This window comes from Lepus europaeus, chromosome 17 (genome assembly GCF_033115175.1).
Source record: "Lepus europaeus isolate LE1 chromosome 17, mLepTim1.pri, whole genome shotgun sequence".
NCBI classification, from domain to species: Eukaryota; Metazoa; Chordata; class Mammalia; order Lagomorpha; family Leporidae; genus Lepus; species Lepus europaeus.
Genome location: NC_084843.1, coordinates 19,961,657 through 20,105,835, shown reverse-complemented (window position 1 = coordinate 20,105,835; position 144,179 = coordinate 19,961,657). Strand labels below are relative to the sequence as shown.

The 144,179-nt window shown below is 46.0% G+C and overlaps 1 protein-coding gene across 3 annotated transcripts; it reads right to left on the bottom strand.

The window, feature by feature from the left end:
- Positions 1–31,946: 31,946 nt before the first annotated feature.
- On the bottom strand, positions 31,947–97,903 carry XPNPEP1 (X-prolyl aminopeptidase 1). Of its 3 annotated transcripts, none has more exons than XM_062213981.1 (21): positions 97,794–97,903; positions 80,530–80,618; positions 73,995–74,119; positions 62,492–62,555; positions 61,276–61,380; positions 57,492–57,584; positions 56,748–56,891; positions 54,610–54,705; positions 51,329–51,410; positions 49,487–49,697; positions 47,620–47,709; positions 47,001–47,051; positions 45,727–45,785; positions 45,497–45,574; positions 43,303–43,374; positions 41,311–41,371; positions 39,900–39,969; positions 38,164–38,337; positions 37,007–37,083; positions 35,856–35,954; positions 31,947–32,473 (listed from the first exon to the last, which is right to left on the bottom strand). In XM_062213981.1, exons 1-21 carry the CDS (start codon positions 97,823–97,825, stop codon positions 32,345–32,347), a joined length of 2,001 nt encoding a protein of 666 aa, XP_062069965.1. In that variant the 5' UTR covers positions 97,826–97,903; the 3' UTR covers positions 31,947–32,344. The 3 variants fall into 3 exon arrangements, with proteins under 3 accessions (XP_062069965.1, XP_062069966.1, XP_062069967.1); XM_062213982.1 differs by lacking the exon at positions 97,794–97,903 and adding an exon at positions 76,302–76,400 and having other exon boundaries at positions 80,530–80,617; XM_062213983.1 differs by lacking the exon at positions 80,530–80,618 and having other exon boundaries at positions 97,794–97,899.
- Positions 97,904–144,179: the final 46,276 nt, after the last annotated feature.

Genomic DNA, 144,179 nt, shown 5'->3' with positions numbered 1-144,179 from the left:
ATGGTCCTTGTCCTTGGCAGCCTGGGTCCTTCTCCTCCTGTGTGATCCCAGCTCTTTGGTCACATAGTCCACTGGAGCTGAACAAGGCTGAGGCCTAAGATTCTCTTGAAATCAGGGCATGCCAAGTGAACCTTGGGAATGGTCATAATATGCCCAGGTTTGTGTCAGGATCCATGAAATTTGTGAGGCTAAGCAAAGTGGAGTTTCCTTCTCTAAGAACAAATTTAAAAGTGCAACCACCAAGGCAGGTGTTAGACCTAGGAGATAAGTCATCATTTGGGACCCCAGCTTCCCAGATCAGAGTCCTAGGTTCAAGTCCCAGCTCTGTTTTCCATTCCAGCTTCCTGCTAATGAACATCCTGGGAGGCAACAGATGATGGCTCAAGTACTTGGGTCCCAAGGGAGAGCTGGATTGAGTTTCCAGCTCCTGGCTACAGTCTGGCTCAGCACCAGTGAATGGAAGCATGCATGTTCATTCTCTCTCTCCTCTCCTCTCCTCTTCTCTCCTTTCAAACAAAATAAATAAATAATTTTTTAATAGAAGAAAAGTACAAGCCTTACTAGAGGCTGCAACCTCTAGGAATTGGCACTCTCAGAGCCCTTCTGCAGAGTGGAGTTTGGGGTTTGGGTAATATCAGGAGCACTCTTCTCCTGTGACTGAATTCACACTGGAAATATCAACATTGGGCTGAGAAGAGAAGCTTAGAGCTCAAGCCTAATCCTCCCAAAGTGAAACTTTTGGAAGGCACCAAGGTCAAGTCAAATATCTCCTCCAGCTGGTCACTCTGAGCCAAGCATCTTCTGGAAAAATTCAGTGCCTTCCTTCGTTCTTGGCTTGGAGGAACCATCATTTTTCTAACTTTCTCAGGGTAATTTAGAGATTTTTATAATGTTTCTTTCATGCTGATTAGACATCTGAGCCCTGGTGTGATCTGTTCAGCACCAGATAACCAACCCATGGCATACAGCATGCAATCCGAAACTTACAAATCATGTGGAAATGCATGGAATTTGACCCATAACCAAGAGAGAAATTAGCCAATAGAAAGAGACACAGAAATTAAAGGAATGATAGAATTAGCACAAAGGACTTTTAAAAATCCATTAGAGAGACTGATGCTGTGGCATAGCGGGTAAAGCCTCCTCCTGCAGTGCCAGGATCCCTTATGGACATCAGTTCTAGTCCCAGCTGCTCCTCTTCCAATCCAGCTCTCTGCTTGGCCTAGGAAAGCAGTTGAAGATGGCCAAAGTGCTTGGGCCCCCGCACTTATGTGGGAGACCCAGAAGAAGCTCCTGGCTCCTGGCTTTAGATCAGCTCCAGATGTTGCAGCCATTTGAGGAGTGAACCAGCAGATTGAAGACCTCTCTCTCTCTCTCTGCCTTTGCCTCTCTGTAACTGTAACTCTGCCTTTCAAATAAATAAATAAATCTTTTTTTTAACTTTTATTTAATGAATATAAATTTCCAGTGTACAGCTTATGGATTACAATGGCTTCCCCCTCCCATAACTTCCCTCCCACCCGCACCCTCCCCTCTCCCGCTCCCTCTCCCCTTCCATTCACATCAAGATTCATTTTCAATTCTCTTTATATACAGAAGATCAATTTAGTATAAAGATTTCAACAGTTTGCACCCACATAGAAACACAAAGTGAAACATACTGTTTGAGTACTAGTTATAGCATTAAATCACAATGTACAGCACATTAAGGACAGAGATCCCACATGAGGAGCAAGTGCACAGTGGCTCTTGTTGTTGACCCAACAAATTGACACTCTAGGTTATGGCGTCAGTAACCATCCTAGGCTGTCGTCATGAGTTGCCAAGGCTATGGAAGCCTTCCAAGTTTGCCGACTCTGATCATATTTAGACAAGGTCATAAAAGACAGAGTGAGGATAGTAACCAATGATCCTAAGAGTGGCATTTACCAGGTTTGAACAATTATACAGCATTAAGTGGGGAAGAGGACCATCAGTACACACAGGTTGGGAGTAGAGCCATTGGTGGTAGAGTAGAGGTTATAATTACAAAGGAATGAGGCCCAAGTGCACTAGACAGGGCCTAGAACAAAGGACAGAGTCATTATTAGAGGAGCTAAGAAAGGTGCTGTCTAAGCTACAATTAAGTTTTCTGATTGAGAGGCAAATAGAACCTGATAGAAGGGGCTTGATAATAATCTGGTGGGCTTTAGGCCTTGTAAATTCAGAGGCCCAGACCTATCTATCTCTTCACATGGGGTATATCCTAAGGGAGGTGTGAACCTCCTAGGGGAAGGCACTCTGTTGACTTTCATTATTTGGCTGGCCTGGGAGGAGAGCTGGCCAGGTCAAGGCAGGGGGCATCTCTAACAAGAAATTTACAGTTCTGCCTGCAATGTTGCTGACCCTACTTGACCATACCCTCAGCTGCAGTGGTCACTTTGGAAGTTGGGCTGAGTGAAGGGCTTTTCAGCTTAGAGCCAATAAGATCTGTGGCTCTGACCTGGGCATCCTTCGACTCCAGGGCAGGTCCATTTCCAGTGATCCAACTCTTGGCAGAGCAGCCAGGGCTCTTCACAAGCTGACTTCTGCTGAAGCCCAGGCTTACCACATTGAAAGCCACTGCAGTGGACTGGCCTGTTGGGTCTCTTTGAGGCAGATCACTGTACAGATCAGCCATTAATAGGCCTGCCACCCATTGCTTCTGATGCCGAGCTTTCTTTTCCTCCTGGTTTGTGTTAAAGCAGACCAGAGGATGCAAGTCAAGGGAGTGCCCGTGTCCCATCTCTAATCTTCAGTGGCCTGAACTACAAGTCTATAGTCACAGGCATGTTCTGTAGTAGTTTTTCTAAGGTAGACAATGCCCATGAGGAAAATTATATTCTCACTTTAAAACTTTCTTTCCCTTTGGTCTGAAAGGGAGGTTTTTTCTACTTACTGTGTACTTTGCTGATGGCTAAGTGAATCTAGCTATGAGATTATTATTTAAGTTCTTATTTTGGCTATGCTATTAGAGAAAAATGTTAGCCATCTCTTTTATAAGGTCTAAAGATTAAATTGTGCATCCTACAGATTCCTTCATAATAGAATTAGTTTCCTACCTTGAAGAGAATAGAGAAATGAAAGAACAAGTTGGGCTTAGAATAGAGAAATGAGGGAGCAAGTCCTAGATCGCTTGCTGACAATAGCAATATTACATGAATACTTAGCAAACCGTTTCAACCATTAGATAACAACTTAAGAAAGCATTTACCAGAAGGTCCAATGCCTTCTATAAATTTTAAGAATCATGTATTTGAAAACACCTCTTAAATATCTAACATGGTGTAGTTTGTTTAGCCGGTAAACTTAAGCACAACCATCTAAAATGTTTTTAGTTTCTTTCTACCAACAAGTTTAAAACATATGATACACAGATTCAGGTCACTCAAATTAAAATGTATCTTTGATTGATTTTAGCAGCTTAAATTTATGGACAATCTTATCTATAAGCCATTTAAAATAAAACTCTTAATAAAATTTCCCCATGTGGACATACAATATGTACACACATATAACATAGCATAATAGACCAATATAGCATCTTTTTAAAAATCCATTAGAGGGTAGAAAAATAACACACACACACACACACACACAATGACCTCCTCAATAAATCCTAAAGAATGCAGAAAAGGAAGTAAAACAGAACAAAGAAAAGATATCCCAAATAGAAAACACAAAACAAAATGGTAGACTCAAACCCAACTAAAGGAAACAGACTAAAATGCCAATTAAAGGAGTTGCAGTCAAACAAGATAAAAATAAAATTGAAAATAACCATATGTGAAATGAAAAGCATCCATATGAACAACTCATCAGATCAGGAAAGTTAAGTAACAGAAGACAGACTGGGAAGTTTGGCTAAAGCCAAATTACTTGGGTCAAAATATCAAATCCTATACTTACTACAGGCACTTGTGCTTTCTGTGTACAAATAAATAGTCCAAATTTATTTCTGGAAATGGGATGACCTTTTGGAAGAACAGCCATAAAGCTGATTTACTTTCCAGAATGTTTTACTTCACAGGAAAAGCAATCTTTCTCCCTTCTCCTCATTGTTATCATCCTCAAGAAGAACCTAGTGACTGGGGCCAGCACTGTGGCATAGTGGGTAAAGCTACCTCCTGCAGCGTCAGCATCCCATATGGGCACTGGTTCAAGTCCTGGCTGCTCCACTTCTGATCCAGCTCCCTGCTAATGAGCCTAGGAAAGCAATGGAGGATGACCCAAGTCGTTGGGCTCCTGCTTCCACATGGGAGACCCAGAAAAAGCTCTTGGCTCCTGGTTTGGGATCAGCGCAACTCTGTCCCTTGCAGCCATTTGGGGAGTGAACCAACGGATGGAAGGCCTCTCTTTCTCTATCTCTGCCTCTGCCTCTCAGTAACTCTGACTTTCAAATGAATAAATAAAGCTTAAAAAAAAAAAAAAAGAACCTGGTGACCATGTCATGTGATTCAGCCATGCAGAACCACAATGTGTAAATAAGCCATGACAAGAGTCTAGGGAGATTACTGACGCCATAAACAAGAGTGTCAATTTGTTAAGTCAACAACAGGAATCACTGTGCACTTACTCCTCATGAAGGATCTCTGTCCTTAATGTGTTGTTCAATGTGAAGTAATGCTATAACTAGTACTCAAACAGTATTTTACACTTTACGTTTCTGTGTGGGTGCAAACTGTTGAAATCTTTACTTAATATATACTAAATTTATATTCTGTATATAAATATAATTGAAAATGAATCTTGATGCGAATGGAATGGCAGAGGGAGCGAGAGATGGGAGGGGTGTGGGTGGGAGGGAAGTTATGGGGAGGAAAAAGCCATTGTAATCCATAAGCTGTACTTTGGAAATTTATATTTATTAAATAAAAGTTTAAAAAAATAAGCCACGTGACAAACAAAATGTTAACCTTTAAGCTACATACAATGAATCATTCTTAGACTGAAAAGGAGCTTGCAAACGGAAGAAAGCAGTAAATATAATTGTCGCTTGTCATTAAGTCAATGAAGAAAGTAAAGACAACATTGCTCAAAACTGTGGTTCTTGGACATTATCTCCTCATTTGTATCACTGTCATTACTAATGGTCTATCTCATTTTTCAGTGGCCACTGAGTATGAAGGTTCCTGCAGTTAAAGGCATTGCGAGATATAGAAAAGATATTGCTTTTGCCTGGGTTTCACGAAGCTGATATCAATCTTTTATTTCATAAACTTCAGGCTGGTTATTGCTTTAAACGCAGGCTTCGCTGCATTAAATGTGGCACTGACAGGAATACAAATAAGAGAATTCCCGGTGATACTGACCAGCGGGGCTGAGGAAGGACCAACTTCCCCCCACACCCCGAAGATGGCGTGTGGGAAAAGTCATCACGCGGTCAGACTTGGCAATAAACTGCGCCCGGCTGACTCCTTCACCGACTCAGAGCTGCAGCTGTTGCTGTTGCTTGTTCCCGGACAGAGGGACAAGGACAAATGATTTGACTGAGACCCAGGACAAGATCTGGCTGTGGTGAGACAGGGAAGGCCCAGACCTCAAGAGTTAGATTTGGATTTGTCCCCAAATTCAGGCCCTAAATTGCCACCCCTGCTGAGCCTTGGTTACGTATCTGTGAGATGACAGCATTTTTGCAACAGTTAATCTCTAAGCATCATTTCTGGTTTCAAAGTTTAAGAACGAAGTGCGACCTTATAAGGAGCAACCATTAATATCTGGAAAATGTTCATACTTTCCAAAACACTAACTGTCTTGATGCTAATCATAATTTTGCAAAGAATAAAAGGAGGGGGTTGCTGGTTACAGCTGAGTAACCTGAGGTTCAACTAAACTGAAAAGCATAGCAAATAATCACTAACCAAATAATGGATTTAGTCCTTTTTACAGATATTTTTAAATTTTTATTTTATTTGAAAGAGAGCGAGAGAGGGGAAGGGAAAGAGAGAGGGAGAGATCTTCCATCTGCTTGTTCACTCCCCAAATGGCCGCAACAGCCAGGGCTAGGCCAGGCTGAAGCCAGCAATTCTTCCTGGTCTCCCACATGGGTTCAGGAGCCCAAGGACTTAGTCCATCTTCTGCTGCTTTCCCAGGCCATCAGCAGGGAGCTGGATCAGAAGCAAAGCAGCCAGGATAGAAACTGCAGCCCATATGGGACGCCGGCGTTGCAGGCAGTAGCTCACCCACTACAGCACTACAGTACAATGCCAGCCCTAATTCAGGTCCTATGCCACGAGTCTTTGGGCTTCTAATCACATGCCCTTTATAAAACCTTTCCCGCCATGCCTTGTTTGTTTATCTTTTAATTCCTCTTTTCTATAAACTTTTTAATATTTTTTATTTATCTGAAAGGCAAGAGGACAGGAATAGTCAGAGATTTACCATTTACTGATTCACTCCACAACACCCACATCAGTGGGGCTGGATCAGACCTAAACCAGAAGCACAGGACTCGATCCAGCTCTCCTACTTGGGTAGCAGGGGCCCAGATACCTGAGCCATCATCTTCTGCCTTCCATGGTGAACCCTGGCAGGAATCTGAAATAAGATGAGGAGCCAGGACTTTAACCCAGGCACTCCGATGCAGACATTCCAGGCACTGCCTTAACCACTAGTACTGAATGCCCACCCACCCCCCACATACACACTGCCTTACAACAAAGAGGATATGGAACTTATGTAAATGAAACACTCAAGCCAAAGAGGAAATGGTGATTTGATTCCCTCACAGCGGGTTTGGATTCAGCACCAAGCTGTAAAAGTAGAACCAGCTTGTCTGTGGGACCGGATGCAGAATGAGGTCCCAAACAATGGAAGGCAGGGACTGAAACACATCACTGCACATGAACACCATCATGTCAGGGATAAGAACAAGTCTTCCCCTTGATTGACACCTGGATCGTTCTCCAAGGACTACAGAATAAAGGACAAAATCCACACCTCCGAAGTCCCCAGCCACCTGGCCTTCCCTGTCTTTCCAGTTCAAGCCTCACAAGACCCCCCTCTACCACGTCCCCCAGGCAGACTCAAGGACAGTGGCTCCCTGGCACTGCCCCACACGCAACCTACTGCCTCAATCCCAGATATATCCTCTGCCTTCCCGTCCACACATCTCCACAATTCCCAGAGGCAATCTCTCCCTCCTCCAGCTGGAGGTGCTCCTCTGGCCAATGCCTTCTTTCTCATCAGCATCCTCTCCTCCCTTATTAGCAGAATTGCTGAACCTGCCTTACCTCCCCTCTCCCTTTTTCATTCTTTATTCACATTTGGAGTAATATCATCAAATACCAAAATACATGTGTGAATAAGTCAAGGACTTCTATGCAGATCTTCAGGGAATTTTCTTTTTAAAAATGGGAGCACTAAACACCAAGACGCAATATCCTGTAGCTCAGCTCTGATACAACCGGAAGAACTCTGGCTGTGGAGATGGAATTTTCTTAATGATATATAGAATTTTCTTTGTGATATATTTTAAAGCTCCCCCCCCCCAGATGAAAACATGTTACACTAAAGGGACATCTTTCATTCCATTGCTTTAAAACCTTATTCAGTTGACTGCTAAAACACAATCCTAATCATGGTACATATTTAATGCCATGAAATATTTACAATCCCCATGCCTAAGAGAGATGATGTATAGTATATTCAGTCTACAGTTCAGAAAATTCTGTTTATAAAGACCTAAAATGATGCTCTCAAGTTATCCATGTCAGAACAAACAAACTTTTCTTTAAAAAAAAAAAAAAAAAAAAACAGGATCCTGTCTCCAGAATTTGATTTTCATTCTGAAGGATGGTGTTCTCTAGTTATGTCTCAGATGACATAAATAAATCTAGGTTGTAACTCTTTCCTACAGCCCATCAAAGTGCATTCTGCCTTGTGGCTGAATCATTTCTGAACAGGTGAGATTGTGCCTGCAGCTCCTAACATTTTAGATATAGTCCCATAAAAGACTACATCTCAGTACATATTTGCTAAGTGAAATAAAAATTCTCAGTTGAGTTTCCCAGAGGTCTGAACAATTCCCCACTGCAGTTTGCACATCTCATAGGAAGTGCTGGCTGCACCCTGGAGTTTGTAACCCTGGGAAACCAGAACACTCCATAGTAGACATGAGTTAAAGCAAGACCTGCCAAGAACCTTTCTTCGTCAGACTGAAACTACTTTCCCGACTTCTATGTCCAGCTCATTTGCCTCTTTAAATCATGTTGCCCCTGCAACTTCCTTTTCTCGGCAGTTCTGCCTCATTTCACACAAAACAAATCACTAAAATCAGTTCATGAGCACTCAATAAATATTTGTTGAATGAATAGAAAATTATCGATGAAACTTCGCTACCACCTGCCAGGTACTACAGATGAAACTGTGGGAAGAAGAAATATGGGCTCTTGTGCCACGAAGCTAACGGTTGAGAGAGTAAGACAGACCTTCAGGCAAATCACCATGAAGTCAACACTGACCCATCAGTGTCCTAAGGGCTAAGAAGGAGCCTTGCGTGTGGTACTAAGAGAGCTTCCGGTTTGGGGCTGGAGCTGGTTAGGGAGGTCAGGGGGGTGTGCCCTGAGAAACAGAAGCTGTGGCTAAGATTTGAAAGGTGAGTGGGAGGTCACAGGTGGAGACAGGAGATGAGCGCACCAGGCAGAGCAAGTGGCATATGCAGAGGCCTGTGGGAAGGAATCTGCAGGTTACCAGGGGCTGCAAGGAGGGCATGGTGCTCGAACAAAGAGAGTTAAGGAGAAGAAGTGGGAATTAAGTCTGGGGAGGAAGGGCGACATCAAGTCACGCAGGTCTTTTGTATCTCAGCAGGTCTAGTCTAAGAGCCACAAAGGTGTTGGAGAAAAGTTTTTTTAAAGATTTATTTTTTATTTATTTGAAAGGCAGAGCTACAGAGAGACAGAGGGAAGACAGAGATCTTCCAACCACTGCTTCACTAATTGCCACAACAGCGAGGGCTGGGCCAGGCTGAAGACAGGAGCCAGGAGCTCCTTCTGGGTCTTCCAAGTAAATACAGGAGCCCAAGCACTTGGGTCATTCTCCGCTGCTTTCCCAGGCCATTAGCAGGGAGCTAGATCAGAAGTGGAGCAGGGGCCGGCGCTGTGGCACAGCGGTTTAATGCCCTGGCTTGAGGCGCCGGCATCCCATGTGGGCGCCAGTTCGGAGCTGGCTGCTCCACTTCCAATCCAGTTCTCTGGTATGGCCTGGGAAAGCAGTAGAAAATGGCTCAAGTCCTTGGGCCATTGAAACTGTGTGGGAGACCAAGAAGAAGCTCCTGGCTCCTGGCTTCAGGTTGGCTCAGCTCCAGCTGCTGCGGCCAACTGGGGAGTGAACCAGTGGATGGAGAACCTCTCTCTCTCTCTCTCTCTCTCTCTCTCTCTCTCTCCCTCTCTCCCTCCCTCCCTCCCTCCCTCCCTCCCTCTCCTCTCTCTGTGTAACTCTGACTTTCAAATAAATAAATAAATCTTAAAAAAAAAAAAAGAAGTGGAGCAGCTAGGACTCAAATTAGTGCCCAAATGGAATGCTGGTGTCACAGGCAGCAGCTTTACCTGCTACGCCAGAACATCAGCCAGGGAATTTTTTTTTTTAAGTCAGGGAAACAGAGACAGAGAAAGATCTCCCACCTACTGGCTCACTTCTTAACTGCCCAGAACAGCCAGGCCTGAACCAGGCTGAAACCAGGTGCCTGGAACTCAATCCAAGCCTCCTACATGGGTGGCAAGGATTCAGCTACTCACCTCAAGCACATTAGCAGGAAGCTGAAACTACAAGTCGAGCCACACCAGGCGCTCTGCTAGAGGATGCAGGCATCCTAAACAGTGCCTTAACTGCTGGACCAAACAGCTCTTGTTAGAGGAGTTAATGCAGAGAGTTGGCATAACTGGATTTGAATTTCAAAACCAGTGGGAAATTACTAATACAAAAAGAGCATGGCAACAGCAGAAAGGTCCTGTGAAACTGACACTGAATAGGCAGGGAGCCGGTCGGTGAACACAGGAGCTGAGAGACTTCAGCAGTCTTCTTGCTGGAGCCACGCACCACTAAAGCCCCATTCAACATGGCTGCAGGCTCAGCACACCCACTTCCCATGATGCACTTGAGCCTCACTTTCTCCCTCATGCAGACGGGGTGATGTCCACGAGTATGCTGAATTCCATGTGGAAACACCATAAACCCATAAACCTTCACAGAGATCACATGCACTAAAGGCCCGCCCACACCCCACCCTTTTTGTAAATTCAATTAGAGCACCACCTTTTACCCCATAAAGGAGACAATCTAATTTGGGTGGGCACAGCAGCGACAGTAGCAGCTATGCCAGCAAACACCCTCTCTCCTCATAAAGAGGCTACCTGCACTCCTGGGTGAGCGTGTTCTACCTCCTTAATCTCCTTAAATAAACCCTGCTCCCATTCTTGCACTTTATTTATGTCTCTGCTTGGAATGTGTCTCTCACCCAGAGACAAGAATTTAGAATAAATCCATCTGAGGACCCCTTACTCCACAACAAGGGGAGGGAACTATGACCTGGCAGGTTAAAAATAGCATGGGGGGCAGAACAGGTATTGTGCACAGCACAGCAGGTTAAGTTCCCTCCTAGGACAGCAGCATCCCATATCAGAGCACTTGTTTGAGTTCTGGCTGTTCCTCTCCTGATCTAGCTTCCTGCTATTTTGCCTGGGAAGGCAGCAGAAAATGGCCCAAGGGCTTGGGCACCTGACACCCACGTGGGAGACCCAGATGGAGCTCCAGCCTCCTGGCTTTGAACCTGGCCCAGTCCCAGGCATTGCGGTCATTTGGAGAATGAACCAGTGGATGAAGATCTCTTTCCCTCTGTGTCATTTTGCTCTACATATAAATAAAATCTTTAAAAAACAAAAAGACAACATCAATGACTATGCTTCCGCTACTGAGCTCTGTGCTTTGCCTCTCCCTGTTCGTCTGACAGCTCTGATTCTAGAGGAACATTTGATCTGAAATCATCCCCGGTGCATCCCTGGCAACCCCATCTCCTGTGTGGGCCTTAGGGCATTTAGAGATGCTGACTTTCTCATGAATACCATAGAGAAAAGGTCGTTGGTGTGTGACCCCTGCACCGCCTGGTGGTCATTAACTCAACGCAGTTTCACAGAGAAACTGCAGCTCAGGGGCAGTGATGGGCAGCTTAGAACTGGTGGGCAGTTCTGTAGCCACTGGAAGGTACAGTGCCACTGCATAGCCCAGGTCGAGGCCTTGCTGCTGAGCCAGGAGGACCATTACTGAATGACGACCTCAGTCCCCTGCCGCCTCACTCCTACAGGAATTACAGCTATGATGTGAGGTCAGAGGTCTACCAGATTTGGTCTGCACACTAATCAATGGCCCTGTTTGCTCTCTCTCCAAAGTCTTTTAATGACAACTGACTGGTTCTTCACTATACCCCTGAGCTTCTAGCCACAGAACTGAACAAGTTGTTTCAGAGACAATGTTACCCACTTGTGCACTTGATCATCTTCATGGATAACAAGGCTAACATGGAGAATACTGTTTATTTATGAGGGCTCCTAAGCACCAGACCTTCTTTCTAAGGATGTGGGCTAGAGGCACCAAGATGGCAGAATAGAGAGGAATTTTACTGCTCTAGTCTAGGGCAAGATACTTTAAAAAATGTGGAGAAAGTGCAATCTCAGGGAAGAGCTAGGGAAAAAACAGCAGAGGAAATCAAGTTAGAATTAAATAATTCTATATCAATGACTTATTTGTTTAAGCAGTTCTTGCTTTGTTTTGTTTACAGAAACACACTGTTAAGGTATTAGGCTACTATATGTTTATATCCACAGTACCCAGAACTATGCCTCGTTGGGAGTAGATGTTCCACAAATACTTGTGGAAACTGATTGTGGGTATTTCTCACCACCATAACCAAAATAGAATACATTACTAACAATGTGTTACTGCTTCCATACCTATTTGTTAGAAAGGATAACTGTAGGAGATAAAGTGCAATGTAGACCTTTAATAAAGTTGACTGCTTGGGCTTCTTCAAGCCATACACATAGGATGCCCCAACCCCCCAGTTCTCCCAGTTCTATTTTGAGTTCTTCAACAGCAGAGAGGAGATCTTCCCAGTGTTCCTCAGGCCCCAGGCTCAGAAGTGGGCACTCATAAGGGGGCAACAAAGTGCCTCTGACCAATATCATGGGCCCAGTCTCAACAGCCTATGGGAGATAGTAGCACCTGGTTGTCCCCACCAAGCCCAGAGGTAGAAATGGACTCCACTGGGTACCAAGCTAACCTATGCCAGAACATTCTCACCCACCCAGGAAGAAGGTACATTCAGGTCTTCAAAAAGCCAAACAGGGCAGAAAAAAAGAATAAGCAAAAGCCACTTGGTTCTGTCACTTGCAAATTTACTTTCTTTTAACCATATCCTCACCAAGAAGTCTTCAAACCAGTAAACATGGGTGCTCCCTATAGGCCCTCGCGGAGTTCAAAGTCCACCTCTGAACAGCTCCTGGGGAGCCTATCTTCCCTGCAACTTTCTCTTGTTGATGGCAAAAGTTTTTGTCTTTCTTTCACTGTTCTGTAGTTCCGGTGTCTGGGACAGAACCCGCTACAGAGTGGCACTCCATAAACTTCATTTGAATGAATGAGACTCAACTCCTTCAGAGTCACATGCATAAGTCTGACCCCCTCCCGCACACCATCCTTTCAGACACTGATGTGCAATCACTGGACAATGTTAGCTATATGCCTGAGCTTCTTGCTAAGAATTCTCTCAAGAAAAGTTTCCAAGCTGCTTCTCCATCCTGGTCTGTCTTCTCTAACTACAAAATAAAGGTGCTCCACAGGTTGCCTCCCACTGACTTTATCCCTCAGCCAAGTTATAAGCCCTATAAGCAGGAGTCAGCCTCATAATCGCTTCTGCAATCCTCACACCACCCGGTACTACACATCTTGTCACAGCATGCAGCAAATGCTCAATAAATGCAGATGAATAGAGCTGTTACCTTCTCTTTAGGATTGTAGGCTGCCAGCAAGGGGTAACTAGATTTCCACGCTAACATCTTTTCTATTTTCTTCCTTTCTGTTCTTTTTCTCAAAAGGATGCATCCTCAGGGAACTCCTCTCTCCCCATATCTAATTAGTTTATTATTAATTAGGGAAACTGATAACAAAACACACTGTAACTACAGAGAATACTTTCTTAAAACCAAGGTTATTCACACACATCCCACCTACACACACATACACACACACATTCAACCTGTACGGTTGGAATTTAGATCCAGAGGAGAAAATTAGAATAATCAATGGGACAAAAATAGAGAATGTGGGGGCAAAAGCTTTGTCTCCTCATTCACAATGAGTAAAATCCTTAACACATGTTCATCTGATGTCCGTATGAAAGTCACAATTATAAACATTTAAAAACTTACCCTTTAGCACTTTCTACAAGGATGGAAAGAATTAATTAAATAGAGTGGTACCAAGTGTTTTTAATTAACCCCAAATGCATCTTGCTTTGGGATATAAGTTGTGATTTAATTGAGTGCTGTGTGTTTGGTCCTTACAGAGTCTGGAACAGAACGGTTCATGGAGAACTATGTTATGGATGAAGAACTTGAGCGTCTCTCTCATTGAATCCTAAGTTTAGGAGGACACCCAGACTCACTTCTTCCCTCGGCTCCAGAAATCTTGTTCAGATGAGAACAACGAAGCTCCCACGCCTTCCCCAAGGTCACTCAGCAAGAAGGAGATACAAGATTTAAATGGAGAAGCCTATGAGGATGATGAACATCATCCCAGGGGGGTGTTCAGTGTCCAGCTTCTTAATGGGGCCAGTGAGGAAGTCGCTGCTGGCATTTTGTATGCAGTAGTGGATGAATGGGTGAAGGACTGTAACTATAATATGCTCACTACTTGCTATTGTTTTTGTTGTAATATTCAACCACAGTCGGCTTAGTGTTTTAAAAGCTAAATGAAGAACAAATGCAAATATAAAAAGCTCTGAAAAAAAAAAGGAATTGTGCCTCAGATCAACAATAGACTTGCCTGCCCCCTGCCCTGGGTCCTCATCTGCTGCCAGCCGACCATTGTTCCCTCCTGCCTTCACGGCTCTGTGTAAAAGCCCCTTCTCTTCCCGGCCTGCCCCAGTATACACAAGGTTGAGTTCTCCCCACTCTGCAGACTCCGGTCTCCTGCCAGTTCTCTGGGGTCCTGAAACAAGTCATCACCGGAATGACATGAGGGGAAAGAAGAACTCTGTTTAGCTGGATCGTGTGGGTGCAGGAAGAGTATAGCAGGTGCATGGAGTTGTTATGAAGGTGGGGTCTGGAAGGGAGAAGCTTCAGTGGCAGGGCTGGGGATTGGATCTCCAGCCACGAGAGGTTTTAGAGAAGGGAAGTGGCGTGATCCAAACTGAACTTCAAAAAAACCCAGCTGTTATTAATATAGAAAACGGACTTAAATGGAAGACTTGCAGCAAAAATACTTTTATTAGTTAGTATTTGACCATAAAAACTAAATACCTGAAAGAAACACTTCGGAAGGGAGGTGTGTTTTGACTCACAGTTTTAGAAGTTCACAGTTCACGACCAGGAGGGCCCCATTCATTTAGCCATTTGGTGAGGCTGGAAGATGACAGTGGTGAATGAGCACACGGCTGGCCAGGAAGCCAAGAGACAGGAGCACATTCCCCTATGTCTCTGTGGTGTCTCCTTATAAAGCCACGATTCATTCACCCCCGAAAGCCCCAACTTCAGACACCATAATTGGTTGACGCATCCACCCGCCTAGCACCACCAACCCATGGCTCTGGGGTTGAAATGTTTGTATGCCTTGGGGAACCAATTCAGGATCAAACTGTAGCAACACTGGTATGAAATTGTTTCAGTAGATCTGAAATAAGCAACCACGATCTGAGTTTAGGATATGTTAGGCATCATTTGTTTGCAAAAGAATTCACCAAGAGTTCCTTTTAAAAGGTAGTGTTCGGGCCAGCGTCGCGGCTCACTAGGCCAATCCTCCGCCTGCGGCACCGGCACCCCAGGTTCTAGTCCCAGTTGGGGCACCAGATTCTGTCCCTGTTGCTCCTCTTCCAGTCCAGCTCTCTGCTGTGGCCCGGGAGGGCAGTGGAGGATGGCCCAGGTCCTTGGGCCCTGCACCCGCATGGGAGACCAGGAGGAGGCACCTGGCTCCTGGCTTCGGATTGGCGCAGCACACCAGCTGCAACACACCAGCCATAGCGGCCACTTGGGGGTGGGGGGTGAACCAATGGAAAAAGGAAGACCTTTCTCTCTCTGTCTCTCCCTCACTGTCTAACTCTGCCTGTCAAAAAATAAATAAATAAAAAATTTAAAAAAGGTAGTGTTCTTGTCCATCTTACATAAGATTCCTCTAAACACAACTTATTAAAAACTCTATTTATTACCAAACATGATAAACATACACCAGCATCTCTCTGTAGTCAGTTGTTTTGCCATTATTCCTAAAGGGCACAGTTTTATTTTCTTTTGGCTTTGACTGCCCAGCACCCAACACCCACCCCTGCACTTCTGTTAGTACCTCCACCTTCTGTTTGGGAGAATTCCCCAACTTGTAAAGTCTTGGCAGAAGATAAGCTCCAGTTCCTGCCACAATGTAGTGGAAGTCACAGAGGCCATCCTGTTTCACTGGCAGCCCTGTGGCATGCCAGTAACCCACACTTGACCAATAAGACGTTCATTGAGCCTTGGCCACGGGATCCTACGTCCAAGGGAAGATTTGAAGGGTGGATTCAGCACAGCGACTGCAGCCTTTTAGTGCCAACTGATGCCCAACATGGACGCCACCAATGACTTATTACAAATCCCTCCTGTCCACCCTTTCTTCCCAAATACAAGCAGAGTTGGTCTCTTGCCAGTGAGAACCCCTGGTACAGTTTCTATCACACATAAAATGTGACCATATGTCTTCCCAATAAACTGTATCTATTACATGCAAGTTTTTCAATGAACAAGGCCACATTTTCTATTATCTCTTCCCATTCCACCACTGAACTAGCTGCTCAATTAAAGATTTGAGTGGTGAATCCTGACCAGTATGGATGAAATGACCTGACAAACCAACATATTAAAACTCTGCAGGAAGTTTACTGAGAAGAGGCCAAACAGGAGCATCTTAAAATCTAGAGTGGATTTGGTTTTAAATAATATAATAGGTTAACATTCTAAAATACGTCTGCCTCATGAGATACTATATCTTAGATATTTAAAGTCACAGTGAACATTACATTTTAATTAATGAACCTTGCTTCAGAAGGCAATGAGGAGTATTTCTACCAATTAGTGTCAGGTCTACCTCTACATTTGTCTTCTCATTCCACACTTGCACAACAACGCGAAGGGAGGGGGGATTCGCGACCTCTCGTTCACTGCACACACTTGAGTTTTTTCTCGCACTGGTAACTCACTTTTTGTAATCTTCCTGCCAAGGACAGCTAAAATATCCACAGCCGCATCTGTAAATGTCTTTGCTTGGCCTAGGATCATGGCAAATTCAATTTTCTTCCTAACAAGCACTGACAGAGCAGCCTACCTGAGATCTGCCCCGGATGGTGGCCATCTTGCCTCTCAGACTCGCACTGTGGCCAGTCAGAAGAGCAGGTGAAATCCCTGACTTCATCACTTGCTTATTAGCTGTGCCACCTGCACAAGCCATTTAATCTCCCTCAGCTTTAGCTTCTTCACACTTGAAACTGGGCTATAAATAGAGCCCATGGTGTAGTGTTTGGAGGAGGATTAAATGAAACAATGTGTGTAGTACTTAAAAGCAGACCCAGCAGTTATGAAGTCCTGGGTAAAATAAATATTTGCCATCACTCTGCCTTCAACAGGTGCACTTTGTGAAAATCTTTCATCTGTCTTCACAGTCACCCCACAGGACCGTATATTCCTAGTAGGGTTTTGCTTTGTTTTGCTTTTGTTTTGTTTTTGACAAGTGACTGCCCTTCCTCACCGGATACTCCGTGAACCAGGTGTCTGGGATGGTGGTGGGACTCCCTAACTTATACACACTGCCTTGTGGTGGAATGAGAAGGCCATGCCACTGGCAACGGAAACTGCCTGGTAACAAGCTGTGATTGGATGGCCTTGGAAACTGCCTGGCAACAGGCTGTGATTAGGGCATAGACCCCCCCTTGACCAGATTGGCTGCCTTGGCTATTTAAGCTGCTGTACCAACTGATATAAATGAGTCTGCAGGCTGCTCGCCTCTGGCCTGCTTTTGCCGGACTCCCAGGGTCTGTATGGTGACTCGGTGCCTCTTGCCCCCACCGCGCTCCTCCTCTCAGAACAAATCCACCTCAACACTGCCTCACCTGGCTGACAGTCCAGTGCTGCAGAGGGATCATGATTCCCCAGGGGAGAGAAGGGTAGGAAGTGGACTGACCAAAAGAAGACTCAGAATCAGCTCGGAATTCAGCTCGACAGAGGACAGGCATGGTCCTGTGTCCAGGTGGGACTGGTCCTGAAGTCAGGGACTTAGGGAGCTCATCTGTGGACTAGAGAGGTGGGAACAGGGGAGCTGAAGCCAGGACTCTGCCTGTGATCATGAGCAAAGGAAATCCACTGGATTGCCCAAAGTCTTGACCAAGATTCTTTCTTGGCCAAGTTTGTCAGGCTTCTGAACCTTCTCCTAGGCTCATCGGTGTACTTCCTCGTAAAATCTACTTTAAGCAAGGAACCCTGCTAATTAAGCCTAGCAAGGACTCCACCTTGATATCTGATCATCCTCTTCATCTGGTTGTGGAGTGATCCTCCACCATCACCGAGTTGATGTCTGACCCTGGCCTGCCTCCAGCAAGAATCCTGTTGGGTCATTTTAGCCAAAATCTCCAATCCCTGATGACTCCTCTTGGCATTTTCCACCCACTGAGCCCCACCCTGTTCCTTGGCATAAATCTCCATTTGCCCATGCTATATCCCAAGTTGAGCCTAATCTCTCTTCTCCGTTGGAAGACTCCACTGCAGAAGTCACTACATCTTTCAGGACGTCCCCAGATACAATCTTCCTTAGCAAGTTTTTCAGGTATCATTGAAGAATTTTGTAACAGCTTTAACAAAGGTTTTGTATCTTATTGGTGCTGAAAACCAAACACTGAACTCCAGACTACCTGAGGCTACAGACTACAAAGCACAACATGCAGAGAGAACAGAAAAAAATTCTAGGCTCAAAGTGAACATAAATGTCTCAAAGGCTTTGTTTTAATGGAAAACAGCACAACAGAAGGAAGCCCTTAGCCGTCTCCTACCTGTTGCAAAGAATGGAGCCCACACTGGGTGTGCCGTCTACGACTAAACGGGACAGAGTCGGGGGAAAGGCACAAAGGCCTGCAGAGGAAAAAGCCCAGAAGGAAGGGGAGCAGAGGGCAGATTGGCACTGCAGACAGGGAGGCTGGCGAGTCCGGCTGTGGTGACTTTCTAGCATGGTGAGCAGTCTTTTTTGTTTTTTGGTTTTTTTTTTTAAGATTTGTTTATTTATTTGAAAGGCAGAGTTACAGAGAGGCAGAGGGAGAGAGAGAAAGAGTCGTCCATCCACTGGTTTATTCCCAGATGGTTGCAACAGCCAGAGCTGCACTGATCTGAAGCCCGGAGCTTCTTCCAGTTCTCCCACGCGGGTACAGGGGCCCAAGGACTTGGGCCATCTTCTACTGCTTTCCCAGGCCATAGCAGAGAGCTGGATCAGAAGTGGAGCAGCTGGGACTCGAACCAACGCTCACATGGGACGCTGGCACTGCAGGCAACAGATTTACCCAATACGCCAGGGCACCAGCCCCGTGGGCTGTCTTACACAAAGGACAGAGGCAGGCTGTTGACCCAACAAAATGGCCTTGGGAAGTCTGAGCCCAACACAAGATGTGCCAATGGGACAAAACACTGAGACCTGACCAGGGGACAACCTACAAGGCTCTGCTCCACCTCCATCATAAACTCCCCTATCCTGGGGCCCCTTTTGGACATGCCCTGTCTCCACTGAATCCCACACTCTCTTAGGGGCCCCAGAAGCTGCTTCTTTCTGTTCTAATCACGCCCAGCTGAGGGTCCCATCAGAGCTGACACATCCATCCAGCTGTTAGAGAACTCTCCCTACACTCCTGCCTACAGTTAGGGGACAACGCCTCGGAGAGAACAGAGTGGCAGGCACATGCAGCCTCCACACCTGTGTGTGAGAGCTCACCGGGGTCCTCCCCACGGCTCAGCATCTATAATTCCACTCCCTTCTGCTGCTGCCTGGTCGCCCTCACTCTAAGAACCACACTGCCATCTGCTGGCAGAACAGACAGGGGCCTCGGGGGCTGCCGTGTCTGCCTGCGTGTGCTGGAAATCCTGGCTGCCTGGCGCCTGTAAAGATGCCCTCCTAACCTGGGGCATGCGGCACTGCCAGCCGTGGGGACCCTGGGCGCTGCCCCTGATCTCCCTGGACTCTTCGTCCCTTCCTTCAAAACCCCTTCTCTGGTTCAGAAACGTGTGTCCTCTGCCACCACCCTACCTGGGCATGTTGTCCACTCCACAGGAGAGAGCTTGGTGCTCTGGGGAGGGCCAGACACCTTCCACTGGGGACTCAGCCCTGCTCCCAGGGGGCTACAAGCCACAGTTCCGCACCACAATGCCCCAGGCACACCTGGCCACATTTTCTGCTGTGCAATGTGCTATAAGTTTGTTTCCTGCTTTTTTTTTTTTTTTTTTTTTTTTTCTTGACAGGCAGAGAGGACAGTGAGAGAGAGACAGAGAGAAAGGTCTTCCTTTTGCCGTTGGAGCTGCGGCCGGCGCACCGCGCTGATCCGATGGCAGGAGCCAGGTGCTTCTCCTGGTCTCCCATGGGGTGCAGGGCCCAAGCACTTGGGCCATCCTCCACTGCACTCCCTGGCCACAGCAGAGAGCTGGCCTGGAAGAGGGGCAACCAGGACAGAATCTGGTGCCCCGACCGGGACTAGAACCCGGTGTGCCAGCACCGCAAGGAGGAGGATTAGCCTGTTGAGCCACGGCGCCGGCCCTGTTTCCTGCTTTAACAACTCAGAAATGAGGGCGCATCTTAGAGCCACGGTATGTCTGAGGGGGAGCTCTCCGTGATACTTTCTAGAGAGGTCAGGGAAGTGCCAGCATGGACACGTCTTGCTGTCAATTGATGGAATGGCACAGGGACGTGAATTACGCGTATCTCAATACAGCTGCAGTTCATTTTGTAAAAGGTGCCACGGGTTGAGTTGAGGACACGGCGTACATGCAGAGCTGACATTTGAAGACAACCTCTGTGGGAGCTTTCTCAGCCCTCAGACCCACGCTGCAGGCAGATGTCACCACTAACCCCATGCTGCAGAAAGGAAACCATGGGCCCAGAGAGACCATGTTCTTGCCCAAGGATTCTCAGCTAGTACACAGTGCCATTGCTCCGGAACCTATGTTCCTATTACAGTACTCTGCTTATACATGTTACTTCTATAGTGGAAAAATAACAAAATTCTTTGTAAGAAAAATACATCAGGGCTGGAGCTGTGACGTACAGGGTAAAGCTGCCACTGGGACACCAGCATCCCATATGGGTTCTGGTTCGAGTCCCGGCTGCTCCACTTCCGATCCAGCTCCCTGCTAATGCCCCTGGGAAAGAAGCAGAGGATAGCCCAAGTCCTTGGCCCCTGCCCCTATGTGGGAGACCCGGAAGCAGCTCCTGGCACCTGGCTTTGGCCAGGCGTAGCCCTCACCACTGTGGCCATTTGAAGAGTGAAGCAGCAGATAAAAGATCTCTCTCTCTCTCTTCCTATCTCTATCTATCTCTCAACTCTGTCTTTCAAGTAAATAAAATCTTTCAAAAAAACTCTTTGGGATTAAAAAAAAAAAAGGTTGATAGGAAGCAACCATGATATCTTTCCATATTATTCAGTGATAAAAAGAAATAAGTCATCGAGTCACAAAAAGAAATGGAGGAATCTTAACTACCTATTTATAAGTGAGATAAATCTCTCTGAACAACCTCCATACTTTTTTTTTTTTTTTTTTTTTTTGACAGGCAGAGTTAGACAGTGAGAGAGAGAGAGATAAAGGTCTTCCTTCCGTTGGTTCGCCCCCCAAATGGCCTCTACGGCCTGTGCACTGCACCGATCCAAAGCCAGGAGCCAGGTGCTTCCTCCTGGTCTCCCATGCAGGTGCAAGGCCCAAGCACTTGGGCCATCCTCCACTGCCTTCCCGGGCCACAGCAGAGAACTGGACTGGAAGAGCAGCAACCAGGACAGAATCTGGCGCCCCGACCAGAACTAGAACTCAGGGTGCTGGCGCCACAGGCAGAGGATTAGCCAAGTGAGCCACAGCGCTGGCCACAACCTCCATACTTTATGGCTCTAATTATATGACATGTGGGAAAGGCAAAAGTAGAGACAATGAAAAGATCAGTGGTTTCCAGGAAGCTGCAGAAAGCAGAGAGATTTGAATCGGTGAGACCCAGAGGATATTTGCTCGGGTGGGGAACCTGTTCTATACGATGCTATCATGTGGGCACAGGACACTGCATTTATCAAAACCCACTGAAACGTACAGCACAGAGACTGGGCCTTCATGTAAGCACATCCTTAAAATATCATTGAGGAGGTCAAAAGACTCCCAGTGTGGAACGGTGTTTGACAAGCTGATCTCACTGTATTAAAATGCATGGAACAACCTCACGGGAAGGGAGTAGGGGAAAGGGTGCTAATCTAAGAGACCCTGGAGAAAACCGAGTGGGCTCTGTAGACTCACAGCAAAAGGAACTGCACCTGAGCACTGGAGTCTTGATAAGTTCCCTATATTGGTACAGGTTAACAATCCCAATAGTGCCGTACAAATACGGCAGAATGCATGCTGGCTGCTGGGTCCATGTTTCTCACTGAGGAAGTGAGCGGTTACAGGTAAGCCAGGGGCGGTGACCATGGATTAAAATAGGAGGCAGTGTGAATTCACGTTTAGCTGATATACACACAGAGGGTAACATAGGGAAGCATTTCTAGATGCACGTGTGTACACACAGGAGCATACATGAGGGACAGAGGAGCTGACAGAAAGAGCTTCCAATGGCTAAAGCCGGAACATTTTGAACCACAAAATAAATAAGGTAGTATAAGCTAATTATAACCCAAAGTATAAGATAACTACTTATAAGTTATATGTATATGAAGGAATAAATAAATGTGGACCATGAGATAAATCTCCAGGGAGGAAGAATTCCCAGTAGCTTTTGTAGATTCCCCGCACTGAAGGTTAAGCACAACTTTCCACTCCAGCGACTGACTTTCCAAGAGGGCAGTATGGAAGTGGGGGTGAAAGAGAGAACGGTAACAACACTACCTCAGCCAGCTGCGCCTGGCCAACTCTGGCAGTGAGAAGTCACGCTGAAAGTGTGCCCACGGTACGACATGATGAAAACGGCCTTTCCTCTCTGGTCCTCCCGCAAACCCGGAACCACTGTTTAAAATCCTCAATATAGGCATAGTCTACAAATGTTTGACCAGCATTCCTTAAAACTGTCAAGATCATCAAAAACAAACTTGAAACGCTGCCACAACTTTATGAAAAGAAAGGTTTGTTTAGCTCGGTTTTGAAGTTTCGTGGGCATGATGCCTGCGACAGTTCAGTTCAGGTCTCATGGAGCTGGTAATGGTGGGAACACACGTGGGAGCCGCAGGTGATCACCTCTCAAACAGGCACAGAGCGAGAGGGCGGGCAGGGTCGAGCTTGCTCCTTTTCCATCAACCCTCTCTAGAATTCCAAAGGGGTCGCAGTAGAACTGCATTCCCCTGAGGACCTCCCTCTATGTCTCCCCTCTCAAAGGTTCCACCATCCCCCAGTAGTGACACCAGAGGATTCAGATTCCAATTACCAGGGACCCTGCAGGGAGGCACCCCAGATTCAAACCACAGCAACAACCCAGTGTAATGTGGTATCCTGGGACCTTGGCACGGAAAAAGAACATGAGGGTAAAAACTAAGGAAATCTGAATATTTAGTTGCTAATGATGCATCCACATTGGTTTATTCATTATGCAAATGCCCCCTAGGAACATAAAACGTTAACCACAGAGAAAGCCTGCTGCAGCGTGCAAAGGAGCTCTCCTCACGGTTTCCATGGCAAATCTCAAACTGTTCTAAACAATAAAGCTTGTGTTTAAAAATCGTGATCTAGGAAAATTGGGAGATACTTTGGAAGGGAGAACTAGGGGACAATAAGCAGAGAACTCAAAACTGAACATGTATCTCTCCTTATTTTAAAGTGTCCGCGCCTGCCGCGTGAACAGCTGGTGTCCCCGTAGTGCTCATGCCGAGTCCCGCGCTGTGCTGAGTGACTTTTGCATTACTTCACTTCACTCTCCAAATATGCCATCAGTGGACATCGTCAACACCCCCACCTTGTAACTGATGAAACCAGAGGTCAGGCAAGATCAAGGTACCCGGTTATTAAATGGTGGGACTGGGGGCCGGCGCTGTGGCACAGCGGGTTAAAGCCCTGGCCTGAAGTGCCAGCATTCCACATGAGCACCGGTTCTAGACCCGGCTGCTCCTCTTCTAGTGCAGCTCTCTGCTATGGCCTGGGAAAGCAGTACAAGATGGCCCAAGTGCTTGGGCCCCTGCACCCGCATGGGAGACCAGGAAGAAGCTCCTGACTTCAGATCGGCGCAGCTCTGGCCATTGACGCAGCTCTGGCCATTTGGGAAGTGAACCAGTGGAAGGAAGACCCACTCTGTCTCTCCCTCTCACTGTCTACAACTCTCTCTCTCAAATAAATAAGTAACATCTTTTTAAAAAATAAAATAAAATAAATAGTAGGACTGGATCCTATTCTTCTCCTACTATCCTGTGTGCTTTGAATATGCTTGCCACGTCATCATCCATTATACCAATATTTCCTGGTATCCATGTAAGAGCCCAGTCCTAAGCAATAGCTGGTAATGTTGGACCCCAAAGAACTACAAGTCTAGTTGAAGAGACATGAGGAAAACTAAATAGTTTCAAAGGACTCTCAAATACGGTCTGTGAAGGAAGGAAATGCAAATGAAAACTTAGAGTGGGAACTTCCTGCTGGAACAACTGGGGACACTTTGTGCCAGGATACGCGGGCCTTGAACCAGATTCTGACGAAAGGAAGGAGTGGAGCAGGAAGGGCAGCAGAGGGCTCTCCAGCCAGCGGCCTTCGTGCTCTCCGTGACCACACAGCAGGGAGGCAGCTCTCTGGGACTGTGAGGGCCGGGACACCAGGAGTGGCTGTGATGCTGGTCTGGGCCGACAATTGAGACCTCAGATAGTCCCTTCCACCTCCAGCAAGAAGGATGCACACAATCCACTCGAACAATCTGAACACAGAGCATTCTACGTTGAGAGAGATCCTCAACCAAGCAGACTGTCTTTGCAACTTCTCCTTTCAAAGAGAACATGAATATAATTTTTTATGAATAATTTTTTAAACTCCTCTCTCTCTTTCTCTCTCTCTCGCCATTTCTCTCACACAGGGTTTCAACTCCTCTTTAAAATCATGTTTCTCTCTCTTCGGTCCCAAGGCAAGGTGGCAGGAGGTGATGCCCATCACTCTCACGTCATCCTAGCCTGATCCCCCCAGCTGTAACTCACCTGCCTTGCCCACCAGGCCACTGTCAATACTGATCTATTTTGTTTTCACTTTATTTTGTTTGTAAACTTATCACAGATTCAAAAAACCACATAAAAACAAACGCGGGGCTCAGTGAACACCCTCATAACCACAACCTCACCTCTTTCCATTTTCTTCTAATCTGAAGAGTTGCTGGGGAAAATTCTGAGAGCAACATAATATTTTTTCCACTATAAATTACTGAGTCTTGTTTGAACAGCAGAGGATTGTTTTTTTTCCTTAAAGCACAATACTTTTACTACAATACTCATAGGTCCTCCTGGCCAATCTGGATTTATTTATTCTGTTATCTGCTGTGTCCCTTTAAAGAATCGTTACAAGTGCTTTTATCGCAGGAATGTTTTCTTTAATTGTGGTCTTTAATATTTATTCTATTCTCTCGCTTCCTTTGTCTTTTTTGGGGAAATCTATTATACAAATGGAAAATGTTTTTGCCCATCCTCTGTATTTGTCACTTTCTCTAGATAATTTTTGTTCATGTTGTCTTGTTAGCTTCTCTTATTCATATTCTATTTACAGTAAGATATTATATGTAATGTTTATTTGCTCCTTGGGTTCCTCATACTTTAGGATTTCATCTTTTAAATAACTGGGTTTTTTTCTTATCTTTTCCTGAGTTCTTTCCGTTTCTCAGATTTGTTTCTTAGTTGTATGTTGCTCTTGCAAACATCATTGGTAAGCGTGTCAATGTGCTTTTGAAACCATGTCGTTTGCATCTGTCCGTGGCCCTGTCTCTGTGACTGCGCATGGCTTTCCTTTGCAAATCTGCACAGCGTCCTACCGCAATCTTCGTCTCTGTTGCTCATGTTTATGTAAAATTAATTTTTTTCTGAACTTCTGGAAGGAAGACTTGACCACAAACAGTTGTTCCGACTTAGGGCTCTGAAACTCCATTTCCTGTGGCTGAGGTGAAGGGTTCAAACCCAGAGCTCTTCCTCTCTGAGCGCGCCTCGCTCTGCTCTGCCTCCAAACGAGCCTTCCCCTTGCTTCACCCCTCCTGCACCTGCCCTGATCCGTGTGCTCCCTGTCTCTTCCCAGCAGCTTCTCCTCGTGCCGGGCTTTGTCCGGGGGATTCCTAAGATGCTGACTGCTCCACACACTCCTCACGCTCACACACTACAGCGTACAAACTGCCCCCAGCTCCACTGCTGTGCTCAAGTCATTGTTTTTGAGTCCCTGATGATCACTTGGGGTTCTCCTGTTGGCAGGTGCATCGGACACCCCGTCTCTCCCTTTGTCCTCCTACATAGATGCTGGTCACACACTGGTTCTTCTCCCCCAGCTCATTTAAGACTTTGGGAAGATGCTTGTCACCTGTATCTGGTGTAGATCTCATTCACAAGTTTGAGTTTCGCTCTCTGTTTCTCTGTGTTTAATGGGGTGATTTGGAAAGATTCCAAAACTGTGGCAACAACTTGCCCTGATCCTGTGAATTTCTCAATCTCGGTTTGCCGGCTACTTCCAGGAACTGGAAACCACAATATGGGCTTTAAAATTTCTGAGCATGGGGTCGGCACCGTGGCTCACTTGGTTAATCCTCCTCCTGCAGCACCGGCATCCCATATGGGCGCCAGGTTCTAGTCCCAGTTGCTCCTCTTCCAGGCCAGCTCTCTGCTGTGGCCCGGGAGTGCAGTGGAGGATGGCCCAAGTGCTTAGGCCCTGCACCCCATGGGAGACCAGGATAAGCACCTGGCTCCTGGCTTCAGATCAGAGCGGTGCGCCGGCCGCAGTGGCCATTGGGGGGTGAACCAATGGAAAAGGAAGACCTCTCTCTCTCTCTCTCTCACTCTATCTCACTGCCTATAACTCTACCTGTCAAATAATTAAAATAATAATAATAATTACCAAGCACCCCCGCCCTCCGTGCCCTCTCACGGCCCTCCCAGCACCCCCACTCACCTCCCGCTAGAAGCCAACCGTGCTCAAGCACTGCCAGGTGCTGCCTGCTGGTCGTGTTGAGTCTCCACATCACTGCCCGAAGGCCGGCAGCGCCACACCTCGCTCAAGGCTTGCTAGGACAAACTTCGTTCCCGTCACAGTTGCCCACTGCTAACCCAGAATGAGCCTGAGGAGAAACGATCAGTGGTCACCAACAGGCGGCCAGAGCCCAGGTGGGACACTCAGGGTGGAGAGGCACGGAGAGCTGGGAGGATGGAGCGGGCCCCTCCTGCCTCCAGCAGAGGGCCAACAACCTTCCCAGAAGTCAGCCCCTGGCCGGGGTTCAAGACAAGGGCCCTGCATCTGCGTCTCTCCTCGAATCCTCACAACCATGGACATAAAATTTCACCAAAGAATAAAGTGAGCAAGACACACAAACATCAGGTTGCCTGGAGTGATTCCATACATGTAGCATGATGCCTGTTTCCCACCCCCGGGGTTTCGTTCTCATTCATTTTCAAGGGAGGAAGAAGGAGTCTTGATCTGCCCTTTACCTGCGCGTCTTCCCTCGGAGCCCAGGCACATCTGGTTTCACTCCGGTCCTCAGTCTGTGTGGGACCCTCTTGCCTAGGTTACATCTCTTGGACTTCACGCTGAGGTGATGCACGTTGGGACAGGAAGCCCCACACTCCCAGCACAGCTGACTTCACTTCTCGGGCTTGAGCCAATTAAGTCAAACGTGGCTCTGAGGCTGCCTCGGGAAGTGACAGTCTGCACAGCCTGGTGAACAAACAGCGGAGCTGCTGTCACACTGGAGTTACGAGCTGCCCGAGCCCAGGTCAGCCGCGATCCACGGCTCCCGCCGCCTTCCACAAGGCAGCTTTCCGGACATCAGAGGAGACGACAGCCTGAGGCCTGAGGCGAGGACCCCTGGTTCCTGAGGGATGGCAGCTGAGAAGTGTGATTAGTATGTTCGAAGACTTGGGGAAAGTGTTCCCTTTGAAGATCAATCTAGGGGCCGGTGGGGTGGCGTGGCAGGTAAAGCCGCCACCTGCCATGCCGGCATCCGGCTGCTTCACTATCGATTCAGCTCCCTGCTGATGGCCAGGGAAAAGAAGCAGAAGATAGCCCAACTGTTTGGGCCCCTGCCACCCACGTGGGAGACCTGGCAAAAGCTCCTGGCTCTTGCCTTCAACCTGGTCCAGCCCTGGCACTTACACACATCTGGGGAGTGAACTAACAAATGCGCTCTCTCTCTCTCTCTCTCTGCCCCCTACTCCCTCTGTAACTCTGATTTTCAAATAAGTAAATAAATCTCTAAAAAATAAAAGATAAATCTGATGAAGTATGGAGAAAAGGCACTTTAGAATTGATCTTTAGTGGATCAAAACATATCCTGTCATTGGGAGGCACCTCATTAGGAGTGTAACCTGAGAGTAACCTGTAGGAAGTGGGAAATAGGCATTTTGGACTGACAAGAGGAGGAGGGAAATACAAACAGAAGTGCTGGCTATTTTGTCTTCATGTAATCTGTCAACCTAGGGTCACCCCACTAGGAAAATTTTCTTTGCTGCCACCCTGGTTCTGAATGGCAAATGAAATATATTATTTTCTGTTTCTTTGATTGGAAAAAGTGCTAGACATTAGGGACTATGCTTTGATGAGTGGCCAAAGCATACACATTTGTCTGTCAAAGTCATTCAAATGTAGATTTCCTGAGATAGAAGATGGCCAAATAGGAAGCACCAGGAACTCGTCCCCTGCCTGGACAGTAAATATAATGGCAGGGTCTGGCTGATGTAACTGTTTGGGAACTCCGGAGTCTACGGAAGGCTTGTATCTTGCAGGTGAAACCTTACAGTAAACTGAGGTTAATTTTGGTCCATTTCAGGTCTGAGCACAACAGCAGCTACCCTTGGGCAGGCAACTGTGCCCGTGTTTCTGGAGCAACCTGCACACAGCTTGAAGGACGCAAAGTAGGCAAAAAGGTCCTTGCCCTCCAAATACTGAGAACGTGTGTTCTGATTACTGCTTGCCGCTTCTGATCACAGGTGGGCAGCTACTCCTGACTGCACCTCCCCCACGACCACAACCCCCTCCTTTCCTGCCAGCTGGAGGGACTTCCGGGGAATTGAAAGGGTCAGGGTATATTTGCTTCCCCTCATTTTTTTCTTCTTCCTTTTTTGGGAGCTACACATTAAAGACCAGAACATTCAGAAACAATTGCAAATATAAGGAAAAATTAGAAAGTGACTGTATGTGCCCAGAAAAGGGTTCAAGTGCAGAAAAGACCTGAGGAGACCTTAGATTTACACCTCAGACTTCTCCTTGACCACCCACAACTATGTGTGTACACACACACACACACACATGTGCATACACTAAGTAACAACAAAAAGCAAACCACAGAGAAGAGAGAGAATCTGATTTCCAGAGCCAACCATATTATGAGATTCAAGTATCTACTTTTCAACAGAAAGTCACAAAGCATACAAAGCAACAGGAAAGTATAATCCATTCAAAGGAAAAAAATTTGAGAATAGAAACTGTCTTAGAAAAAGACTTGACAGCCGGCGCCGCGGCTCAACAGGCTAATCCTCCGCCTTGCAGCGCCGGCACACCGGGTTCTAGTCCCGGTCGGGGCACCGATCCTGTCCCGGTTGCCCCTCTTCTAGGCCAGCTCTCTGCTGTGGCCAGGGAGTGCAGTGGAGGATGGCCCAAGTCATTGGGCCCTGCACCCCATGGGAGACCAGGAGAAGCACCTGGCTCCTGGCTTTGGATCAGCATGATGCGCCGGCCGCAGCAGCCATTGGAGGGTGAACCAACGGCAAAAAGGAAGACCTTTCTCTCTGTCTCTCTCTCTCACTGTCCACTCTGCCTGTCAAAAAAAAAAAAAAAAAGAAAAAGACTTGACAGCAGATCGGCTACACAACAATATTAAAATGGTCTTAGATAAGCTCAGAGAACTAAAGGAAAATGTAGATGAAGCCAATAAAATATTTTGAACAAAATGTAAGTATCAATAAAGTGAGAGAAACACTAATAAGAAGCCCAAAAAATTACTGAGCTGAAAAATTCACTAGAAGGATTTAAAGGCAGATTTGATCAGCCAAGAATCAGTGAACTTGAAGGCAGGGCACTGACAATGACCACGTCTGAGGAACAGAAAGAAGAGTGGAGAAAAGTGAACACAGCTTAAGGAACTTGTGGGACACCAACAAGCAGAACAGGAGAAGAGAGAGAAAAAGAGGCTGGGAGAATTTTTAAAAAATAACATTTCTGGAAAATTCCTAAATGTGATGGAAGACATGAATAGAAACATATAAGAAACTCAACTAACTCAAAGAGACACCAAGACACGTTATAATCAAACTTTCAAAAACCAAAAACAAGGAAACTTGAAAGCAACAAAAATAAGTGATTTATCAATCAAATTAAAGGAACCTTCAGTAGGATAAAATATGCGCCTGCGGCACTGGCACCCCAGGTTCCAGTCCCGGTTGGGGCGCCGGTTCTGTCCCGGTTGCTCCTCTTCCAGTCCAGCTCTCTGCTGGACCTTTGTCTCTGTCTCTCTCTAACTCTGCCTGTCAAAAAAAAAAAAAAAAAAGATAAAATATGAAGAACATCAGCAACTTTGGAGGCCAGAAGGCAGCAAGCCAATACATTCAAAATGCTAAAAGAAAAAACAAAGCAAAATAAATAGTCAACAAAGAATCTAATAGCTGGCAGAACCGCCCTTCAAAAGTGGAGGAGAAACTAACATATTCCTGGATACAAGGTGAGAGAGCCAGACCTACCTTGCAAGAAATGCTTAAGTGGGCCCTGCAAAGTGAATTGAGCAAACACTAGACGGAAAGCTGCAGTCACATTTAGAATTAAAGATCTCAATCAAAGTAAATACATGGCAACTACAAAAGCCAGTGTTACTGTAACGATGGTTTGGGACTTCACATATTCTTTTCTCCATGATTTAAGAGACAAAGATATCTTCAAAAAATTATCGGCTAGGATTGTTGTGAAAAAAGAAATTCAATGAGACTAGTTTAAATAAGAACATAGCTATACAAGGGAATAGTTTAGTCATTAAAAATAATTATATCTACAAATCAATATGGAAAAATAGCTTGAAGAGATTCTCAAGTAGAAAAAGCAAATTGTGTATGCAGAGTGATCCAACATTTTGCACTAAATATGGAAATGTATGCATATATATTCTTTTATACATAGTATGTTTTCATTCAATGTTTGAATGAATACGGAATACAAAGAAAGACATTCACAAGTTACTCTGTCATAGGTACTAGTGGTTACACTTAGAGTGTATCTTGGGCTGCGTTTCCAAAGAAGCAGGCCCTGTAAGTGGCTTATTGGCGTACCAGGAAACACTGATGGAAGAGGGGAGAAGTGAGACAGGCAGGAGAAGGAAGAGAATACAGGGTTTGGGACTGAGCAGTTACCACAGTGGGCAGCTGAGGCTCCGTCCCACTGCAGAGATCCAGGACACACCCCAGGAGTGAGCCAGTCTGTCCGCCCACCTCCCACTGTGATGGTGCGTCATGGCCACCATGAGTCTCGGATCCTGGTGCCTGCTCCACAAGTGCCAGTCAGGAGAAGGCATTTGGCCTGGCACTTAAGATGCCACTTGCAGCACCTGTATCCCACTCAAACACGTCCGAGTTTGAGTCTTGATTCTGCCCCCGATTCCAGTTCCTGCTAATACCCACCCTGGGAGGCAGCCGGCAATGATCTGTCACCCACGTGGGAGACCTGGAATGAGTTCCCGGCCTCCACCTTCATCCTGGCCCAGCCCTGCCTGGCTACTGTGAGCATCTGAGGGAACAAATCAGCAGATGGACACTCACTCACTCTGTCTCTATCCCTTTGCCTCTCAAATAAATTAAATTATTTTGTAAAAGGTAAGTTTATTCTCAAGAGAGAGGTACACAAAACAGGAGTCGCAGGCCCTTGTTGCGAGTGCTGGGACAGCAAGAGCGTGGTGAAATGTGTGCTAAAGACTCACTTGTGACGTCACTCAGTATCTTTATTTTCTGAACTGAGGAAGGAGTCTTCAAAAAGTTCATGGAAAGTGTACCTTATTAAAACATTGCACATGGATTGCAAAATATTTCTATATGAAAATACAAGTAAACTTATCATTCCCTTCTTCCATGAACTCTTTTTGAAGTACCTTTATACATTAATGACATTATAAAAATGGGGGGGGAGGGTAATAAAAATACCAAAACACTAGGTTTTCTAGATAAAGGGGGAAACCCTTACAGTTAAGGCAGAGTGTGTGCCAGGAGGCCAGGAACCTCTGCTCAGGCAAAGACAGCTGCCACAGAGGCCGGCAGAGAGCAGGCCGCCTGGCGTGCCAGGGATGTGAACTTAAGCAAAGAGACAGCGGGACACCGTTTTGACATTTTTATTCACTGATCATAAATACAGGCTCATGAACGGGAGGGTGACCACGAGCGAGGGCTAGCACCTGGACGTGACCGACGCGGAGCACTCATTGTCTCACCAGCACTGTCCGGAAACCGGGGGGGGTGTCTCCCCCTTGTCGAGTGTTCGGCTCCATGGGGACCCTCCTTCTGGTGCCGCAATTTTATTCTTGGCTCATTCTCAACAATTAAAAAATCATAAAAGATTGAGTGTTTGCAAGAAAATATCAAAGAGGATAAGAAGATTTTCAGTTCTTCTTAGCATCTAAAAGTAAAAAGGGGCGAGGGGGCGGGGTGAGGAGATGGGAGTGGTGTCAGGGGTCCTTTCCCCAGGGCATTTCACGAAGCGGAACCAGGCCAGCATTAATGCTGTTTGGAGATGGGCTGCGTCTCTCTGATGAGCCACTCGAGAGCTTCCTGGCGGCCCTGCTTCTGCAGTTCCTTCCCGATCACGTCCCTGCAGGTCAGGTGGTAATTGTTGAGCCAGTCGCACTGTACAGGAAAAACAGACAGACATGGCATTCACCACATCTCTATCAGAAGGCTGCACAGGCCGCCAGCAAGGGGCCCACGTGCTGAGAGCGCAAGCTCAAGAGGAAAGATACACGAACTCCTTTCTCCCTGCTCAAGGACAAGTGATCTCCTTGTGTCTGTTTCCCTAGAAACAGATGGACTACACGGCTTAGGGTGAAAATGTTCCCAGAATAATCCAGCACACGCGGACTGGCAATGACCGTGAAGGAACCACGGATACCTGGCGGCAAGCCGTGGCTGTGGCTTCCCTGAGTGCAGAGCCACTTGGCATCAAACATTCCTCTTTATAGGACCCTGGGCATGACAGGAGAGACGGCGCAACCAGCTCTCACCAGCTCCCACCGTGGTGGCTTCACTCCCTCACACCTGAGCCATCCCAGGGTGGGCGGGGGAGGGATGACTAATCTCAGATGAAGAGCGGATGGACTGGTGTTTCTCTGGATTAGGCAAGGACTGCCATTAAGGACACACAGGGCTTCCTATCCTGTATCCGCTGACAAAGCAGAACCAACTAGGGGCTGCCGAGTCCGTGTGTGCCTTGTGAGTGTGGCTGTCTAGATGAATCTGAAATCCCTGGTGATCAAGGCCTGGAAGTGAGCTTGACCTTCAGCTCCTCCACACAATGTGCCACACGAGGGATGAAAAGGAGAGTAAAAAGGAAAGAGGTGTGGACACGACTGGTGCCTGGGTGAAGGCTGATCCCCCAGACCTGACATCAAAACCTCTGTGGCTGGAAGAAGGGTGAAATCCCCCTTTGGTGGGTTGGCACAGGGATGAAGGCTGGAGTGAGGCAAGTTTTACCAGGAGGACAAGACGCCCCGGGGTGGGCAAGACAGACACCTAGCTGCAGCAAGGCTAATGAGGTTGCTACTGCCACTGACTGCCACTGGTGTGCTAGTTATAAACGAGCCACAGGCCATTCAGGGAGGCAGGAGTGCTCCAAAGGCTCTGGCTTCAGGGGATACAGGCTGCATCAAGCACCAGAGTCCAGTTAAGGGGTCAGGATGGGCACCCCGACCCAGAAAGGAGTGAGGGAAGACAGGTGGGATGGTGTTGTCAAGAGGCTTCAACTCAGCCTATTGGGATACTGATCTAATCCCCACAGACAAAAAGCCTAACAGCCCCACTCAGAGTTTGGGAAAAGAGAGAAGGGAGGATTGAAAACAAGCCAGTTGCTCTGTACCAGGAGCAAGGTCAGGCAGGGATACAGGCAGACCGCCCTCCAAACAGCTCAACAGTGACAGCAGCGGTGCCAGCAGCCTGGTGCCACAGATACTCCCAAAACCCTTTTGGTTTAGGGGTATGGGTGCAGCCTCAGAGGGCCCTGAGCAACATCCCAAGGCCTCGGCAGTCCGCAGGTGCCTGTGTGCACAGCTGACCGAGGTCCTCTGCTGCCATCTGGTGACAGTGATGGGGATGCAGACCCAATCCAAAGCTCCCTGAAGTGACTGCTAAAAATCACCTGTCGAGGAGACAGTACGGGGCAATGAAAAGGCATTTTAAAAGCCCAATGGACAGAGCTTTGTTGTGGATATTACTGTGCCTGCAGACAAAATGAAGCCCCAGAGGTAAGCAATAAACAGGAAAGGGAACTTCTACTAAAACAGATAATAAATGATACTGTTCTCTGCTCACAGTGTTAAACACTGTTATCCACTATTATTCGTGGAAATGAGCTGATGGCCCCAGGGTACAAAGACATTATCTGCCCTATAAGGAGCAGTTGGCCAAAATAATTGGGCAGTGATCTGGGTATGCGAGGCACAGGTCAGACAGATGTGATCAATGTCATGGGGTAGATGGGGTAGACTGCGGGTCCCAGGTTAACAGAACTCTCCTACTAAGAAAGAGGATCTCATTCATCCCTCCTTGTGCACAACTTCTTGGGATAAACTGAAATGTCACGGGGAGAAATGTCTCTTAGTCTTACACTTTATGTGGACAGAAAGAAACGTATGATCCTACCTGGCAGGAAGTCACACAGCCTTGGGCTTCCAAGAGCGCAAAGTGACTTGCCACCAGACCCGTGAAGCTGTGCCCAAGGGCGGTTACAAAAGGCTTTGGTTCCTATGGGGCACTTAAGTGCACTTAGGTGTTCTTGTTCCCTTTCACCTAAGGCATCGCTTACGGGGAAAGAACTCCTGCCACTGAAGAGACACAGTGACACTGTGCTACTGATACGCTGAGTGTCCTCTTGTAAACCCATCTATTAACTAACAAACCAGGATCCGCAGGGCCAATTTCGGTCCTCTGAGTGGGAATGTGGCTGAGGCAAGGACACTTATGGTCAAGGAGAGGTGCCCAGCATGGAGGAGAGCTAAGCAGGAAGTGGACGACCTTCCCATCACCCACCTGCAAGCTGGAAGAAGCGGAAGAGAGGCTTCCAGCTGGGAAAACCCATTCCGCAGCTCAGGAAAACACCTCCTTAGCACAGGGCCCCTTCCATTTACAGCCAAGAACGAGGTCCGAATGGGCCCCACTAAGGATACAGCTCTGCCTCCAAACACCCTTGAAGTCTCCTGGGATGAGATCAGTGGCTGTCTCACTAGCACAATCTTCCTTCCCAGAGCAACCTGCCATGTCTGTCCTCCTCTGGCTCCCACCAGCCACTTGCTTTGTGCTGAGACTTCTGATCCCCGCCTTGCTCTGGAATTTGGATCCCTCTGGCTCCCAGCTCCCTCCTTCGGGAACTACTTTGTCCAGTGCTAACTGCTCCTGCCCACTTCTGATCCTTATTCCTGCTCTGACCTCAGTCACCTGCCTGATCCCTCAAGCCATACCCCAGGTCCCTGTCACCTCTCCCAGCCTCATGGGCCTGGGGATCTACCCTAGGACTTGAAAGGGTTTCAAGACCTGCAATGCTGAGCTTGTTAAGTGAGCAGTGTTGTGGCCTGGACTTTGCAAAGGGTTTCATAGCCCCAGAGTGACCATAGCACTAACAGGGAGGGGCTAGTACCTGCTTTCCTTGTCTATGTGAAAACTGGGCACATAAGAGATTTTGCCTCATTTCCTTAATGTTTCATGCAACACTAGACAACAATCTGGCATGTGCAGTGGCCAAGGGGCCTCACCACCCATCTGGCTTTTTGTAGGGAAGAGGCAGGTTGCTAAACAGGCCTCAGTGCACCTAAGGTAGAACAGCGCAGCTATTTCCTCCCGGGGAGCCATGGCACGGCGTGCTGGTCCTCCCCACAAAACCCGATGGCTACATGACAGCCGCGGGAAGCAGACCCTTTACCAACAAACACAGCAAAAGCTACAGTTCCGGGAGACAGAGGACTCAGACTCAGTCGGCCAAAAACCCTAAATAAAAAAATAAGAAAATCCCCTCCCCCATTACCTCTTTGTCTGTAAGAGAATCCACATCTATCATTTTCGTCTGAATTGGAACCAAAGTTAGAGGTTCAAAGGTCAGGCTTCCCCGGTTATTGAAATTATACTGTGGGAGAAAGAAGAAAACAGGCAATTTTACTCATCTTGACCACAATGAACCACACCATGAAGTCATTCCACCAGACATGGCCACCTCTCACAGCCAGAAGTTAAGTAGGAGCCAGGAAGTGGTAAACTGGTCACCATTTTTAATGGGCACAATGGAGCAGGTTCACAGTTGATGCCATTTTCCAAGAACTGCTACACTGGGCAAACGACAGCCTGTGGCTCAGCAAGAGCCACACACAGGCTGCTGTGGGGCTCCCGGCAGCATCCACAGGGCTTCTGCTATGAGGGGAAGGAAGTGGGGCAGGGCACAGGAGTGCCAGGCTCAGGGCCATCTCTAGATTGGGTTCAAAGACTCTGCTGGGGTATAAGACCCCAACATCATTGTGTTACCAGCCATGCAGCCTACCTTACCCTAGCAAGGCCCACAGGGTGTGTATGCTGGGTCTCTGTTCACTGCAAGCCCTTTGGGACTTAGGTAAGAGGGCAGCTCCAACAACAGTGACTTCCACAATGAAGCAGAGAGCAGACACTGCAAGTCCCCTCCCTGCAGGCGTAGGAAGCTGCTTCCCGCCCTGTTCATCTCCATAGTCACCAGTGAAGAAGGAGAAAACAGGCCTCGTAGGTAAAGCCTGGCACCTAAAACCCTGAAGCCTCTTGGTAACACTGACATGGGAGAGGGTGAAACTCCTTCTTTGTGCTGTCTCTGAAGACTGACTCATGGAATATCCCAGGGTTCTTCAATTTTACTTGATAAAAATCACCTGGGACTGTGACACAATTACAGTTTCCACACCCCTGCACTGCAGACTCTGATTCAGGATCTGAGGAGGACCTAGAAATCGCCCTTTGAACAAGCACCCTCTACAAATGGGACTTCCCGACAACAGGCCACCTGTCACAAACTCAGACTCCCAGATCATGCCAGGCAGGCACCATGAAAGCCACTTCAGTCTCCTAGTTCATCGCTCTTAGCACCATGAAAACAAGTCTTAACTTTCAGCAATAAAGAATGGGAAACTTTTGTAAATAAATAAATGCATAATCAATTACCTTGGTCTTCACAGGAACTACCAAGACAACATTCTCAATGCGAATTCCAAAAGCCCCATCTTCATAATAACCTGGCTCTAAAACGAAACAAACCTCACTGTGAAACAGGGCCCACTGTAAAAACGTGCACAGAGGGGAGAAGCTTTCACTCCGGGAGGACCACCCTGCTCCAAAGCAGAAGAAACAGGGGAAGGCCCCTTCCGCCAGGTGTGCAAGCCAGAGATGCTGGCTTCCCCAGCATGGCTACGGTGTCGCAGTCACTTGAGGTTCCCAAGGACAGGCTCTGCAGTTCCTGGAAACTGACTACAAGGTGGGGAGTGCAACAGAGAGCCCACTAAATAACTCATGGTGTATATGCATAAGACACAGTGATGCAGACACTAACAGACGCTTATAAAATTTTGCAATGACATGGGAAAGGGCAATATATTAAGAAAGCAGGCTGGCGCCGTGGCTCACTAAGCTAATCCTCCGCCTGCGGCACCGGCACCCCAGGTTCTAGTCCCGGTCGGGGCGCCGGATTCTGCCCTGGTCACTCCTCTTCCTGTCCAGCTCTCTGCTCTGGCCCAGGAGTGCAGTGGAGGATGGCCCATGTCCTTGGGCCCTGCACCTGCATGGGAGACCAGGAGAAGCACCTGGCTCCTGGCTTTGGATCAGCACGGTGCACCAGCCGCAGCGTGCCGGCCGCAGTGGCCATTGGGGGGTGAACCAAAGGAAAAGGAAGACTTTTCTCTCTGTCTCTCTCTCTCACTGTCCACTCTGCCTGTCAAAAAGAAAAAAAAAAAAGAAAAAAAAGAAAAATAAAGCAGAATGCGGACAGTATGTTCAGCGTGACCTCACTAATTAAAAAAAGACAATCTCTACCCATCTATAAAAGACCACCTGAGAGCTAATGCAGTAAAATATCAAGTCTTGTTTCTCCTGCTGCTTGGGTTGCAAATGATTTTCATCTACTCTTTATACTGTTTCGTTATTTCACTTTCTCTAAAATGAACATGCATGCATTACTTTGATAATCAGGAAAGTTTGTTAATTCAATGTGACAGCAAGGGGGAAAATACTGCCAACTTACTCTAAAATTTTAGAACAAGAAACGGCAAAGACCCTCCACAAAAGCTCAAGGACGCACACGTGTGCTGCAGGTGGGGGCTACCTACCGTCAGTGACGATCATGCCAGCCTCCAACGGTTCGTCGGAGAACGTTTTATAACTGATGCCACAAGGCCCCTCGTGGACATTCAGAAAAGACCCAACACCATGTCCCGTTCCATGCAGGTAATCCAGACCGGAATCCCATAAGGCTGAACGGGCAAAGGAGTCTAGAAGGTGGCCTGAAAGACAGATGAAGAGCCACTCGATGACGTCACACACTACCTTTAAGGTCAGATTATGTCAGCTCCAGAAGCTGAACCAGAATCCTCTGGGCAGAAGTTCCTGGAGGGTTCAGACTGCAGCCCAGCACAAGGAAGAACTTTCTAACAATCAGAGCTCCTGAGCAGAGGACCACGTACGCAGGGTATGGACAAGGGATGGACACCCACAGTACAGGAAGGCTGCATTCAATGGCATGGAAGTCCCCTTCCTGGCTCTGGGTCCCTAAGGTTTCAGAATTAGTAAGGTGAGGCTGGCGCCATGGCTCAACAGGCTAATCCTCCACCTAGCGGCACCAGCACACCGGGTTCTAGTCCCGGTCGGGGCGCCGGATTCTGTCCCAGTTGCCCCTCTTCCAGGCCAGCTCTCTGCTACAGCGTGGGAGTGCAGTGGAGGATGGCCCAAGTCCTTGGGCCCTGCACCCACATGGGAGACCAGGAGAAGCACCTGACTCCTGCCATCGGATCAGCAAAGGCCTGGCCTGTGGTCTTGGCATCCCATATGGGCGCCAGTCCGAGTCCTGGCTGCTCAACTTCTGATCCAGCTCCCTGCTCCAGCCTGGGAAAGCAGCAGAAGGAAAGTCATTTTTCCTGATTTATCTCTGCAATTCAAATGACCAACACTCTTAGCTCATGGTAAGGACTCAGTATTTGTTCTTTGAATCGAATTAGAGACAGGAGTTTAAGAAACAGAGGAAGAAGATAATTTCTTATAAAATGTGTTCATTTGGGGGTGACTAGCAGGTGGACAATACTTTCTGTCTCTACTTCTCTGTCTCTATAACTCTGACTTCCAAGCAAATAACCAAAGCGGTGCACCGGCCGCAGCGCGCCGGCCACAGCAGCCATTGGAGGGTGAACCAACAGCAAAGGTAGACCTTTCTCTCTGTCTCTCTCTCTCACTGTCCACTCTATCAAAAAATTTTTAAAAAATCAAAAAAAAAAAAAAAAGAATTAGTAAGGTGAGGTTCTACCCAGATGGCTACAGGTGGGCAGGCATGACAGATGAGGCTCCAGGAAATGGGTGCATGCCCGATCTAATCAGATTGAAGGCCCAAGTCTTGCCAGGTCCCACCCCAATGCCCCATCTACCAGTCCTCAAGCCAAGTGCTATACAGTAAGAGTCAGGCTCACATTAAAATAAAACCCCAACAAGGATCCCTAAAGGAGGCACTGGCCTAGCACTAGGCCAATTCCCCCACTCAGGCCCTGGGGCCTTCATGCCTAGTTTGCCCTCTCCTGGGAGCTTCCCACAGTGTCATCCAGCATCATATCAGCCAGGAGAGAAGTCTAGAGCTGACACCAGGCCCAGTCCTAAGCCAGGCTGCCTAGGAAGCCTCTGAGCTCGGCCATGGGGTCCAGGAGCCTCACTCCATGCAGCACCCCCAACCTGTCCCAACAGGGCCTGAGATGGGCTGGAGCTGACGCGGTGACAGCAGGACGTGTTCTTCTGCTCCAGCCAAGACACCTCTGATTCCCAAACAAGAAAAAGATGTCGCCGTGTGGCAGAAAGAACCACCTACCTTTGGTTCCAGTCGGGAAAACGGCTGCGCTCACAGCTATGTGGCCTTTAAGGACATATGTGAAGCATTCCTGCCAAAGAAAACCGGAGCAGATGAATGGCAGCAAAGACAATTTCATTTGGCGGTTTTCTGGGAGTTCAGAAAACTTTGCCCATTAAAGTTTTTAACAACATTACAGAGAAAATCAGGAAAAAAATTAAATTTAAAAAATTTTAAAAGCCTGGCCATAGACCAATGAACCCTAAAACTACTGAGTAAAAAAGAACTGTCAAAGAGATGACCCCACAGGACTTGATCGTGTGGTGAACATTCGGACATATTCTAAGTCACGTGTACCCTAGAGAGACTGGGAAAAATCATTAAAACCAACTCATGATCCTGGCCAACATTTGCTGAGTGAGGCCTCTGTGCCAGACACTCCACTAAGCAGACACTGAACCCCGCACTTCACAGCGGATGAACTATCGTTAGCTCCACCCTACAGAGGAAACGAGCAGCACGCCCGGGGGACACAGATCCCAAGTGGCAGCATCTGGCCTCAACATCTGGACTCCCTGCCACCATGCTGCCCTCAGGGTTATCCCTACTGCTTACAGGACTGATGGCTGGCCCTGAGGTGCAGAGCCAGGACTTGAGCTCACACCCTGTCAGTTTGTCTGGGGCTCTTTCCACAGCACAAGAAGTCACATCAAAGGGATCCTGAGCTTGAGGTCCAAACTCAGAAAGGTACTGGTGACCAGAAAAGGAAGGACAAGGGACCAAGACTGAAATCTGCCCACCACATCACATAAAACCCTCTTCCTAGGATCATCTTCCTGAAAGGTTCCCCTGGACAGAGATTCAACCACCATCTGAGTGCTTACGATCTGGGAACTCCCTGGGTTCAGGAATTCACACGAGCAGCCAGGGAGGTGAGTGCACAGCAAGGAAGATCAGAAGCTGCCTCCGGCCTCCGGGTACACATCTCAACCTCACAGCTCTGTCTGCCCTTTCCATCCTGTTCAAACCACAAACTGACAGCGTCCGCTGCTTCAGAAAGTCCCTACAGAATGGAGCCTGTAAGTATGCACGCTGAACTTGAAAAAGAAGGGGGTGGCTTTCAGAATCAAGTTCAGACACTGCTGAACCACACCACCCCCGGCCCCAAAGAGATTTCGTGACTCAACCAAGGCCAGAGCTATTTAAACTGGATTCTGAGGTTCCTTGACCTTAACAGAATGCTCTTAAAAATATCTCCAAATGTCTTACCCTACAATAATTAATTAAATAAACCTCATAAAGCAGATAAGCCTGACTCCACAGTAATGAGCAATTTATGATCCCACATCTAATTTTTATTTATTTAATCCCTTTTCATAAAAGTAATTCTCTTAAAAAAGCAGAGAGAATCAAGTTTTTGGCTCTACCTTACCTTCTCATAGGCTGTAGGAGTTCCAAAATGCATGGTCCGGGTCACATCTGTGGTTCCATCCCTTTCCAAAAAAAAGGACAAATTAGTTTTTAGTCAAAGTAAGTTTTTCCTCAAATATGAGACGAGTAAGGATGTGAAGAAATGAAAACCCTAATACACTGCTGGAGGTATGTAAAATGGTGCAAACATTTTGTAAAGTGATTTGCATCAAAGATTAACTATACAGTGAACATGTTACTCAACAATATTACTCCCATGAATACATGCTAAAGAACTGGTAACACACCCACACAAAAACTTAGACGTGGGTTTTCATAACAGTATTGTTTGTATCCCTCAAAATGTGGAAACCACCCAAATGTCCATCAGCTAAGGAACGAATAAACAAAATGGGGTACAAAATGGGGTACATACCGTGAAGTATTAACTCAGTAACTAAAAGAATGGATACTGATACATGCTGCAACCTGGGTTAACCCTGAAGACACTATGCTAAGTGACCAAAGCCAGACACAAAAAACAAGATCTTATTTGTGTCAAGTGTCCAAAGTAAATAAATACGTATAAACAGGACTAGTTGGTGGTGGCCAGGGACTGGGGGACAGGGAAGGGGAATGATGGCTACCAGTAGGGACTTTCCTCTGAGGATGATAAAAATGTTCTAGAACTAAGGGTAATGGTTGCATAATGCTGTGAAAATGCAAATAAAAAACATTATAACCCATCAAGTAGGTAAATTTTATCTCAATAAAAATTATTATATTGGGGGGCCGGTGCTGTGGTATAGTGGGTTAAAGCCCTGGCCTGAAGCGCCGGCATCCCACATGGGCACCAGTTCTAGTCCCAGCTGCTCCTCTTGCGATCCAGCTTTCTGCTGTGGCCTGAGAAAACACTAGAAGATGGCTCAAGTCCTTGGGCCCCAGCACCCACGTGGGAGACCCAGAAAAAGCTCCTGGCTCCAGGCTTCAGATCGGCGCAGCTCTGGCCGTTGCAGCCATCTGGGGAGTGAACCAGCGCATGGAAGACCTCTCTCTCTGTCTCTACCTCTCTCTGTAACTCTTTCAAATAAATAAAATAAATCTTAAAAAAAAAAGAAAGAATTATTTTTAAAAAATTATTATATTGGGGCTGGCGTTGTGGCACAGAGGATACAGCCATCGCCTGCAATGCCAACATCCCATTTGGGCACTGTTTCACGTCCCAGCTGCTCCACTTATGATCCAGCTCCCTGCTAACATGCCTGGGAAAAGCAGCAGAAGATGGCCCAAAGCTTGGGCCCCGTACCCATGTGGGAGACCCGAATCACGTTCCCAGCTCCTGGCTTCAGCCTGGCTCAGCCCTGGCCTTTGTGGCCATTTGGGGAATGAATCAGCAGATAGAAGATCTCTATCTCTGCTTCTCTGTAGCTCTTTCAAATAAATAAATAAATCCCTTTTTAAAACAGGCCTTGCTAGTGCTCTCTCAGAATAGATGATAGTCTCACTTCTTCTCATAGGTTCTAAATCCAGACACAACCAAACCTTAGGTTCTCCTCTAAGAAACCATTCTAGAGGGGATGACTGAGAAAGTAAGAAGGCACAAAGGAGGAAATTCAGAGGAATGCAGGGGGAGTCCACATTTCTCATTCATTCATTCAGAATTAATCTTTACTTCATTAGGCCTTGGGGCAGCTACAAACACAGGGAGCTGGCAGGCAGCTGATGGGCTGGAGTGGAAAACTTGCCAATATTTCTAAAAATTTGCCTTATGTCATTATTATACGGGACTTTAACAACTTCCAGTCAAAGACTAAATAGTTCTATCAAACAGTCTTTTGTGGGGACAGAGTCAATAACTAGGCCAGTCAACTAGGGTAAAAATATAGATCACACACAGGACAATTCCAACTGTGGTCAACAGTGCAGAAAGAGGTTCCCAGCTGAGAACTCTCCATCAGAGTACACTTGTCCACCTACTCAAATGCCTTGAGTCTGTGGAGTCAAGTTCACTTACTTGTATTGAGCGCCCGAATCAATGAGGTATACTTCATCCAGGGACAAGGTCCTATTCGTCTCAGGGACTGGCCTAACAAAGTTAATTAAAAATTTATTCCACAAATGGAAACATCTGAAGAATCTGGGAGGAGGGCATATAAGAGTTTCTTGTACTATTCTTATAACTTTGTCTAAAATTATATCAAAATTAAAAGTTACCCAATAAAGTACTTATTCCAACTAACATTCAACTTCTACTCCAGAACCCACTGAATTTCTCTCCCTAACCAGAGAAGAAAATTCAAGAGAAGGAAGACTAACACATTCCTCAATATCTACCTTTGTGTCTAGAACAAAATGGTAATCAAGAGATAATTTTAAAATCCACAGAAATAAGAACTGATGCAGGCAACAGGACCTAAGCTAGAGACATGGGAACTGGGCGTGGGAGCAGCCTGCAGTCTCCACAGCCTTACTGGTCTCTGGGAGTCCCAGGTGCCTCCTTCACTCCTGACCCCATCATGTGCCTCCCCTCTTATTTCCAAGGCCACCAGACAGGCAGAGAGTAAATGTCCGGATTCCAGAGACAAACTAAAGGGATTTCACTAAGAAAAGGAGTGAATCGCGATGCACTAATGCTGAAGTACTTTTTAAAAAATGAACAGGAGGTATTTTTTTAAAGCAACCCACTTTCCCCACACCATTTTCTAGATACTATCACTGCACTGGGAACTATCCAAACAGTTGAGAGCATTCCAAGTCCCTGCTCTGTCCTTCATTTCCGGTACCACCCCCACTTCAGAAGTAAAGCACCAGTTGGCACACAAGCTGAGCAATTAACACTCAACCAGACACTGGCCCAGCCTCCAGTGTCCTCCTCTAAGCAGGCTTCCAAGAGCCCTAATGAAGAAATGACAAGAGAAAAGCAAATCTCTCCTCCTTTGGTTTGAAACTGTCAAATATTTTTATTATATGCAAAATACTAGGATAGTCTCTAGACAGGGAATCCATCATTTACGTTCACTGTGAGACAAAAAACAAAATTCCTTTGATATTTTTATGTCGGGACAGAGATATTAATGGGAGAGAACTGTACTGTCACAACTGTGACTGTCTCCCACACACAGTTTCAAGAGCTGCCCTGAGACTATTAAAGAGGAGGGAAATTTGTGTGCAAGAACATCACAGAGAGACAAAGTGTTCCCTTCAGGATCGTGCAGATCACAGATGAGGAAACACAGGGCACAGAATGCCCAACGCAAAGCAAAACTCTTTGAGCTAGGTGAAGTTGAAGCTGAAGTCCAATGGCCAAGCCTAAGTATACTGCCTATCCTCTCCACGGGCAGATCTGCCAGTCCTAACCTATCAGCGTCCCCCCTCGTCCCAGACTCCAGGGAGTCTCTGGTCTGCGGATCCACAGCCCAATGCAGACCAGGTAGTAAAACATCTCACCGTCCAGACCAGGCCGGGGGGCACTGATTACCTCTACCCAAAACAGGTTGCCCCACAACCCACTGGCAAGCTTCTTGGGTATGGAGGAGATGGAGCTCACAAGACACATGGAGAGAAAGAATTCAGTCCCTCAAGGGCAATGAATAGTTTCTGTAGCCTCCAAAGAGAAGAAGGAAATCCTTTTAGGCCAGCGCCACGGCTCAATAGGCTAATCCTCTGCCTGCGGTGCCGGCACCCCGGAGTTCTAGTCCCAGTCGGGGCACCGGATTCTGTCCCGGTTGCCCCTCTTCCAGGCCAGCTCTCTGCTATGGCGCAGGAGTGCAATGGAGGATGGCCCAAGTCCTTGGGCCCTGCACCCGCATGGGAGCCCAGGAGAAGCACCTGGCTCCTGGCTTCGGATCAGCGCGGTGCGCCGGCCGCAGCGGCAATTGGAGGGTGAACCAACGGCAAAAAGGAAGACCTTTCTCTCTGTCTCTCTGTCTCTCTCTCTCTCACTGTCCACTCTGCCTGTCAAAAAAAAAAAAACCCTTTTGGCCACATTGTGGGGAATGTCAATGCCATACTGAGCCTACAAGCAGGCTCCTGCAAGGCAGAAGTTGGGGACCTGGAGGGAATGAGGGAAAGTAAGACCTCCAAGGTCTGCTGTCCCTCACTGTGGGAGGTGGGCGTGGGGGCCTCTGGTAAAATAATGCATCTCCCCTGCTCAGGCTCCTGTGCAGAAGCAGCAGCGAGGCAGCCATGTGCTCCTCCGCATGCCTTACGCGTAGTGAATGATGGCGCCGTTGGGTCCCGTACTGGAAATCGTAGGGAAGCTCAGATCCACAAAGTCGGCCTGCTGCCTGCAATAGAGAGACACAGACAGCGGAGCGGCTGAGAGGTTTTTACTGTGCAGAGAATCAGTGTCCTTCCAGGTTCATTTCACTTGCCAGGGCAATCGGCACCAGGCTCACCAGGCTCACCAGGCTCACGGGTCCTCCAAATGGCCCCTTACCTGCGGAATTCCTCGGCTTTGTCAGCAGCTGAGATCTCCGTCACACCACCTTTGGGAACCTACGAGAACACTGCTTATAAATCATCTGGCGAGGGAACTTCACACGTGCCTCCCACGCGTCAGAGGAGGTATGTTAAAAGCTTCCTTTTCCTCACATCCTGTATCCCAGCTGTGCGGTCTACAGGACACAGCTCGTCTTCAAGGGAGGAACTTTCAAAGGCTCTCACCCAAGTTATCTCAAGTAATTTTAATTTATTTATTTCATCTATTTAATTTTTAATTTATTTAATCTATTTAATTTTTCACTCAACTCTTCTGCCTCAGCTCTCATATCCTCTAACCTCACAAATCTTAATGAACCTTAATTTAAAAACTGCAAAGCTTCCCCTCCTGGGAAATCAGTCTAAGAAAATTATCCTGCAGAAATAAAAAAGAAAAGCCAGAGTTATTACTGCAGGGCTATTGATGACATTAAGAAAATTGTTTTTGGAAATTTAAATACTTGAAAATAGAAGAATGGGTAAATAAGTGAGTCCAGCTCCCAGACCCAGCCCGTGCACATCTGGACCTGTGGTGAGGCCTTGGAGCACATGGGAGACACTCCCCACTGCAGCTCTCAGGGAATAAAATAAACAAAATGCAAAACTGTGGCTGTACCCTGAGAGACATGAAGAAATAATTTACATTCTGAAAAATGATTTACATAAATGAGAACAATAGCCAGAAGGAAGTATGTGGTAGAAAAAAGTTACACTGATAGGAGTAAGGACATTTTGTTTACCCAATTAAACAGTTGTTTATATAACGTAATATTAAAAGGAAACATGATATTGTTTAATAGCACAAAGAAACCACCCTCTTGTCAATTACAGGTAGTGGAAGGGTAAGAAAACTAATGGCCAAGAGTCAATTTAATGTAAAAAGTTTTTATGTAAAAGCTTTATGGCTGAAAGTTCAAAGCAATCAAAAATCTTTTCCTCCTAACACAATCAGATTGCCTACCACAATTTTATAAGAGCCATTTTTCCTTATAATAAAATTCCACTTAGCTATAATTTCCCAACCCAAAAATGGATCCACTCTGATGTTGAATTTCTTTCTTCATCCTTATCACTATACTTTCCACAATTAAGGAATTTTTTTAAACACATGCACCAAATTTCCAGAAAGAACTACTAAGAGAGAGCATGAAAATTAGATCAAGACCTCAGAGCACAGAGGATGCCACAGTTGGAATCACTGTGGATTCCTGAATGAACACTATAATTACCAACCTCTTTCTCCAGCCAGTTGAAGAGTTCACAGAGGGCAACAGCATCTTTAATCTGTGCAAACAATGCAGACATGTTCGGCAGTTATTACTGAAGATCAGATGGCCACGTTCAGAGCCTAGTCCTAACGGGACCCCACAAAGGCTGCAGCTATGGAGCCCCTCTGTCAGCAAGCAGGATTTTACATGTGGGCATTCCCGGGGAGCCAGTCTGCAACAATTCCCACTATCAGGGAAAGGGCTCTTCTGCTCTTCAGCAGCTCCGGCACAACCCCAAAGGGCCCCACCTAGAGCACGGTAGCTCCCCACAGGGACAGGAAAGTCAGGTCAAGCTTTCTAGAACCACCTTTTGCCTTGAAACACAACCTGGACCTTTAAGGAGGCTCCGCTGTCATCAATCCTCACGATCATCTACACAAGCATCACCAGACTCCTTTACACTGTGTGGCACACTTGGGGAAGATCTAATCCACTGAGTACCTTTTCCACTCTCTTACCAACTCTGGAAGGCCAGGTGACTCAGAAACCCCAACCTTGTGCAGGCCCAGGCCACACAGCAGGTGAGACAGCTGGGCCCTCTACCTACTTCACACCCCGTCTCCCGCAAAGCGTGCTCTACTCACGTGAGCACGCCTCATGCCTTCGGACTCGGCTGAGTTCTTCACAGCTTTGGCAATGCAGATCGGGGTGTAAGGCATACAGCAGCGATGATCCTGGAGGCAAAGGCAGAGGAATGGGGTGGGAACTCAAGCCTGCCCCACCCACCCTGGACTAAGGCAAGCACCTCTTGGCCCAGCCAAATACGCTTGAGACAAATTATACAAAGAATTCCCACTCAGGCCCCTCCCAGCTGACCCCTGTGGCCTGAAATCATGCCCTTTTGATTGATGACCCTGAACATGATGAAAGGGGCTTGCATGCATGGCGAAAGAGTAAGTTCCTCAAACAAGGTCTCTCTTTCTCTCCTCCATTCCCACCCCTGAGCTCTCTGAGGCTGCCAGCCATCAGCAAGACATCGCTTTCCAAGCCCCTGTGGTTGTGGTCAGAGTTCACTAACTGCTCAAAGCTTGACTGAAATAACCCCGCTCTAACTGCACAAAGGGGGCTTTTACCCTGGTCTGGGGCGCACATGGCCTGTGATGGAGGCCTCCCGGCCCCAGGGGTCACATCGCAACTACTGCTAAGGGTCTGATCTTAAAGAGGTGGGGAAGACCCTTCCCAATTTGAGAGCAAACTCAAGTTTAGCCTAGAGTGATGAGAGAAAGGGGCCCTCTGCACACCTGGCACTTGCCCAGCACTTCTAAAAGGGCTTTAACACTCTCTTCACTCTTCTTATTCTCCTCTCTTTCTCTCTCTCACTCTCTCTCTCTCACACACACACACACACCCCTCTCATGAAACAGAGAAGGCACAAGTGATCCTCACTTGAGTGGCTTGCTGGAAGTCATTCACACCGTGGCAATGCCAGGGGTGCAATATCCAGCCTGGTCTGGAGAGCCAGGCCTGGACTCTTCCCAGAAGGGCCCACTGCAAGGTGGAGAAGGCAGGAACCGCTAAATTTCTCAAAGGCCACTTGGCAGCCAGAAGCCCAGAGGACAGCCCCCCCCCCCCCAAAAAAAAAAAAAAGTTTCCATCAAAAGAGGCAGGGAGGCCAGCGCTGCGGCTCACTAGGCTAATCTTCCGCCTGCGGCGCCGGCGCACCGGGTTCTAGTCCCGATCGGGGCGCCAGTTCTGTCCCGGTTGCTCCTCTTCCAGGCCAGCTCTATGCTGTGGCCCGGGAGTGCAGTGGAGGATGGCCCAAGTCCTTGGGCCCTGCACCTGCATGGGAGACCAGGAGGACGCACCTGGCTCCTGGCTTCAGATCGGTGCAGCGCACTGGCCGTAGCGGCCATTTGGGGGGGCTGAACCAACGGAAAAGGAAGACCTTTCTGTCTCTCTCTCACTCACTGTCTAACTCTGCCTGTCAGAAAAAAAAAAAAGAGGCAGGGGTTCAGTCCTGCCCAGAGGACGCTAATTAAAAGGATGCAACAGGTGTCAGCTGCTTAACATCACCCAGCAGGGGCTCAGTAAAGGGCAAAGCTGTCACTGTCCTTTGATCTCTGACAAATCCCTGATTTCCCAGCCTCTCTCGGCCTCAAGTCTCTGGACTTGAGAATGTGGTGGGGTGGGGGGATGGGGTAAACAGAACTGGTGCCCAGTTTTCAGGCATTCTCATCTCACCTGCACAGCTTCTAGCTGGTTCGATTCTTCTCTACCACACACTGAAAGCTGTTACACACACTTAAATAAACCTGAGTGTGAATGGTGCCGCCTAAGACCAGGCCTCATGGCACCCTCAGGAAAACACAGAACTCCTACCCGGCTCCAGCGCTCAGGGCTCAGCCTGGGAGAGGAGCTGCCGGAACGGCCTGTGCTTTGAGGCAGAGTGAGAGCACTCCAGAGCTGGGAAGGGGCCCTCAGGTTTTCTGGGGCCAGCGTGGGGCCACCAACCTTGGGGATGGCCTCGCTCACGGCATAGCTGGCCTTGTCGCTGATCCACACCTTCTCCCTCGGCGACAGCTCGGCACACAGGGTCTTGAGCTCACTCAGGATGGACTTGTAGGGAAGCACCTGGATTCTGTACTCGGCCTCCAGGCCCAGGTCGAGAAGCAGGTGCTCCTTGACACTGGGGGCGTCTATGCGGTCCCCATCGATGAAGAGCCTGCAGAGGGGCCACGGGGGGGTGGGGGTGGGGGTGACAGAGGCAGCGAGCACCTGAGTGAGAGACACACTGACACATCAGCCTCTGTCTTCTGCCTACCCAGACCAAGCAGCTGTCCCTTCCTCACACCCCTTTCTCAAATCCTGCTCTCCGAACTGGATTCCCCGTCTGGGACTGCTGCCACTCTCTACCCTGCTCCCCATGCTGGAATCCCAAATCCTGCTTTCTGAACTGGGTTCCCCGCCCTGGGAGTGCTGCCATTGTCTACCCCATTCCCCATGCTGGAATCCCAAATCCTGCTTTCTGAACTGGGTTCCCCGTCCTGGGAGTGCTGCCATTGTCTACCCCATTCCCCACACCAGAATCCCAAATCCTTCTCTCCAAACCGAGTTCCCCGTCCTGAGAGTACCACCACTGTCTACCCCGTTCCCCATGCCAGGATCCCAGGCATCTTCCACTCCATGCTCCTCCTGCCTTCCATTAGGAACTCGGGGCTGAGACCCCACATCTCTACCACATCTGTCCAGCCATCTGCAGCCTCACCCAGTCACCACGCGGGCTCAGGTCACCACCACCTCTCACCTGCGTTCGCGTCACCACTCCCGAGACTCGCCTCATGCATCCTAGTTTTCACAATCATGGCATTCTTTAGCATTTACCAGCCTAGTGTGTGGTTCTCTCTGGAAAATTCACTCTAGCTCCCTGGCATCCTGAGGTCAAGCTCCCAAGCTCCTGGGCCCGGGGCCTTTCTTTACTCACTTTCTGGCCTCACACTCTGTGCTCCAACCACACGGAACCACTCCAGGTCCTCCCCACCCACTGGCTCTCTTCCCCTCAGAGCCCGATGATGCTGTTCCCTCTGCTGCGACCCCACTCCTCCCTCGTCCTCAGCCCGCCATGACCCAGCCAACTCACTTATCCTCAGTCTTTATTTCAGTGTTACTTGCTCCAAGAGGCCCCTCTGAACACCAGGGCCAAGCCATCCCCATCATGTGGCACCTACACCCATCCCATTGACAGGTAGGGTCCCATGTATGTGCCCTGGGGAAAAGAGACGTTCATCTGCCAGCTCTAACCTGGGTCCTGTCTGTGCCTTCAACCCAGCACCTAATACAGGCCCCCAGCTCATGGCAGGCACTCAGAGACATGCTGTCTGAAGGAAGAAAGCCATCTGAACCGAATGGCAACGGCAGGGACACCACAAGCTATGTTGGGGAAAGATAAACCGGCAATTCTATAAATCACCATTCGGGGGTTTCCCACATAATTTCTCACCTTCAAAATGACGAGGCTTCCATGTTTGCACTTTGGACCCAGAATTATGTAACTGAGCCATCTACCCTTTACTCTACTTGCTAGCCTGGAGTCAAATGCAGGAACTCCACGAACTAAGCTTCGTCCTCACAGCCTCGCCTATTTGTTAATCCCATAGGACTCTCACAGGTTGCCAAGCATTTGGGGGGTTAAAAGAGAGGCCAGATACACATAGATTCCTACTGGAAAGGACAATAAGGGAAAGGAAAAGGGGCAGGACAAAGGAAGCGCGTCAGCGAAATGTCAGGCAGTGGCTGGGGGCAGGGACCAGCGGGGGGCTGCAGGGAAGGAAGTTCCAGGTGTGGGCCAACACTCACATGATCGTCTCTAGTCCTACGATTGCATAGGAGAAAAACACTGGGTTGTGTTCCACATCTGATCCGCGGAGATTGAACAGCCCTAAAAGGGGAAATCAGAGATCTTGTCACCTGGCGGCCTTGGGCTTTAAGAGGTCGTTTGCAGCGGGAGGAAACAGCGCTGGCTCCCAGTTCAGCTGCTCTGAGCGGATTCCGGCAGCCCGACCCTGGTTTCACTGAGCTGCACTTGCTCGTTTCCGCCACCGGGTGGCACCAGAACTGCTCCTTAGGCGGCCACAGCGGCCGTCCAGAGAGGGGACTAGAAGAGTCGGTGGGAAAACCTGGCAATGACAAACGCCCCCCCACGCCCCGCCCCCAGGGCTGAAGAGCCCACCTCGTGGTGTCCCGCCCTGCTTGCCGCAGACAAACCTCTGGCGCTCCCATATAAAGCGGAAGGAGCCAAGCACTCTCTCCCTTCCAAGACAAATGGCTTTGGGGAGAAAAACGAGACCCACCCACAAGGAGAGTCAGCAGCCCCGTGGAGGCGGAGAGACCCCACGGAGGCAGAGGAGAAGCAGTGAGTCACCCCGACGAGGCCCGCCCCTGGTCAGCAAGGGCTGGCCCTCAGCCAGGGGAGGGGATCTGAGGAAGCCTGAATGCCTGAGAAACCCAGCTCCCCAGTGCTAGGTCAGAGGGCAAAGGGCCCTATTAAAAGTGCCGCTGTGGCCTAAGCCTTCGCCTGGGCACCGGCATCCCATGTGGGTGCCGGTTCTGTGTCCCAGCTGCTCCACTTCTGATCCAGGCTGCGGCCTGGGAAAGCAGTGGAAGATGGCCCAGCATGGGAGACCCAGACAAAGGTCCTGGCTCCTGGCTTCGAGGGGGCTCATCCCCGCTGCTGCGGCCATTTGAGCAGTGAAGCAGTGGATGGAGAACCTCTCTCTCTCTCACCTCTCAAATAAAATCTTTAAAAAAAAAAAAAAAAAAGCAGTGCTTTTTTAAAACAATGGCTTTCCAAAGAAAGCAATGAGGCACCATTTGGGGGCTGGCAAGATGAGCGTAGGTCTGTACCATCTTCCTAGCAGGTACGCAGCCATACGGGGTCAAAGCCCTGCTACCCACACACCCCGAACCCACAACACTACTCCCAAAGCCAGCCACATACGGGAAGAAAAAAATGGTCGGAAACTAAGATGCGGACTTATGAACCAAGATTTTGACAGCTGCAGTTTAATAAATTGTGGGAAACTGATTTCTCTAGGGAAATTAAGCAAATGAAGGCATAACTATGATAGAGTATTTGATACCCATTTAAAATTATGCCTATAGTATACCAACACATTGGAAAAAAATCAAGCTACAAAATGATCTATGCAAAGTATATTAACACTAATTAATGACTGGGTAAGAGGATTTTAGGTGAGTTTTTCTTTCTACTTTGTCTACATTTTCCAAGTTTTCCATAATCTAGGTATGTTTTTTGAAATTAGCTTTATATTTTTTTTCTCTGACGTTGAGGTTATTTATTTATTTATTTTTGACAGGCAGAGTAGACAGTGAGAGAGAGAGACAGAGAGAAAGGTCTTCCTTTGCCGTTGGTTCACCCTCCAATGGCTGCTGCGGCCGGCATGCTGTGGCCGGCACACCGCGCTGATCCGAAGCCAGGAGCCAGGTGCTTATCCTGGTCTCCCATGAGGGTGCAGGGCCCAAGTGCTTGGGCCATACTCCACTGCTTTCCCAGGCCACAGCAGAGAGCTGGACTGGAAGAGGGGCAACCGGGACAGAATCCAGTGCCCTGACGGGGACTAGAACCTGGTGTGCCGGCGCTGCAAGGTGGAGGATTAGCCTAGTGAGCCGCAGCGCCGGCCAACTTGACGTTGAGGTTATTACATTAATACATTAATACATTAATACATTAATACATTAATGAAGGATACAAATCATTTTAACACTTGACAAAGTTTTGGGGGAAAATGAAATGAAACAGGGGCCAGTACATTGAATTGCCAGTTCCGAGTCCTGGCTGCTCTGCTTCCAATCTGGCTCCCTACAAATACACCTGAGAAGGCAGCATAAGATGGCTCAAGTACTTGGGTCCCTGCCACCCATGTGGGAGACCAAAGGAGTTCCAGGCTTCTGGCTTTGGCCTTGCCCAACTCCAATTGTTGCAGCCTTTTGGGGAGTGAACCAGAAAATGGAAGATCTGTTTCTCTCTGTAGCTCCCTCTGTCACTCTCCCTTTCAAATAAATAAAACAAATCTTTAAGAAAAAAAAAAAAGGCCGGCGCCACGGCTCACTAGGCTAATCCTCTGCCTGTGGCACTGGCACCCCGGGTTCTAGTCCCGGTTGGGGCGCCGGTTCTGTCCCGGTTGCTCCTCTTCCAGTCCAGCTCTCTGCTGTGGCCTGGGAAAGCAGTGGAGTATGGCCCAAGCACTTGGGCCCTGCACCCACACGGAAGACCAGGAGGAAGCACCTGGCTCCTGGCTTCAGATCAGTGCAGCACCGGCCGTTGAGGCCATTTGGGAGGTGAACCAACGGAAGGAAGACCTTTCCCTCTCTCTCTCTCTCTCAGTAACTCTGCCTGTCAAAAAAAAAAAAAAAAAAAAAGATAACATAGGGACTGAAGAGAGAAGATACTAGGTAGTAGGGCACCTCTTTCCCTAGTGAGAAAGTTAAAAAATAAAGCAGAGCCTCTTCTCAGCTTCCCTAGGTCAAATGCAGTCAGAAACCTAGGAGATGGGACACAAAGTTTCAACTAGATTCCTTCAGGTTTTAGAGGACAACAGAAAGTCCTGAACAAGAGGGTGGTTTAAGGTCTAAAGATTGAGAAATCACTACTGGATCAAAGGGCTTAGTACAGAACTTTCAGTTCCTGCATTTTCTGAGGTAGACATGTTTCTAGAACATTCTCACTGTAAAGACCTTGGGAAAACACAGGAAAGGTACAAAGAAAAAAAGGATGCACAATCCCACTTCCACACTTAGAGAGGCAGACGCACAGCAGGTGTGGGCAGGAAATGTGCTTCATTTCCCACACTGCACAGGTGCCACAGTCCTGAGAACAGAATTGCTCATGGCCTCCCCAGGAGTCCATGGCTGTGACACTGCTCTGTGCAAGGCTACACTCCCCTCCTCTACGCCCGTAGTTCCTTATCCTTCTTCCTAACGGACAGCTCCTGTACCCATCTGGTGACACAGCTGCTTGCTTAGTCCCTGGCCACCGAGAAAGCACAACGGCATGAACACGCAGAGATCCGAAGGCGCGATCAGGTAACAGGCCCCAGCGGTGAAACCGGAGCACTCACAGGCAATCTCATCCAGGGCGGTGACCACAAACCACATGATGCTCCGCTCAGTCATTTTCAACCGAAGATCTGCAACCTTCTCCTTCCAGGAGATGCCTGCAAGAAACAAATGTGTTTGTTAACCTGGCTGTGGGCCCAGAAAGCCACGTTAGTCACGTGAAAGACCTCATTCCAAACCCTCTTACCCAGCACCTACATCTTACAGGGAGCAAATGGGTCGCACAGGCAGGAGGCCTGCATCCCAGCCCTTCACAAGAGGTGTGACTCTGCCCAAGCCACGTTACTGTCACGGGACCTCACTGCCTCACCAGCAAAATTCATGCATTTGTTCATCCCACAAATGCCTGGCAAGCATCAAGACTTGGTGAGTAACTGGCAGGCACTATGCTGGTCACCAGTTACAACTCAGGGCTGGAAACATCTCCCTGCCCTCATGGTGCTTACACTCTAGCAAGAAAGACAACCAAGGGGGCCAGCACTGTGGTGTAGCAGGTTAAGCTGCAGCGCTGGCATCACCTATGGGTGCCAGTTCGAGTCCCAGCTGCTCCACTTCCAATCCAGCTCCCTGCTAAAGTACCTGGGAAAGCAGTGGAAGATGGCCCAAGTGCTTGGGCCCCTGCACCCATGTGGGAGGCCCAGAAGAAGTTCCTGGCTCCTGGCTTCAGACCAGCCTAGCTCCAGCCATTGAGGCCATTTGGGGAGTGAACTAGTGGATGGAAGAGCTCTCTCTCTGTGTTTCCCTCTCTATACCTCTGCCTTTCCTGCCTTTCAAATAAATAAATAAATCTTAAAGAAAAAGACAAAAAAAAAAAAAAAAAAGAAAAGAGCAATTACACAATTACATAAAGACTTGTGCGACAGGGAACACAGGGAGCCACTGAACACACCCCCCAGCAGACTCACCCAGAGAGGTCGGGGACTATCACCCACCAACTGACAGCTGACACCCCCACTGGCTCAAGACTTGCCTTTCCATGCTGCCCGAGGAGTTCACTGTAGTCTGACTCACTGTGACTGCCACTTCCAAATCACACATGCGCTGTCACCCACAGCCTCCCTGCTGCTCCCCAGGATTAAACTGGGGCCCCCAGGAGAGCTCACCCCACCACCACCACAAGCACCCCATCATGCTGCCACTTGTAACTCAGGTGAGAGTCAGCTGTGAACAGGGGAACACCTGTCTTACTCCCCCAGCCCCTAGCACAGTGTCCTCCACACACAGTGGACACTCAAATGTTTGTGGAACAAGTTTTACCAGCCACATTTTCTCTCCCCTCTCCTACAGCAACAGGCCAGGGCCTCTGCTTCACTAGGAAGGGGAAAAAAATTCAAACCACGCGGCTGGAAAATGTTTAGCTGACCCTGGGTCACTCACGGGACCTGTCCTCCCCAGTCTGCAATGCCCTGCGGTGAGGGTATCACAGGAAAGCATGATGTGGGCTGCCCCCCAACAAGGATTCTGTGAAGACCAGCTCAAGACGCTGCCTGCAACGTGGCTCAGTCTGGGCCGCACAGCTTTTTTCCCAGGACCCCTCTGGGCAATCTGCCTACATTCCACAGATATCCCCATCCACCTTTCTGTTTCTATAGCAAAGCCTCCTCCCCTGCGGCCCCACCTCTGGCCTCTCCTTCTTTCCCTTCCCCACTCCATAAATCCACTTTCACCTCCCATGAACAGTTTGCAGGACAAGCTCCTCACACCCACCACCATCACAGAGGCTAAAGAAATGCATCCCTATTCAAAGCCTCTAAAGCAGAAGGCACGAGATGGAGAGTGGGGGGCCTGGCAGCAAACCCACCAGTGTGGGAAACAGAAAGGAAAGGGAGTCTAGAAAGCCCAGGCTCTACTTCCACTACCAGACTTGAGAGTGGCAGGCAGTGGCTGCGTGATTAAAAAAAAAAAAAAAAAAAAAAAACCTCAGTCTTCCCAGAAGCACCCAAAATTCCATGCAGAGATTTGCAATCACAAACTAGGCCAAAGTAAGTGGCAAGCTGGTAGAACCAGCGGCAACAAAACAAGCCCTCCTTCGCCCTGCTGAGCCACGTAGGACAAGTCCTCCAAGCAGTTCAGACTCAACTTCGACTCAAGGGACTGGCTGGGGGCAAAGGCGAGAGGTGGGCACGGCTGCGGCTCTGACCTGTGTAATCCAGGCCCAACGTGAGCAGGGGCCTGCAGGGCCGCGCAGGACGGTCTGTCCAGATTTTGTCAACAAGGTTCTCCTTGACAGGAACGAGGTGGTGGCCAGCACTCCTCAGGACCTTGGCCATTTTCTTCCAGTAATCTAAGGAGACATGCAAGAAACCCACAGTGAACCGACACCCATTTCAGCCCCCTCTGAAGTGATCCCCACCATGGCCCACACTGAGTATGCCAGAGGGAGCTGTAAAAGGACGCCTCCACCAGGCTGGGGCCACGGCGTCACAGCAGTGCCAGCATCCCATATAAGCACTGGTTCACTGCTGTTCCACCTCCGATCCAACTCCCTGCTGATGGCCTGGGAAAGCAGTGGAAGATGGCCCAAGTGCTTGGGCCCCTGCACCCACAGGGGAGACCTGGCTCTGGCTTTGGCCTGGCCCAGCCCTGGCTATTGTGGCCATTTGGGAATTCAATTTAGATTCAAATTTGTTCTCTCTCTCTCTCTCTGTAACTCTGACTTCCAAATAAATAAATCTTAAAAAAAAAAAAAAAAAAAAAGAGAGAGAGAGGGAAGATACCTCTACCACTGATAGACCTCTTCTGCCGCTATTCCAGAAATCTCCTCACTCTGACCCTTACAGTGACATCAAGTCCTTCTCAACCCCCAAATACTGCCAACAAGGAGCACAGAAGGCATCTAGAAGCCACTTTCTTACCCAAGTTGGAAGGGGTCAAACTCACTCACCTGTAGGAATGATCAGTGGGTCCACACCAACCCTGGACCCCTCAGGAAGCACACTCACTAGCCAGTCTTCCTGTGTCGGGGTGTCCTTCAGCCCTGCAGAGGGAAGAACCAACAGGAAACAATTCCCAGTGGGCCTAAGATCCTCACCCCACCCAGAAGGATGCAGTTCACCAACAACATGTTAGCAGGGTCTTTATTAAGCACCTTTGTCACAGCAGACTGACAAGACTTGGAAAATCTGAACCTCCCTTAGTGCCAGAAGGCTACAGAAAGAGGAAAAGTGTAAGATGCTGTGTAAGGGAAAAATAAGATAAGGGTAAGACATGATTGTCATTCAACCCTGAGAAAAACACCATCCTGAGGACTGCTGCCACATGGAGACATGATGCCATCACAGAGGTCACCTCGTTAGCAAGCAGCCCCTTCCCCACAACTGCCCACCCAACAAGAATTTGAGTGGGTTTGGTAAAGGCTGGGAGCTGAGAACCTCCCCCATGTCACACGCCAAGGAAGAGCACAACATGCCACCAGTGCTCTCCCTTCATCTACTAGACAGTCACAGAGGAGGCAGGAGACCACGCACAAGTCTTGACAGCTAAGAAAGCTCCCCAGTGAGTACAAGACCAGCACACGGAAGCCTGTTGTCAGAGCATGGCCCCTGAGTTTCCCCAAACATCAGTCAACTCTTAATTTATTTATTTAGACCTTTGAAAGGCAGAGCAACAGAGAAAGGAGGTGAGACGGGGTAAGGGGGTGCAGAGAGATGCCTTCCATTGGCTGGTTTGCTCCCCTGGATGCCAGCAACAGCCAGGCGTGGGCCAGACTGAAGTCAGGATCAAGGAGCTCCACCCTGGTCTCTCACGTGGAGGCAGGGACCCAAGTACTTGAGCCATCATCTGCATTAGCAGGAAGCTGGATCAGAGGCAGAGCAGCCGGGACTCGACCCGGCACTTCTCTATGGGATGCTGGCATCACAGTGGCTTAACCCAAGGTACTACGATGCCAGTCCCCAAGATAGCCCTTTCTTGTTCCCAAGACACTAGTCAGAATACACTGAAATAAGCTTCCAGAAGGAACTAAAATGGTTCTTACAGTCTAGTTTTACTTTCATCCAAGCCAATATCTTTGGAATGTATGTTTTTTTTAAACCAACCAGAAATTTGCTGAACAATTAACATCTTAGTAAAATATATGTGTATTTGAAGTGAAAAGTTCACATATTCCAAAACGGTACTTATCCTTACTATTTCCCCTACGGACTCCTGATATAACCACATAACCTCAGAAAGGAAGTTCAAAGGTTTACAAAGAAATGAGTTTATGAAGCCCTGTTCTAAAAACCTGCCTAGAAGCTGGCATTGAGTTTAATTTTGCTAATTGATTATTTCCTATCTAAACCAGTCACTCATTGATACAGTTTTTCTTAGTGCCCCTATCGTAAGTTTTGTAGGATGAAGTCATGTCATTTCTTAGCCAATAGTCCTTTGACAAAACCCCAAAGCTGAATCACTCACTGGCCAACCAAACCCATTAGAATCTCCCTACACAGGAGACACACCTGAGGAAAAGTAGGTTTAGAGAGAGCAAAGTAGAAAGGGGTTTGGAAGAAGACGGTTTCTCACCACCACCCATGCTGCCTACCTGGAGAACAAGGGTACTCACTCCTATGACACGCAAGCTAAAGGGCTAACAGACCTGACAGTTGAATCTGTGAGCCCCAAAGTGGGAGCTGGCACCTCGCAAGTACACTCAGTAACCCACTGCATACAAGAATAAAGTCTCTGAACTTCTATTTGTATTTTTTTCTAAAAAAATAATAAATAAGGCCGGCACCGTGGCTTAACAGGCTAATCCTCCGCCTTGCGGCGCCGGCACACCGGGTTCTAGTCCCGGTTGGGGCGCCGGATTCTATCCCGGTTGCCCCTCTTCCAGGCCAGCTCTCTGCTGTGGCCCGGGAAGGCAGTGGAGGATGGCCAAGCACTTGGGCCCTGCACCCGTATGGGAGACCAGGAGAAGCACCCGGCTCCTGGCTTCGGATCAGCGTGATGCGCCGGCCGCAGCGGCCATTGAAGGGTGAACCAATGGCAAAAAGGAAGACCTTTCTGTCTCTCTCTCTCTCACTATCCACTCTGCCTGTAAAAAAATAAATAAATAAAAATAATAATAATAATAAATAAGTCTTTGCTAGTATTTGGAATACAGATGAACATGTGCACATAAACAAACATATCAGGCTGAGGGTTCCTGATCCCACTAACAGATGCATGTGATCAAAAAGTTTCAAGGTCACTAAATGCCATTTGCAATAGCCTCAACTGCTTAGCTTGGGGTGTATGTGCCTATGAGAGACAGAGAGATAACTGCAGCAACAATCCAGCAGCAGCTCTAATGTTTCTGTCTGAAAGGATTTTTGAGAAACAGAAACTTCAAATAATCTCACTGCCAGAATGAAAATCCCCCGCTAAGACAGACATCCCACATACACGCTCATGAGGCGTGAGTGCCCGGGGCACACACACACACGAGCACACACACTGCCCTCACTCAGCTAGCTGCCTGCGTCTCAGGTCGAGGCCCCTGTTCCCTGTGAATCTGGTGACAATTTCCTTCCTCGTCACTTCCTACAACAAACAATAAACATCAGTATTTTGCCTCATTTTCTTTTTCACCTGGCCCTGGTTGTCCTTTTGCTCCTTCCTTATCCTCTGTTCTCCAAGTTCAAAATTCAGGAGGGAAAGGCCTTTATGCAAACACTAAAGTTGTATGTCCAAATTCTATTAGAATGGTCAGGAAAAACAGACACAGCACAAAGTTAAATGAAAAAGCACAGGCATACACACAACTGCTAGTCAGGGAACACTGAGCTATGTACATTCTGCAAATGATCTCTTTAATCCTCACCACTTCACGGGGTGCTTACTATGAAAGTCCCAGTGACAGATAAGGAAACTGAAGTACTGGAAGTGAAGGAACTTGCCCTAAAACCTCGAGGCCCGTGCTCCTGCCTTGTATATCGCTCTTCTCCAAAGCTGAGCAGCCAGAAACAAAACCAGGATCCTCAGAAACAGCCTCGGGAACCATTTCTGGGCTTCTGATGTCAATGGCCCCTTGTCTTTATGTCTCCCTGCACCACAAAGCAGCAGAAAGTAACAGGGAGGTCCCCATCGTGTGCATAAGAGGCAGCGTGCACTTTCTGATGTGCAGCAAATCGACTGTCCTCTCTGGGCCTCCGTTTTCTCTTGAATCAGGACCCCCTAAAATTGAATGTGCACTGGTCTATATGAACAAGCATGTCATTTTCTTCGTTTTCCTTCAGTTTTCAAAAGGGTCTTTTGGGGTGGCACTGTGGTGTAGGGGGTAAAGTCACAGCCTGCAGTGCCGGCATCCCATATGGGCGCCTGTTTGAGTCCCTGCCTGCTCTACTTCCGACACAGCTCTCTGCTATGGCCTGGGAAAGCAGTAGAAGATGGTCCTAGTCCTTGGGCTCCTGCACCTGTGTGGGAGACCCAGAAGAAGTTCCTGGCTCCTGGCTTCAAATCAGCGCAGCTCTGATCATTTTAGCCATCTGGGGAGTGAACCAGTGGATGGAAGATCTGTCTCACTCTATCTCTCTCTGCCTCTGCCTCTCTGTAACTCTACCTTTCAAGTGAATAAATAAACCTTTTAATAAAAAGGGAAGGGGGCGCAGTCTCTAAAAGGGTTAAGATCCAGGAATCCTGAGGAATTCCAGGGTCCTGGCCCAGATCATGCCAACTAAAGCTGGATGGACCAGACCGCTACCCACCCATCTTCATGAGCGTCCAGTTGCTGTCCATCTGCTTGGCAGCCTGAAGAAAGTAGCGTCCATCGGTCCACATGGCCGCATGCTCCTCTGTGATGATGGCTGTGCCTGGAACAGGGGAGCAAAGAAGAGAAAGGTTTCTGACAACTGCACAGGCAGGTGAGATAGTAAGAGGCACCAGCTCCCAGTGTGGCTGATGGATCTTCAACTCCAGGGAAACCTCCAAGCAAGAGGCTGAGAATCAGGTGAAGAAGAACCAGTCCTGAGACCCAGGCTGCCTAGACACTGCTCCCTGCACAGAAAGGACCCCCGTGTGCAGCAGGAGTCAAGGCCAATAGAACAGAGGATTACAGGCCTACACAAAGTGGTCCAGAATCAGTAAGGCAGAGGTGGGGCAGTCCCTGATCAGGGATTACTGCCATTCCTGTGCCTTGCCAGACACACCAAAGGAGCTGTTTCACCTTTTGCAAAGAGAGACCAAGCAGCCCTGTGGGTGTTCACAGTGACTCAATGATCACCAGCAAAGTCTGTGCCTCCTACCTCTCCCTGCTCTCAGTTCCCACAGGCCTGGTGGGGACTCGGGACCTTCTGCAGAGGTGTCAGCCAAAACCAGACTTAATGTGCCAACTGACACGTGGACCTCCTCCAAAGGAAGCATTGTGCTAGCCACAAGGGCTGAGGGGCTCCCACCTCATCTAGCTTGCTTTAGGGGGATGGCACCTGAACAGGAGACCCCCAGCCCCAAAACTCAAGGGCATAACAGTTTTGGAAAAGATGGGACAGCTAATATTAGCCTTTGTTACTTAAGGCAAAAGTAAAAATGGAAACCAAAAGCCAAGCACTTGCAGAATTACTCAGGACCAAGAAGTTAGGGCACAGGTCTGGGATGTCAATAAAATCTCATCCCTTATTTGGGGCACCCGTTACAGAAGGTATATTCAGTTGAAATGATAGAATTTCCTATGCGTACGTCACATTCCATAAACATTTCAAAAGCATTTTCTTATTGAAAATTTTGAAAGCAAAGGCTAAGAGAGAGCAAAGGGTCACTAAAAGGTAACCCTGGTGAGCTAGGACAGGCTGGAACCCACACCTTTCTGCAGAGGCTCTGTGGGGAACGTCTGTCTGCATTTCCCTCTTGGTTCTATACCACAGGCTGTGCAGCTATGTTTGGGAGATGAACAGAGGTACAGCAAGAACAGAGAACCGAGCCACTCACCTGCAGAGCCATCGAACCCAGACACAAAGGCCCGCCTGCAGTCACACGGAGCAATGTACTCACTCTGGAAAACAAAGATGACAACGAACTGCACCTCCCACCCAGTGGGCACCAAGTTCTTTCCTTGTGCTCAGCTCTGGGCAAGGCCCAACAGGGACTATAAAGGTTGGGGAATCCTTGGAACTTGGCCTCTAGGAGCCATGGGGCTAGCTAAAAAGACAAGCTGAAAGTGTGAATAACAATTAGAACATATTGCAGAAGACTAATTAAGGGCTGAAAGCTGTTCCCTTTAGCCTTCTTATTTCTTCATTTGGAAAATAAAGTAAGTCAAGAAAAACAGATAAAAATTGTTCTTTCCTCATGAGATCCTTTCCAAAAAACAAGCAAATAGCTTGCTCCCTCCTTACCACTGACATTCAGGCATCTGCTATTTTTCTGAAAAGCAGGGCTGACTTTCTTTTTTAAGCCCCAATAGTTCTCTGACTGAAGTCTCCTAAAACATTACCTTGTTTCCTAACTTCCTGTTTGTTTCCCCCTCCATGGTAGGGTCACCAGTCTCTCCCACGCAGGCCCTGTCCCTTCCTGCTAGGGAATCAGCGGAAACGCTTCCTCCCAGCCAGGAAGCGTCAGCCAAAGACAGTGTCATTCCAAAACCAGGTCCTTCCCAGCTGATGGTCCCTGGCCTCCACATGGAGGAGGTTAGCGAGCAAGGAAGAGGCTCTCCTATCCAGACAGAGAGTACAGGCCAGGGTGCACAACAGCCAGTGAAGCACAGAGAGTTTAAGTAACTTGCTCAAAGTCACACAGCTAGACAGTAGCAGAAGCAGTATTTGAACCCAGGCAGTCAGCTCCAGAGCCTCTTCTCTGAAGCCCTATGCCACACCACCACCACAGGGCACATTATCTCTCTTCCTATGACTCTCCAGCATAAGGCCATGGCAAATAAGAAAACGGGGGCTCAAAGAGAGACTGGTAAGGTAACCTGCCCCCTGACCAATGAATAGCAAGGGTCCAAAGCCAGCTCTCCTTCCACTGTTAGCAGGTTTCTCCCAAGCCCAGTTCCCAGCAGGGTTAAGAATTTAGGGTGGGGCATGCAGCTACTGGCAGGATCCCAAGGCATTTTTAAGACAGTCAACAAGTACAGGAGAAAAGATATTAACGTTCTCACTCTTGCCACGTAGGTGAGAAATGCGCCTTTCACCAGAGCAGCCCAGAACCACCTTCCAGGGAGATGCTCGAAGGGCCAGGAGACAAAAGGACAATGGCAGGACCAGAGCACTCTTGGCCAAACCCTGCCTATAGCCAAGGCTCAGCTCAGTGGTCTGCACCAAGTCCCAGCGCCTCTCTCAGCCTCACTTCCCCATCTCTAAAACAGGTTATTTCAGAGAGCTAAACACAAACAACAGGCACGTGTTTCACCCCTAAGCAAAAAAGAACATTAAGCAGCAGCACTATGGAAACGGAAAGAAAGGACAGCAGCATCGTTTGGGAACCGCACCATCCACACTTGTTAACCCAGAAATCACTAGGGGCACGACTTTTAAAAAAAAGCAAAAAGAAGCAACAACGTGGGGAGGTGACCTACCCCTCTTCCTGGACTGTGGTAAGGAATAGTTCATGCTTTAAAACTCACCAGAAGCCTGAAGGTGCTGCACATACTCAAAGGAAGAGATATTATTATCTCTTCCTCCTGTACAATGAGAAAGCATGTGAGGAGCTGGGGAAGCTTAGTTAACAAAAATGAGAAAACATGCAAGGGGCTGGGAAAGCGAAGTGAACAAAAATAACTCTGGTGCTAAAAACCACTGTGCACGACGGGAACACACAGCAAGGGCGCTCTTGACCAACAACATGCTCCTATTCGGAACACACAGTGAGGGTGTCTGCAAAGAGGACACGGTTTTTTAGGGAGCCCCCTCTAGGCAAGCATGGCAGGGAGGCCAGAGGACCCCAAGGGGTTTACCTGGAGGTCCACATCAGCAAGGCAGGAGGATTTCCACAAAGGGAGGTGAAATGAATAGCAGATGGACGTTTAGTCTGGGACTGAGACGAGGTCTGGGGCAAGAACCAGACATGATCTAAGTGGTCAACACGCCAGAGAAACATCCCTGAGCAAGGCTGGCTGCAGCCTCACCTTCTCACCAACAGGCTAAGCAGAGGCCAGACAAGCACTGGGCCTGGGCCTGCCTCTCTTCCCCCAACCACGAAGCTGGCAAAGCCCAGGTACATTCTCCCTAGAACTTAGCACAAGGCCTAAAATAAGCCAGGCCTATAGCATGTGAGGGAAAAGGCACCACACAAAGAAGCACAGCTGTTGGCTTTTCCCGAAAACCACCTACTTCTCTCCAATTCCAGGAACAACACTCAGTCTAAGCATCCATCATCTCCACCTGGCCACTGCCCCTCAAACCTCCTCTGCACACACATACATGAGTGAGCCTTTTAAAAAGTGAGTACTTATATTCATATAAATAAAGCACACGTGTATATATGATCATGTTAGCATCTTCCTTAAAACCCTCCAGTGGCTTCTCACCATACATAAGATAAAATCCAGATCCCAGCCCAGACCCAAGGACACCAACTGACCCTGCCCTGCCGTTCCCTCAGAGCACTCCTCCCACTTTCACTCCCACTTACAATGCTCCACACCAGTCTCCTTCCTCTGTGATCCTGAATTCATTCCCACCTCAAGGCTTTTGCACCCATTTTCCCTTGAGCCTATGACAGTCTCACTCTTTTTCTGGGGTCATGGAATGGCTAACTCCTTATCATCCTAACATTTCAGATCAATGTCACCTCCATCAAGAACCACCCACCCAATACAGCCACCCGGCCACTTTTAACTCTGTACAGCACATTTTCTTGATGTTTTAGATCTTTCTTTTCTTAATGAACTTTTTACATTTTTATTATATTGCTCCTCCCCAAAATGAGATCAAGGTGTCTGTGTTGTTTGTCACTGACCCTGTGTTCATTTACAGAATAAATGAATAAGCAGAAAGAGAAATGAACCTTTTTCCCTCTACCCAGTTCAATCAAAATTTAACCATCTCAATGGGGAGGAGGAAAGGGCCATAAGCCAAGGAATGTAGGCAGTGCCTAGGAGCTAGAAAAGAAAATGGACCCTACCCTGGAGCCTCCTCCAGATCATGCCGACCCATCTGAGACCTTGGACCTCAAGAACTCCCCATTACAAATGTGTGTTGTTTTAGGCCACTACATGTGTTGTAATCTGTTACAGCCATGATTGGAAACTAATATATTATCTAATAGAAAAAGGATCAGAAGGGATTATAAATGGAGTTTCAAACTCAAATATTTCAGGGTATAGAGACTAAGACAGGTGAGGACAGCAGGACAAGGGGGTGTCTTTTCTAGGGGAGCAGCTCTTAGCTCTGCTTCCTGTCACACTGGAATGCAGGTCCCATGTCATCAACCTTCAAGATTTCAGGAGAAGCTAGAACCACATGTGCTCATGAGCAATCACCTAATTTTTAGATGTTGGCATCTAAACTCAAATAACATAAATAAAACACAGCCAAATATAACACATCTGTAAATAACTAAAAAAAAAAAAAAAGAAAAGAAAGCCTTAGTCATCTCTCAAAATCCAGCTCAAACGCACCCTCACCCACTAAGCTTTCTGAGCCACTCCAGCCCAGGGGTCTCCCGCTTCTCTGACTTGTGCAGGACTATTCATGCTGTCCTCCATGCATACCCTGCCTTGGGTGATGCTAACAAGTAAAACTAGCTAAGCTGTTTGGCTCAACATCTACCAGTTGCCAATAGCAACAGTGAATTCTAATTCTTATCACAACAGCAGCTCTGGAAAGCATCATCCTCCCCATCTACAAATGAAACCCAGAGAAGTAAACTAAGTACTTCCCCAAGGCACCAGGAATGGGAATAGCAGAGCCAACATCTGCACTCAAGGCAGACTCTTAAAAAGCCCACCTCCACGCCGTGCTACCAGCAACTTCTTCTAACACTGCACAGAGATGGCGCACATCTCTGCTACACAACTGGACTGCAAGCTCTGAGAGAACAAAGAACACAAAGTACACCCCGCACACACCTCCACCTTCGTCAACCATGAACAGACATCTCTAACAATCCGAAGTCAGACCTACACTCAAGCCTAACTCCCTTGTTTATCAGCTAGGTAAACCGTGGGCTCAACTTCCTCATCCATAAAATGGGGATGATAAGAATGGCCACACTGGAGGGCTGAGGTGTAACACCAGCATATGCTAAATCTGATGAAGTGTACCTATACTGCACACAATCAGCTAGACTCTATGGAAAACATATGAAAGAATCTTCTCAGCGTAGGTAATCCAGCCAGCAAAGTAAGATATTCTATGAGACATCAGCTGTAATAAACAGCCATATAAATTGTGCTGAATGTGCAAAAAAAACATTGGCTGTAGTTTCAAGAACACTCAGATCTGCCTTAAGTCCATCAGGCCAAGCTCAGAAGTCTAACCCAGGCCACCAGGGACAAGGAAGGAGGAATTCAGAATGGTAGGGCAGTCCAGAAAGAGGGCAAAGTGTGAGAAGGCCCAGAAACAAGAGGCCAGAGGTCTGTGGGGAGGCAATGAGCCAATTACCCTGGTAACAGGGGGAGGAAGCTCAAAGGAGCAACAGCAGAGATTTCTGGGAAGGCTGTGTGAAGACAACTGGTCAAAGGCCTCAAACATCATCCTAAAAGGCTTGAACTTTACCCAGAAAGCTCTAGAGAGACATTAGAAGTGGAAGAGAGGGTGGTGACATGACCAGAGTTTTAAGAGTGGTCAATATGGCCACACACAGATAAAACAGGGCCAGTAAGGCTATGGCTGCCTGCCCAGACAAGTGCAACTAAACTCACTATGGCCCAGGCTGGGGAGACATCTTTCTCCTTTTGACCCTCAACTCTCATAAGCCATGAGCCAGGCGCAGTGCCTCAAACAAATGAGTTTCTCAACAAAAATGACAAGGGTGAGTAAATGGCTGTCTTTCCACAGGAAGTATCAGAGGTTAAATTGTGAATGGGGACATAGGCTCCTTACTTCCAGATACTAAAGTAACACCCAGACTTTGGTACTTTTTCTTCTCTCCTAGTAAATCAAGTCAAGGCGTGTGGGAAAAGCAGATGGTTACCCAAAGACTCACACCCCTTCCTTGAAGTAGAAGAGTCACTGGCAAGTGGCTGCCCAGCCAGGACTTCATTTCCCAGGGCCCGCGGCATCCAGGTGGTCACACCAATGGAATGTGAGTGGGAAGGGATGTCTTGAGATAGGACTGCCAAACGTGATTGTGCCCTCCCCATTCTCTTCTACAGCTGGAATAGTGGCACCACAGGAAGGAAGGAGCTGAGACCACTCAATTACTTTATCTCCTTTATCTCTCACCAGGCAAGAAATACTATTCTGTACTGCTATGTGAACAGGATATAAGGCTTCACAGCAACAAACCACTGAGACTTGGAGATGGGTGACCATGGCTAGCATTACTCTAATCAGCACAGTTGGTTAAAATCACTACCCCCACAGCAGGAGAAAGCCTGTTTAAGAAATACAAAACAAAACAGGAAGCTGACTCCAGTAGAAATGGGGTAGGGTCCAAAAAAGTTTAGGAAACTCTGATTCATGTCTTCCCAAAGAGGAACCACAAACACAGCCAAAAACTCACATTGGCAGAGTCACCCCTGACAAAATACGACCCTTGGACCATGCCAAGCCCCAGAGGGGAATATGGGGCCTTACAGATGGGGAAGATGAGGGACTGAGATGTCTAAAAGGCCGTGCTGGCACAGCTCTGGCCCCCAAACAAGGATTATCCTGGCCTGGGGACATGGTACCCACAAATGCCAACATCGATGGTACATGAATGCATCCAGATTACCAGAGACAGTAGACAGTTCCTCACTGTAAAAATCTACCAGGGCCCAAACTCACAAAAACCATAATCCTTGTTCCAAATTTAAAAAGGAGAAACCCTGAGAGTTGCAGAGGACAGAGAAAGCAGGCCACTGGATCGCCAAGTCCTTGCGCAATTATGCATTTGGGGTACATTTTCTCCCTAGCAGGGAATAGTGTGTGGGTGTGTATTTGTATTCTGAAAAGTATACAAAGGACAGAATTCAAGATTTTCCTTCGCTTCTCCAACACCCTCCTTTCCCCACCCGTCAACCCTGAATCGAGGCCGAGATGAAACACTTAGGAACAAGAGCTGCAGAGAATGGCAGCCTCTCTATTACGGAGGAGGGTGCTGCCTTGGATTACACACAAAGCTGGCCCTGCCTCCTCATTCACACAGTCCCAGCAGGGCCCCAGAATCCCAGGCAGTACATCCACCCTCCTCTCCAGAAGAAGTAAAATAAGGAGCCTGTCTCTTCCTGTTGATGGCACCACAATACAATTCCCCACGTTTCTCCTTGTTGATGGCACCACACTACAATCCCCCTCGTTTCTCCTTGTTGATGGCACCACAATACAATTCCCCACGTTTTTCCTTGTTGATGGCACCACACTACAATCCCCCTCGTTTCTCCTTGTTGATGGCACCACAATACAATCCCCCACATCTCTTCCTGTTGATGGCACCACACTACAATTCCCCACGTTTCTCCTTGTTGATGGCACCACAATACAATCCCCCACGTCTCTTCCTGTTGATGGCACCACAATACAATCCCCCACGTCTCTTCCTGTTGATGGCACCACACTACAATTCCCCAATCCCTCTGGCCAGCTGTCCACAAGGCCCATGCTTAATCCAAGTTCTAGAGCTTCTCCAATGAATCCTTCCCCTCCTCCATGCTGCAGACCCACAGCCCCTTTCCCTTGATCGATCCTGCAGTGGCCTCCTTTCTTCTCCCACACTAAGCCCTGATCTCGCTGATCATGACTCTTGTTCAAAGACCCGCAATGAGTCCCCACTATCGAAAAGAAATCTAATGCTGGGGTCAAGGCCACCATGACCAGTCATGGGTGACCCTGAAGGCCCCTATTTTTCTTTTTTCTTCAAACTTATCATTAGGTACTTCCACCTACACTTGTAAATTTGCTCAGGAAACTTTGTATGTCCATATCTCCAAGAATCCAAATTCTACCTGTTCACAGTCCTAATTTTTTTATAGGGGAGACAGGAACAGAAAGCACTCTCATACACTCCCCAAATGCCCAAACAGATGTGACTGGGCAGAAATCAAGACTGGAAGGCAGGGGACCTGCACTGTGGCATAGCGAGTAAAACCGCCACCTGTAATGCCGGCATCCCATATAGCACCAGCTCAAGTCCTAGCTGCTCTACTTCTGATTCAGCTCTCTGCTATGGCCTGGGAAAGCACTAGAAGATGGCCCAAGTCCCTGGGCCCCTGTACCCATGTGGGAGAGATCCAGAAGAAGCTCCTGGTTCCTGGCTTCTGATCCACCCTGCTCCAGCCATTGTGTTCATTTAGGGAGTGAACCAGCAGATGGAAGACCTCTCTCTTTGTTACTCTTTCAAGTAAATAAATCTTTAAAAAAAAAAAAAAAAAAAGGCCGGAGCCGTGGCTCAATAGGCTAATCCTCTGCCTGCAGCGCCAGCACACCGGGTTCTAGCCAGTCGGGGCACCGGATTCTGTCCTGGTCGCTCCTCTTCCAGTCCAGCTCTCTGCTGTGGCCCGGGAGTGCAGTGGAGGATGGCCCAGGTCCTTGGGCCCTGCACCCGCATGGGAGACCAGGAGAGGCACCTGGCTCCTGGCTTCGGATCAGCGTGGTGCACCAACCACAGCGCAGCAGCTACTTGGGGGGGAACCAATGGAAAAAGGAAGACCTTTCTCTCTTTCTCTCCCTCTGTCCACTCTGCCTGTCAAAAAAAAAAAAAAAAAAAAAAAAAACGGGGTCAGCGCTGCAGCATAGCAGGTTAAGACGCCACCTGCAGCGCCAGCATCCCATATGGGCACCAGTTTGAGGCCCAAATGCTCCTCTTCTGATCCAGCTCTCTGCTTTGGCCTGGGAAAGCAGCAGAAGATGGCCCAAGTGCTTGGGCCTCTGCACCTGCAGAGGAGACCCAGAAGAAGCTCCTGGCTCCTGGCTTCAAATCAGCCGAGCTCCAGCCATTGCAGCCATTTGGGGAGTGAAACAGCAGATGGAAAACTTTCTCTCTCTCTCTCTCTGCCTCTCTATAACTCTGCCTTTCAAATAATAAATAAACCTCTAAAAAAATAAATAAATAAAATAAAAGACTACAAGGCAGAAATTAAACCCAGATCTTCCACATGGGTGGCCGGGACCCCTACCTGAGCCATCACCACTGCCTCCCAGGGTCCACACTAGGAGGACACTGGAGTAGAGCTGGAGGCAGGCATCAAACACAGAAACCCCAATATAGGACTCAGGTATCTTAACCACTAGGTCAAACATCCATCCCCATATTCCAATTTAAATGCCACTTCCTCCACGAATCCTTCCTTGATCCTAGCAACTTAAAATATCCCCTCTTACCTACGAATTCAGCCCACACTTTATGAAAACCTAAGCTTATCTAATACAATAGCCACCAGGGACATATGGCTAATTTGACTAAGCAACAGAAAATTTATTGTATTTCACTTTAATTGATACATAATTTTTAAAACTGATACTCAAAATTCAGTTATTAGGAAACTTCTAAGGATGTTTAGAACAATTTAAGTGTTATGAGTTCACTTTTTCAACTATAGATCTTATTTATGAAAGACCTATCAACAGATGAATGGGCAAAGAAAATGTGCTATCTACATACAGTCAAATATTATTCAGCCTTAAAAATGAAACAGATTCTGTCATATGCTATAATATGGATGAACTCTGAGGACATTGTGCTGAGTCAACTAAGCCAGTCACAAAAATATAAATACAGCTGCATGATTCCAATTTTATGAAGAATCTAAAGCAATCAAACTCTTAAAAACAGTAGAATCCTATGGATGGAGCAGGGAGGTGGAAGGAAAATGGGAAGTTGCAATTTAATGAGTACAGACTTTTGGTTTTGCAAAATGAAAAAGTTTGGGGCCGAGGTTATGGAGCAATGGGTTAAGCCATCGCCTAGTGCACCAGCATCCCAGATGGGCACCAGTTCGAGTCCCAGATGCTCCACTTCCTATCCAAGTCTCTGCTAATGTACCTGGGAAAGCAGCAGAGGATGGCCCAAGTGCTTGGACCCCTGCACCTACATGAAAGACCTATATGAAGCTCCTGGCTCCTGGCTTCAGCCTGGCCCAGCCCCAGCTGTTGCGGCCATCTGGGAAGTGAACCAGAATGAAAAATCTCTGTCTCTCTGTAATTCTGCCTTTCAAATAAATAAAAAAAATTTTTTTAAATGAAAAAGTTCTAGAGTCACTGCATAGCAATATATGCCTATAATTAACATCACAGTACTGTACATTTAAACATTGTTAAGACACTAAATTTCAGGTTACATGTTTTTTGCCACTATTAAAAAAAAAACAGTTCAGCTTATTTCATTATTTTCCTGACCAATGAAAATATTTTTTGCAGAATATCTTACAAGGCATACAAGAATGCTGTAGAACTGGTTTGGGGAATGCTGCTCTAAATATCACAGTATCTTGGACTTCATGCTGCTACCTCAAAATCATTTATGTATTCATTTCAGCCCCTTATTTGCTCTTAGAATCAGGAAACTCCATGTCTCTAGGCAGAGGTCCAATCTTCATGCTACTCCCAAGTTAACAGAGGTCTGACATTGTCACAACCATGTGTGCTGGGATATTTGGAGAGGGGCAGAAGGAAGCCAGCTAAAGTGGACATTTTTGGGATCTTTACTCAGCTTACAGTAATATCCTTATCTGTCACCTTATCTGTCATACCCTGCATCATGGTGGACCTCCATCACTCATGGTTGTGCCACATGGTATCACACGCATGCACACACATGTAAACGGAACAAAGAATAAACACCAAACTACTTTGCCAATCAGGTTCTCACTCAGGACTCTAGATTTGGGATTAAGTTTCTATCTCAATCTGTTAAATTCAGAGTAGAAATAAATAAATGCAAACCAGGAGTTGTCAGGTTTATCCCATCTACGCTGTTGGCTGAGAAGGAAACCGATGTGCACCCAGAGCTGAAAACCCTTCCACCCCAGCACTGAGGGCCAGCTGCCTTCCCAGCCTCAGGTTCCTCAAGGACCCTACCTGAGGCCCAGACGTGTGCCACTCCAGGAGGCACAACTCACAACTCAGAGCTGCATCAGTGCAGTGGCTCCACCCCCTAAACCTTTATAAGGCATTTTTACTGCTCAAGGTCTCTCAGGGCAGCTTCCGTCGGCTACAACCGGAGAATCCTAGAACATCAATCATATTTCCCACCATTGCTTTTCATGTCCCTGGGTTCTTGCCACACTGTTTCTGAAAAGTACTCAAAGCTTCCTGCTGCTTTGCCTTCACTCCTGTTAGTCCTCCTACCTACAGTCACTTCCCTCCTCCTCCTCCTCTACTTTCTGCCTCTATTTTTCCAAACTCTACCCCTTCTTTAAAGGTCCAGTCCAAATGCCTCCTCCCCACCTCCACCTATGAAATCTTCCGTTATCCTCCCCTCTCATACTCAAACTTCCACAGCACAGCCCTCTAGCCAGATTCTCTTGATAGCATTTACCACATCCTTGCCTGGCAAGACAGATGCACCCATGCATATCCTAACTCCATTACTAAACTGTGTATTCCTAGGCACCAGGAACAATCTTCATCTTTGAGTTACATATAATACCTCAAGCAGTGCCCTGCACAGAAGCAAAGGCTAAAAAATATATAACACTATGAAAGAACAGCACTTTATACATCCAATCTTAAATTCATCTTTGTAATCTTACCGTGCCATGACCATGGTGTAGGCACTCAAAAACATTTGCTGACTCATCCAACCGCAGAGTACTTCCTACAGTCCCTTCATTTCCTGCCTTCAGGCTTATCACATGACATCTCTGCCTATCCAAATCCAACTCTTCCCAATTTCAGTAACTACTGCTCTCCAAGGGAAAAGACACCTGCTAAGTTGCTTCCATCCAAAGATGACAGTTGGTGTCAGAGGAATTCAGGATCATCCCTAATACCAGCTAGAGTAGAAAACTATGACAACTTTCTGGCTGTTCTTCTGGCCAGGCCAGAAGGATAGGGCAATATAGATGGGTAGAAGGGCAGATAATTATGCTAATGACAGGTTGTAGTGGAGGAGATGGGATAGATGGTATCAGCAACAGAGAAGTCTAGAAGGTCTGCCCCTTAATTTTCCCACTAATTCTTAAAATTTACTCAAAGCTGGCTAGATTCATCGGAAAATAGGAAGCCAGGGCCTCTACAAGCATTTGGTGAAGAGGGCCTACCAGACACAAGTCCCCATATCAAGTCCAGGAAGACACGCTTGGCTATAGGTTGACAGCTAGAACTCTACGAACACATTAAGGCTGGAGGGAAAGACTAAAAACAGAGGCGAGGCTGAGGAGTTTCCTCACCAGCCTATGTCCACTAAGTACCTGGTGGGCATCGCCTGATGGGATGATATAGGCCTGGATTGGTTCTGTCACGTACTCGGAGTTCCTCATGGCTTGTCTCAGCTGCCGAAGCAGCTCTGAAGTCACCTTTGGAGCCATTCTGCTATCTGCAACAAAAGGAGAGTATGTTTCATCACCAGCCTGTTCCGTGCAATCCAATGACCCGTTCACAAGCCACATTCTGCCCACCCCTTGCTGCATCTTCAAAGTGACCCACCCCACGACCAGACCAAGTTCAAAGCTGCCAGCGATGCTAATAAAATACAGTTCTTAAATACTACTTCCAAACAGCTATTATATGGCAAGAAAATTTTAGCAACTAACACTCAGTTTCAAATTGACTGGTTACCTTTTCGACTTTTAGGACTTTATTCTAAGGAGATAACTAAACAAGTGCACAAAAATGCAGGAGTTATCTTTGCTTACATTAGTAAAATAATGGGGAAAAATACATGACTAGTTAAATAAACTACAATGTATACAATGATACACTATGCAACCATTAGAAATTTCAAATCCCCCCCAAAAAAAACACAAACTTATATTTGACTTGGAAAGATACACAGACGACACTGGTGGGGGATTAAAAACAGATTCTAATACAACACACACAGATTGTTCTCCCTTATTTCAAATTGGATATGTGTTTATGCAGAGAGAGGTTTCTAGAAGGAAATCACCCAAGTACTAATAGTGGTTACCTTTGGGTGGGTAAGTTTGTTGTGATTATTATTTTGTTCTTCTTTTATGTTGTTCTGATTTTTAAGTTTTACTGCTTTAAAAAAATAAGTTGTTTTTTTTTTTATAAATATCTTTTGTTAGATAGCCAACCACAGATTTAGAAGAGAAAGGTCAATCACCTAGGAGTCAAAAGCCTTAAGTCTTGGACTCTGGTGAAGACCTGCTAAACTAGCTGTGTGGCCTCAGGGGGAAAAGGACCAGCGCCTCAGCACACTGTGTTCTCCTCTCTAAAACTGTGCTGGGGGTGGATTAGAGCCAGGGTTTTCAAAGTGAGTCCCAAGAAGAACCAGAGACCCAGAGAAGCCTATCATTCCACTAAAACCAGAGCTGGATTTACCAGCTCTAGAAAATACCAAATAGGAATAGAAATACAGAACTCATTCAAAAGAAACATTAAACATGATCCAAACTTTTACAAAATATATATATATATATGTACTGAATATCTCTTATCTGAAATGGTTGGCATCAGAAGTATTAAATGTAGTCCTACTAGAAATGCCTGCTTTTACAAATATGTAAGTACAGGTTGAATAGCCCTCATCCAAAATACTTGGGATTAGAAGTAGCTCAGATTTCATTTTTTCAATCTTAGAATATTTGCATAGACCACTGGTTAACTATCCCTAATCTAAAAGTCGAAATGCTCCAAAATCCAAAATTTTGGGGGTATCATGTAGATTGCTCAAAAAGCTTCGCACTTTGGAGCATTTCCGATTTCAGATTTTCAGTTTCACGATGATCAAACTGTGGTCAAAATCAAAACAGCATTGCCTCCTAGTGAATCCAAGGAGCTATTTCTATGTGTTAAAGGTACAGATGGTGCAAGTTAATTAACCACTTGAGGAGGTTCTTCAAAAACATCTTTTCTTGGGGCAGGCGTACAGCATAGTAAAGATGCCACTGTATCAGAGTACCTGGTTCAAGAGCTAACTACTCTGCTCTGATCCAGCTTCCAGCTAATGTACATCCCAGGAGGCTCAAATACTTGGGTCTCTGCCACCCATATGGGAGACCTGGATTGAGTTCCAGCCTCCTGGTCTGGCGCCTGGCCCTGCCATAACTGTTGTGGGCATTTGGAGAGAGAACCAGCACTTCTACAAGGAATGAATGAGACTTCCTGTTGCTCCATAACCTCATGAGCAGTGTTTAATATTTTGCCAACTCATTTTTTAAACAAAAGACATTTTACTTAGCAAAAACATTATAAATCACAATGTATTACACTGAGGCAATCATACTCAGGTTATCTTCAAGAACTGACACCCTGACTAACTGTGGCTTATCCCCCTGCTGGGTATGAGTCCTTTTTTGGTTCTTTTCTTTTAACATTTTCATTGCTTCTTCCTCTTCATCATAACCAGTACCTTGATCATTCATAACCTCAGCTATTACGGTTACTTCCACTAGATTCCTTTATGAAGTACTATATTGATCTTGACACACTCACTGAAAAAGTACCCCATTCATCAACTGTAGCAAGGGGTCAGAAGTCTTGAAAAGACAGAAGTACTCAAAGGAAGAGTCACTGGAAACTGTCCTACTCACGATTCACACGTGTCCTTGTTTCTTGCATTACAGCTACTTCTGAACACTGCTCAGAGGAACATCCTTTATGTCTGATTTACTGAGCCCATAATTGCTCACCTATCAGAAAAAGAGGAATCTGAAACATCAGGTGTGATCTAAGTCAGTATGTCTACACCTCCATTGGGTTCAAAATGAAGCTTATTGTGACCTCATAAGATTACCAATATCTGAAAATTTCACTGATATTTTTAGGAGCTTCAGAATATATTTATCAAGTTTCCAAACCATATTTCTGAGTAAGTCAGCATTGTTAAAGAGTTCAGCAAAAATGAAGACTTCCTTCAGAGCAGTATTTCAACTCCAGCTGCATATAAAGAACTGGATAATTTGTGATTTAATTGCCCTGGACTGCAGCCTGGGCATCTGGAATTTTAAAAGAAAATATATGACAGAGTCCAGCATACTTTCTTCCAAGACCATTAATTTCCTTATAGAATTTAGCATCCATTTGGATACATTCTGCCTTAAGGACTTTACTGGTATGGCACTGACTGTGTGTTTTTATAGCATAACTGCAGTGCATCAACATTATCAGTCATGAATTTCATCAATAAAGTCAACATAATCAATGACAACCAGAAAATCCTGAATAACAAACTGAAACCGGGGCCAGCACTGTGGCACAGTAGGTTAAGCCTCTGCCCGTGGTGCTGGCATCCTATATGGGCACCAGTTGGAGTCTCAGCTGCTCTACTTTCAATCCAGCTCTCTGCTATGGCCTGGGAAAGCAGTGGAAGATGGCCCAAGCACTTGGGCCTCTGTACCCACATGGGAGACCTAGAAGAAGCTCCTGGCTCCTGGCTTCAGATGGAAGACCTCTTTCTCTGTCTCTCCCTCTTAGTCTGTAAGTCTGCCTCTCAAATAAATAAATAAATCTTAAAAAAAAAAAAAAAAAAAGCTGAAAACCATCAAAGATCAAGTAGCCTAGTCAGATATCCTCCTGCTTTTTTTTTTTTTTTTTTTTTTTTGACAGGCAGAGTGGACAGTGAGAGAGAGACAGAGAGAAAGGTCTTCCTTTTGCCGTTGGTTCACCCTCCAATGGCCGCCGCGGTAGGCGCGCTGCGACCTGCGCATCGCGCTGATCCGATGGCAGGAGCCAGGTGCTTCTCCTGGTCTCCCATGGGGTGCAGGGCCCAAGCACTTGGGCCATCCTCCACTGCACTCCCTGGCCACGCAGAGAGCTGGCCTGGAAGAGGGGCAACTGGGACAGGATCGGTGCCCCGACCGGGACTAGAACCCGGTGTGCCGGCGCCGCAAGGCGGAGGATTAGCCTAGTGAGCCACGGCGCCGGCCTTCCTCCTGCTTTCTGGGCAGGATAATCCGCCTCCTTGCAACTATGTTCTAAACTTCATCACACACCCCCTCCCCCGCCCCCAGTCTCATCATCACATTCCTCCTCTTGCCTGGCATATTAGGCCTCCTTAGAATCAGAATCATCGGCCCCACTCTACTTAATGGAATCTTCACACTTCCCTCCACAACTCTACCTGCCCCGTGACCGCTCTTAATACTTCCTCTTCCTTCCTCATCATCTTTCATTATCTTAGGTGGTTGATGCCCTTGGTCAAATGCATCTACTTCTTTATCACCTCTACCAGATGTGCTGAAACTCCCAATACTATAAACAGCAGTTAGGATGTGGCAAGGAGCAGTGTGGGCAACACTAAAAGTAAAGAGGGAAGAATGCAACACAAAGGCTGAGGCAATGGGCTGCGGCGTGAAGAGCTGCTACCACTGGCAATGGGCAACGACAGCTGGGGCAGAAGTGAACACAAGGACAAAATGCCTTGAAAATGACTGAATGGGTGAGCAGTTGGAGCTGAGGGAAAGACAAAAGTGGCATAAATGTGAATCCCAGCCATTGAGGGGGCAGCAGCTGACAAGGTAACCAGCATAGAGGAAGTAAAATTCATGGCTAGTGAATTTTGTTGTTGTTGTTGTTGTTACTATTATTTGTTTGTTTAAGAGAGAGTTTCCATTCAATGGTTCACTCCCCAAATGCTCGAAATGATCAGGACTGGGAGCCAGGAGCTCAATCCAGGTCTCCCATGTGGGTGGCAGGGAGCCCATTAACTGAATCATCACCACTGCCCTCCAGGACCTACACCAGCAGGAAGACAGAATGGAAGCCAGAGCCAGGTATTGAACTCAGGCAGTCTAATACAGGATATAGGAGTCTTGACCAGCATCTTAACTGCTAGACTACATGTTCACTCCAGGGTAATTTTTATAATAATTGAGTTACTGATATAAAACACTTAGAAACTATACCTGTCACATAGCAAAAATTATGTATTTGCAAATATAATTCAGTACACAGCCAACAACAAATGCAAAGTGATAAATAGTTTAACAGGCATGTACACTGCTTTCCCCACCTGGAGGCATCCCATCATTTCTGTATCTATATATCTAACCCAGCACCTAACACATACATGTACTCACTCAAAGATGGTTGAGTGAATGTAACAACTTTATGTCTATGATCTTTTCAGACTCAATGTAACAAACAGTAATGAATCTTCAGTGAAAGAAGAAAGCTAGTATCTTAGAAAAGGCCATATTACAATGTCTGCTCATCCCATCCTACTGCTTTTCAGAAACGTTAGAAGCAGCCAAACGCTAAGCATAATGTGCAGGGAAGTAAGAAGCCAAGAAAAACAGGCCTGGCCCATGATGTAAAATTAGCCCATACACTGTCAGGTATTTTTAAAGCATGTCTTAAAGAGAATGACTCACATAAAAGTGAGTCTTGCTTAAATGAGTCTGCTTTTAGCAATAAGCTCCCAAATCTTCAGCCTTGATCACAAACAAGACTTTTCACTGCTTGAACACGAAAAGCACATCACATTTACCTCACTGGGTGGCAAGGAGGATTAAACATGATAATGCATGTGAAGGCACAATGCCCAGCATCTAATATACTTTAGAAGCTCAAGAAATCATTTTATCTGGAGCGAACCACCAGCTGGGATTCCTACACACCTTGTTTTAGGGCCTGAGGCACTGGTTTACTTCAGTTTCACCATCCTAACACATGCACAGTTGTTCTTCCAGAATCAAGAACTTTACAGGTAGTAGTTTGTTTCTCTGTGCTTATTCTCCTCCAAGGGAGGATTCACTATCTCCATTTTTCACATAAAAGGAATTAAAAAGGAGCTAAGTAGTCACCCAAGTCAGTCAGACCGCTGGGAACCAGGTCCACCCAATTCTCAATTCCGTGCTCTACGACTCCATATTGAGGACCAACAGAATCAAACAACTGGGCTCCAGTTTCCAGCAGGGATCTACAACCTCACACAGCTGAAGCTCCCTGAACTACTTCCTTGTATACAATGAAAAGAAAGAGAAATCCTCTTCCAACTATAAATGTGCTTATTAAACCATTTTCCTTTTGTTTACTTGCTCTTTTCCTACTCCATCTTCTTCCTCTCTCACCTCCTAAAATGGCCCAAAACGTATTGAATACATCTATGTTTTTTTTAACAAAAGAGAACCAAAATTGCATGCAATCATAGCACTGATCCTCCAAAGCAATTAGATAGTTACAGTTTCTCATGTGCCTCAAGGGGTCCACTTTTCAGTCAGCTACAAGGAAACACTGTTTCTCCTGGACAGTCCACGGAAAAACACTGGTTTATATGGGACAGAAACATCACTGGTTTATATGGGACAGAAACAAACACACCACTTTTCGACACTCAGGTTTCTGGCAACCCCATCAGAACAAGTTCTGGGGAGAAGGGTTGGTCCCAGGAGTTTTTCACAAAGATATTCCTAAATGTACACTCAATTTAAAGCACTATAAGTCTTTTCTCACTTCCTAATCTGAAGAAAGTTGAAAGACTATAACAGTGACAGAAGATAAGTTTAAAAAAAACTAGGATAGTCTGTTTTCAATAATACCCTATCTCCACCACCATGACCATATCCCTACAAGAATGAGAAACACCTAAAATCTTATTCTCTACTTATTACCTTAAAAAATGGTAATTAAACAGAAATAGTAACCACCCACCCAGGAAACCAAAGGACAAAATGGTTTTTAGTCACCAGACACCACCCCCTCATTCCCAATCATGATCAGTTACTACTTCCTTACCCGCACTTCTCATTCAGCTTAGGGTTGAGATAAGCAGTTCTAAAATTCTTCTGAAAGGTTCCATCTAATTTAAACAGTTATTACCTTTTTCTACTTCTGCGGCTTCTGAGTGTATCCCCTCGTTAGGCTCAATTATCCTCAAATTTCGCAGTTGAAAATCCTGGTGATTAGCCCTTAAAAAGAGAAGAATAGGATGTTGCAGACTTTGACCACAGTAAACGTGGCAAGACTCAGTCACAACATCAACTTGACTTAGCAGTTTTCTTAGGTGAGTCACGAGAACTCTCACCCCAATAACCATGACAGCACAAAAGCTTCCGCTAAAACGTCCAGGTGCAAAATGTCACCAAGCAGGCAAACCTTCTCAATTCCAGCTTCCAGTTCATGAATATTTCTCAGCAATGATTAATCTATATAACTAGATTACATGGGATTTCAAATGCTTATGAAAAATATGTATTGCAGTAAAACAATGCATGGATTTCAAACCTTGTTGCACCAAAATACTCATCTTTTGATTCCATTTTCCAAGAACTTTTTGAAGCACCCTGACAAGATTTTCTTTTCTTTTTTTTTTTTTTAAACAATGTATTTTATTTATTTGAAAGGCAGAGTTACAGAGAGGCAGAGGCAGAGAGAGAGAAGAGGTCTTCCATCTGCTGGTTCACTCCCCAAATGGCTGCAACAGCTAGAACTGCACCAACCCAAAGCCAGGAGCCAAGAGCTTCTTCTGGGTCTCCCACGCAGGTGCAGGGGCCCTAGGACTTAAGCCATCTTCCACTGCCCTCCAGGCCACAGCAGAGAGCTAAATCAGAAGTGGAGCAGCCAGGACTTGAACCAGCATCCATATGGGATGCCGGCACCACAGGCGGCAGCCTCACCCGCTATACCACAGTGCCAGCCGCTTGGCCAAGTTCTATTGGGTGCTTTCTCATAATTTCATATTCTCTGTACTATCCTATCCTTTTCACTCTGATTTCTACTCATATTTCTTCACCAAGAGTTTTAAACATTTTATGCCTTTATTTTATTTATAAATTTCTTTCAGATTTTCCATTAGAAAGTCTTGAGATAGTAATTTTCATTCATGTTTGCTAGGTTTCCTGTTTCTTTCTCATAAAGGCAATCATTCCATGTGTACTCTATCTCTTATTAAGAGCTTATTTTCGGCCGGCGCCGCAGCTCACTAGGCTAATCCTCCGCCTGCAGCGCCGGCACACCGAGTTCTAGTCCCGGTCGGGGTGCCGGATTCTGTCCCGGTTGCCCCTCTTCCAGGACAGCTCTCTGCTGTGGCCCAGGAGTGCAGTGGAGGATGGCCCAAGTCCTTGGGCCCTGCACCCACATGGGAGACCAGGAGAAGTACCTGGCTCCTGGCTTCGGATCAGTGCGGCGGCCATTGGAGGGTGAACCAACGGCAAAGGAAGACCTTTCTCTCTGTCTGTCTCTCTCACTGTCCACTCTGCCTGTCAAAAAAAAAAGAGCTTATTTTCACAAGTGGGTATTTAACCTTGAGGCTAAGACACTCAGATCACATATCAGAATACCTGAGTTTAACACTTACTTCTGGCTCCTGACTCTAGTTTCCTGCTAACGAAGACCCTGGGAGGCATAGGTTGAAGACTCAAGTAATTGGGTTCCTGCCACCCATGTGGGAGATTTGGATCATTCACTTTAGTTTCCCAGCTCCTGGCTTCATCCCAGCCATTGAAGGCATCTGAGTGAAGCCAGGACGGGGTGGGGGTGGGGGTGTGTGTTTGTGTCGGTGAAGGCATCTGTGTGTCTGTGTGTCTGTGTGTGTGTGTGTTGGTGAAGGCATCTGAGTGAAGCCAGGATGGGGTGTGTATGTTTGTGTGCGTGTCTGGATGGGAGAGGTGTGGGGTGTGTGTGTGGGGGGGGGGGTGTCAGGATGGGAGAGGTGTGTGAGTGTGTGTGTGTGTGTCAGGATGGGAGAGGTGTGTGTGTGTGTGTGTCTGTGTATGTGTCTTTCTGTCTCTGTGTCTCACTGCCACTCAAGCAAATTAAAAATAAGCGAGGGGCCAGCACTGCAGCGTAGTGGGTAAAGCCACTGCCTGCAGTGCCAACATCCCATATGGACACTGGTTCAAGTCCCAGCTGCTCCACTTCCAATCCAGCTCTCTGCTATGGCCTGGGAAAGCAGCAGAGGATGGCCCAAGTCCTTGGGCTCTTGCACCCATGTGGGAGACCTGGAAGAAGCTCCTGGCTTCTGGCTTTGGATCGGCTCATCAGCTCAGCTCTGGCCACTGCGGTCAACGGGGTAGTGAACCAGCAGATGGAATACCCCTCTCCCTCTCTCTCTCTCCCTCTCTCTCTCTGCCTCTCCTTCTCTCTGTGTGTAACTCTGACTTTCAAATAAATAAATCTTTAAAAAAAAAGTTAAAAAAAATTAAGTGAAATTTTTTTAAAAGAGCTTATCTTCAGTAGAAACTCTTTATTTATGAGAATGTGTCCTGGTATGTACACACTTAACTGTCACTGTTATTTGCTTCTGATATTAATTTTCACAACAATTTCTTAGCCAGAAGATATGCACACAAGTTTCCTGTCCCCCATATGGGAATAGTATAATGCCATGGACCTCAGACAAGAAGCCCTCGATCTCGGTCTGATAGCTTTCCCAGGCTCAGCTTACTCATGTACCATTCAGGTTTTAAAGACCGTCAATTCCTGACGCATGAGGATTCCCTTTCTTTCAAGTTCATTTGGTCAACAAATATTCATTGAGAATCTTCCATAATCAATACCCTAATATAAAAACCAAAGTGAACAAAATAGACAACAATCCTGACTTCAAGAAGTGTACATGGGGTAGGGTGGGAAGGTAGGAGAAAAATAGAAAAAAAGAAGCAACAGACACAAAACAAGTATCCAATCAGTTAATTCGTATACATTCTATGAAAACAGGCAGAGCACAGGAAAATGAAGAAAGTGTCAGGGAGGTAACGTTATTTCATATGGAATAACCAAAGAAGGCCTCTCTGATAACAGATGACATTTGTCAGAGACCTAAAAAAAGTGGGGGTGGAAGACATGTGATTTTCTAGAATACTCCAGAAAAGAACAAAAAGCACAAAGGCCTATACAAGGATTTGTGCTGGGGGAGGGGGATGTAAGTGGTAGAAGATAAGGTCAAACAGGCATCAGAGAACCCACTGTAGGTCACTGAAAGGATTTCAATTTTACTCAGCAATGAACTTAAAGGTAACTAATTAAACCTTAACCACATTTTTTGTGTGTTGGCAGAAGCGGAGAGATCCACATTACCTCAATCTATCACATGGCCAAAAGCAAGACAGATATTTTCACCAAGCACTCCAGGCCTGCTCTCATATGGCAGCTATTTTAGCATCTCCAGACAGAATGAGATGTTCTTCAGTGGAGGAACCACATATTCCTTCATAAAAAGTAAGACACCCCTCTATCTTTGATAAAAAACAAATATAATCAACAAAATTACAGCAAAATGAATCTACCAACAATATAAAAAGGATCACACCCCATTACCATGTAAGCTTTATTCTAAGAATACAAGGTTGGTTCAACATATGAAAATCAAGTAATGTAATATAGCATATAAATAAAGAACAAAAAACACATGATCATTTCAACAGACATAGCAAAAGCATGTGAAAAAATCCAACGCCCCTTCAACAAACTAGAAGAGAAATTCTTCAACCTGACAAATGGTTATTATAAAAGCCATAACCAACATCATCCTTAATGTTGAAAGACTAAGTGTTTTCTCCTAAAATCCGTAAGACAAGAATGTCAGCTCTCATCACCTCCATTCAACACTGTACTGAAGGTTATATCCAGGACAAAAAGGCAAGAAAACGAAACAAAAGAATCTAGATTAGAAAATAAGTGGAACTATCTCTATTTGCAAATGACATTTATCTTGAATACAAAAAACATCCTAGGGACTGGCACTGTGGAGCAGCGGGTTAACACCCTGGCCTGAAGAGCCGGCATGCCATATGGGCACTGGTTCTAGTCCCAGCTGCTCCTCTTCCAATCCAGCTCTCTGCTATGGTCTGGGACAGCAGTGGAAGACGGCCCAAGTCCTTGAGTCCCTGTGCCCACGTGGGAGACCTGGAAGAAGCTCCTGGGTCCTGGCTTCAGATCGGCGCAGCTCCAGCTGTTGTAGTCATCTGGGTAGTGAACCAGCTGATGGAAAACCTTTCTCTCTGTCTCTACCTCTCTCTGTAACTCTTTCAAATAAATAAAATAAATCTTAAAAAAAAAAAAAATCCTAAAGAATCCATATGAGGGAAATAGGGAGGGAGCTTACTGCTCTAGTCTAGGGGAAGATAGTTTTTAAAAACTGGAGAGAGTGCAATCTCAGGGAAGAGTTAGGGAGAAAACTCCAGAGGAAACTCCATGCAAATAGAGGAATACTGTGGAACTACAGGAAGGGTGGGGATGTGCACAACTCAGGACCCCAGCAGCCAAGAGCCCCAGCACTAGCCTTGGAGAGTGAGATGAGACCAGTCTGCAGCAGCCCAAGCCACTGGAGATAAAGCTGAGCGTAGGAGCCTTGCATGAGGCTAGCTAGGAGCACTGTGGGATACAGCGTACCTGCCATCCTACAAGGAAAAAATGGGGGGCACGTTTCTCTCTCTCTAGACGCCAGGCACCAGCATCCCATAACCAGCCAAGAGAGGGCAGGCACCATATAAGATATAGGGAACAACTGTGCCAACTTTTGTCTGCTCAATGAGCAACCAGCCGAGAGGAGACACAGTGAGTCTAACTGGGAGAATTGACAGGGGGTTTGGGTGCTAGTAACTTTTGAAGCCTTGTGTGCTGGGACTGAAAACATTGTGGCTGCTTGGAAGGGTGCAGGGTGTAGCTGGGACTTTGGGCAGTCATTGTGGGAAGCTCCACATGCTTGGGACTCCCTGATTCCCTGGTGAGGGTCATTGTTGCGGGATCCGTGCTCACACTGAGGGCTGCACAGATCCTTTGTGTGGTTCTTATGACAATTAGAATGAATACTGTACCTACCGGGACTAGCACCCAGGCATTAGTCTCCTAAGAGGAGAGGAGGTGAGTGTGAGACTATGCCAATACAGTTGATCAAACCTCTCCTCTGACTGAAAAAAAGAGATTTACCATGCCCAACTTGGGCATCACCATGGATACTCCCTTCACCCTGTGGCACTGAACAGAGCTCCTTGGCCACAACCAGCACACACCTCGGGATATCCACAGAAAGAGCAAATACTCCACTATGCCACAGAGGCATAGACCAAAGATAAAAGCCATCACATGGGGAGAAAAAAATATACCTCCACAAATGCCTAAAAATAAACGCAGCAATTCAAGAAACAAGAATGAGGAAGACAACATGACGCCCCCAAAGGAACACAACAAAACTTCAATGCTAGAATGTGAAGATGAAGAGATTTTTTAAAAAGCCAGAAAGAGAATGCAAAAAATTGACCATAGGATTACTTAGTAATAATCAGAAGCAAATCCAAATTAAAGAAATCTATACATGACATGAATGAAAATTTTTCCCATGAAATTGAGATTTTAAAGAGAAATCACAATGAAATACTAGAAATGAAGAATTCAATAGATCAAATAAAAATGTGGTACAGCAGACTCATAGAATGGCAAATGCCCAAAACAGCACTCCTGCCTCAGAATCAACCCTTGGGACATTCGGATCTGGCTAAAAGGTCCATGAGAGTCTCACAGGCATGGAAAGCCATGACACAGTGGCAAAAAACAATCTAAATGAAAGACCCTGGTTAACAAGACCCCAGCAGAAGGAACAGGCCATCAAGGAGAGAGGCGCCTTTCTCTGAAGGGAGGAAGGAACCTCCACTGTGATAGGGCACTGTGATAGTTCAGAGTCGGTGAACTCAAGGGACTGCCATAGCCTAGACAGCTCATAGCAAGAGTCTCGGGTGATTGCTGACGTCATAAATAAGAGTGCCAATTGTTAAATCAACAACGGGAGTAACTGGGCACAGGCTCCCCACGTAGGATTTCTGTCCTTAATGTGTTTTACTATGAAACTTAAAAACACTACTAGTCGAACAATACCCTATACCTTGTGCGGTTGTGTGAATGCAGCCTGTTGAAATCCTTGCTTAGTATATACTAAGTTGATCTTCAGTATATGAAGGTAATTGAAAATGAAACTCGATAAAGGGTGGGATGGGAGAGGGAGAGGGGAGGGCCACGGGAGGGAGGGAGGTTCGGGGGGAAGCCACAACAATACAAAAGTTGCACTTTGTAAATTCACATTTATGAAATAAAAATTTAAAAAAATAAATAAATAAAAATAATTAAAAAAATAAAAATAAAAATGTGGTGAAAAGCTGTAAAAACAGACTTGGTGAGGCAGAAGAAAGAATATACAAGGTTAGAAGACAAATATCTAGCCGGCACCACGGCTCAATAGGCTAATCCTCCGCCTTGCGGCGCCAGCACACCAGGTTCTAGTCCCGGTCGGGGCACTGGATTCTGTCCTGGTTGCCCCTCTTCCAAGACAGCTCTCTGCTGTGGCCCAGGAGTGCAGTGGAGGATGGCCCAAGTGCTTGGGACCTGCACCCCATGGGAGACCAGGAGAAGCACCTGGCTCCTGCCTTTGGATCAGCGCGGTGCACTGGCTGCGGCGGCCATTGGAGGGTGAACCAACGGCAAAGGAGGACCTTTCTCTCTGTTTCTCTCTCTCACTGTCCACTCTGCCTGCCAAAAAAAAAAATTTAAAAATAAGCAAAAAAAAAAAAAAAAGAAGAAGAAGACAAATATCTGAAAATTTTACAGACAGAAAAAAAAAAAAGAGAAATTAGAAAACTAGGGGCAAGCATCATCGCATAGAGGGTAAAGCTGCCACCTGCAGTGCCGGCATCCCATACGGGCAGCAGTTCAAGTCCCAGCTGCTCAACTTCCAATCCAGCTCTCTGCTATGGCCTTGGAAAGCAGTGGAAGATGGCCCTAGTCCTTGGGCTCCTGCACCCATATGAGGGACCCAAAAGAAGCTCCTGGCTCCTGGCTTCAGATCGCCTCAGTTCCAGCCACTGCAGCCATTTGAGGAGTGAACCAACAGATGGAAGACCTCTCTCTTCTCTCTCTCTGCCTCTCTGTAACACTGCCTTTCAAATAAAATAATTTAAAAAAAAAAAAGAAATTAGCAAACTGAAAAACAATGTTGGAGATTTAGGGGATACTATCAAATGACCCAACATGTAAGTTTTAGGAGTTTCTGAAGGTGTGGAAAGAGAGGACAGATTAGAAGGCCTTTTAAGTGAAATAATTACAGAAAAGGTCCCTAATTTGGAGAAAGAAAGGGACGTCCAAGTACAGGAAGCACATAGAACTCCTAATAGACATGATCAGAAAAGATCTTCACCATGACACATTGTAATCAAACTCTCCACAATAAAACATAAAGAGAAGATTCTAAAATGTGCACGAGAGAAATGCCAGATTACTTTCAGAGGCTCTCCAATTAAAGCAACTGACTTTTTTTTTTAAAGATTTATTAGATTTATTTATTTATTTGAAAGTCAGTTATACAGTGAAAGAGAAGGAGAGGCAGAGAGAGAGAGAGAGAGAGAGAGAGAAGTCTTCCATCCGCTGATTCATTCCCCAATTGGCTCTAACAGATGGAGCTGCGCCAATCCGAAGCCAGGAGCCAGGAGCTTTTTCCAGGTCTCCCATGCAGGTGCAGGGGCCCAAGAACTTGGGCCATCTTCTACTGCTTTCCCAGGCCATAGCAGAGAGCAGATGGAAGACCTCTCTCTCTCTGCTTCTCCTTCTCTCTGTGTAACTCTTTCAAATAAATAAATAAATCTTTTTTAAAAAATCAACATGCAAAAATCAACAGCCTTTGTATACACAGACGATGTCACGGCTGAGAAAGAACTTTTAAGATCAGTACCATTAACAATAGCTCCAGAAAAAAATCAAATACCTTGGTATAAATTTAACCAAGGATGTCAAAGATCTTTACTATGAAAATTACAAAACCTTAAAGAAAAAGATAGAAGATGACACTAAGAAATGGAAAAATCTTCCATGTTCATGGATTGGAAGACACAACATCATCAAAATGTCCATATCACCAAAAGCAATTTACAGAATCAGTGCAATCCCAATCAAAATATCAATGACATTCTTTGCAGATCTAGAGAAAACTATGCTGAATTTAATATGGAAACACAAGAAACCCCAAGAGTTAAAGCAATTTTATACAACAAAAACAAAGCTGGAAGCATCACAATGCCTGATTTCAAGACATACTACAGGGCAGTCATAACAAAAACAGCCTGGTACTGGCACAAAAACAAAAGTATAGACCAATGGAACAGAATAGAAAACTCCAGAAATCAATCCATGCATTTACATCCAACTTATCTTTAATAAAGGAGCTGAAACCAATCCATGGAACAGGGACATTCCCTTTAACAAATGGCGCTGGAAAAACTGGATCTCCCAGTGCAAAAGTATGAAATTAGACCCTTACCTTACATCCTACACAAAAAATCCACTTAACATGGATCAAAGACCTAAATCTATGACCAGATACCATTAAATTACTAGAGAACGTGGCGGAAACTCTACAAGACATTGGCATAGGTAAAGACTTTTTGGAAAAGATCCCAATCAAAGCCAAAACTGACAAATGGGATTTCATAAAATTGAGAAGCTTCTGCACTGCAAAAGAAAAACTCAGTAAAATCAAGAGGTAGCCAATAGAATGGGAGAAAATATTTGCAAACTGTGGAACTGATAAAGGATTAACATCCAGAATATATAAAGAGCTCAAGAAATTCAACAACAAAACAAGCAACCCAGGCATTTTTCAACAGAGAAAATTTAAACAGCCAACAGACACTTGCAAAAATGCTCAGGATCATTAGCCATCAGGGAAATGTAAATCAAAACCACAATGAGGTTTCACCTCATCCTCATCAGAATGGCTTTCATACAGAAATCAACAAACAACAAATGCTGGTGAGGATGTAGGGGAAAAAAAGTAACCCTTATCCACTGTTGGTGGGAATGTAAACTGGTACAGGCACTGTGGAAGACAGTTTGGAGATACCTCAGAAATCTAAATATAGACCTACCATATGATCCAGCCATCCCACTCCTGGGAACTTACCCAAAGAAAATGAAATCAGCATATGAAAGATGTATCTGTACTCCCATGTTTACTGCAGCTCAATTCACAATAGCTAAGATATAGAACCAACCCAAATGCCCATCAACTGAAGACTGGATAAAGAAATTGTGGGATATGTACACCATGGAATACTACACAGCAGTTAAAAAAAAAAAAAAACCGAAATCCTGTCATTTACAACAAAATGGATAAAACTGGAAAACATCATATTTAGTGGAATAAGCCAGTCCCAAAAAGACAAATACAGATATTCTCCCTGATCTGTGATAATAAAGCACCTAAAAGGTCATCTATGGACATGAAATTGGCACTTTGAGATGCAATGACTTTGAACAGCCCTTGTCTCTACTGTTGAGGAACAGGGTTTTTTTTTTCCCTATACTATTTGTTGAATTACTTACTTAGTATAAAGTTAATCATATGTGCATAAAGTTAATTGAAAATAGATTATAGTAAAATATAAGAATGGGAATAGGAGAGGGAGGAGGAAGAAGGGTGGGAGGGCAGGTATGGTGGGAAGAATCACTATGTTCCTAAAGTTGTACTTATAAAATACATGAAGTTTGTATTCCTTAAATAAAAGGTTTCTGGGGAACAAAAAAAAAAAAAAAAAAAAAAAGAACCCATATTTAAAAAAAAAAAAAAACCTAGAACTAAAAAAATGAGTTCAAAATGCAGCATACAAAATCAATATATGAAAATCAATTATTTCTGTGTCCTTTCAATTAACAATCCAGAAATGAATAAGAAAAGCCCACATAAAATAGCATTAAAAGTACTAAAATATCTAGGAATAAGTTTAGCAAAAGTGCAAAAAAATATATATACTGTGAAAACTGCAAGAGACTGTTGAAGAAAATTAGAAAAGACCTAAATAAATGGAAAGATGGTCCATATTCATGGATTGGAAGTTTTAATATTGTCAAGATTTCAATATTCCTCAAACTGATCAAAATTCCAACTGGTTTATATGCATAAATTGACAGTAGATCCTAAAACTCATTTGAAAAGCAAGGGACAGGGGCCAGCACTGTGGCACAGCAGGTAAAGCCACACGCCAACACCCCATATGGGCACTGGTTGAAGTCCCAGCTGCTCCATTTCTGATCCAGTTCCTTGATAATGTGCCTGTGAAAGTCCCAGATAAAGCTCCTAGCTCCTGGTTTCTGCATGGCCCAGCCCTGGCCATTGCAGCCATTTGGAAAGTGAACCAGCAGATAGAAGACCTCTCTCTCTCTCTCTCTCTCTCACTCCCCTCGCCCATTTCTCTCTCTTTCTCTCTCTCTCTCTCCCCCTCCCTCTTTCTCTCTCTCTCTGCTTCTGACTGTCCTTCTATGTAACTCTGATAAATAAATTTTAAAAAAAGAAAGAAATTCAAGAGACAGGGAATAGCTAAGCTTGAAAAAAAATTCACTCTTCCTGATTCCAAAGTTAAATACAAAACTACAGTAATGAAGACACTATGGTAACTGGCAGTTTCCGGCCAATACAGACCCCAGGAGGTACTGGTGATGACTCCAATAATGAATTCCTGCTATCCATGTGGGAAACAGGGATTGAGTTCCCAGTTCTCAACTGTAGCCACAACTAGGAGCGACTGCAGGCACTTAGGTAGTGAAGCAGCAGATGCGGGGGCAGGGAGTCATATATGCTCTCTCGCTCTCTCACTTCCCCATCCCACAAATACATATTTTTTTAAAGAGAGAGTCAAAAAATAAAGCCTCACATTTACTATTAACTGGTTACTAACAAGGATGTCAAGACCATTCAATGCAGAAAGAATAGTCTCTTCAACAAACATTGCTGGGACAACTGAATAAGCACTTGCAAAATAATGAAGTTTGGTACACCTCACACCATTTACAAAAATTAACTCAAAATGGATCACAGACATAAATATAAGAGCTAAGTTATAAAACTCTTAAGAGAAAATGTAGGGGCCAGCACCATGGCACAGCAGGTTAAAGCCCTGGCCTGAAGCACAGGCATCCCATATGGGCGCCAATTCTAGTCCCAGCTGCTCTTCTTCCAATCCAGCTCTGTTATGGCCTGGGAAAGCAGTAGAAGATAGCCCAAGTGCTTGGGCCCCTGCACCCATGCGGGAGACCCAGAAGAAGCTCCTGGCTCCTGGCTTCAGATCAGCTCAACTCCAGCCATTTGCGGCCACCTGGGGAGTGAACCAGAGGATGAAAGATTCCTCTTTGTCTCTACCTCTCTCTGTAACTCTTTCAAATAAATAAAACAAATCTTAAAAAAAAAAAAAAAAAAAGAAGAAGATGGCCCAAGTCGTTGGACCCCTGCACTCGCATGAGAGACTCAGAAGAAGCTCCAGGTTCCTGGCTTCGGATCAGTCCAACTCCAGCCATTGCAGCCACTTGGAGAGTGAACCAGTGGATAGAAGACTTTCTCTCTCTCTCTCTCTTTCTCCCTCTCTCCCTCTCTCCCTCTCTCCCTCTCTCCCTCCCTCTCTCTCTGCCTTTCAAATAAATAAATCTTTTTTAAAAAGAGAGAGAGAGAGAAAATATAGGCCTAAATATGCTTGACCTTATATTGAGCAATGATACAATATCAAAAGCAGAAAAAAAAAAAAAAGAAAAATAGATACACTGCACCTCATCAAAATTAAAAGCTATTTCAAAGGATACCATCAAGAAATTAGAAGGAGTTGGCTCTGTGCGTGCGAGGCAGGTAAAGCCACTGCCTCTGGCATCTGCATCCCATATGCACACCCGTTCGAGTCCCAGCTGCTCCACTTCTGATCCAGTTCCCTGCTGATACACCCAGGAAAGCATGGGAAGTCCTCGGGTCCATGCACCACATGGGAGACCCAGAAGAGCTCCTGGCTTCGGATCTGCTCAGCTCCAGCTGTTGTAGCCATTTGGGAAGTGAACCAGTAGATGGAAGATCTATTTCTCTCTGTCTCTCTCTCTCTCTCTCTTTCTCTGTAACTCTGCCTTTCAAATAAATAAATAAATCTTCCAAAAAAAAAAAAAAAGGAAGAAGGAAGGCAGAAAAGACAACCCACAACCTACAGAATGGGAGAAAATATTTGAAGTCAGCATCTAGAATTTATAAAAAATTGTTACAACAACAACAAAAAGATAACCCAGTTTTTAAATGGAGAAAATATTTGAATAGATATTCTTCAATAAAGATATATAAATGGTGAAGAAGCACATGAAAAAATGCAAACACCATTAATCATGGGGGAAATGTAAATCAAAACCACAATGATTCACATCCACTAGGAAGGGTATAATCTAAAAGACAGACAATAACAAGTATGGGTGAGGATGTGGAAAAACTAAAACCCACAGACATTGTTGGTGGGAATATAAAATGTAGGGGTTTTGGAAAACCATCTGAAATACACAGAGTTACCACATAACTGAAGCTAAGTATATATTCCTAGACATGCACTCAATAGAATTAAAAATGAATAACTTCATAAAAACTTGTACACAAAAGTTTATAGCTATAATAGCCAAAAAATGAATCAACCTAAGTGTCCATCAACTCATCAACTGATGAATGGATAAATGAAAGTATTCTATCCATCTAATGGAATATTATTTGGCAATTTTAAAAATCATACCTACTGTGGTATATTAGGTTAAGCTTCTGCAGTGCCAGCATCCCATCTGGGGGCCAGTTTGTGTCCTGGCCACATCACAATCCAGCTCCCTGCTAATGACCCTGGAAAAGCAGTGGAAGATGACCCAAATACTTAAGCCCCTGCATAGGAGACCTGGATAGAGACCTGGATGAAGCTCCCGGCTCCTGGCTTTGGCCTGGCCCAGCTCCAGGCATTGTGACCATTTGGGGAGTGAACCTGTGAATGGAAGATCTCTCTCTCTCTCTACCCCCCTTTTCTCTGCCTTTCAAATAAATATTTTTAAAGAAGAAGACCTCTGTCACTTTCAAATAAATAAATCTATAAAAGCAGCAACAGCAGCCACAGTCCCAAGGAAGCCCAGAGGCTCTGCCCCACCACCCTTAGAGGGACAGAAGGGGCTGGGCAGTGGGACAGCCTCACCATGCAGCCACCTACAACATACATGAACCTTGATACTATGCTAAGGAAACAAAGTCTGTCACAGAAAGACTACATAGTGCATGATTCCATTTATATAAAATGACTCAAAGAGGCAAATCTTTGGAGACAACAAGTAGACTAGTGGTTCCCAAGGGTTAGTATGGGGCTAATGAAAATAAGGAGGGATTGATAATGGGTACAAGATTTCTTTTAGGGAGGCCGGCGCCACAGCTCACTAGGCTAATCCTCTGCCTGTGGCGCCAGCACCCCGGGTTCTAGTCTCGGTCGGGGCACTGGATTCTGTCCCGGTTGCTCCTCTTCCAGTCCAGCTCTCTGCTGTGGCCTAGGAAGGCAGTGGAGGATGGCCCAAGTGCGTGGACCCTGCACCTGCATGGGAGACCAGGAGGAAGCACCTGGCTCCTGGCTTCGGATCAGCGCAGCATGCCAGCCGTAGCACATCGGCTATAGTGGCCATTTTGAGGAGTAAATCAACAGATAGGAAGACCTTTCTCTCTGTCTCTCTCTCTCTAACTCTGCCTGTCAAAAAAAAAAAAAAAAAAGATTTCTTTTAGGGGTGATGAACATATTCTAAAATTGTGGTGATGGTTGTCCAACTCAGTGAATTAATTTTTAACTATACATTTCAATAGATGGAATGTATGATAATGAATTATATCTCAAAAACACCACTACAAATTTTACAAAGATGCCTCTTTTTCTTTTGTAAAGATTTATTTATATATTTATTTATTTGAAAGGCAGAGTAACAAAAAAAAAAAAGAGAGAGAGAGAGAGAGAGATATCTTCAATCTACTAGTTCACTCCCTAAATGGCCCTAATAGCCAGGCTGGGCCAAGCCAAAGCCAGGAACTCCATCTGGGTCTCCCACATGGTGGCAGGAACTGAAGCACTTGAGTCACACATTAGCAGGAAGTTGGATCAGAAGTGGAGGAGCCAGGACTTAAACCAGCACTCTGATATCGGATGACAGCATCCTAAGTAATAGCTTTACCTCCTACACCACAGGACTTCCCTAACAGACCTCTTTTTCTTATATAAGAATACAAATTACATTCTCATTCAACTTCCCATGACTTCATAGAGAGTTGACATCATGAGTCAAGGAAGTCAACTTTTCTGTATTATACATGTATAAAGCTAACTGGACCCAATAACTGGATTAGACACATAGGACTAGGCAGAGCAGTCCTATTCATTCACCTGACAAAAGAAATAAAGAGAACTTTCCATAGCCCATTCACGTTTGTACCTACAAAGTGAAGATCAGAAATCAGTTCTGCCAGGTGGGTTCAAGCTCTCTCTGTGACCACCACCACCACCCCCACCTCTCTGTCAAGATCACAAGAGCCATAAAAGCAGATAAATTTTAATTTCCTTGCTCTTATAACCCCCTGGTCTCTGTAGTGTCAAACAGCCAACCTCTCCTCACTTTCTTGGACAGCTTCTGTCAAAGCAGGATTATCAATAAACGTTAAATCTACAAGAATGTACCTCAGAGACCATGTAACGCAGTTCCCTCCTCTGGACAAAGATGTTGAGAAACAGAGATCCAACGACTCACTCAACACTTCAGTGCTATTTGGTGACAGAGCTAGAACTAGAACTCAGGCCTCCCAACTTCCAGCTCAGCACTCTTCCCCTTCCTGGGACTTCTTCAGCCTATACCTTTCTCAATGTCATGATGAGCCACAAGGTGGGTAAGAGTGAAAAAAAAAAAAAAAAACCTGCACAGCATCTCCTGGTTCAATCTTTATATAAGATCATTATGGCAGAAGTACTAAAGACCATGATTTTCTTCCTCTTTGCAAAAGAAATCCCAGGAGAGCTCTGGATACCCATCTCTCTACCTCCCCCTCTACACCAGTCCATGATGAGAATCATACATGTCTATTACTCAGGACAGTGAAAAACAAAGATCAGCATGCTCATTCTACCTAGTAAGATGACACAAGGGTAAACTGGAACAAGTTCTGGGGGAGGAAGTCAGCCAAACTGTCTTGTCTACCCAGAATCCATCTCTCCTTTTTGGATAAGCACCCTGGTTTTTCCTTTGAGGCTGTCCCCTCCTTGATTTCAGTCAAAGGGGTTGGGATAAGTCTCATCCACTCACCCACTGGGTTCTGGGACCCAGGCCTGGCTAATCCATCCTTCTGGCTATAATCATTGATTCAGGAATGGACGATTATATAGAATCAAGTAAGTCAGATGGGATTCAGAACTGGGGCTTCTGCCCCAGTCATCATGAAGAGGACTCTATTTCTGCTGGGGCTGTCAGCTAAAACTGCCCCTCCTTAAGGAGAAAGTCAGCCTGAGGACAAAGCCAATGCTTAGGAAATCAGAGCCAAGAGTTGCAAAAGAGAGGCCAAGTCTGATGCCAGTGTTGGTGTTCCTGGGCTCAGTTGCGCTAGAAGTTAGCTCAACTCCACTTTACCAAGACAATTTTGAGTTCAATTCCTATCCCTGAAACTGAAAGAAATCTTCATTTCACACAGAAGGCACTCAAAATCCTACCACCAACAGAGGCACCCTCTCTCAGCCTTTCAGTGGACTCTGGTGCGAGGTAATTAGGCTGTAGCAGCTCATGCTGAAAGACATTTCTGAGGGGCCGGCACTGTGGCTCAGCAGGTTAATGCCCTGGCCTGAAGCGCCAGCATCCCATATGGGCGCCGGTTCTAGTCCCAGCTGCTCCACCAGCTCTCTGCTATGGCCTGGGAAAGCAATAGTCCTTGGGCTCCTGTACCCGCATGGGAGACCAGGAAGAAGTTCCTGGCTCCTGGCTTTGGATCAGTGCAGCTCCGGCCATTGCAGCCATCTGGGGAGTGAACCATCCTGCTTCCTGGCTTCCGAATGGCGCAGTTCTGGCTGTTGCAGCCAACTGGGGAGTGAACCATCGGATGGAAGACCTCTCTCTCTCTCTCTGTGCCTCTCTTCTCTCTGTGTAACTCTGACTTTCAAAATGAATAAGTAAATCTTTAGGAAAAAAAAAAAAAGACATTTCTGATCCTAAAATACTGTGATTCTATGAATCCAGCAAAGACTGCCTGCCCTCAAAGATGATCTCTGGGCCTACAACCTCAACTCATTATTCACTCAGCTGACCCCATGTCCAGGACTCATTTTACAAAAAGCTCCTTCCCCAAGGAGGTTTACCCCTCTTCCTATAGCCTTCCACGGGGCAAGTCCCGTTCTCTGTTCACCTCTAACACACTGCAGCAAAGCCAAGTTCAGGTGAAGGTGGGCTTGAGACCAGTCCACTCACAAACACAAGCACAGGCCATAGTCTGCCTTCAGAAGTAAGCCTGCTCAAACTGCAAAGCGAGTTCAGCCACCTCTCAACTGATTAGAGGGTGGGTGCCCCCAACCCCCGGTGAGTTGCCAGGAAGAACTTAGCTTCGGACCTCTGAATTCTGATCCTATCTCTCCATCTCTCACCTTGCTAGCTGCTCTAATAAGTATGCTCTAGTTATGGGGAGTTGGGGGGAATAACATGTTTAACGTGAGGTCAGGGGATTATCCCTCTCATTTACCTGTGCCCAGGGAGAAATTCCAGGCATATCCCTTAAGGTTATGCCAATATAGTCACTCACACAGCTTCTGAAACCTTTTGGGTGGGGAGGGCCCCGCGGCTGCCCAGCTTCAAGACAGTAACAGATCAGTCGGGCAAAATGCAGGTGTCGGTACTGTCAGGGCTGTAACTGGAGGACTGGACGCCCAGGGAGGGGCGAAGGTAGGGGGGGCTCGCACATCTCCCCAGACCCGAGGAGGAGCCAGGAGGAACCAACTTCCTGCAGTAACGGGGCCTTCCTGCGGGGCCTGGGGGCGGTGAGGGCCACCGCGCCCGGGCCGAGTACGGCAGGTCTTTGGGAACACTCGTCCCAAGGCCAGGATTGGGCTCCCCCAGCGTGCCCGAAGCTCCGCCGGAAACGAACCGGATCTCGCCTGGCTGCATGGCTCCGTCCCCCGGCTCCTACTCTCAGGGATCGGGCTAGCACCGGCCCTAGCCCCACCGCGGCCCGCCCACCGCCCCTCACTCGCTCGCCCCTGCCTTCCCGGGTGCAACACGCGCGATCGGGCAGGGTGGCCGCACACAGCGCGGGCGCCGGCTCCCCGGCAGAGTCCCCTCACCTTACTCGCGGTGCCTTTCTGGAGGCTGCCATTCGGCAGTGACGTGCCCCGGCCCACGTCAGGGGAGCGCAGACCAGCTGATCACCCGCGGCAGGGCAGGAGGGAGGGCGCCGCGCGCCAAGGCCGGCCGCCCGCGCGCCACGCCGACCACGCCCCCCTCTGTGGCGTGCGCTCGCGTTGGCCCCGCCCACCCTCAGGCCCCGCCCGCCGGCCGCCCGCCGCGGGTCCGGGCTTCGCTGAGGCGCCGCGAGGCTGTGAGGCCTGGGGCTGGACCCGTGTTCCACGCATGCGGGCGTTGCCTGTCTCCCGGCCACGCGTTGGGGAGAGGACGCCGTGCCGCAGCGCGCCGTTTCGTGTCTTCATGTTTCTCGCCATTCCCCTCACAAGAAAGAGAGCGGCGTCGGCAGCTGGAGGGGTTGCGGTGCCCAGGATGTGTCGGCCTTTATGAGGGCCGAGAGGAGGGGCGCGCGGCCGCTTCAGGAGGCGCCTCCACGGGGTCGTCGAGGCTTTGGAGCAGGGTTCCAGGTCCTGCGACTCAGGAGACGACCCCAAAATTATTTCTCCGGCTTGAAAATCCAGATAGCGAGTGGACCCCCCCTCAACCCCAGCGTGCCCAAGTGGAGCTCCTGGTCAAATGCACCGAAAGAAAATGAAACCGTTCTCTCCCAAGCAATGGCTAGCTCCATTCTTCGTGACCAAAAACCTTGGCGTCATCCCCGCCTCTTTCACATCATCCTATCGGTTGTGACTTCACATCTGATCCCGAATCTGCCCACTCTGGTCCCCTTCACTTGCCACCCCTCTGGTGTGCACCACCTGTGGGATTGCACTGGCCTCCGGGTTGATTGCCACCCTGCACCCACACAGTGCAGCCTGAACCCAGCACCAGAGCACTCCCTCCAAGCCGTCAATCAGACTAGCTCTCTGCTCAGTGCTTTCCAAGGATCCTCAGTTCGGATCGGCTGAGAACTCTCCGTGATCTGCACCTAACCATTTTCTACCGTTCCCACGCTGCTCACTCGGCTTCGGCTAAACTGGCCTCCTTGCTGTGCCTTGGGAAAGCTGTTCACACTCATGCCCCTGGCCTTGGCGCTTGAGCTTCCCCCAGATATACACGCTGCCTTCCTCTTTCTCCACCAGTCTTTGCTCAAGTACTGCCTTCTCAATGCGACTTACCCTGACCACTCGATTTAAAATTGTAAACCCCTTCCAACATTCCTAATCCCTCCTTATCTTGTTTTTTTTCCTAGCATTGATCTATCACTTTTTAACATAATAGAATATTTGCTTAAGTATATTGTACTCTGCCTCCCCCAAACACACATACACACACACACACAAAATATAACCATCAGTACAGAGATTGTTCCTGATTTGTTTAATGATGAACCGTATCTAACATGTACTAAGTTCTCATTATAAATTTTATTCAGGAATGAATGTCCCCAGAATGTACACCCCTCAAGAGCAGGGACAGGAGCTCTCTTGTTCATTGTTGCTTAGAGCAACACCTGGCACTAAATGAAAAGTGACTACATTTTCAAATGGTGATCTGCAATTCTTTCTGCTTTGACCTTGGTGAAGGCCTAATACAGCTGTATCAAGTAGATTCTGCTGCCTGCAAGAACTTGAAGTTCTAGTTAGTATTCAATAATCATTTAACCAAGTCAAATTAGACCCTGGAGGAAAAGCATCAGAGAACAAAAGATGTGGTACAACAGATGTCTGTTCCATTTCCCCAAATTTGTGGAGCCAAAAAAAGAGAAACTGTAAAATGACTGTTTCCAGCCCTCATCTGAAAGATGGTAGGAAAGACCAAGTTGTGAAGAAGAAAACGTAACATAGCAGAAAGGGATGGATATGCGGACAAAGGGGACAGGCATTTCATAATCACATTGCCTGGGAGAAAACGACTTGGCTCAGAGTTCATGGCATCTGGCTTTAGGGGAGAGAAATACTTCATGTTTCTTCAACCGGATTTGAATTTCTGTTTGATGGATGACAAAGCACCCTTCCCTCTGCTGGAGTTCTTTGCAGAAGGCCTTGGGGAGAAGGGAAACAGTGGGGTTTATGTCAGCCCTTCCCTGACTGCGTCCTCACATGTTTAAAGAGGAAAATAATCACACTGACTGACATTTCCTGAGCGCTGTGTTTCTAGCCCAGAACAGCCCAGTGAGTGGAGGACTATTATCCTCATTTACTGATTGCAGAGACGAGGTTTGCAGAGGTTAATTCCTTTGCCCAAAACCCTCACTCTAGGCTCACACCCAACCTTCTCACCAGCAAAAGGAAGGAGACAGCTGGTATCAGCATTAAGACTCAGACTGGATGGATCTGAAAGGTAGACAGAAACGTTAACTAGGTAGGAACGTGCTGGGGGAGCAAGCCTCTGGCATAACAGTTAAGATGCCTCTTAGGATGCCTGCATCCCCATCAGCATGCCTAGTTTCAAGTTCTGACTCCACTTCCAATTCCAGCTTCCTACTAATGCACACTCTGGGAGACAGCAGGTGATGGCTCAGGAGTTTGGTCCCTACTACCTGCATGGGAGGCCTAGATTGAGTGGTTCCTGGCTTCAGTCTGGCCCAGCGCCAATTGCTGCAGGCATTTAGAGAATGAACCAGCAGATAAGAAGAGAAGAGAGCTTTCTCTCTCTCTCTCTCTTTCTCTCGCTCTCTCTGGCTTTCAAATAAAATACATTTTAAAATTTAAAAATAGAAATATGTTGGAGATATGATTAAAAATATGTTGGAAATATGTCCCCCAAAATTCATATATTTAAACCCTAACTCCCAGTACCTCAGAATGTAATCATATTTGGAAATAAGGTCATTACAGATGTAACTAATTAGAATGAGTTTATATTAGAGTAGGGTGGATCCCTATTCCAATAGGACTGATATATTTATTTTTGTAAAAAAGAAATTTGGAAACATCATGAACAAAGGGAAAATACCTTGAGAGCATGAAGACAGAGACTGAGGTGTTACCTCTTTACGTCAACAAACACTAACGAGTCCCAGCAAACCACCAGGAGCTAGGAGAGAGGCATGGAAGGGATTCTTAAACACAGCATCAGAAGAAACCAACTCCATGGATACCTTGATCTCAGACTTCCTGCCTCTAGAATGATGAAACAATCCATTTTTGCTTTTTAAGGCGCCCAGAGGTGGCACATTGTAATTTAAGCCCAGGAAACTAGTACAAAGTAAGTGTAAATGTCCAAATGTGTGAATTGTGGCTCTGTTGTTTTGATCATTCAATTGTTTTGACCACTCAGCATACATTCTCCCTCCAATATACTCCTGTGGCCCAGGTCTTCCTCATCCCCTCCCTCTGTCATTCTCTGTCTGTGTCATCCTAGTAAAACACTTAGATTCCAGAGGCAAGTCATGTGACCTAAGCCACAGTTGATAGGCTCAAAGATTGTTACAGGACAATGAAGTTTTCATGGTAAATGCTGGAACAGGCCTTGCTCTTCTCTGCCAGGCAAAATCCTGGAAACATGTGCTATAGAACTTCAGCCTCCACATGCAATATATGAATAGCACCAAGACATCAGAAGACAGAGCAAAGAGGAGAAAAGCAGACCTCATAACATTATTTGGGACCTGAATCCTACCACACCTTAAACCAGATCACTCACTGGACTTTTCAGATGTCAGTCAAAAAATTTCCTCTTGTGTTTAAATAAGTTTGACTTGAGTTTTCTGTTGTTTGCATTCAAGACTCTTTACTGAATCATATAATCATCTGTATAATTAATTTTATGCATGAGTTTTATTAACATAGACAACCATGAGTTAGCATAGAAAAAGATCACAATATAATATCCCATTTCTATAATAATATATCTACATATACAGATGTCCACACTGATACAGATATATAGATGCATATATTTATTTTAAAGGCAGAGTTACAGAGAGAGAAACAGAAACAGAGAGAGAAGGATCTCCCATTTGCTGGTTCACTCCTCAAATGGCCACAACAGCTAGGGCTGGGCCAGGCCAAAGCCAGGAGCTTCCTCCAGGTCTCCCACATGAGTAAAGGGGCCCAAGCACTTGGGCCATCTCCTGTTGTTTTCTCAGGCAGGTTAGCAGGAAGCTGGATTGGAAGTGGAGCAGCTGGGACTGGAACCTATTCCCTTAAGGGGTGCCAGCATTGTAGGCAGGGGCCTAACCCACTGCATCACAATGTTGGTCCCCAGATATTCATTAGAAGAAAAGAAAATTTCACAGTGATTTAATTTTGCCCTTTTTTTGAATGTGTTTTTTATTATTGTTAAAAAAAGAAGCTCAAAGTACTCATCAATCATTTATCTGGCTTTTTCTTCTTGGAAGGCAGAGTGAAAAAAAAAATCTGTTCCAGCCTCCAAAACTGTGCACTACAGGCAATAATATTCCTCTAGTATTCATCTGGTTGATGGTCTACTTGGTGAGGAGTGGGGGGAGGGGGGGCGGGGGGCAACATCCTTTTCAATAAACTCTCAGATGAGAGGACTAAAAAAATAGAAATGCTTATAGGAGATCAAACAGACTTACAGCTTCTGAGAAGGGTTTTAACCTTTTCAAACATTTCAATTTGTTCTAATAAAATTGATAGTCCAGGACCAATGATGAGTGAGGCTCTCATAAATTGTTATAATACGGCCGTATTTTCTGTAATGTTAACTAAAAGATAGGCTTGTGGTTACACCCTAGAAAGGAATGAAAGAAGAAAAGCCAACTTTCAGAATTGCAGAGGCTGCCAGAACAATGTACTGTAAATTACGGGTGGGAGAATGCATTTGGCTCAGTTCAGAATCTACTCACCCTTTGTATTCAATGAAAACTGAACTCAGACCTTTGATATCTGAGTTCCATTTACTCTTGGCAAAGTTCAGTTCTCTGCTTCAAATAAAAAAAATCTTAAAAAAAAAACCTTTAAGAGGCCCACGGGGTTTCTCGGACATCAAATGGTTCTTGCACAAACAACATATTGATGAGCTAAGTGTAAATGAATCAGAAACAAACAGATGAAGATTGTCTGGAACATGCAGACCCACCCATGCTGCAAGAAAAAAGGCCCAGGGAAGCACTCTAGTTGTCTCTTCCTTTAAGGAGTATCCTATTTTTACCCTACTTTTCCCTTCCTCAAAAAGCCTTCAGGGGACCTTTGCAAAATGTAGGAAAAGGAAGAGAGCATATCCAGCTGTCCATCATGTTGATTTCTCACAATCCCTTCCTTGGCTATGCATTGAAAACTGAACTTTGGGTGGAAGCCATTTGGCCCAGAGGTCAATGTCAAGAGACAAGTACTGGCCCTGTGCCTACTACTAAATAGGTGTGTGATTTTAGAATGGACAGAGTACCCTCCTCTCTATTTTCCTAAGGGGTCAGATTTGATGACCCCCTTCCAGGTTTGCTATGCAGTGATCAAGTCCTATGCACAGAACTTGAGGATGACAGCCTGGAAGATAATATTTTGTGTGGGCCTCTCTGTATCCTTTTTTTAAATAACAGCTCTATTGAGATATAACTCACATACCATATAATTAGCCCATTTGAAATGTGCAATCCAGTGGTTTTTATTATATTCCCACAATTGCACAACCATCACCACAGTCTTAGAAGAGTTTCTTCGGGGCTGGCACTGTGGCACAGTAGATTAACGCCCTAGCCTGAAACGCCGGCATCCCATATGGGCGCCAGTTCGAGATCCAGCTGCTCCACTTCCCATCCAGCTCTCTGCTATGGCCTGGAAAAGCAGTGGAAGATGGACCAAGTGCTTGGGTCCCTGCACCCATGTGGGAGACCCGGAAGAAGCTCCTGGCTCCTGGCTTCGGATTGGCACAGCTCCGGCCGTTGCGGCCATCTGGGGAGTGAACCATCGAGTGGAAGACCTCTCTCTCTCCTGCTCTGCCTCTCCTCTCTCTGTGTAACTCTGATTTCAAATAAATAAATAAATATTTTTAAAAAAGTTTTTTCACCCCAAAAATAGATCTATACTCTTTAGAGTTGGTTATTTCTCTCCTCCTACCCCAACCCTCCTCATCATAGGCAGCAACTCATCTCCTTCCTGTGTCTATAGTTTCACTTCTTCTGGGCATTTCACACAAGTGGAGCCAGTGTTGTGGCATAGCAAGTTAAGCCACCACCTACAACACCAGCATCCCAAATGGGTGCCAGTTCAAGACCTGGCTGCTCCACTTTGGATCCAGCTCCCTGCTAATGTATCTGGGAAAGCAGTAGAAAATGGCCCTAGTGCTTGGGCCCCTGCTACCCACATGGGAGACTCTGATGGAGTTCCAGCCTCCTAGCTCCAGCCTGGCCCGGTCCAGCCACTGTGGCCATTTGGGAAGTGAACCAGAGGGTGGAAGTTCTCTCTCTCTCTCTCTCTCTCTCTTTCTGTGTGTGTATGTGTATATGTGTGTGTGTGTCTCCCTCTCTAACTTTGCCTTTCAAATAAATAAAAAATATATCTTTAAACATAGATAATGATCTGTTTTTAACTGGCCTCTTTCACTAAGCATAGCATCCTCAAGATTTATCCATGTTGTGGCATGCATCAGTACTTGATTATTTTTTATTGCCAAATATGACAAATAATATTCCAGTGTCTAGAGTAGTATTATTTTGTTTGTCCACTGGTTGATGGACACTTGGGTGGCTCTCAGTTTTTGAATATTGTGAATATGGCACCTATGAACATTCACGTACAAGTTTTTATGTGGACATGCGTTTTCAGTTTTGGTTTGTTATTTTTAAGATTTTTTTTTTAAATTTGAAAGGCAGAGTGACACAGAGAGACAAATAGAGGGATCTTCTATCTGCTGGTTTACTCCCCAAATGGCTGCATCAGCCATATCTGGGCCAGGTTTAAGCCAGGAGCCAGGAATTCAATATAGGCCTCCCATGTGGGCAGCAGGGGCTGAAGCATTTGGACCATATTCCATGCTTTCCCAGAAGCATTAGCAGGAAGCTGGATCAGAAGCAGAGCAGCAAGGACTCAAACCAGCATGCTGATATGTAGTACCAGCATTGTAGCAAGCAGCAGCCTAAGCCACTGCACCACAATGCCAGCCTGTTTTTTTGCTCTCTTGAGTATACACCTAGGAACGGGGATGCTCAATCATGGGGTCATTCTATATTTAGCCTCTGGAGGAACTGATATACTGTTCCCCGTGAGGCTCAATATTCTTCAATATTCTCACCAACGCTTATTAAAATCTTTCTTTTCTATTCTAGCCTCCCTAGTGGATAGGAAATACTATCTCATTGTAGTTTTGATTTCCACTACCCTGATGCTAATGATATTGAGCATCTTTTCATGTTTTTATTGGTCATTTATATATCTCTGTAGAAACATATGTTCTTTTCCTGTTTTAAAATTGAGTTGTTTTTCTTACTGAATTGTAAACATTCTTTATATATTATAGATGCAAATCTCTTACCAAATATATGATCTGCAAACATTTTCTACAATTCTATGGGCAACATTTAAAACTCTATGTCTTTGGCTTCGTTGGAAAAATCAGAAGGCTGTTTGGCAACACTAGTCCTTCTTTCTATACAGCAATAAGCAGCATGAACACAGCAGGGGCTCCAGTGAGATGCTGCAAAGAGCCTCCATCTGACCAAGAAGGTCTTGTATTTTACCTGCCAGACCCCGTGTTGATAAACGAATTTGTGACTCCTCCTCATAGAGAATCTGACAAAGCATGGCCCAGATTTCAACTCCACTGAAATTGCCTCTGATTGAGTTAAAGTAACTACTCCTTGCCATAATGTTTTTACCTTTGCACTTAAACACAGAATCCCCTAAACTTAGCACCAACTATCAAGTCCTCCACTCTTCTTGTTTTGCAATTTGGATTTTGCAAGGCATGGGGCAACTGACTGGGCTTGGCAGAGACCCCAGGATTTTGGCAGCTCTGTTGGTACTGATGTCATAAATATCTCTTGCCATAATGCATCCTCATTACTAACTCAGACCAGCCAAACAAACAAACGGAGCTGAAAAACAAGAGTAACAGGCTGCCTGCACTTCAAACACTGCATAAAAATACTCAGAAAAACAACTTAGTGCTTAGGACCACATCCAAGAATGAAAATTACTAGCTCTCATTGTTAACCATCCCTTTCCTTGATCACAATTTGCCTGCTAAAAGTAGCCCCCTCTCAGAATAAATATCTCTAAAAAGATATTAGTAATATACTCTAGTCATATGACATTCTTTTCACACTCATCATTAACATTTGTTTAACTTTTTATTCATTCATTCCTTTATTTAAATATTATTTGTATCCTTAATATTCCTTTTTAAACAGAATTGATGAGATATATTTTATTTTTTAAAAAAAAGATTTATTTTATTTATTTGAATGAGTTACAGAGAGACGTGGAGACAGAGAGGTCAATCTTCCATCCACTGGTTCACTCCCCAGATGGCTGCAACAGCCGGAGCTGCGCCGATTACTGCGCTGATCCGAAACCAGGAGCCAGGAGCTTCTTCCGGGTCTCCTACATGGGTGCAGGGGCCCAAGGACTTGGGCCATCCTCCACTGCTATCCCAGGCCATAGCAGAGAGCTGGATTGGAAAAGGAGCAGCCAGGACCAGAACCGGCACCCATATGGAATGCCAGAGCTTCAGGCCAGGGCTTTAACCTGCTGCGCCACAGCGCCAGCCCCAATGATGAAATATACTTTATATATTGCACAATTCACCTACTTAAAGTGCATAATCCAATGAATTTTAGTATATTCAGAGTTGTGCAATAGTCATTACAATTTTAGGAGATTTTCATAATCCCAAAGGAAACTTCATGTCCCTTAGCATCACTCCTCATTTCTCCCATCCTCCCAAGCCCTAGGCAACCACTAACCTGATTCCTGTCTTTATAGAGTTGCCTCTTCTGACCATTTCATCCAAATTAAGTCATTCAATGTGTCATCTTCTGTGACTGGCTTCTTTTATTTAGCATAGTGTTCTCATGATTCATTCATGATGTAGTATGTATCAGAACTTCATTCTTTTCATTGAAGAATAATATTCATTGTGTGAATGTACCACATTGTATTTATCCATTCTAATGAATTTTGGGTTGCTTCCACTTCTTGGCTATGATAAATAATGCTGCTATGAACATTTGTGTAATGGTTTGTTTGTTTTTTTATAGATGTACATCTCCACTTCTCTTGAATATATACTTAGAAGTGGAGTTGCTGGGTCATGTGGTAACTCTATGTTTAATATCTTGAATCTTTTTTAAAGTGGCTGCACCATTATACATTCCCACCAGCAGTGGATAAGAGTTTCAATCCTCCACCTTCTTGCCTATTCTTACTACTCTTTGTCAGTATATTTATCTTCCTTCCTCCATCAACCCTTCCCAGTCTTCAAGTGAAAATCTGAATGGCTATTGCCTCTGGGAAAGTGGGTAGCATTTAATTTCAGAGTAAATCTTTTCTTAGCCTCATCTTTTAGGGAATCTACCAGAAAAACCACATATCAAAGATGCTCTCACTCCTGTAAATCTGATTTGTTTCCACAGTGCAGGTTAATCCTGAGTCTCTAACTACTTGGACTACATATTCCAGTTACAAACAAAATAAAGGAATTCGATTATTTAAAATACAGCTATAAGCATAGAATTTTGGAACTGGAAAGAGCCCTAAGGATACCTTCAGCAATGCCTTCATTTTATAGATGAGGATGGTCAAACCAAACCAAGAAATTCACATGAGCAAGGCCACAGCTGTTTATTACAGAATCAGACTGGAACCTGAGTCTTCTTATTCTCTTCTATTCCTCTTATCAGTCTACCCTGCAACCTCTTAACCAGCTGGGCTTAGCAAATACTAGGACGTTATAATTTCAAGAGTAAGGACTGCACACACACACACACACACCACCACCACCACCACCACCAACAACAACAACATAGTAAAGAGTTAGGTGATTTCCAGGTTTCTGTGGGCTAATTCTAGCCCCTAGATGTGTCTAATTTGCCCTACATAGTATTTTAAGATTTTTTAAAAACAGTTAACCACTGTTGTTTGGATGTGGTATGTCCCAAAAAGGTTTATGTTCTAGAAGCTTGGTTCCCAATGTGACTATGTTTAGAAGCAGTGAGACCTTCAAAAGATGGAGCCTCGTGGGAGTTGGTTGTGTCATTGAGGGTGCTGCCCTTAGAAGAATTTCAGAGAGTTCTCATGGGACCCTGAATTAGTTGTCATGAAAATGAGTTGTTATAAGAGGTAGTGCCTGGCCCCTCCCAGCTTTCTAGCCTGCTATCTCTCCCTGTACTTTCCCTGCTCACATACACTCCCACCATTATGGTGTCAACCACTTTGAGCCTCTACCAGAGGCAAGCAGAGGCCAGTCAAGGCCTTTAAGATCCAGAACTGTGAGCTAAACAATTTATTTTCTTTATAAAGTACCCAGCCCCAGGCATTTTGTTATAGTAACAGAAAACTGATCAATACGGTTACCAACTCATGAAAATGAAGAGCTTTCAATCCAAAATATCTTCTGATATTGAGTCCATGGTTCCTGCTTAAGTTTTGTAACAAACAGGTTAGAGTTAAATATTACCATCTAATTGAATAATACTCATCATACTACCTGCTTCATTTCTGAAAGTATTTGAATTTTTAACCCTTAAGCCAGATAACTAAGACGTATTTGAGGTGTTTGTGCATTTGTTGGTCCTGATTAAAACAGAGAGAGATGTCAGACAGACAAAAATGCTCATGAGACCTGAGGTCTTTGTAGGTTAGCAGGACTTATCATGGAAGCAGCAAAGTGAAGAGAAGACACGGGGTCCTCTGCAGGGTCTCCTTTTGGCCTAAGTTCACAAAATAAACAACAGATGCAGCAAGGCCTTAACAGATTCCAAAGAGACATAATGACAGTTTTTGCATCAGAGCACAAGTCCCCAAAGGAGAAGGTCTTAGAATAGCACGCAGTCATGGAACTTAAGACTGTCACATCCCCAAGTGCCATGAGCTGGGCCTTCCTTGCTTCCAGAAAGTACCATTTAGTAGCCGGCGCCGCGGCTCACTAGGCTAATCCTCCGCCTTGTGGCGCCGGCACACCGGGTTCTAGTCCCGGTCAGGGCGCCGGATTCTATCCCGGTTGCCCCTCTTCTAGGCCAGCTCTCTGCTGTGGCCAGGGAGTGCAGTGGAGGATGGCCCAAGTGCTTGGGCCCTGCACCCCATGGGAGACCAGGAGAAGCACCTGGCTCCTGCCATCGGATCAGCGCGGTGCGCCGGCCGCAGCGCGCCAGCCGCGGTGGCCATTGGAGTGTGAACCAATGGCAAAGGAAGACCTTTCTCTCTGTCTCTCTCTCTCACTGTCCACTCTGCCTGTCAAAAAAAAAAAAAAAAAAAAAAAAAAGAAAGAAAGAAAGAAAGTACCATTTAATTCACTGTTGTGTAGCAAGCACATCAGCTCTCCTAATTGATTGCTGAGAGCCTGGACCATGGTAACCTACAAGCCTCAGTGGATCCCAGACCTACAGATCCTATGGAGCAAAACAGCCTACAAACTGAAGTCCTCTTTCAGCTGGTATCTTTGGACTCCTGAGGTGAGTGTGAAAAAGCATCCTGCCAAGGCAGGCATTTGATGCAACAGTTAAGTGCTTCTTGGCACACCCACATACCATACTGGGAGTACCTGGGTGAGTCTTGGCTATTCCACTTCTAATTCAGCTTCCTAATGTGTACCCTAGGAGGTAGCAGACAATGGTACAAGTGCTTATGTACCTGCCATCTACACCAGAAATCCAGTCTGAGTTCCAGGTTCCCAGCTTCAGCCTGGTTCAGCCATTTGGGGAGTGGGTTCTAGTCCCAGTCGGGGCGCTGGATTCTATCCCAGTTGCTCCTCTTCCAGGCCAGCTCTCTGCTGTGGCCCGGGAGTGCAGTGGAGAATGGCCCAAGTACTTGTGCCCTGCACCCCATGGGAGACCAGGAGAAGCACCTGGCTCCTGCCTTCAGATCAGCGTGATGCGCCGGCAGCCATTGGAGGGTGAACCAACGGCAAAAGGAAGACCTTTCTCCCTGTCTCTCTCTCTCTCTCACTGTCCACTCTGCCTGTCAAAAAAAAAAAAAAAAAAACTATGTGGGGCCAACGCTGTGGTGCTGTAGCAGATGAAGCCACCACTCGCAGTGCCAGCATCCTATATGGGCACCGGCTCCTCCACTTCCAATCCAGCTCTCTGCAATGGCCTGGGAAAGCAGTGGAGGATGGCCCAAGTCTTTGGGCCCCTGCACTCGCATGGGAGACCTGGAGGAAGCTCCTGGCTCCTGGCTTCAGATTGGCGCAGCTCCCACCATTGCAGCCAGTTGGGGAGTAAACCAATCATGGAGGACTCTCTCTCTCTCTCTCTCTCTCTCTCTCTCTCTCTCTGCCTCTCCTTCTCTCTGTGTAGCTCTGTCAAATAAATAAATCTTAAAAAACAAAAAACTATGCATATATTTCAAAATTTTTGCACCAAAGTAAACACATCTTTTAAATCCATTTCCCACAAATTCTTTAAGGCCCCCTCACACCTGACTCAGACTATTCTAATGACTAAGTGAAAACACACAGGAAGAGCTCTTTGCCCTGTGGAGCACAGAAATAACAAAATAAATGCTGGCTCTTACCACAGCACATTTTAAAAATCTGATACCTACACATCTTCATAAAATCGTGAACTGCCAAAAGGAGAGGAGTCTTGGGAGACCGTGTAGTTTACGAAACTTCTGAGAAAAGCAGTTTCCTCCTCCATAAGAAAAGGTGGTGGCCCTGACCAGCGTGTGGTCCCGTCCATCTAGGTTTTGTCAATGCCTTTATTGTGTAGAGCAAGGCACACCTGCACACACTCCAGGAGATTTGCCCATGGGGTAGGCCTGACTGTTATGCTAAAGAGTCACCTTTCCCACAGTTTTGGCTCAGTACTTAATAGTCAGAGTTTAAGAGGTCCCTGGGTGAGACTCAGAGACAAACGAGCTGGGAACATATGTGGGCAGGCATGATTTACGTCCTTCCCCCTTCACCAGAGTCGCCAGTGTGTGAGGAGTGGGATGGACAGCTCTGGGACTGGAGTTCAGCACAGCTGTGAAAACAGCTTGTCCCCCTGGCTTCATCCAGCCCTTTGGCACGAAGAGGCCTCCCAGTGGCTTCAAGCAAAAGACAAGATGGTCTTAAACGAGGAGAGAGCAAAACAAAAAGTTGCTATTATATGATCTCATCTCCAACCAGGTCTTCCTGGCTTTCTTTGAAGTTAAGTGGGATTAGAATCATGTGGGTGAATATAATGGGGAAAAAAGTAATACTGTCCACCACGATCACTGATTCCCAGGCCCTGTCAATGGCAAACAGTTTGAATATGTGGACACAACCTAAGTGTCTGTTGATGGATGAGTGGCTGAAGAAACTGTAGTCATATAAATGGGCCTCTTTGGAAAGTTCCTTGGAAATGTGCATTATCGTTCAATCCCATGTGTTTATAAACTGAAGTGTGTGTACTCACGTGGACACATGGAATTAAAAGATAAATTGGGGCCAGTGCTGTGGCACAGTGGGTTAAAGCCCTGGCCTGAAGCACCGGAATCCCATATGGGTGCTGGTTCGAGTCCCAACTGCTCCTCTTCCGATCCAGCTCTCTGCTATGGCCTGGGAAAACAGTAAAAGAAAGATGGCCCAAGTCCTTGGGCCCCTGCACCCATGTGGGAGACCCAGAAGAAGCTCCTGGCTCCTGGCTTCAGATCAGTGCCACTTCAGCCATTGCAGCCATCTGGGGTGTAAACCAGTGGATGGAAGACCTTTCTCTCTGTCTCTACCTCTCTCTGTAACTGTGTTTCAAATAAATAAAATAAATCTTTTTAAAAAATCAAATTATTTTGGTGCCAAAAAAAGTAGTTTTAGGGGCAGGTATTGGAGTGGGGAGGTGTTGGAGCACAGCAAATTAAACTACCCTTCGGGACACCCATGTCCCACATAGGAATATCTGGATCAAGTCCTGGCCACTGTGATTCCAATCCAGATCCCTGCTAATTCTCCTACTGGAAGGCAGAAGGTGAGGGCTCAAGTACCTTGGTCCCTAACATCCACATGAAAGACTTGGATGGAGTCCTTGACCCCTAAATTTGTCCTGGCACAGGTGTTGCTGTACCTTTCAAAAAATAAAAATAAACTTTTTAAAAAAAAATTTTAATTAAATCCATGCATCCCATATTGGAGCAAATGATAGCCCAAGTCCTTGGGGCCCTATCACCCATGCAGAAAATTCAGATGGAATTCCCAGGTCCTGGTTTTGGCCTGGCCCAACCCCATCTATTGCGGACATTTAGGGAATAAAACAGCAGATGTGTGTGTGTCTCCCTTTCTCTGTTACTCTGCCTTTCAAATCAGTAATTCTTTTTTTTAAGATTTATTGATTTGAAAGACAAAGTTATAGAGAGAGGGAGACACACACACAGAGAGAGAGAGAGAGAGAGAGAGAGAGAGAGAGAGAGATCTTCCATCCTCTGGTTCACTCCTCAAATGGCTGCAATGGCCAGGGCTGAGCCAGGTCAAAGCCAGCAGCCCGGAGCTTCTGAGTCTCCCAAGTGGGTGCAGGGGCCCATGTACATGGACCATTTTCCACTGTCTTCCCAGGCACATCAGCAGAGAGCAGGATTGGAAGTGGAGCAGCTGATGTGTCCAGATAGGATGCTGGCATTGCAGGCAGCAGCTTCACACACTATGCCACAATGCCAGCCCCTAAATAAATAAATCCTTTAAAAAAAAGAAAGCCAAGGAAAGTGGAGTGGAGTAGAATCTATCTAGGACTATCAGGAAAGGTCTCTCTGGAAGGCTAATAGCTAAAGGCAGTTGGGTGGGTGTTGTGATACAGCTGGTTAAGCCACCACCTGGAATGCTCACTCCCATATCAAAATACCTGTTAGAATTCTGGCTCTTCTACTTCCCCTCCAGCTTTCTGCTAATGTGCCTGGGAAGGGAATGGATAATAGTCCAAGTGCTTGGGTCCCTAACACCTACGTGGAAGACCTGGTGGAGTTCCTAGTTCCTAGTTCCTGGCTTCAGCCTGGCCAAGCCTCAGCTGTTGTGATCATCTGGGGACTGAACCAGCAGATAGAAGATTTTTCCTTCTCTGTCTTTCCCTCTGTCACTGTGCCATTGAAATAAACAAATAGATACATTTTTTAAAAATAAAGTTGGTGAAGGAGAAGGTTCTCCCCATATTATCTTCATAAGTTTAGCAGCACCAAGTTTCCAAAGTCACTGAACAGAAGAACTTCCACGGGTGCAGTGTGCTACTCTCCTAAGACAGTACCCGGCCCAGAGGACTCAGCCCACTCTAGTCAGCTTGCTTCTAAGCTGGGTTCACAGCATCTCTGCCCCATAATGCTGCGTCCCACATCAGCACGACCCAGGAAACACAGCATTACAGCTGTGGACGTTATGAATCCAATGCTGGCCATTGGGAAGAGCTTAGGTCATGGAGTCATATGCATTATCTCCAATAGTCAAGGGGCCAGGCAAGGAGAGGAGGTCCCTTATTACGCTGGATTATCCACCAGGTCCATACCACACGCCACACAGTACTAGCAACCCCTAGAGAAGCTATGCTGAATATGAAAAGGAGGCAAAGAGGAGTTTTGAAAGTCCATGGAAGACAAGAGTTAGAGTAGGAGCTGAAACCAAAAGATACAGAGGTATTCTGGGCTTTTAGAGAAAGTTTCATTAAAAAAAGAGGAAACTTGAAACTGAGTCAAGAAAGCAACATTAAAAATGCCCCAAGAAAATCAAGCACACAAAAATAGAATGATATTCCTTGCTCATGGATTAGAAGAATCAATATCATTAAAATTTCTATGCTACCTAAAGCTATCTACAGAGTGCAATTCCTATGAAAATACCAGTGACATTCTTTACATATTTAGAAAAAGAAACTCTAAGATTTATGTGGAATCACAAAAGACCAAGAATGGGCACGGTGATCCTGAACAAGAAAAATCTCTGCCTGTCAAAAAAACAAACAAAAACAAAACAAAACAAAACAAAAAAAACCAGCATGGTACCAGCATAAAAACCAACATGTAGATGAATGGAACAGGAGAGAGAGCCCAAAAATTAATCCACGTACATATCACAAATTGATTTTTGACAAAAGTGCTCAGATCATACAGTGGAGTAAGAATAATCACTTCAACAAATAAGGTTGGCAAAGCTTTTTATTTGTATGTAGAAGAATGGAATTAGATCCATACATCTCATACAAAAATCAACTCAAGATGAATCAAAGACCTAAATTTAAGACCAGACTATGAAGTTACTGGAAGAAACTGTAGGGAAAACATTCTAAGACATTGGTGTAGGAGACAACTTCTTAGACAAGAACCCCCAAAGTACAGGAAACAAAAGCAAAACTAAGCAAATGGGATTATATCAAACTCAGAAGCTTCTGTGTGGCAAAGGAAACAATCAATTAAGTGAGGAGACATCCAATAGAATGGGAAAAAATATTTGTAAGCTACTTATTTGACAAAGAATTAATATCTAGAATATATCAGCAACTTTAAAAACTCAACAGCAAAAAACAAACAAACAAACAAACAAAAAAACAGCCAATCCAGTTAAGAAATGGGCAAAAGACCTCCAAAGACAATTCTCAATTCTCAAAAGAAGAAACAGAAATGGCCAACAAGTACATGAGAAAATGCTCAACATTGCTAGCCATCTGAGAAATGCAAATCAAAATCACAATGAGATATCACCCCACCCCTGCCAGAATGGCTAAAATCCAAAAAATGGGAAGTTATAAATGCTGGTGAGGATATGGAGAAAGAGGAACACTTGTACGCTGTTGATAGGAATGTAAATTAGTGTAATCACTGTGGAAAACAGCATGGAGAATTCTTAAAATACTAGAAATAGACTTGCCATACAATCATACAATCCAGCAGTCTCACTTCTGGGTATATACCCAAAAGACATGAACACGTTGTATCAAACCACCATGTTTATAGTAGCACTGATCACTATAGCCAAAATTGGAATCAACCAAGGTGTCCATCATTGTGGTGGAATGACAAGGCCATGCCAAGATGGCCGCTGATAATGGAGCCTGCCTGGCAACAGGCTGTGATTGGATGGCTTCAGAAACCACATGACAATGGAGCCTGACTGACAACAGGCTGTGATTGGATGGCTTTGGAAACCACATGACAAAAGAGCCTGCCTGGCAACAGGCTGTGATTGGATGGCTTCGGAAACTGCCTAGCAACAGGCTGTGATTGGTTAAGGCATAGACCGCCCCTTGACCAGATTGGCTGCCTTGGCTATATAAGCTGCTGTACCAACTGAAATAAACGAGTCTGCAGGTTGCTCACCTCTGGCTTGCTTTCACCTGGCTCATGGGGTCTGTATGGTGATTCTGCGCCTCTTGTCCCCACCATGCTCCTCCTCTCAGAACGAATCCACCTCAACACATCATCAGATGTACAGATAAAGAAATGTGGTGTATATATACAATGGAATATTATTCAGCTATAAAGGAGAACAAAATTCTACCATTTGCATCAAAACAGATGCAACTAGAGTACATCAAGTTGAGTGAAATAAGCTGGACAAGGAAAGACAAATACCATACATTCTCCCTTATATGTGGGAGCTAAAATTAAAAAAAAAAAAAAGGGCCGGCGCCGTGGCTCAACAGGCTAATCCTCCGCCTTGCGGCGCCGGCACACCGGGTTCTAGTCCCGGTCGGGGCACCGATCCTGTCCCGGTTGCCCCTCTTCCAGGCCAGCTCTCTGCTGTGGCCAGGGAGTGCAGTGGAGGATGGCTCAAGACCTTGGGCCCTGCACCCCATGGGAGACCAGGATAAGCACCTGGCTCCTGCCACCGGATCAGCGCGGTGCGCCGGCCGCAGCGCGCTACCGCGGCGGCCATTAGAGGGTGAACCAATGGCAAAAGGAAGACCTTTCTCTCTGTCTCTCTCTCTCTCTCACTGTCCACTCTGCCTGTCAAAAAAAAAAAAAAAAAAGAAAGAAATGCCTGTGTGTATCAGTATTGTTTCAAATATAGTTTTGTTAAACTTTGTTTTATATCTTTGTCAAACCAGTGGTTAAGAATGTTAGACTACTATAGTTTTAATAATCTGTGATTACTTTAAAATTTACTGTGTATGGATGAAATGGTCATTTTTGTACTCAATTATTGTTTATATCCATTTTCTATATTCCCACTAAACTGGGTCTTTCTGCTTTTTACTTGTTAAACGTCTTCTTTTTTTCTTATTTGGTGAAGCATTAAGCTTTTCACTGTAATGTAAATTTAAAATATGTTGTCTCAAAAACTAAAAAAAGAAAGAAAGGGAGAGAGAGGATGGGAGGAGGAAGGAGGGAGGGAGAGATAGAGGCAGGGAATACCATTATATTCTTAGAATTGCTATCTATGAACTATATGGAATCTGTTAAAGACTAATTAAAGGCCAGCACCGTGGCTCACTAGGCTAATCCTCCGCCTGCGGCACCAGCACCCTGGGTTCTAGTCCCGGTCGGGGCGCCGATTCTGTCCTGGTTGCTCCTCTTCCAGGCCAGCTCTCTGCTGTGATCCAGGAAGGCAGTGGAGGATGGCCCATATGCTTGGGCCCTGCACCCGCATGGGAGACCAGGAGGGAGCACCTGGCTCCTGGCTTCAGATCGGCACAGTGCGCTGGCCGCAGCAGCCATTTTGGGGGTGAACCAACGGAAGGAAGACCTTTCTCTCTCTTTCTCACTGTCTAACTCTGCCTGTCAAAAAAATAAATAAATAAAAAATAAAAGACTAATTAAAAAGTTTAAGAAAATTGAGATAAGTAAATAAATAAATGACGTAAGTGGCTGCAGATTCCTTAAAACAGCAGCTGTGCTCCAGATGGGGGATGAGAGGGAGAGGGTTAGGAGATTAGAGAGGGAGGGGGGTTGCCATGGAGTTTGACAACTGACGCACCCTCAGAGGTGCAGTAAGAGACTCCTGGCCCCCAGGAGACCCGGTTCTGCCACATGTGAGCTGGGTGACCTCAGGCAGGCCCTTGCCCACACAGGGCCATAACCCCTTATCTGCACTAGAGTAGACAGATGTACCCACCTTCCTTCCTGCTGTAACATTTGGTGACTTCCTCTCCTAGTTCTTCCTCTCCTAGGCCTACACACCCAACAGAAGCACGCAAATATTCCCCCAAAAGGCACCTACAATTGCAGCACTGTTATGTAGTCAAAAATTGGAAATTACCGAAATGTCCAAAAACAGTAGGATGGATAAATAAATTGGGGTATATTCATGCAACTGAGTAGTATAAAGCCATGAGAATGAACAACACACGATAATTCAGGCACAACTTGAATGAATCTTAGAAACAGCACCCTAAGAGCATATGCTGGGTGAATCCACCTTTATAAAGTTCAAAAACAATAAACTAATGTGACACTTGGAGTCAGGTAGTGGTCACCCTGGCCAGGGGAGTTGTGAGTAATGGAGACTCCAGGGGGACTTTCCAGACATTCTTTCTTGATTGGGGGCAGGTTACATAGTTCTTGACAGTGAAAATTCAGGGAGTTGCACACATACCTTGTGCATTTTTCTGTGTCAATACTTTAATAAAAATTTACTCAAACGCTTTTAGAAGAAAGCACAGTACACTCTCTCTAAGTCATGGGGAAGGGAAAATTTTTTTTATATAAGACAAACACAAAGTTGATTAAATCAATTACAAAAAAAAGTGAGTTTTTTTTTTTTTTTTTTTAAGATGAGAGGGAAGCAGGAACAATACTAACAGTGAGTCCAGTGAGTCTGCAAACAGCTTCAGGATAATAAGGAACAGCATCGTGAACAGGTTATAGTCATTTAGCCACAAACTATGGCAACTCTCTTCTTAATATTATCCCATCAAAACCTTATAACTACCATGTGAGGTCAGCACTGTTATTATCCCTGCTTTGAAGACGGGTAAACTGAGATTTGGAAGAGTTAAAAATGCTTACCTGAGGGCACTTGACAGGTGATTAGAAGAACCAGTGCTTGTACTCAGGTTGGTCTGATTTCTGAGCTTTTCATCACTCTCCAGTTAGCAAAAGAGGTTCAAAGGCCAGCCTGGGGACAGGGGAAGGTCACAGGAGCAGACCCCTAGCAGTGTTTGCAGAGAGAATAGATAACTAGAGTTATGATGCCAACCTGCCACTACCCCAAGAGCAACCAGAACTTTCTCCTCCCAATGGGATAAAGTAAGTGTGAAAATCGGTATCATGGCATTGAGAACTGAGAGCAGGAGGGTGGGCTTCTTCACCCCACTCCCTCTACCTGTCACCACTGGAGTGACGATGGCTCTCGCATTTCCTCAAAAAGAATGCTCTGCTCTAGCTAGCCCTCCCCTGGGTGGTGGCCAACCATGCAGTGTTCATTCCAACCTCTGAACATGGTTTTTCCACCTAGAAATCCCTTCCCCTCTTTTATGTAATTCTGTTATCCTTTCAGTCCCAGCTGGCCTTTGTTACTCTAGGTTGACACTGTCCAGCAGGCCTTTTTCATAGGGTGAATGCTTTTCGTGCTGTCCAATAGGATGGTCCCTAGCCGCACATGGCTACGATCACCTAATATGCCTAGTAAAACTGAGCAACTGAATTTTTACTTTCATGCAATTGTACTTAATTTACATCTAAATAGCTGCATATGGCTGGTATTTGCACCATTTTAGACTATCCTGACTCCTTATATTGCCTTGATCTTTTTCCTTCAAGAATTGAATTAAAAATTGATTGGTTCTCTAATTATTTTACATGCATTAGTCTTGTCTTTGGAGCTGCACCATTAGTATAAGAGAAGAAGGGAGTTAAAGATAGGAAAAAATCTACTTGTATGGCCCTAGGCCCCACTACCAGTACACAATGCTGAGCCCAGAGAAGCCCTGTCTCAATGAATTCCTGCTAAAATCATTTACAGACTCAAAATAGGCAGTGGGAGAAAACAAAGCCTGGAGCCCTTGAAGCCTTAAGTAACTCATGTTCACCATCCAAGTATGGGGTGGAGTCGGATTCCAAGGAAGAAGCTAAGAACTCCCCTGTTGCAGAAGTCATCACCTGGGGCTGGGATGAGGGCAGACTTTAGTCCTGGCCAATTACTTACACTCCTCTGAGGCCTTCCAGCCATTCCCGGGAATCCTCTGATGTCTCAGAAATGGTTCAGAGCCCCAGAGTAGAGGCCTGAGAGGGAGTGCAGAAATGCCAGCCCTGCAGCAGGCCTTGGGGAGCAGGGGTCCTGGGGGGCTCAGCGGAGGCATTCCCTGTAACAGTCCTGAGGACCCTGAACTCTCGCTTTCCCTGACCATGCTGCAGAAACGCCCTCCCTGGAACTCTAAAGAAATGACTCAACAGCGCAGGGTGAAAGAGGAGAATCCAGGCTGAGGGGCACCTTGAACATGGGCCCTGTCATACCTGTCCTCCTCAGCCTCTGCCCACCAGGCCAGGGTGTTTTCCATGGGGACAGGCAGTAAGGGAAGGGGTCAGGAGGGGCACTGTCGGCAACAGAGAGAAAGGAGAAAGCTCGTGGGTCCCTTGAGACAAGAAAACAAAGGGGCTAAGGCCTAATAAAGAATGTTTAAGATCCAGGTCTTCACACAAGTGTAATAGGGATTCTGCAACAGATGAAAGTCACGCTGCAAGATGAAAATAGGAGTGAAAGGGAGAGGCCTTGGGGAGCCCGAATACTGTGCCAAGTGTGCCAAGTAGTCCACACATTGGGCAGTCTGGGAGTTCCTTATATGGAGTTTGAGTGGGCCCTAGTATCTTCCTACAAGCTGAGGTGGGAGGTGCAGAGCAATGGAGACGGCTACCATCACCTAGGAGGCCCAAGCTGCTGCTGCAAGATGCCCTTGGCTGGCTCGGGGCAGAAAGGCAGAGCAGGAAGGTGCCTGCATACCTGTTCACATTACAGATGCACACTGTGCAATCATATCCACCTTACCCTGTCTAGGAAGAAGTATCTGGGATCATGAGTCATAGGTCATAGCCAGCACCTCCCATGCCCACACCAGCCCCTGCCCCATCCAGGGAGAGGAGCATCATCAGGTTAGATGGTCTAGGACAAAGAGGACTTGGCCTCCTTGGGGCCCTTTGGGAAAAAAGTTAGCCTTCCTTTTCTTCTCTGAGTCCTGCCCTCTCCTCCTCGTCCCTTGGCCTTGAGAGATAGGGCACTGCAGGATGCGGTTCCCTGTCACTGCGGGGCCATCACTTCCTGCTCTCCTCACTGGCCACCAGTGACCCCTCAGTTGCCAAACTGAACACAGTGACGCCTCTGAGACAACTCCTCTCTCCTGCAGGATCCCTCTCCTCCCCTGGTCTCCATGACACAGTGTTCTCTTCCCTTTTCTGAGCTCCTTGTCCCCCTCTGTTGCTGACCTTTGTAGACATCAAGGCTCCTTCTCACTTGCCCTGTGCTTATCCACCCCACCCTCGGGGCGGGGTGGGGGACTGCTCACCATGCACCTTCTCACCTCCTCTGTCATTGTTTTATCTGCCAGATGTGTGTCTCCAGTCCAAGCCTGGATTTCTGAAACCAGAGTCATAATTTTTTACTTTCCCCTCAACAGTCTTGCCCAGATATTTTGCAAACACTTCAGATTCAATATGTCCAAAGTGAAAATGATCCTATCTTCTCACCTTGGGACTGATTCTCTTGTATTTATAAATATTGAGTACCGCCTTATTCAATAACAAAAGCCCAGCTCCTAATGAGTGCGTTTGTGCATTTATTCCCTTTTTCCTTTTCACAGTATGTGGATATACATTCAGGCAAGACCACCCCTCCCCCACCTATAGCCCATTTGCCTCTGAGGAAGTGGGTAGCAGGCATGGTCCTTGGTTATCAGCCTACCCCCTCTCCTAGCCACCAAGTTTCATTAGGAATAAGTAGTCCGTGGCACAGTTTGGACTAAGGGGATGTGAGGAAATGCTCCCTGGTAAAGAACTACTTCATGCTCATAAACTCCTTGCACAGCTGCTTTCTCATTCTGTATATAAATAAGGAAGCATGTAGCTCTCAGAACATTCTGGCAGCTACCCTGGGATCATGAGATGACAAATCTTGTGATGAAGCAGACACCCTGGAAGAGTAGGAAGAAAGAAAAAATAAATAATAACTGGGTCTCTGGTGGCAATGTTGGACTTCTGAATCAAGCCTCACCTGAATGTCACACTGCTGGGATTGTCAACAAACTCCTTTTATAAATCAAGACTTTTGGAACCAGGTTTGCTATTACTTGCTACAAAAAACACCCTAGATGATACAGCTAGAGTTATGTCCTCAATAACTATTTGTTGCATGGAACTGACTCCTAAAAATGCATTAATTACATATTGACCTCCAACTAAAATAATGCTTTGATCCAGTTAAGCTCACTCATTTTATTAAGATACCACTTCCATGGCAAAGACTGCTTGTTTTGCTTTGTTTTCAAATATCTATTTATTTGTTTGAAAGTCAGAATTAGAGAGGAAGGGAGAGAGATATATATATATTTCATCCACTGGTTCACCTCCCAGATGGCCATAACAGCCAGGACTGAACCAGGCTGAAGCCAGGAGTTCCTCCAGGTCTCCCACATGGGTAACAGGGGTCCAGACACTTGAACCATCCTCCTTGCCTTTCCAGACCATCGGCAGGGAACTGGACCAGAAGTGGAGCAGCTGGGACACAAAACAGCACCCATATGGGATGCTGGTGTCCCAGGTGACTGCTTTACCCCTTTATCCACTAGGCCACCATGCCAGCCCCGAGACTGCCAGTTGTAGAGGTTTAAAGTAATAGTAGCCCTCATGAAGTACCTCAAGTCTCACCAAGGAGGTAGCTGGCCATGCTGCCAGCCTCCTTAGCTTGATTCTTTATTTCAGTTCCCTTGCCTTTAAACTTACTCTTCCTTCTAGACCTCTGGATCAACGAAAAAGTTGGGAAATCAAAGGTGTTAAGTTCTATAAGTTTTTTTTTTTTTTTTTTCAGCAAGAAGTACAAATGCCATATATGTAAAGGAAGTCCCTTACCTTTGGAGAGTCACTTTCTCCCTTGGGAAACTTGTGAGACGCACCATTCAGTTGGTTTCTTACGTTGAGAAAATCCTTAATGAAGTGTCAAAATCACAAGCAAAACTTCAACTCATTAAGCCCAGAACAAACTTATCAAACACTAACATCTTTAAAATGAGAGGTTTGAGCTAGATCAGAGGTTTTCGAACACACAGTTCTAACACAGTGGTAAATCACAACACGTTGGGAACATGATGTTATAAGTAATTGCTCACTAGTAATTGCTGAAGTATCAGGTTTACTACAATGATCATCTGTCTGATGGTATTATCCCATTCAGTCTCCATTCATCTATTTTCTAGTAAGAGCCCCTCAGTTTCCCTTTGGGAAATAACAAACACCCATCTTAACGCAGATGGTTCACATGTGGCTCATCCTACCTCTATCCCCTAGGCTGAGAAAGTGAGAGAAGGAAAGGGGAGTGGAGAGAGAGAGAGAGAGACAATCCATAGCCGATCAGAATATCCCACTGCTCTTAATGCAGTGGCTGACCCAGGGACAAGGGGCAGTGATTCCAAGTCAGTCCAGCGAGTCTTAATTCTAGAATTACACTGAAACTATTGAGAAAAGAAAGCTCTCTTTTCACTGAGAAGGCTAATGTTTGAGGATAAGAGCCTAAGAGGGTCAGCAGCATCGATACTCGGGAAGAGACCACACAAAGAAAAGCAGAAACAAGAGATGGAGCACTAGTCCAGGTCCCCGTGAAGCTGTCTGCCCCACAACTGAAGCATCTACTCCTGAATAGTTATTTCACAAATCAGTAGACTTAATCTTTTGTTTAAGTCAATTTAGGTCATGGTTGTTTTTTTGTTTGTTTGTTTGTTTGTTTTATTTGATAGGTAGAGTTATAGACAGAGAGAGAGAGAGACGGAGAGAAAGGTCTTCCCTCTGTTGGTTCACCCCCCAAATGGCCGCCGTGGCCGGTGCTGCGCCGATCCGAAGCCAGGAGCCAGGTGCCTCTTCCTGGTCTCCCCTGCGGGTGCAGGGCCCAAGCACCTGGGCCATCCTCCACTGCACTCCCAGGCCACATCAGAGAGCTGGACTGGAAGAGGAGCAACTGAGACTAGAACCCGGTGCCCATATGGGATGCCGGCGCCACAGGCGGAGGATTAGCCAAGTGAGCTATGGCGCCGGCCCCAGGTCATGGTTTTGTTCACATATGAGAATCCTAAGTTTTCTTTTTTTTTTTTTTTTAACAGGCATAGTTAGACAGTGAGAGAGAGACAGAGAGAAAGGTCTTCCTTCCATTGGTTCACCCCCCAAAATGGCGATCCGAAGCCAGGAGCCAGGCGCTTCCTCCTGGTCTCCCATGCAGGTGCAGGGCCCAAGCACTTGGGCTATCCTCCACTGCCTTCCTGGATCACAGCAGAGAGCTGGACTGGAAGAGGAGCAACTGGGACAGAATCCGGCACCCCAACTGGGACTAGAACCCGGGGTGCCAGCACTGCAGACAGAGGATTAGCCAAGTGAGCCGTGGCGCTGGCCAAGAATCCTAAGTTTTCATTTTTGGAAAATAAATTAGAGTGAAATCAAGGTTACCATTATAACCCTTAAAATAATATCTCTCTTATTTGCATTCTGATATAATTTTCTTGAGTAAGTCAGATAGAGAAAAAGCTAATACCAACAGTATCATTTTACCTACCCTTTAGGTGTCTCTTGAATCGAGAGATAAAAAAGTCAGAGTCTGGGGCTGGCGCTGTGGCACAGCAGATTAAAGCCATGGCCTGCAGCACCAGCTATGCCATATGGGCGCCAATTCAAGTCCCAGCTGCACCACTTCTACCCAGCTCCCTACTATGTGTCTGGGAAAGCAGAAGAGGATGGCCCAAGCCCTTGGGCCCTTGCACCTGTGTGGGAGACCCAGAAGACACTCCTCGCTCCTAACTTCAGCCTGGCCCAGTCCTGGCCATTGAAGCCATTTGGGGAGTGAATCAGTGGATGGAAGATTTCTCTCTCTCTCTCTCTCTCTTTCTTTCTGTAACCCTGCCTTTCAAATAAGTCAACATTTTTTTAAAAGTCAGAGTCTACCAAAGTAATGTGCCCTGTTCTTGCCCATGATTCATCTGTGGTCTTCACAAATAAAGGTTAAAAAATCCCTTTATTGTGCTATTTCTTAAACTGCCTCCAGCTCTACAACTTCCAGAGTGTGTCAATGGCTTTTATCACCATAGCATATTTCTTTCTATAGTTTTTATATTCCCCAAGGTGCTTCCCCAACACACAGGCACATTCGCACCTTTACAAACAACCCTGAGAAGCCAGCAGCAATTGTCATACCATTTTACAGATGAAGAAACTGAGCCTGAAGAAAGTTGATGTGATGTGGCCAGCCACAGAGGAGAGGAAACCCAGGTTTGCTTGTCCTAACCAGTTTCCTTTCCTCCTCCTACGAGGGCAAAATGAGATCATAAATAGGAAAACACTCTGGAAAGAAAGAAAGTCTATAGATGCCAGATGTATTATTGCAAAGCCAAACCTGAGTACAGGGTGACCTTGTTATCACCCCTGGAGGTGCAGATGCTTGCAGATCAGGCCTGCTTCATCTCCTGTGCCCTGGGGAAAGCATCCGGGGCCGACTCCAGCAGGGTTACGTCTTCCACGTACCTGACATCACTTTCTCCAGAGGACACCCATCAGGAAGGAAAGAGTGACATCCGCTTCATTCTTTCAAAACATCACCCTCCAATTATGCCCAGCCAGGCCAATCCGAAAGGCGCGGGGTAATAGCTTAGGTGTCAAGCTTCACAATTTATAGACAGTGTGGACATATGTGATGGTTTGTTTGGGGAAATGGATTCGTCATGTGCAAGATCTATGGCAGCAGATAAAACATCCTGACAATATTACACACTTGGGGGATGGGGGCACATGAACATATTATTTTGAAAGCACACTGTTAGGACATTTTAAAAATTCCAGAGTGAATGCTGAGCAGATCCAGAGGCTAATGCGATGCTGGAACATGCAGCTGTACAGAATCATTTTAAAAATCACCCATTTTGCATCACAGAGTACGTTTTTCATTTTCTTCTCTCTCAAGCCATGGAGTTCAGTGCCAGGGCATTTTAAGCAAATTTGATTTGAGTATACAAGTATTTCAAAGAGTTTAATAGAAAAGAATAGTGAAGACTCGTTTTCTGAAAAATTTTGAAGGTCAGGCAAGCAACTCTGAAATTAAAAATTTGTCCCAAATTGCAAAATTTTCCACTTGAAAGCCCAGCTAACTATAAACTTTACTATTCTCTTGCCAGCTGGCCAACACAAATGGTTGCCTTCCTTTGCCAGGGGAAGTCTTGCATTGTAAGATTTGTTTGTTTTCTGCTTACAAGAGTGCTTCAAAATGTTCATGGAAAACTGAATTGAAAGATAGTTATTGGGGCTGGCATTGTGACTCAGCAGGTTGAGCCACTGCCCTGTGATGTCGGCATCCCATATGCATGCCCATTTGAGTCCCAGCTGCTCCACTTCTGATCCAGCTCCCTGCTAAAGCACCTGGGAAGGGAGTGGATGATGGCTCAGGTACTTGGACTCTGCCACCCATATGGAAGACCACATGGAGTTGTTACCTCTTTTCCTCAGCCTGGCCCAGCCCTGTCATTGTGGCCATTTGGGGAGTGAATCAGCGATGGCAAGTCTCTCTCTCTCTCTCTCTCTCTCTCTCTGATCGATACATCAATCTATCTCTCTGTCTCTCTGTCACTCTTTCAATTAAATTAGTAAGTCTTGTAACAAATTAGTTGCTTTGGTGCCAAAAATTTGAAATCCATTTATAAAGTGGATATCTGAAAAGTTCATCAAAAATATGAATTATGAAAAAATGAGGGGCCGGCACTGTGGCATAGCAGTAAAGCTACCACCTGTAGTACTGGCATCCCATGTAGGTGATGGTTCAAGTCCTGGCTGCTCCACTTCTGATCCAGTTCTCTGCTATGGCCTGGAAAAGCAGTAGAAGATGGCCCAAGTCCTTGGGCCCCTGCACTCACATGGGAAACCCAGAAGAAGCTCTTGGTTCCTGCCTTCAGATTGGTGCAGTCCTGGCCATTGTGGCCATCTGGGGAGTGAACCGGCGAATGGAAGACCTCTCTTTCTCTCTTTGCCTCTGCCTCTCTGTAACTCTGCCTTTCAAACAAATAAATCCTTAATTTTTTTTTACAAAAAAATAAAAAAGATACATGGATTACAACTTTTCACATCAAAATAAATTGTTTTAATTCCATTTTCCATGAACATTTTGAAGTACACTTGTATGTTAAATTTTATAAAGTGCAGTACATATATAAAATGTAATATGCTTATACTCAGATGCAATTGGTGCTTTCATATCAGTTATAAGCTCTCACTCAACTGCCTTTTTTAAAGATTAATTTATTTATTTGAACGGCAGAGTGACAGAGTGTCACGTGGGTGGCAGAGACCCAAGCACTTGGGCTATCATCCACTACTTTCCCAGGCACATTAGCAGGGGGCTGCTTCAGAAGTGAAGTAACCTAGACTTCAAGCAACACCCTGGTACGGAATGAGAGTGTCCCAAGTCACCGTTTAGCTGGCACCACAGCATTTAGCTGGCGCTACTTCAGCTATTATAAGCCTCACAGCAACTCTCATGGTTGGTAACATCAGTCGTTTTACAGGGGAGAAAGTGGAGACAAAAAGAGCCTCTCCCAGACAAATGGTCCCAGGGTGCCTGCATCAAACCTGTGAGCCACAGATAGGAGCAAGGAGTGCTGTTTGATTTGGGCCTTGCTTTGGTTTTTTATCTTTTTGTATCACAATCCACACTTTATATACCAATCCCGCAAGAACACATAAATAATTAAAACACAATTATACAAGGTGGTTTGTATGCTGTTAATTCCTAATCTCTTTCATTTCATTTTTATGTTTTTTAAAAGCATGACTCATTAAATTGATTTTATAGCCCATTAATGAGTCATAGCTCACAGTTTGAAAAACATTGGCTTAGATTATATTCTATACTTCTTTTGTTTATGAGTTTTTTCCATCACTGACTCTTAACAGTGTTCTATTTTGAGATGTCCACCCTTCCTGGACAACCACTTCTCTGAAAACTGTTTCCTACTCCCCCCAGATGAACTCCCCAAAAAGAGTGAGCCTCTGGATTCATGTGTCTAGAACATGATGTTTCCAATCTGAGCATATCTGATTGGATAGGAGTGTGAACACCAGATTCAAATTTTTTTTTGAATAACCAAATGTTTTCTCCTAATAGTGTGGAATTAGACCCTTGAGATGATAGTTGGATGGAGGATGGTCCTTGAGACAGAGCCATAACATGGTTGCACAGGGCGTTAGTCTACTTCTTGTTACATTAAAATACCTGAGAGGAGCTTCTTGGGAAGGAAAGTGTTTATTTTGGCTTACAGTTTGGAGGTTCACAGCCCAAGATCGGGTGGTCCCATGAGTCTGACATCTGGTAGAAGCTGGCAATGGCACAGCAAGTGTGAAGGAAGAATCGCACAGTGATCCAGGAAGCAGAGAGGAGCCTGACCAAACTCAGCTTAAATGACCGACACTGTGGCAAGCACTACCTTCTAGGGGCAAAGCCCTAGTGACCTAATAGTCTCCTACCAGTTTCTTTTCCTGGCTGCCATAATTAGATCAAATCTCCACCCTAATCCATCAACCATTAGCATTACTCCATCAATCATTAACATAAGGCTTTGGGGTGTAAATGTCTGCATGTGTTTGGGGAGGCAAATTCTACTGAATCCAGAAGATACAGGTTGTGGTCTATACAACTTCAGGGATTACCAATCACATAGACTATAGCATAAAATGTGCCTCCTAAAGTTGTTTATTGTACAACCGTACATAACAACTCTGTGGGAGCTGGAGTCAACTTACTTCTTGATCACATTCTGTCATATGCATGTAAAATAAGGCTTCAGATGTTCTAATGATATTACCAGCTGGAACCAGATTCATTTTAAACAAAGAATTACCTTTGTATGAGAAAGTGCCTTGATGACCTGCTCAGGCAATTCTTCAATAACAAAGGTAAGTTCCTACCAAGACCTCAGAGGAGAAGGGAAGGTACTCTGCTTGAGACAAAGAAAAATTTTCTTGTCTTTTCTCCTAAAATGGAGAGGGAGATTTGCGTAATATTATTTTAGAGGAAGTTGATATGCAGTGCACTATCTGGAATGCCAGGCTCTAAGAAATAGTGAATCCACATTAGAGTAATAAAAATGTCACTGAAGAAGGGAAATTTGAAGTTACCAGAACTTCTCAGAAAATTAAGGATGCATTTGTGATACTTTGATAAGCCACACAGGGTTGGCGTAAGTCTCCAGGGACATGGTTGCATAAAAACAAATAGTTGGTTTTAAACAACTTATAAGGAGGATGAATTGAGATCAACACAGCTTTGTTTTGTTTTATTTCACTTGAAAGGCACAAAGACATAAAGATAGAGGAGGCAAGCAGAGAGAGAGAGAGATCTCCTATCCACTAATGCCTACAACAGCTAGGACTGGGCCAGGCCAAAGCCAAGAACTGGTAACTCAGTTGGGGTCTGCCATGTGGCTGGCAGGAACCCAAGTACTTAGCTGACATCTGCTGCCTCCCAGGGTGCACATTAGTAGGAAACTTGAATTGGGAGTGAGGCTGGGACTTGAACCCAGGCACTCTGAAATGAGCTGCTGGTGTCACAAGAGGCGTCTCTACTGCTGCATCAAACCCCCAGCACAGTTCTGTTTTACTAGGTAAGGTGTACATATCTGGGTCCCGGGATGAATTGCTCAGGATGATGGAGTAAAGGCTGAGTATGGTTTTCCACCTTTATTTTTCCTCCATACACCCCACTGCAGGATTCCACCTTCCTTCCTTGGAAGGAAGATTGCAAGTCATCTCAGGGCACCAACTTATTAACCTGTCCATAATATCCAAGGCTTTTGTCTACCTCTTGGTACAAGTTAAAGGGAAAAGAAAAATGATAGAGATGAGAGAGAGAGAGAGGGAGAGGGAGAGGGAGAGGGAGAGGGAGAGGGAGAGGGAGAGGGAGAGAAGTGAAAATTGAGGAAACAAGGACTAAGTGATGTGAAGGGCCAGAGACACTCACCAGTAGTGGGTGATTTAAGATCAGTGACATCTACTGTTTTATTTCAGATGTATGTTACTGTGGTTATAAGCTCTTCATTTCTTTCTCACCAATTTTTCAGTACAATCTCTGATTTTCATGAATAATTTGAGTGAATGAGAAGTGTATGTGTAACTCAAAAAAGGAGTGGGGGACCGAGTTTCATGTCTAGTCTCTGTGGCAAAGAACAGAGACAATACAAGCTGAAGATGTCAGAGGAGAGAGAATTCTTAAGGGAAGAAGCTCTGCTGGAAATTCAGACATCCTGGGAGAGGCTTTGGGTTTCCATAGGACAGAGCTCTAGGAAAACAGAAGCTCCAGCTAACATCTGGGTTACATGCAGAGGAGCAACAAAAGCCACTCTGCAGAGAGAGAAAGGGTTAAGCAGTCACATAGAGAAACCAAGTTGTTCTTGAATTAATTAAGTAGATGCTGTTGTGGGAACAAGGACACAAAATTTATAATTGATTAAAAACAATAGAAGTTTATTTTTTGCTCACCCAATAAACAGTCTGAAGACAGCTCTCCTCCACTGGATGACTCAGAGTCCAGGCTCCTGGCAGCGTGGGGCTACCCTATCCCCTAGGATCTAGGGCCTCATCATTATCCATACCCGCCCAACAGCAGAAAAATGAGAGTAAGGAGGAGACAAAGCATCTTCTCTGTCTGGAAATAGCCCGCATCCCCTCCCTCACAGTCTGCTGCAAGTACTCATTCATATAACTGCCTGTACCACAATCTAACCATGTGTTCAGGAAGAAGAGGAAATGGATTTCTAATAAGAAACTATCAGTCTATTACAGACCACCCTCCTGGACACTCAGGGTCCACTTGCACCTGTGTTCCCACCTCCAGACTACATTCCAGCCTGCTCAAAGAAGACAACCCAACATCCCATTCAGTCCCCACATCCATGTCCAGATCCAGGACACTGTGTCTTTGCTCCATTGGTTCCTGATGGTCCAGCAATTTATTAACTAAAGGATCAATTTTCCTGCTTTTCTAACATGAATCCACTATACCACAGTGGAACAGGAGCTTGAAAACTGCAGTCAACTCCCATTCAGAAAGAAAAAAAAAAGGAAGAATGGGAAAAACACAGTCTTTAGTGAATAGTATGATGGAATCCTGCTGGGTAGGCAATGTTTTAGTTCCTTGCTTAGTCCATTAATCTGCTCTCTGGAAGAAATTCCTTGCCTATTTGCCTTTAAGATTCCTACTTATCCTCCTTGTCCTTGTTGCTTTTTGATCACTTCAAGAGTGCTCTCCTAAAATAGACTGTACAGACTTTATAGCCCACTCACTTCCTAATCACACAAATGTAGGACCAAAGGATAAGGTTTAAAAAATTAAAGGTTATTTCATCCAAGTTTGTGAATTTTTTTTTTTTTTTGGTAACACAATTTTCTCAAAAACAGTAAGATTCCCATTCATTTGCTTCCTATAAATGACGGGTGCTAGTGACCACACCCAAAGTTCTTCCTAGACCTAGTTCTGAAGCCTAAATTGTTCACTTTTTTTTTTTAAGGTTTAACTATTTTATTCAGTGACAGAAATGCATAGGAGACTGAGGGCTTTATGTAGGGGAGAAAGAAAAGTCTAGAAATTAAGTTGGGAAGTTGGGTCCATACAAAGCAGAGAGCAGGCCAGGAGCAAGCACTACAGCACAACAGGAAAACAGGGAGCAGGAAGCCTGATGGCCACATGCCCTGAGGCATGGGCAGCAAGGGCAACAAAAAAGGGAGGGGCCCACCGAGCTCCAGGCCTTTTATACACTTCCAAAGGGAAGTGGTTACATAGCCTGATTGGCAGGTGGGCATACAGGTGGGGTCAGGTAGGGGTGTGAGATCACAAAGGGGCGTGGTGAAGGTGTGGTCTTCCAGCTCACAAATCTAATTGAATTTATCTTATCTGCCTGCCTACATCATTCCCCCCTCAGAGATATTCCAGCCCTTAATCCTGAGGGCTTCTTTGTCTCCATAGTTTTACTCTTTAATGGCAGCTACCTTGAAGCCATCTTAACAATAGGTTTGAATGGAAAGGCTGTATTCTTTTGTTATTAAATTAATCTATTTACTTGAGAGGCAGAGTTACCAACAGAGAAAGAGGGAGAGACAGAAAGGTCTTCTATCCGCTGGTAACTGGTGTTAGCTGGAAGGGTTGAGCTGAGTATCTAAGAACAATTAGTGGGATTTTCTCTCTAATTCTACATGGGTTTTTTTCTCAGTTTTCTCTCCAGTTTTGGATCAGAATCAACAGGCTTGTCCAGATTTGGGAACTCTTCCTGCTCCCTTTCATTTTTGCTTATAAACTGGTCAATTATTGCCAGGGATCAAACTTTGTCTAATAGAGACTTGTGATAGGTAGCAGGGAACTCAACTCAAACGCATGCTACCTTCTGTCTCTTTATCATGGCTTCCCTGACAGCCACAGGCTTAGCAGATACTTGCTCAGACTTCAGAATGATTGTGGACAACAGCTTCAAGAAATATTTTGCCACTACCTAACATGAGGCATCATTTTTGTAGCCTACTTGTTTTCTTGTCTCCCATTCCACAGCCACTTAAGGCCACATATTTGGGGCATTTCATATATTCATACTCCTTTTCTTTCCTTTCCTTTTTTTTTTTTTTTTCTTGTGTGTGTGTGTGAGGTTTATTTATTTATCTGAAAGTCAGAGGGTTACAAAGAGAGAGGGAGAGACAAAGAGAGATCTTCCATCTGCTGGTTCACTCCCCAAGTGGCTGCAACAGCCAGGGCTGAGCCTGGCTGAGCCTGGATCAGAAGTAGGGCAGCAGGGACTTGAACTGGTACCCATGTGAGATGCCAGTGTTGCAGGCAGTGACTTTACCTGCTATGCCACAACGCTGGCCCCACACTCCTTTTTCCGACACCAATTTCTGTGCCACTTATGGTAGACAAGCAGTTGTGGAAAATAGAATGAAAATGTATGATTCAGACACGATGGGAATTTACTTCCTACCTGCATAACAGTCTGAAGCAGATGCTGCTGCTCATTGGGTGGCTCCCCTCCACACAGTGATTCGGGAGTCAGATTTCTAGTAATAGCAGTGACTCTGTCATTACTAGAACCATCTACATCCAGCTGCAGAAGGTGAAGAGAATATGAAGGGGTCTACCTGCTCATTAAAAACTTTGAACCGCAGAACATAGACGACTGTGAGTAGTCAGGAGAACTCAGTCATATGTGCAGAAAATGAGTGCCTGGCTCAGCAGCCATTTTCCAAACAACTCGCTAGTTCCAGAGGTCAGCAAACTACAGCCTGCAGAACAAATCTAGCCCATCACCTATTTTTGTAAATAAAGTTTTATTGAAACATGGTTTTGCTCACTCATTTATGTGTCAAGTATAGGGGCTTTTGCACTACAATAGTAAAGGTAATAGTTGTAACAGAAGCCGTGTGGTCCACAAAGACTAAAATGTTTCTCATCTGGCACCTTTATGGGGAAAAAAAAAATGTACTGCCCCTGCCTTATGTCTTCTGTGGAGATGGAACCGCTGTAGCCATCTTTCCACCACGAAGGGAGTCTGGAAGAGCTGGCCCATCACCTGGAGGCTGAAAGTGAAGCCAACCCAACAGCAGGCACAGCCCTGGGCTGGAGAGAAACCAAGTCCTCATGACCTCATCAGAGCCAGGAAGCCAGCCGCCCTGGAGCCAGCCTAGCCCTGGGCTTCTTAGCCAGCTGCTCCAATACATTTCTTCCTCACGTCAACCCATTTGAATTAGGTTTTCTGTCTCAACAGATAGGACTCCAAGTAGTAACCTCTCCCACTCCAGCCATGGCAGGCAGTGGGAGAGAAAGTGGTATTTTCTCTCTAACAAGACAAGGTGATGAAACTTTAATTTCATTTAGCACAGCAACGGATCAGACATGGACCATGGACAAGTGCTACTGAGGCGTAAAACCAACATGTGACGGTTCCCGAACGTAACCCTGCAATACACTGATGGCTGGGAGCTTCCAACAAATATTTCACTTCTCTGTCTGAGTTGAACAAATTTCTTGAAGTGTGTGAGCTGAGAGTGAAAGATGGGGGTTCTAGGAGGCAGCTGCTTGATGGTCCCTAAGCCCTGGGAAACCGTGGCTAAAACCTGGCCAGGAGACAAAGGCAAAGATTTTTTCAGTTCAGCCTGTCCTGGAAAGGCACTGTGTCATCTCCCACAATGAAACATAATAAGCAGTCTCTCTTCCCAGCCGAGCCTCAAAGCTCTCTGCAGGTGCACTGGCAGAGCACAGAGAGGTTGGCAAAGGCCAGGTAGCTTTGTTCCCCCTGCTGCCTCCTCCTTAGAAGTTGCTCATTATGGAGCGAGACGGTGGTGTTATATAACACAAGCTCGGCCTGATTCCACTGTGTGCAAGGGAGAGGAAAATGTCTAAATGTCTAAATGTCTTAAACATACTGCAGACTGAGAGCCCATATATAGCACCCTATAGACTTTGACAGACAGGCAATGCATTGAAATTTTAAAATTTCCTAGACTTCCTGATAGGTGCCCTTATAAAGACAAACACTTGTTATAAGGAATTTCTAGAGAAGGGCCAACAATAGCAAGGCCAGTGTATCTAATAATTCTTGGTAGTGACCAAGCAACCTCTTTCCATGGATTTTTCAAGAGCTTTGTAAACATTTTCTGTGCAATAACTTCACACACACGCACATGCATGCATGCCTACTACACTTACTTCCAAAACTCACCCTTGTGCATAAGTAAAAGGTGATTAGGCACACTTCCTTTGAATGAACAAACATGTCCTCCTGTAACCACACGTCTCCTGAGACATGAATAAGAAATACAACACTCGGGAGATGGAAATGAGCCCAACTGTTTCTTAACCCCTTATAAAAGCACGGGAACACTGTGTAAATAATGCGGTTTCTAGGCAGAAGCATGTCGAGCGAGACTGCTTTCAGCCACTGAAGCATAGAAAGGCAGAAGCCCTGGAGGCCATGAGCAAGTAAACAGTAGTGCTTGTGCCTACCTGAGCTCAGGCATACCTATCCAGGTCTTTCTGGATCTATCTGTGAGGTCTCAGCCTTGGAGACAAATCAGAGGAAGTTTTATTTGGGGACATAAACAGGAGCCAGGGCCAAAAAGAAAATTTCAGTCATTGTCATCTAGGAGAAAAATTATAGGTCGGAACTAGAAATGGAGAGCTGAAAGGTGTGGCAAGTACAGATAAGCCAGAAGCTGAGAGGGTCAGGTAAGGAGGTCAAGTGTAAGGTGAGTCAAGGCAAATAGTTCCAGCAAAGGCAATAAAAAGAGAGAGAGAGAGAGAGTGAGAGAGAGAGAGAGAGAGAGAGAGAGAGAGATTTATTTTTTAAAGCTGACTCACATGATGATGAGAACTGGCTAGTCTGAGATCCATGGGGCAGGCTAGCAGACTAGAAATTCAAACAGGAGCTAGTGTTGCAGGCTTGCATGTAAAAGATCAGAGCAGACGAACAGGATTTCAACTCAGGCAGAATTTCTGTGTTGCAGTCTGGAGCAGAAAATTTCTCCTGCAGTAAACCCCAGTCTTCGCTCCTAAGGCCTTCAACTGATTGGACCAGGCCCACCACAGCATGGAGGGAAATCTGTTTTCCTTAATGTCAACTGATTGTTAAGTATTAGCCACATCTACACAATACCTTCACAGCAACATCTAGACAAGTCTGGTCAAACAATTGAGCACATAGCCTAGCCAACTTGATACATAAAATTAGCCATGATGTGGTATTTAAAGATGCCCAACAGAATCAGATGTTTCCTACGTGGCCTATTCCTAGATCTAGAGCCTGGAGATACCCTAGAGATGAGGAATCCAAGAATCAGACACTGGTGAAAAGTGACACTTGAGTCACCCAAAAGAGAGACTAAGACTTAGGTCTCCTGTTCCCATAGACCAGTGCCTTCTGCAACTCCAGATCTAGATATTCTTAGCCCCTGTGTGCCAAGTGCCACAGAGTTTCCTCTTTGATCAATCTTGATAGGGTATAAAAACAGCCATGTGCCTTTAAATGAGTGTTAGCTAGACCTCATTCTAATCATACAAATATCTATTTCTTCAATAACTTCAGGAGGAAGTTGGGGATAACAGAAGGCTAAGGACAACAACAAAATGCAAGAGCTTCCAAGAGACTGGAAAACACATGTGGTCTTTGAGCCTGGCCCTTGTGGGTTTTATTGCTCAGCCCTCCACATCTAACCAGTGATTACTTTGGGAATTCTCATTTGCACCTACCTTCTGCTATTTGCAAAATTGAGTAGCAGTAAGATGGGACTGTATTTCAAACAGGGCTGCTCACTTTTCTTTTTGTTAGGCCTTACATGGTGAAATCCACTTGTTTCTGGCTTTTTTATGAATGAAGTGTTTGCTGTGTGGAACCATCTGCCCCACGCACAGCAAGGATTGTGCGCCTTAGACTCTGCCTCGCATCCCCCCCAAGGTCAGAACCCTCCTAAGGCTGGGGTGGCTCCAGGAAATGCTTAGAGCAACAAAGAGCTTGGCAAAAAGAATCTATCCACAAAAGCATCATGAATTCAAAAACTCTTCCCACAACAGAACAATTAGCATACACGCCAGGCACTTTTCTGTGGGAACCAGGGTATACTTGAAGAAACTGCTCCGAGACCAAAGCAAAAAGAAACGACCCATTCTCATTCCTCCCCACTTGGCCTGCTTCGATTTCTTTTAAATCCTGACTTGCAATGTGTGGGAGTTACCACTGTGCTGTTTTTCACCCCTCGCAGACTGACAACCAGGAACACCTCCGCACTTCAATTGAGCACATTTTGTCGACTTCAGTGGTACACGGTGGAGAGTGACAATGGCTACTTGACCATTAATCGTGTGCCAAGGAATATTCTGAGTATTTCACATGAACTAACTCATGGACTCCTCATGACAATCCTATGAGGCAGGTACCATTACTAATCATTTTTTTTAAATAGCAAGATGAAACACAGAGAAATTAAATTACAACAACAAATATCATAGCTCATGATTTCTAGTATAAATTTTTGTCACATTTTAACACCTTGAAAAAAAGAATGGGTCTTACAATGGATAGCATGGTGTCATGTTTGAATCGGCAACTATATTTAATTTGGGTAAAATGGGGCAGTTTGGCCCTGGAATTTGCATTCTCAGACCATGCAACGAGAGATTCCCAGGTGCCACAGTAGGAAAGGGAGGAAAAAATAGGCTTTGATTTCAAGGGAGGGTGAGAGGAGCTCAGAAATTGCTATTGATGAGTAGAATTTCCAAGAAGACCTCACTACTTCCCTAATACTTAAATTAGTAATTAAGACTGTGCTGGTGGGGCCGGTGCTGAGGCATAGTGGGTAAAGCTGCCGCCTACAGTGCCAGCATCCCAGATGGCTGCAGTCCCAGCTGCTCCACTTCCCATCCAGCTCCCTGCTAATGCTCCTGGGAAAGCTGTGGGAGATGGGCCAAATCCTTGGGCCCCTGCCCCTGTGTGGGAGACCTGGAAGAAGCTCCTGGCTCCTGGCTTCAGATCAGCTCTGGCCATTGCGGCCATTTGGGGAGTGAACCCAGTGGATGGAAGACCTCTCTCTCTCTGTCTCTACCTGTCTCTGTAACTCTGTCTTTCAAATTAATAAAAGGAATCTTTAAAACAAACAAATAAAAAACTATGCTGCTGACATCCCGTATGAGCGCTGGTTCAAATCCCTGCCACTCCAATTCTGATTCAGCTCCCTGTTAATGCACCTGGGAAAGCAGCAGAAAATGGCCCAAGTGCTTGGGCCCCTGCCTCCCATGTGGGAGACCCAGAAGGAGTTCCAAGATCCTGGCTTTGGCCTAGCCACACTCTGGAAGTTGCAGCCATTTGGGGAATGAACCATGAACCGGAAGATGAAAGATCTTTCACCCTCCATCTCTACCTTTCTGTAATTCTGCGTTTCAACTAAATAAATCTTAAAAAAAAAAAAAAAAAAAAACATTTTACTTAGCCACGTTTGAAATGAAAAAAAAAAAAAGGTAAGGTAGCTTAAGGCGGTTTCTTTATCTTTTTAACTTTTTTACTTTTTTTAATCCTCAATGTTTTTGGTAAAAAAAAATTCCATACTGATTCCATCCCTCTGACCCGCCAGGAATTCTGATTTGAAAACCCTACCATCAGCCCTCTCAGAGTGAGAATATTTGGCCTGAAAACAGTTCAAAAAATGTTCTTGTTCTTGTACAATTCCTCACGGGATTTCATCCACCTTTCTCCTTTCTTATCGTCTCAAGCCTAATAACATTCACACAGCACTAAACTTAACATTTTTAAAAAGAATGAGAGTGATTTCAAGAGCGAAGAGGGAGAGTTAGGTTTCGTGTTTATGTGCAATATGTGTGTGAGAGTGTGTGTTGTTTGGAATTGTTTTGTTCTGTTGTATAGTTGGTAAGGAAGAAATTCCTATTTTCATAAGAAAAGAAATTCTGTAAATTGACTCAATTTATTATTCCTGGTTTTCCTATCAACAACCCATTGATTTTGTTGCCCAGGAAACTGGTGGAGGTTTCTGGAGAATTAATGACCTCATTCCAAACCAAGGGGTCACTAAATACTCTCTTTTCAGCTCTGTTTTTATATGAAACAAAGGCTATTCCTTGTAGCTCACCTGAGTCTCTCTAGAGTCTGAAACCTGAGCCGCTACTCATTCCTGGGATTTCGTACTTCCTGCTGCAAACCATATGTTAAGTTTTAAAGGGAAAAACCCTACAGTTACAGTCGGGAAGGGTGAGGGGAGAAAGATGAGGTCACCAATCCCTGCAGGAGGCAATCACAGTTCTAACTCAAAGCTGCTAGAAAAACATGTTCCAATAAAGTAGATAGTTTTCATAGCCCTTCAACTTCAGCGCTTAGCTCTTTACAGTTTAAAGTGCTTTTCCCTCCGCTAGATCCTAAATGGGCTCCTATCTAGACTTCTGCAAAAGCTGTGACTGCTTGCCTGCCCTGCCCTGGAATCTGCCTGGATTTTGTTCCCTGCCCCTGGAAGTTTCTTTCATTAGATGCACCTACGTATTCTCTCCATTTAAAACATTTTTTTTTTTTAATTTTTCATGGACACACGAAATGTAGAGGGCCTGAGAGAGACTGGGGCCTCTGGAGTCACTAACCCAGACTGAAGCCTCTCCTGGGCTTGAGTAGGGTTGTAGATTTCTAGCACTCCCACAGACTCCCTGAGAGCCCCAGGGGAGAATCGGCCCTCCAAGGACATGAAAACAGCCATGAAGTCCCAACAACACACTCCACTGCTGGAAGAAGGACTTTGTTCCCAGGAGAATTCTGGGTATCAGTCTGAGCCGGAAGACATCTATCATGGGGTGAGAACATAGTCATTGTCCCCTAAGTGGAGGACAACAGAAGTGTGTTCTGAAAACTGACTGGCAGTGGGCAGGTGTTCGCCCTGGTGGTTTAGACACCCCTTGGGATGCCCTGCACCCCATATCAGTGGGCGTCTGGGTTCAAGTCCCAGCTCTGCTCCCAATTCCAGCATCCGTGTTGATGCAGATCCTGAGCAGCAACAGGTGACAGCTCAAGTTGCTAGGTCCCTGCTAGCCAGATGGGAAACCTGGATTGAGCTGCTCCTGGCTTCTGCCTGGGCCAGGCATGGGAACTTCAGGTATTTAGGGGATGAACCAACAGAGGGGTACTTTGTCTGTCTCCCTGCTTTTCAATAGATAAATAACTGGCAGAAAACTCACATCAGGGTGGTGGAGGAAAAAGGGACCAGGATCTGAAATCTGGAAGCATGAATTTGAATCCTGGCCCTGCCACTTGCTAGTGGGTGGCCTTCAGCGAATGACCTGGGCAATCTGAACCTCTGCTTCCTCTTTTGTAACTCGGATATAAAATGGGAATATCATGAGGATTAACTTGTGCTGTGTGTTTACAGAGCCACGCAGTCTGTGACCGTGTCTGCACGGGACCAGCATCTCCCCGAGACAGCAGTTCCGCTCCCTTTTCTCCAACAAACTCAGACTTAGCCTGTTCCTCAGCACACCTCCACTGCTTCCCTCTGGGGCCTAGTGGGCCTCAGAAGTTAGATCTGTGCTCATTCCACCTCCCCTAACAGAAGGAATGCGGAAGCCTCCAGCTCTGGAGGAATCATGCTGCTTGGGCCAATCTAGGTTGAAGTCATGGGCAGCGTATTGTCCGTGCACTTTCAAAAATCAACTTAAAGTGGTATCATCTCTTTCTTCCAGCCCTGATCCTACAAATTTATTTCCATAATAAACACATTTTAGAAGCCACATAGTCAAATACTGCTTCTATTAGTCCTTTCTATAGCCTAGAAGCCTTTAAAATCCTCATTCTGCCAGACTGGGAAACCCCACCTCGTCTGAAGAGCCCTCTCTGGTTGTCCAGCACCCTTTGTGCCTCCCCTTTCAGAGCTCCTGCAACACTGCTAATCAACACCATATGGTTTAGCAGGGAACACTGCTCTTGCTCCGTGGTGGTATGCTCATCTCTCTTGATTACTGTTAAGTCCTTGACTAGGGCTGCCAGATAAAACACAGGATGCCCGGTTACATTTGAATTTCAGATAAGCAACAAATAACTTCTTAGAGTAAGTGTGTCTCAAGTATCACCCCCCTTATTTTTATTTGCTAACCCTGGAAGCAGTAAGGCCAGACACTCATGCTTCTGCACCTGCACCAGGGCTCAGCATGGTGGTGAGACTGATCTGGGCCACACCAGAAACAATTCCTGATAAAAACAGCAATATAATGGCTAACATTTATCAAGCACTAAGCACATCTGCAAGATACTGTAATAAATACTTTATATCAACTATGTCAGGGAGAAGACACTGAAAGATACACCAAAACATGTCACTGGTCATGCAAAGTAGAACATGACTTAAACTTTTAAAAATTTCTTTGTCTGAGAGGCAGAGAGATAGAGCGCTCCCATCCATTGGTTCACTCCCCAGATGCCTACAACAGCCAGGACTGGGCCAGGCTGACACCAGAAATCAAGAACCTAATCCATATCCACCATGTGGGTGACAGGAACCCAAAAGTTTGAACCATCACCATCCCCTGCTACAGTTTCCATCTGCTGGACGCTGGAGTCAGGAGCCAGAGCAGGGAACTGAACCCAGGTACTTCAATATGGCACATGGGTGTCTAAACCCGTGTCTTTGTTTTCATTGCTGTTGTTGTTTTAAGATTTATTTATTTATTTGAAGGTCAGTTACAGAGAGAGAAGGAAGAGAAAAAGATTTTCCATCCACTGGTTCACTCCCCAAATGGCTGCAGCAGCCGAGGCTGGGCCAGGCTGAAGCCCAGGTCTCCCATGTGGGTGCAGGGGTCCAAGCAGTTGGGCCACTTTCCACTGCTTTCCTAAGCCATTAGCGGAAAGCTGGATCATAAGCGGAGCGTCCAGGATTTGGACCGGTGCTGCAGGCTGTGGCTTTTAACCCACTGCATCACAGCGCTGGCCCCTAAACCAGCATTTTAACACACCGCTAGAATATGACTTCCATATGTCAATGTAGATAAAGGATGAAGGAAGATACTCAGAACCACATGGCCCAGTACCATCGTGCATTGTCTCTATTAGTCTACTTTTCATTACTTTTGTTGTGGGCTAGGTTGGGTCTAAATTTCTATTCCAGACTTTCGCCTTTTGCTTAAAGAAGAATTCTTTTTTTTTTTTTTTTTGACAGGCAGAGTGGACAGTGAGAGAGAGAGAGACAGAGAGAAAGGTCTTCCTTTTTGCCGTTGGTTCACTCTCCAATGGCCGCCGCGGTAGGCGCGCTGCGGCCGGTGCACTGCGCTGATCCGATGGCAGGAGCCAGGTGCTTCTCCTGGCCTCCCATGGGGTGCAGGGCCCAAGCACTTGGGCCATCCTCCACTGCACTCCCTGGCCACAGCAGAGAGCTGGCCTGGAAGAGGGGCAACCAGGACAGAATCTGTGCGCCGACCGGGACTAGAACCCGGTGTGCAGGCGCTGCAAGGCGGAGGATTAGCCTAGTGAGCCGTGGCGCCGGCCTAAAGAAGAATTCTAAATACAGTCAACAAACACGATGTGCAATGCAACAGTATTTCTTTACAAAGTGAAAGGTAAAGGGGACTTCATACCCTGCTCGCTGTGGGTCCGTGAGGAGAGAGAGACCCCACTTTTGCTTCATCCAACTTCTTATGAGCTTAGAAAATGGAAGTGTTCACATGGTACCATCCCCACGTTGCAGGTAAGGGGAAGTACTTCCTGGGGAAAGGGTCATCTGATTGACAGGTAGGCGGATAGGATAACACAGAGCAAGGGAGGTGTGGCTTCCAGCTCATGAACTTAAACTATCTAACTTATGCCATATCACTCTAACTAAAATCCTTAAGAAAAACTATTTTAGGAAAGAAAAGGTTTATTTCAGCTGACACTTGGGGGTTGCAGGATTCAGTGGCTTAGTAGTCCAGCGTCTGGTGGAGACTGCTCAGGGTGGGTTTGAAGGCATGGTTACATGGTAAGGTAGGAAAGGAGAGAGAAAGAACCTAGGCTGAACCTGAAGTAAAATAAATCAAAATTTAACCAGAACCACCCTCCAAGGGCATACCCTCAGTGACTCAAAGACCTCCCATCTCATTAGACCAAGTCTGCACCCTTCATTAATCAACCATTAATATTAAGACATCAGAGCTTAAATAGCTGTCTGAGGGTCCGGCACTGTGGTATAGTGAGTAAAGCCGTCACCTGCAGTGACAGCAACCCATATGGGTGCCTAGTCCAGCCTCGGATGCCCCTCTTCCAGTCCAGCTCTCTGCTGTGGCCCGGGAGTGCAGTGGAGGACAGCTCAAGTGCTTGGGCCCTGCACCCACATGGGAGACCTGGAAGAAACTCCAGGCTCCTGGCTTTGGACTGGCCCGGCCAATGCAGTCATTTTGCAGAGTAAGCCAGAGGATGGAAGACCTCTCTCTCTGTCTCTGCCTTGTTGTATCTCTTCTTTTCAAATAAATAGTAAAAAATCTTAAATATATATATATATATACATATATATATATGTATGTATAGCTGTCTGAGTTTTGTGGAGACATAATCTGTTGTATCCATGTCACTGTCTCTGTAATCTGGGTATTTACCTAATCTCTTCTTATTGCCTCCATTTACAAAATGATGATGCTAATCTCTCTTTCCTCCTGGAACTGCAGTAAAAATTAAATAAGGTTGTACAGCATGGTGCTCGGCATGTAGTGAGTCCTCAGGAAATGGTAAACGTTATGTTGTTGGTGGAGATTGTGTCGCCTGGGTGGGAACTTAGGGAGAGGAGCTCGGTGGTCTGAGCGGGTCAATACAGACTTCAAGACTGATCAGTTTGACAAGTCAGAGGAAGTCCCCAGCACAGCAAGACAGTGACAGGCATCTTTAGGACATCATGAATTGCCTTACCTGGTGGCTTCAGTTTCATGGGATTCAAGCATCAACATCTAAATAAACTTTTAAGTCCTCATAGCTAACAAATGAACTGCCTTGACTACAATGATTTGTAGTTCTAAGGACACAACTTGAATAATCAGTGACAAGACTTAAAAAAAAAAAAAGGGAAGAAAGACATACCAGGTATGTTTGTGACACTTGATACCTGACATGCATTTTATTTCTAAACTTATCATCAAGACACTGAGAAACTGATTATAAACCTAGCGATTGATAACCAAGAGAGTAGGACTCTCCCACAGGAGAACACGGGTCCAGAAGCATGGGTCCAGTTCTTCAGACATTTTGCTGGACCTGAGCTTCCTCTGAGGTTTCTGCTTAGAGCTCGGGCTGTGGGAATGAAACCAGAGAGGGTGCCAGATGGCAGGGTGTGGGAAGTCTCGGGCTGGGAAGGGATGGCCAAGATAAACAAGCGACTGGAGGTCTGAAAAATGAATGGATAAACAACCAGACCAAAGTCAACAGTGCCGGAGAATCCAACCCAGTCTCCGCAGCCGGGGAGGTTTTGACACACGAGTTCAGTCTCAAGTCCTTGAAAGAACTTTTGTGCATCTGCTTTTTAAGCATCCCTGCCCTGGAAGAGGGTTGGGAGCGGGGATCACACGGTTCCTATGCCATTGCAGGAGTTGTTAGATTGTTATCATCATGCCTTTTTCTGATTTCTGCTGAAAAATCCATGAATGGCTAGGTACTAACTGACATTAAAGTTTTGTCATTTTTAAAGTATGATGATAGCATTGGGTTTATATTTATGAAGGAATCTTTATCGCATAGAGCTATGTATTTAATATTTACAGAAGAAAGGATAGGACATTGTAGATTTCCTGGGGAATAACCATAAATTCAGTTGTTTAAGTTTAGAGAGTAGTACATTATTCTATTTGAAATTTTCCATGTTACAAAGGTTTAAACAGAAGTTGTCAAAGATACAATTATTTTGTGTCTTAAGAAAAATTCAGGCCGGCGCCGCGGCTCAATAGGCTAATCCTCCGCCTTGTGGCGCTGGCACACCGGGTTCTAGTCCCAGTCAGGGCGCCGGATTCTGTCCCGGTTGCCCCTCTTCCAGGCCAGCTCTCTGCTATGGCCCGGGAGTGCAGTGGAGAATGGCCCAAGTCCTTGGGCCCTGCACCCACATGGGAGACCAGGAGAAGCACCTGGCTCCTGCCATCGGATCAGCGCGGTGTGCTGGCCGCAGCAGCCACTGGGGGGTGAACCAACGGTAAAGGAAGATCTTTCTCTCTGTCTCTCTCTCTCACTGTCCACTCTGCCTGTCAAAAAAATAAAAAATAAATTAAAAAAAAGAAAAATTCAAATCAGCACCTAACAGAGTATCTAGGAGCTTTTGTCTGCAGTTTTACTAATTTTTAGTTATTTTTATTGTATTGGAAAGACAGAGAAAGACAGAGGGAGACAAATGGAAAGATCCCCCATCTGCTGGTTTATTCCTCAAATAGCTTTATCAGCCAGGGCTGGGCTAGGTCAAAGCCAAAAATTTAATCTGGGTCTCCCATCTGAGTGGCAGGGACCCAAATACTTGAGCCATCACTTTCTCCTCCTAGGGTGAGCATTAGCAGGAAGCTGAATCAGAAGCAGAGCCTAGACTTTACAAAGGTACAAGAGATGTCAAAGAATTGTACCAAACACTAGCCCCTAGAATACAGTTTTTAAAAAAGATTTATGGGGCCCGGCGCAGTGGCTCACTTGGTTAATCCTCTTTCTGCCTGCGGTGCCGGCATCCCATATG

Bases quoted from the DNA above. Each gene is read 5' to 3' on its own strand.
- XPNPEP1 (XM_062213981.1), bottom strand. From the start codon at position 97,825: ATGGCAGCCTCCAGAAAGGCACCGCGAGTAAG. The intron at 51,411-54,609 runs GTGAGTGCTCCG...TTCCCCTTTTAG, and splicing joins CGCCCTGGATGAGATTGCCT to GGCTGTTCAATCTCCGCGGA. The intron at 41,372-43,302 runs GTAAGTGAACTT...TTTTTTGGAAAG, and splicing joins GATTCGGGCGCTCAATACAA to GGATGGAACCACAGATGTGA.